Raw genomic sequence first — 140,710 nt, forward strand, 5'->3', positions numbered from 1 at the left:
TAGGTTCAACCCTTTGGTGGATCACTGAATTTTGAAGTTCAATTAAAAAAGAAGAGAAAAGAGCACAGAGAGAAGCTTTTATATCCAGAAACATGCTCCAGGATAGACATTGGGTTGAAGCTCAAAAGATCTGGTTTCACTTCTAGAGACTGAAAGTGCAGAGATTATTCTTGATGGTGGGTTTGGGGCTTCCAAAATAGGTCCTTTCAGTTTATATTTGATTTCTTGGAAACTTAAACACATGTTTTGTTGTATGAGGTAGTAAAGATTGTGTATCTGTGTCTCTGTTGAAAGAGTGTGGGTTTAAATGGACTGGTTCTTATATAGCGCTTTTCTACTCTTCTGAGCACTCAAAGCGCTTTACACAACTTGTGCATTCACCCATTCACACCCATTCGCACAAGCACATTGATCTAAGTGCTTTCTAAGTAACATTCACACACATTCATACTCCGATGGATGCATCGGAGAGCAATTTGGGGTTAATATCTTGCCCAAGGATATTTGGCATGCAGACTAGGGGAAGCCAGGAATCGAACCACCAACCTTCCGATCAGTAGATGACCTGCTCTACCACCTGAGCTACAGCCACCCCATAGTCTATCCATTTAACGTCCACAGCGTCCTAAAACAGACACACCAACACTTGAATTAAAAACAGGCAACAGCCTTTAATTTATTTAAAAAGCTAAAAAAATATATATATATGTGTGTGTGTGTGTATATATATATATATATATATATATATATATATATATATATATATATATATATATATATATATATATATATATATATATATATATATATATATAACGAGAGAAATACAGAAATTATTTAACTGTTGATGATATTTCAAGAAAGTCATGGAAATCCATCACCCAGGTGTTCACAGGTTCAGATTTTCACTTATATTTTAATTTTCAAAACATTCAACTTTTGATTTCATCAGCCGCCCTTCATTTCTTTATATTTTGCTTTCAATGAGTTCAACTTTCTGGTCAGTTTTCAAAGTGCTCTTGAGCAGTAGTTCTCCAGCTTTCTGAAGATCTTTTACTGTGTTTATTTGTGCGTTTGCTGCTTTTTCACTCGTTTTCAGATGGTCGTTTTTGTTATGCCACTTATCACTCAAGCATAAAAAGGCTCCTAAGTTATGGGATGAGCCAGTGTTGTTTCTACACATCTTTAGGCACTTTTTTAAGCAGCCTGTAACAAAAACACATCATTTGTTCCAATTTCTTTGAATCTATGAAAAATACAAAAAAGAACACAAGTCATGTCCTTATAGAAAGAGTGAAGAATCTGACACAGGACCTGATAGATTCATCTGGACCTGATCATCTATTGTTCCTCATCAGAAATGGTCTCAGTGGCTGTCAACAAGCCATTCTTAAGGAAGAGAAACGGAGAGAAAAGGCTGAGGTATGAAAATTATGAAAATCATAAAGGTAGAAACGCCCAAAGAAGAGCTTTGAATGTCCTTCAAGAAGCCTGGAGAACTATTCCTGAAGACTACTTAAAGAAATGACACAAAAGCTGCCTAAGAGAGTTTGCCTTATTTACTGTATTTACATGTATGTTTGAAAACGTGATTTATTTAAAGATGTACATAGCAAAGTATAAAGAATTCCCTGTATGATCCGAAGTGTTGAGTCCCCAGTTTACCGACAGAGGGCCGCGCAGACCCCGATGATGTAACAGCATGTTGGGTCTCATCAGAGATGACGCAGAGAGAGGAGCGCTCACTCTGACACTTTTCCCGCGGTCAGCAGAGACTCTTGTCAAACAGTAACATCCATGAAACGTTAGAAAAAAGCGGCAGTGCTTCTGCTCCGGGTATGTTTACTGATACACGCCCTCATTTTGTTTAATCTCGATTACCGCTCGCATTCCTATAACAGAGTGAGACATCTTTGTCTATATAGACGATCTCGGCCCCACACGCCCAGCCTCAGCACCAGCGCATCTCCTCTCCGCGGGGTGCCTCCTCCTTCTTTCGGCACCAGCATCACAGGAACCCTGACAGACACACAGACGGAGGGAGGGAGGGACGAGGCCTCGGTGATAGCGCTCCCCGCTCCAGAGCTCGGTTCCTCGCGGTCCGTTATGTCTTTGAGCCTGCTCCCCCTCTCGCCATGCCCGCCGCTGAACGCCACCCACCGCCGCTGCTCCTCTTCTTGCCGTCGCTGCTGCTGATCTCCTGCCTGGATGGGGCGGCGAGGGCAGCAGCGGCACTGGAGGAGGGCGGCGGCCTCACGGCCGGGGCCGGAGACCCGTCCGGCACCGACACCGCCGCCTCGGGCCGAGCCGCCACCCTCTCGGCTCTATCAGCAGGTAAACATAAACAAAGAGGAAGGGGGTGTTTGCTGGAGGATGGAGGAGGGGGATGTCATTGTTACTGAAAATGGAAATCAGCTGCAGAGGAAACAGTGGGGCATGACTGATGGTGCAGGTGCGTTAATAAAGGGGGCTTTCTGCAATAAATTAGGAAATCAGGAGCGCACTGATACACTGCTGGACTGGAATCAGACAGTCCAGTGTAATAGGATTAATAGGAGGAATATGGAGGTGTGCAGGATTAGGCTTTTATCTTTTTGGCCTGAGCAGGTAATGTCTTAATGGGAGACAGGAAGAGAGGGGAGTGTGGTAATCCTGTGCTGCTCTGCTGATACAGTAAGTAAAGCTTGTGTTTACATCCTGTCCCTAGTGAACACACAAAGGACAGCTGAGGCTGTGTGTGTGCGTGTGTGTTCGTCAATAACAGCAAACAGCGCATTGTTTATCTGGAAGCTTGTATTTAAAAGTCAGACTGCATCTCCTCTGTGCTGTCGTTCGGTTCCTGGATGTATTTTTCCACCCTCCCCGCAGAAGTGCTCGCCTCATCACTTTTTCATGGCGAGAGAAAGGTTACGGAGCACGCAGGAGGGACACGTGCATCCCAGATCTCCTCTTTTTTACTCTGGCATCTTCTTTGCAGAGCCTCAGTTTGCCCTGAAGGTCCTGGTGAGAGATCTGGTGACCCGCCAGCCCCTGTCGGGGGCTTCGGTGGACGTCTACGTCAATCACACCTTGAGGAGTTCTGCCCAGACCGGGGAGATGGGGGAGGTTCTGCTCTGGGTGACGTACAGCCCGGGCCTCGGTCTGACCCTGCTGGGCAGCATGGGAGGCTATGTGCCCAGCCTGCTCCCCTGGAGCACCAATAAGAGACCAAGTGAGTGACCAGCATAGGTGGGCAGATCGATACAATTACTGATATCAGTACTGGATCAATACTTTATTTCTATCCTCAAAGTTCAGTATGTAGCCCACTGAATTTTATTAAATCATTTTAATTTTCAATTACCAAGTAAATACAGGGCCGATATTACCAATACCAATATTAGTATTGGCAAGTACCAAAATGGTATATCGATACTGGTATTGGTGAGTATTGTTATTGGTCTAAAGTGCTTTAGAGACAGAATTCAGAAAGTGGGCTCACTGCCAACCTAAAAATGACCAAACCAGTAAATCATTTTTTAAAAGGTGACGTAAAAAAACCAAAAACAAGACTGTGGAGCTTACAGTATTGCTAGCACAGTTCCCACACACTCAGACACACACACACACTCGCCTGCATTATTCATTGTCATTATAGATTAATGAAGTGTCAGCGACAACACACAACTTGTCTCTGAGGTTTGTCCACGATGAGGCGATTTATGTTCCCAGTCCAGTGTAACTGAGCGTGGCGTCCTGTGCTCGCCTCATCGATCGCTCTTGGAGTCGAGGTGTCTGCCTCAGGCCGGCATGAGACCTATGCTTGTCTCAGCAAAGTGTCTTTGTCCTGCCAGAGCAGGGGGGTGGTGGGGATGTTTTTATTCTGCTGGCCTTAGTGTGGAGAAGGGGCAAGGGAGCAGGTGGTGATTCAAAGGGAAGTGGGGAGCAGGTGTTATGGAGGAGAAAATGCAGGAAGGGTGGGGGGAACAGTTGAGATCCACTCTGCATTAGCAGAGACGCCTCCCTTTTGTGGTGCTGAGCCAGACAGCTGAACTCTGCTGTGCTCCAATGTTTGGCCGCCCTCTGCTGTTGGATTTGTAGCTCTACAAGCTACCAAACCAACAAACAAACACACCAGCAGATGTTATAGGTCATGAAAACCTGACAGATCGTTGTTGTTCTTCTGTACTTGTGATTGGCTCCTGATCTTTCTCTTTGTCCTGTGGCAGTTTTCTCCTCTGTCACGTTGCTGCTGCTCCCTCACAGTCAGGGGAACATCTGGCTGTATGAAGACTCCGTGCTCATCACCGGGAAGGTACCTGGTGAGTTCCTACACACACACACACACACACACACACACACACACACTGTGTTTAGGCTTTTAGTATTCAATTTACACAGCTTTAAGTAGGCTTTTGAGTGTGTTTGACAGTGTAAAGTGGACACACTTGGCAGAGACACTGAGACGAAACCAGAGGTGTCTAAACATGTGGCTTCAGAGGCTGGAATCGGTCTGCCCAGTGGTACGATTCAGCCCTCTGGATAGTTTGCAAACACTGCGCTGCTGTTCCTGGTTTGGTGCATCAGCCTTACTGCACAGGAGTAAAAATATATCCAGAGTAAACCGTCCCTCTGATGTACTCATTTCTAATTTTGTCTCCCTTGGTCACTCCCAGTGTCCTGTCTTTTTGTCAGCACCACTGTGTCCAAACCATTAACCACCTTTAACTTTCCCTTCCATTCTTGCTGCCCTCTGTCACTCGTCTCCACCCGCTCCACCCTGCCTGTACTCTCTTGTTCACCATCTATTACTTTTGGATGGTTGACTCCAGGTATTTAAACTTGTCCACTGTGACACATGCCTCCCTCTCTAAAATGAATGTAGTGAAGCTGCTTAAGGCTAACTCCTGCAGGTATCACTGCTGTCAACTTTCAGCAAAGACAAATTCCAGATTTCAGACTGCAGAAAACTAAACAAACTGCTTTTCTGCACACAGGCTGCTCTTAGTTTAGTCAGTTTTTAATGTACTTGTGTTCTGTCACTGTGTACAGCAGCCCAGTGGGTGGATGGCAGGGCCCTTCTTCTTTACATTGAAAAGACTTTCATTAGTAAAGTGAACATACTCACTGTATCAACTACCCAGTGAGGGTTCATTTTAGCTAGTTTGCTTCACAGTTAAATCGATAGATTGAAACAGCAGACCAAACTGAGCTGCATGTGGCTACTTTACAAGTGACTTTAGTTCAACTGAAGTCACTTGTAAAGATTATTTGAGTAAAGAGAAGATTCAATTACACCTTTAAAAGGAGGAGCTGTTGTGGAAGTGGTTTGCAAAGCGGCTTGCAGATGTGTAACAAATGTGCAGAAGGCTGAATCGACTTAAAAAGCACACGTGCCCAAATTCCTACTGATAACCTGCCATTTTGTTTTCACAGACAGCTCATCCCAGCCGATGGTGAAGTTCCCAAAGAACATTCTCACGATCCCGGATAAGACCAACATCTCTTCGGTGATGGCGTACCTGACTGTACCACATCCCCACCTGGCGAAGGACTGCACCAACTGCACTCCTGGCTTCATCAGCAACAAATCAGGTAAAGAAAAACATTTCCTGATCAGATTTTTTAAACGTCACAATGACATTTGGTCCAGTTAAAGAGGTACAGAATGAAAGAGATCAATCATGCCTTTGAAAAATGATGTTCCACGTCCCAGAAACCAGTCTGTGGTGCTGAAGGGTCCACACACCCAGCTCACACTCCTTGTCAGTAGTGGGTTAGGGTGGTTCAGGTTTTGATCTACTGCTCCATCTACATCCCAACCTTTACCTCTGGTCATGAAATCTAGGTAAATAATTTAAAAAGTAAGGTCGTGAATACAAGGGGCTGAGGTAAGCTTCCTCTGTAGGGTGGTTCAGCTCAGCCTCAGGGATAGGGTGAGGAACTTTAGGTGGTTTGGGTATCTGGTTAGGATGCTTCTTGGGTGCCTGTCTTTGGAGGTTTTCCAGGAACACCCAACTAGAAGGAGATCCTGGGGTAGACCCAGAACCTGCTGGAGAGATTATATATCTCGTCTGACCTGGGATTGTTTCAGCATTCCCCAGTAGGAACTGGAAAGTGTGACTTTGGAGATGGATGGATGACTTTTTTATTGAGGTACCCAAACAATATGCTTTACCATTTACATTCCTGGCATGGACTGTTTTGCAGTTTTCAGAAGTATTGATCTGAAAGCCGTGGCAGCCATCAGCGTCCTGCTGTACTCTGGTGGCGAGGAGCTACAGGTTCGAGGACCCATCCAGATCAGTCTGCCGCTGGGCCACCACACACACCTCAGGGCCTCTGATACTGTGCCAGCCTGGGCCTTCAACCAGAAGACAGGTAGCAATGCAAATAGCAGCAGAGCAGCTGAATTATGAGACAAAGACCTAAAGAAATTTCCTCTCATGCTATTTTCTTTGCTGTTTGAAGGTGGCTGGGAGAATCATGGTCTGGGAATAGTTAAAACGGTTGGAAATGAGTTGGTTTGGACTTACACCGCTTCCCATCTGGGCTACTGGATCGCCGCCCCTCTGCCTTCATCAAGAGGTAGATACCTCATTGACCTTCATTAACACATGTGAATGCTATTTTTGTTTAGACCTGTTTCACATCTTCTTATACATTTATCCTTTTAGATTATCTGGGACATGCAAACTCTTTGGATTTCCTATCTTACCATACTTACCTGTTGGTAGGAATACTGGGTGGAACTCTGGCCATAGTGATTGGATTTCTGTCCCTGCTCTTGTGCCACTGTGGGTAAGAAACCCTTCTAGAAATGTTTTCAATTGACAGTATATGCAATGCTGATCAACAAGAGGCAGATTAAAAAGGTGTGATCTAAGAGTGCATCCATAGCTTCAAGATTGCCTTCTAATGCATCTCTAAAGAAATCATCTTAGCAGTTTTATTCTTCAGATTTGCCTGCGACTTTGCATACAGAAAATTCCTAACAATCTCAGAAAATGATAAAGCCATACAGAAATAATTACTTCAAGTTATTTCTGCTATGGGTTGTGCTTAGATTTTCACAGGACAATAACAGTATCAGTAAATTTCTCTTTGGCCTAACTGGTTACAATGTCGCTTTAAATTAGGGCTCAAACAATATGGCTCAATATGGCAGTTTTTAGTAATCAAGGAAACAGTTAACAGTTGTTTGGAACAGATATCATTTTGCTATATAAACTAAATACAATTTTTGGGCTCAAAATTTCTAATTAAAACAGAACTTTGTTAGCGTCTGATACCTTACATACAGGGAAGGCTAGGCTAAAGCTGCTAGCTGTAGCCTTAGCTTAGCCTTCTCTGTATATCGCTGCAAAAGATTGCTGGATTATTCAGGTATTTTTAGTAAAAATGGTAAACTATGCATGCTTTTTATCAGTAAAGTAGATCAGAAGACTGTGCAGCTGCAGCACTAGGAGAAATGATTGCCATGCTTGTTGCAACTCCACCATATCAGTTATCTTAACTCTGCACCATAGCACTGTATCAGCATGTTAAAGTACAATTATAAAAGACTGAACAAGGTCCAAACTGGGTCATGCAGCAGGACAATGATCTGAAGCACAGCAGCAAATCTGCAACAGAATGGCTGAAAAACAAAAGAATCAAGTTGCTGCAAGGGCACAGTCAAACTGGGAAACTATACATGATTAAAATTGAAGAGTGCAGGTGCACATTTAGCAGAAAGGATTGCAATGCTAGTCTTAAGAGTGACTAAACAAACTGGACCCCTCACCTTCTACCAAGCTCTTAAGACTAGTATGACCTGGATGACTGAAAACCTAAAAAGACAGATTACAATGCTTGTTGCAACTTTAGCAATATCTTCTGCCAGAGTTATGCTAACTCTCAAGAGCTGCTTAACAAGTAAATGTGCTACTCTGTGTTCGGCTTTGATAGGCTGTTAGTAATGAAATAGTGAAACAGTTCCTACTTTAAAGGTTCTTTGAGTGAGTCTGAAAAGCCTGTAGACCAAAGCTTGTCCCGCTTAACTTTTGCTTCTCCCATGTACAGAGGTTCTTATCGAGAGCCAAGGAGGAGGAGAGCACGTTTTTCCAAATTGACGGTTGTAAAGAAAGACCAAACCACCTCCACCCACATGGAAGAGGGCTTGTTGTTCCGATCTGGCGACAACAGCCTCGCCACCTGCAGCATCCAGTGCGAACCGTCATCTACTCCAAGGCACAAAGCCAACTATAACATCTACGTGGAGGATCCAGGGACTCGTGCCGCGGCACCGCTTTATGAGAACATCACTCCAGATCGGATGAAGGGTCCTCAGCCGCCACCTCACTACATCAACAGTGAAGAGGTGTCTCGATTAAGGGAGAAGTCGGAGCAGAACCGGGCCAACATCAACTGCGACAACTTCTTTCAGGATAAGCTGGTCCATATCTACAACCAGCCAGTGGCTATTATTCCCGCTCCCGAGCTCTTCAGTGCTCAGGATCAGCAGCTACCAGGCTGCAAGTCCGCCACCTTCCCCCGCAACGGAAGTGAGTATGATGCTCACTCAGAGCCTGCAAGTAAAGACAGCTACACCCAGACACTACCCAAAGTTCCTCACCACCACTCACAAGGTGGGAGCAGCCCACAGCAGAGTAGCCAAGATGATCCCCAGCCTCTGGAGACGCCCCCTCAGGGACAAGGCCCTAACAGTGTGTGGGGACGCTACAATAACCTCCTTGAATCCTCCGTCTCTGTGCCTGGGACTCTTAATGAGGCAGCTGGCATGGAGGGCTTCAACACCGGGCACGGCGTGCCCAGTGAGTTGCAGGGGATTTCAGAGCGCACCTTGCTGGAGCTGACGCGTGGCAAGTCCTCGTCGTCTCACCCCAGAGCCTGGTTTGTCTCCTTAGATGGGAAGCCAGCAGCGCAGGTCCGCCACTCCATCATTGAGCTCCAGAGCCACCACCGCCAGCCAAGCAGCAACGACACCAGCCTGGACTCAGGGGTGGACATGAACGAGCCTCAGCAAAGCATCCGCGAGACGGAGCGTGATCGACCTTCTATCAGGGCTTCTTCCCTGCCGCACCACAGCCGTGGCGGGCGGTACGGCGAAGAGCAGGACCTGAGCAGCAGTGAGAGCGGCACCACTGCTACCTGCACACCAGAGGACCCATCCCTGAGGAACATTTTAGATGGGAGCAGTGGGGCCATTCCGAATATTCCTGAAGAGCGTGATGGGATGGATACATCCAGCGCTCAGGAGGACAGTGAATCAAGAGGTACACCACCTCCCCGGCGCCTGAGGAAGGTGAGGGAGAAGGGGAAGACAGAAAAGAGGAGCGCCAAGCACATCCGGGAGGGCAGACCTCTGACCAAGAGAAGCTAAAGCTTCTCAGGCTCATTTCCCCACCCATCAGTGCTTCAGTTAAAATCCAAATTAAGTAATTCATATGAGTTTGTGTTCACACAGGCATTGTTGTTGTTGAGTTCTGTGATTGTACAACTTTGCCAAAGAATGCATAAGCTAGCTCAAGAAATGAATCAGCATCTGTGTCACGTTATGTAGCTGCTGTTAAGACGAGTTTGTGCACCGTGTTCTCTCATTCTCCCAAATCTGACGATCACCAGCGAGATTCCTCACAGCAGATGTCCGTGTGAACACGATGTCCCACAGTATCCGGTTCTGGCATTATAGAGGGTGCCTTCTTACTGCCTGTAATCGTTATATAGGGTTACGCAAAGGTGGTGTGTGTCGATATTTAGTATAAAAAAAATCTGGTGAGTTTGCAGGATGGACACAGATACAGGTCAATGTGTAGTGCACTTATCCTCACCATAAATGCCTGCTGTATATTAAATAAGACGAAGAAGCTTTCCCAGTCCGCAGCACTCACATCTCGCTTTGTATCCTACTGCCTCATTCCACCATAAATGACGCTCTGGGATTTGTTAACTAAACTGAGTGTAAGTAAAAGGAAAACGAGCTTCAGCTTTCCAACTTTTGACTAACTCCAGAACCTTTGGATTGAAATTTTGATGTACATTGTAAAGCAAAGCAAAGCTGCCATTTTGAAGTTCATGTCTGAAGTTTAAGGTTTTTAGCCTACATCTGTTTTTGAATGCATGAAAATGAATGTTTTCACCGTGCGTATGAATATATTTGCATTTTACCGTTAACGGCAATTCATCATAGATTACTTAGAGACTGAATTTTTTCCCCATTTATTTCCATTTACAGTTGTCCACATTTATTTGTATGACAAAACGTGTCAAGACTTGTTTAACGGGATTCGTAAGAGCCCAAAGAATTAGATTAACTATTGGAAACAATCAGTGGTACAGTTGCTACTTTTCTTTGAGGGATACTGTTATAACTATGCTGTTGTCACACAGTGGACAAAGTGGACTTATTGTGCTACCTATTAGGTTTTAATTGATGAGGTCAGTGTATGTCTAAGTAACCTCTGCAAGGAAAAGTGCCGGCTTCAGTCTACTTTAAATACTTGCTTTCAGACAGTTTTTTCTGCTGTTGGCTCTGGATGATGTCAGAGAGTGGGGCTGTCTTTGCCCCACCCACTTGTTGTTCAAACCCTCTGTTTGTTAGTGGAAGCCATTTAGAAGACAAATAGTCTAAGATAGGCTACTGCAGGGCTCAGTATAAGGAATATTTATTATTTTGATCCTTGAATAATGCAAAGCTACTCCAGTAGAGTCCAAGAATAACAACATGGAGATGGTAACGAGCATAGCAAGTCCTCTTTAACTGGAAGAATCTGTTGCTTGCCAATAAATTATGATTTGGTTTACTTTATTCTTAATACCTGAACATCTTTTCGGGTACAGCGTTACCCTTTGAAACTAATTTCTTGACAGCATTGTGCAATTGGTGCCTTGGAGATCTGCTTTTAGCTGTACCTGCATGCCCAAATCTATTTATATATATATATACTCACGCAGTAGGCATCAACATAGGTTTATATTTTCTAGAGGGAGGGAAAAAAATCTGGGTTTGAATGAACGCTTCAGTTTATAATAATGGTTCTCCTCTTTTGGTCCAGAGAGCGCTTCTTTGCTACACTGATATAGTGCAGCTCAACAGAAGGCAAAGCCATTGTAGCGGTCTGTGAGCTAGTTGGTCCGTTGGTAGACCATTTCAACAACTGTTGGTGGTTTACTGTTAGAATGTGTACAGAGGCTCATTGTTTCCTGATACTGTATCACAATTATTTCAATCACAAACGTATTTTCCTCTCCGGTTCACCATAAGGCTGACATTTGGTTGGATGGATAGCCATGTATATTAATGTTCCTCTCAGGATGATTTGTAAGAACTTTGCTGACCCTTAAATTTCCATGCTGCATCATCTTAAAGTCAAAGTCATAGACTGTATAAAAGATGGACGTAGCCACCAGAGCATCATCCATTGGCCTGTTAAGTGCTTCAGTGGATGAGTGTTTTCCCCAGCTGGTTTCAAACATCACAGTGTTTGAAACCAGCTGTGATGTGTAAGGTGTGGATTTGACTGAGAAACTGCTAGCTCAGTATTAAGATTTTTAAAACGAGGTTGGAACGACTATGTTCTGAAACTGGCAACTGTGTCTGTAACTTGTCAACTAGGAACTGTGGGCGGTTTTCTGTAAAGGTTTATATGAACCAAAGTCTTTTTGCAGTCAGAGGACTCGCCCCCTGCTGGATATCAGAATGCACCTTTAAGGCGGTCCTGCATTAGCTTGACTTTGTCCATCCTTTAAACAGTCCATGGTCAAATTTTCAACGGTTCAGTTCCTGCAAAACTAATAATAATGTCTGTTGTACTTTGTGTCTAACCAGCAAATATGAGAAATATTAGCTGAAATAAGATGACTAAGGCCTCATTTACACAAGACGTAGAGAGCTGATGGCGACTGCCTGGCACTGGAAGGCTGCTAGGAAAAAAAAAATTCTCCAACCAAACGAAAACTACATTAAGCTCTCCCATTATTCACTAAGGTTTTCCACAGTGGGCAGTGCCGCATATTTGATTGGGCAGGATACTCTTCCTGATGCAAACCACAAGGTATTTCCTCCTGGTCTTGAACTGGGGGATCTTTTGCTTGTTGTGGGCAGTCGCTGTGGAATCCATTGCTAAGACCAGTGACCCCCTTGTAACTGCCGTTCACTATGGAAAAATGTGTTTTCCCAGATTAGCAAAAGGTTGTTGGAGGTTACTGTTGCTAGGTGAAGCTGGCTGTAACAAGATAGAGGGCTGATTTGGCGCAGAGTTTGCACGGAAGTCTCCACCTGGTTTGCAAACACTTCAAGTCTTGTCAACTACTCACGGAGCGATAGTAAAACTGTGAAGAATAGAGCACAGACTGCCTTTACAGTAAAAGTGTTGCCTTTTGAAATATGTTGGTTCAGCAGCTTTTACTTTGAATGCAAATGTTCTAGGTGGTGCTACACTTGTTCATGTTTAATTACCACTCATTGGCTGACTGGTGAGTGTTTGCAGACAAATTCCATGCAAACTGTGGACGACCGCAGTAATCTGCTAGCGACCAAAGCAATTGTAACAAGGTTTTTGAGGCAGTACCCTGTTTTGCAAACTATTTTACACAACGACAGCCAGCAACCACTCACCAACCAGTCAGGGAATACACATTTTATAAGGGGTGTGCTGACTGGTCTGCGGCCCTACAAGGCATATACATATACTCGCTTAGCATGTTAAGCTTAACTATTGTGACCATATTAGCATGCTAGCATTGAGCTCAGAGGACAACTGGTAGCATAAATCTGAGTACTTGCGCTCTTAATATTTATACAAAGAAGTATTTTAGTGAAATATTGAACAAAAAGGCCAACCATACTATTTCATGCCTTTCCTACTTGGCAGGACAAGGCAGGTTTATCCATGTTTCCAAGAAATCTTCAGTGGGTAAATATGGGTACCCACTGAAGGTCGGGTAAAAACCCACTAAAAGTGGGTAAAAATATCCACAATAAAACATTTAAAACTGTTGAACCATGATACAGTGTGAAAAACAATGGTTCAAATAGCAATATTTTCAAGTAAATTCACTTTTTAAAGAGAACAGTGCAGCAAAGCTTTTACCATAATTAGTCTTCCATCATTTTATGACTCTTTGGATTTCATTCTGTACATTCACGTGTGCTCTTTTGTATGTATATAGTAAAGATTTTATGTACGATGTGACAGTGATTTAAATCATTTGTGCTGTTTTTTTCTACCATCCAGAAGTGGAGATATGCACCGGTTGAATGAAACAGATTTTGAGTGTTTTCCCCCCACAGGATTGTACAAAAAGCCTGAGCTTTGTAATTTTAAATGTAGCAACAAACTGAGCACTTGATCATTCAGTACGCTTACAGCTGAAAATATTTTTCTCCTGCTTGTCATCAGCTTTAAAAAACACGGTACACCCCAGCCTCAGCGGCCACTCGAGGAGTCGTATGTCAACACGTTGTGCTGGTACTTCTTGACGAGCGCAACAACTCCGATCACTGCCACTTCCTGTTTTTGAACGTGATTTGTATTGATTTCCATGTATAGTGTTCCCCTTGTGTTTCTCACTATCGAATCGTCTGATTCTTCCCCAATGGACACCTCTTGTGTTTTTACCTCTGTAATGATGGTAGTGCTGTTAGTCTTGCCTTTTTTGTGCACCAAATTAATAAACTTAGTTGATACCAGTTAGAATTTATGGCTTTTTAATTAATGCTGTGTTGTAAAATACAGAAGGAATACAACTTTGCAAGCAAAAATAAATCTCATACTTGCAGATTCAAGTCTTTTTTCTCTCTTTTTTACTTGATTTTGATTAAGGATTCATCTCCTGATGTTTAAAGAAACTGAAGTGCCTGATAGCACCTCGAAGTGAAGTCTGACTTCGTGGAGGTCTTCCTGTCGCTGGTTCTAAAAATCAGGGGGTTGTAAACAACATATCCATCCAAGGGGCAGGAGTTGGACTTCCAAAGGATCGGGTCCACACAGTCCATGTGGAGCTGAAATGTGTGTGCGCATGTGAAGTTGACTAAGGTGAAAATTTAGAATATGAAATAACGGTTTGGTTAATGTTCGATTTTAATATGTAAAACTTTACACAGAAAAGTTTCACCGAAAAAGCCGTGTGATGCTAATTTTTAATAATTTCTTTCAACTGTTCTTTTTCTAGCGTGGAATGATTGTACAGCTTAAATCTTTAATGTAACTCGTCATTGCTCTTTGCAGCATTAAAGGGATTGTTTGACAGCACTCATTGAATTGACCAATAATCAGAACAATGGGAAAGTCCAAGGAACTCCAAGTGACGATCCAAGAAAGAGAATTGTTGATTTACCCAAGTTGGGAATATTTTTTCGAGCCAACTGCAGATTCCAAGATCATCCATTTAACTCACTGTATGTAAGTACAGCTGTTATTAAGATCTATCACCACGTTTCAAAGGTCTGGAAAAAGACCCAAACTGTAAAGTATCATGACTGGTAAAGGTGAGGCTTTCAAACCTGAGAACACTGTACCAGCTGTCAAGCATGGTGGTGGAAGAATCGGAGGCCGTTTTGCTGCCAGTGGTAATGATACATTAAAATGGTTGGAATAATGAAGGAGGAGGACTCCAAATTCTTCACTTCAAATTATCAGCTAGATGGTTGAAACTTGGACACAGTTGGGTGTTCCAACATGACAATGATCCCAAACACATAAAAACTGGTTACAGAACGGATAAAGCAGGCTAACACTGAGCTTCTGGAATGGCCTTCCCAAAGCTCCGACCTCAACCCTGTTGAAAATTTTTGGACTGAGCTTAAAGGCCTACATTGTGCCAAGAAACCACCAGATTTAAATGAATTCTTCCTATTCTGCCAAGAAGAACCGTTAGATATGAGCCAGGATTATTCCAGAAGCTTGTTGGTGGCTACCAAAAGTGTCTGGTTGAGGTCTAACATGCTAAGAGACATTAAGCCACAAATTAATGGGAGTGTATATGTATAAAATCAAAGTTGTGCACACAGTTATTGTTTTTTAAAGCTTTTAAAGATAGAATTATATAACTTACATTAGTTCTTTTTCCACAACTAAAAAAGAACAGTTCAAAGAAATCATTAAAAGTCCCCAAATACCATGAGATTCATGCCCCAAACGTTTCAAAGGTTTTTACAATCTTTGACCAACCAAAAGTCTGAAAGTAACTCACATTCATGTTCTCTGGGCAGTCTGACTTTCCACAGTAAAACCCTGAAATGATAAAGATTAAAATGGATGCCATAACGTAACTGCTGACTCTTTAGAGGGATAAAGGAGTTTTTGGAGAGGATTGTTAAATAGTTCTCCTAAAAATGGGTAAAGAGAAAAATAAACACTATGTACTGTGGACAAATCAATGCATTCAACTGTTACAGTCAGTGTTTGCCTTCACACAGCTACATGTATTTAAAACATATATTAAAATGCTCATCAATGGCTATTCCTTCCGTTGTGTCAGTGATACCAGCAGATGTGCTTGTAAGGCTCCAGCTTCTTGGTGAACACAGGGCAGGAGTGGGTATGTGAGTCACCCAGGAACACCTAAGCATCGTGACAAAGAGCAGCACATTAGCAGGAAGGATGTGAGTCATTTCTGGAGCGCTCATTTCTGGCGTTTTTGCCCTCTCCCTCGTCTCTGAGCAGAAATACAGTCAAGACCGTAGGACCTCAGCAGTAACATGCTGGTGTTAGGGGCGCGGTCCTGGTGGAGAGTCACCACTTCACTGGGTGTGTTCCTCCACGCCATCTTCTTGAACATCCTGACCTGGCACAGCATGAGCATAAGAGCACTGTGATTTGATGGGACTCACTGCTCTGCTGATATTTAGCCCAGATCCTGCAGTTATAGATGTGCAGTTTAAAAACACATATATACTAAGTAATAAAACACAAAGTGACTCTGTTTCTCTACAAAATTCTCATATGAGTACAGAAGCTCTTTACAATTAATGATTTATTTCTATGTGACAAGTCAGGACTGATGGTTGTGCTGGCATTCAGGGTTAGGCTTGGCAGCATGAGTACAAAAGTATGACGTTTGGGACACTGTCATCTACACCTTCTAGAAATACTTTAGGATTAACACAGCTAAATGACAGGAATGTCTAAGATGTTAAGATGTGCTACAAAGACGCCATCTTTTAACCCCCATGTGGCAATTTCAAAAAAGTCTTATGTTTATAAATGCAGAACTACAGAGAGATAAATCTTTGGCCAACCACAAGCTGAATTTCATTTGAATAGATCAACTTATTTGGTATATGTTGTCGTTCATGGCACAGTTTAAGAAGAAATGGCAAATTTGTGGGGGAAACAACGAGAAAATTATGAGCTAAAAAATTTACACTCATAGGAAAAAAGAAGAAAAGAAAATTTTATGGGAAAAAATGACATTAAAAAACAAAACAAAACAAAACCCCTTAAATTGGTTAAAAAGAAAATGTTGGTTATCAAGTTAAAATTTGTTAATTTATGAGAATGATAAATTTACAAAAATGGAAAATGACAAACTGAATATGAATTATGAATAAAATGCAAATGTATGAGTAAAAATGATGCATTAAAAAAAGTAAATTACGAGGACAATATAATACATTTACAAAAAAAATTACAAATTTACAAGACAAGAAATTGTAATTTGGAAATCTGTGAGAAACGAAGTGTAAGTTGGAGGAAAAACTGATCTACTTACAAGGAGAAAATATGAATTTATGAGAAAGACAAACATGCTCATAGTTTTTAAAATAAATTTGATACTTTAATTTTAACTCGTTTGTTTGTTTCCTCAGGATTGGTCCTCCAGCAATTTATTTTATTCCTTTTCACCATCACCTTCCACGTACACCTTAACTCTTCGATTGTCACCACTTGTGTGTTTGAAATAAAGTAAAATTCACGTGTATCCAGCCTGTTTTTATTTCCTATTGAACTTAAGAATCCCAGGTTAAAGTACAGCTAAAGTGACTTCCGTCTCTACGTTCGTTACTCGGTTAGTGCTACTATCACAAACAGCCTCTCTGGAGCCAAACAGCTGGATTAAACAACCCGAGACCTTTTGTATACCCGTTTTTGTCGGTAAAACCCTAAGTAGCAGCCGCAGCCGCTTCACAAACAATGCTAGGTAATGACACGGTTGTCATGGAAACAAGACTCCTGCTGGGCTCCTCCGCTGGAAGGTCCCACCGCTGACCGCTTTCCAGGGGTCCAGAGAAACACTTTGAAAGCCCTTCAGAAAGCCTGGAAAACTGTTGCGTAAGAGCACTTCAAAAACATATTTTAAAAACTATTAACAGTCTGGCTGCTTGGAAGCAAAGTATGAAGAAGTCAGGACTGAGCTGTTCGCCTGGCTTTACAGCGCAGTGACTCCCCCGTGTGGCCAAATGGGTCATTGCAGATAAACGTTTCCGTTTTACAAACATGGCAGCCTGAGTGGAAAACACAAGCGGCCATAAAATCAGGGGCTGATCTAGAGAAACTTTCTTAGGGTGGCGTGGAAATCAAATGGGGTGGCCAAATCAAAGCCTTTAAAACACATAAACACACACACACACACACATATGCACGTGTTACATATGGTTAAAATGATTCAAATGCAGTAAGTATACGTGTTTAATATAAATGTAGCCTATAATTTAATTATTTTCTGTAGCAAACAGAAGTAAACATTTCAGTTATATAAAGTTTGTGAATTTTTGGTTTTTATATACTGTATAGCCAGTATAATAAATAAATATGTAGCCCAATAAGTATAAAATCCAGAAAGCTACACAACATGGGGCAGTTCATTTACAAACACAAGTCTAAGTTAAGTTTCAAACTATTTTTGTTAGAAAAAATCAAATTGATGCATGCTTAAATTTACACAAAATGTAAGAAATCTACACCGCCATGAACAAAAATTTTAACCTAATTTTTCATGACTTGTTGCATTAACCCTCTGAGGTCCAAAACGTAATTCGCCATTTTTGACTACTTTTGATTTGACATTTGTATTTCACCTTCAAATTGTTCTTTTGTTTATTTTTGGTTTTTTCCTTGCTTGTATCATTCTTTTCACCTCAACCTCACATCTGAATTTACAGTTATTTTTTCATTGACATATTGTATTAACACAACTGATCTAAAATCACACAAAAAACAAAAATCCTAGTAGTACTTATATATTTTTTTACTGTAAAAACCACAGACATGTTTAGTAAATTATTTTTATAGCTTGAAATGCAAATATAAGTTGTACATTTTGAAAATTTATGCACAACTTTTCTAAACAATAAAATTATATACAACTATTTATCTAAAAATGTAGCCACTCCATCTGGAACAAGAACCATTTGTTAATGGTGGAGGGGGGGGGGGGGGGGGGGGGGGGTATCACTATGTAATATATTCAGTTTTAGAATTTATATTCAGTGTTAACTGTTGCTAGGCCCAATGCTATCTTGTTTTAATAAACAACACTGTCATATGCAAAACTAGGGTGGCACAAGATCATTTTAGGGTGGCACATGCCACCCTTCTAGATCCGCCCGTGACAGATATTGCTGATTTATTATGTTAAAAGCAGAGCTGGATAAGAATTTAAGCATTACCTTGTGATGAGGGAAAAGGGAGGCAGGAGGAGGAGAGACCCGAGTCGGCCGCCGGTCCAAGCGTCAGGTGAACTGAACTTCAGGTGAGAAGTTATGACCTGCAGTCTATCTGGGTCAGATATTAACCAAGTTTAGGTGGAGTTTATTTTTGTTGTGCTGACTTTTTCGTACTGGGTACTAGCATGACGGAGTTTCTATACAGCTGGGTGGATGCTATGATGTTACTGATGTTGAACTTTATTTTGTTCATAAGGTTAGTAGAGTTGCCAACCATCCCCTAAATAACGGAATCATCTCGTATTCAGAGAAAATATTACGCATTTCGTATTGAGGTGAAAAGAAACACAGTTTGTCCCGGACTTCAGCTACAATGAAAAAGACACAAAGCTGGATTTATTCTGTGTCTTTGCTGCACAACTGCATCTTCTCCTCTCATTCGCTCCCCCTCCCTCTCCTGTTTCTACTTCAATCATTAAACTGATCAATGATCAGCTGATCGGCTTTTCTCTCGTTTGTTTATTGCCCACTTCGTGCCAGAAAGAAGAAACCAGCAGATGTAGCGCTAAACAACAGCAGCACGTTTAAGCTTGATCAGCTGTTGTTAGAATTTATTTAATATTAATTTCTAGTATCAGCTGATGTTTGCTGGAGCCTCAGCTGTAAAAGCTGCTGGTCATGATGTCGGTTTGGTTATCTGGTGAGAGGGAAGCATGAAGATGAAACCAGGAGATGTCCTTACTGAATCATCAGAGCTGAACAGGTGATGGAGAAACAGGTTTACCTTTTAGGTGACATGAATGAGTTGAAGGGAAGTTATGAACTGTTTCTGAGAGACAGATAACCCCAGGATCCTTTTTTTTTACGTAGCTGACAGCTGGTAACTGTGTAGGGGCGGGTCTAGCAAAGTGTTGCCAGAGGGCCAGGTAGGGCATTAACAGGGAGAGGTGGGCACAAAGAAATACTTTCTTATTCTCATTTAAAATATCTAGCTTTTAACAAATAATTATCTGGATCTTAAAACAAATGATTGATAGATTGACAAATATATACCATCAGAACAGTGTACATCACTGTCACAACAGCGTTTGTTTTCATTCAAAGACTTTATGATTTTTCCTATAATGGTGGTCAAAATGCCCGGGCTGATTTTTTGTCCCAGTCCAGCCCTGTATGCAGCTCATCTGCAGCCTGGTGTTATCTACATCTTCCTATTCAGAAGGCAGAATTTCTGAGTTCTGAGTACAATCGAAAGCACCACGACTGCAGTTTTCATGTTGGATGTAAAAAGCGCACATGACGCGTGACGTAGGCTAGAAACATGGCGGTGGTCAACGACGGTCCAGGCGTGGGATTTCTCTCGTGGAAATATGCACATTATCTTTTCCTTTCTATTGGTAGGTGGCACAGTGCACTTGTGGAAAGTAAGCAAGCTAGAAGACTGGCAATCTTGCTGGGTATCCAGTTACGGAAACAACACATTAACAAGAGAATTTTGAGTAAAACCGAAGTTACTTAGTCCCTAGTAACTAGTTACTTTGAAAGTAACGAGTAACTTGAAGTTACTGAGTTACTTTTAAGTAACCAGTAATGTAACTAAGTTACTAATTTAAAATAACTTACCCAACACTGTGTATAACCCAAGTGCTCTTGAGCTTCAGAGCATAAACTGATGGTCAGACATCCTCCTTCAGAGCAGAATTCATGGTTCCATCAATTACAGCAAGTCGTCCTGAAGCAGCAAAGCAGCCCCATCACACTACCACCACCATGTTTGACTGTTGCTGTGATGATCTTTTTATGAAATGCTGTTAGTTTTATGTCAGATGTAACGGGACTTAAACCTTCTAGAAAGTTCCGTTTTTGTCTCGTCAGTCCACAGAATATTTTTTTGGGGATCATCAAGATGTTTTTAGTAAATGTGAGACTGAGAGAAGCTTTTGTGATCTTTTTGGTCAGCAGTGGTTTTCTCCTTGAACTCTCGCATGGAGGCCATTTTTGCCCAGTCTCTGTCTCACTGTTGAAACATGAACTCTGACCTTAGCTGAGACTAGTGAGGCCTGCAGTTCTTTAGCTGTTGTTCTGAGTTCTTTTGTGACCTCCTGGATGAGTCGTCAATGCGTCCTTGGAGTAATTTTGGTGGGCTGGTCACTCCTGGGAAGCTTCAGCACTGTCCTAAGTTTTCTTTATGTGTGTATGTCTCTCACTATGGTTCACTGGAGTCAGAAATGGCTTTGTAACCTTTCCTAAACTGACAGATGTCACTGGCTTTGTTTCTCGGCCGTTTCTTTGCATCATGGCCTGATGTGTTGGTGTTTGAGATCTTTTAGCCTGTTTCACTTTGTCAGACAGGTTTTGTTTAACTGATTTATTGATTCAGCAGGTCTGGCAGTAATCTGAGTATGGCTCTTTCCAAAATGTGGTTAATCACATTATTAATCAAGGGGGTGTTACTTTGTCCCCCCCCCCCAAAACTTCGGTGCATTGGGAAATTAACAAGTGCAAATATAGGTTTATTAAAACTAAGTCTGTTTGTATTTGTATTTGTTTGCATTTGTATTCATTTGGACAGAAGTCAAACACAGTTGCAGATTTTCTGATATTCTTCATCTTTATTGTAGAACAGAAATTATGCATCCTTCATATCGATTACATCAGTACTGGAAGTGGAAGTGAGGCAGTGCTTTTCTATAATAAAAAATAAAAACATTTCTCCAGCGTGGTTTGCAGAATGAGACATAAGCAATGTGTACAGTACCTAAAAACAGTCATTCCACTAAGGTGGTTTTTTGTCTTTATTTTTCAGGACGGAGCTACTGTTTGTTAGTGTGACATTCAGTCACTCAGTCTACCTCCACGATAATCTAATCTAAAACCTCTACAGCAGGAACCAGGCCACATGATGGTGAAATTAAACAGTCTCTCATCACAGTATCTTCACTGTACTCAGTCCTCTGATCTCCTCTGGTCAGGTCTCCACTTTGCCAAAGGTGCCGTCGGGCGGTCGGTAGTGTCTGGGGAAAGCCTTGAGCTGCAGCGAGTTAAACGCGTACTTTCGGCATCCGACGTTCTTCACAGTGTTTTCCCGCCTACAGCCCTCGCTGAGGAGACAGGAGGAGGAGGAGACAGAGGGGAGAGAGGGCGTTCACAGGCAGAATGAGAGCAAAAGGAAAGAAAAAAAAAAAGCAGAAATGATGACTTGTGCACGATGAGAAGAAAAGATGAAAATGATCATTCAAGCATGAGTGCAAAGGACTAAGAGTTCTGTTAGAGGACACACGTCTCTTCATATGAAGTCAAAGGGAAACTCTTGTTGATGGATTGAAATTCTGGGATAAACTCAATTTTGTGAACTTGTAAAACTAACACTATTTTCAAAAGGAAATGGGATTTAAATATTAAACAAAGTTAAAATATTATAAAAATATATTCTATTATTTCTCCTAGTTGCTATTATTTCATCCTGGTTACCATGAAAATTAAAGGTAACTTTAGTTGTTGTGATGCTGTGACTCCTCAGCCTTTTTTTTTTTTTTTTTTAAACCAGAGCTGTCCAAATAAGGTTGAACGTGACTGAGAAGTGCTCACTGTGTGGTCGATTTCACTTCAAATGGAACCAATTTAAATCACATTATATTCAGTAAGACTCAAAACTAGAGACCAGTGAACACATTCCCGATAGTTTTCTGATTATGAAGCAGGAGATTGAATGAGAAGCAGGGTCAATTTTGTCACAGAATGACTGATTTTTATAGGCACAGGAGTAGAAAGAATGCAGGTTGGAGCCACTGGATGAAAACATGTTTTTCATGTTTTATATCTAATCTTTATATCAATCTAATCTACCATGCAGACAGGCAGTCAGATCACTAAATGTAATGTTAGTACAAATGACAGAAAATAAGACTGAAACTTTAATTTAAAAAACATTTAACAAAAAAACAAACAAAAAAAAAGCATCTGTCTCAACCCGAGAACACTAACGTCAGGTAATTTTCACCAACGTGATATTAGCTACGTGATTTTCATTGCGGTGCATTAGAGCCTGGAGGGTCCCGCCATGATGCCTTTATTTTGTTTTGAGACTTTGCATAGAGGTTACGTAGAGAAAGGAGAGTACTGTTGATGTTAAGTATGTTTTAACAGTATATCAAGTAAAATAGACCCAATGTTAGTGACAAAACAGCACATTAGGGTTCAAGGGTTAAAAAAAAAAAAAGTATTTTTTTATTATATAAAATTTTTAAAAAAAAAAGCCTATGGATTATTTCACAATAGTAATTCCTGCTTATGACCAGCAGAGGTCAGTAAGTTTACACTCTTTCAAATTGACTCTAGAAAGGCTCAGGTGAAGCAGTCATATTTTAAAGCAGGCATGGGGAAACTCCAGGCCTCAAGGGCCGGTGTCCTGCAGGTTTTAGATATCACCCTAGGTCAACCCATCTGAATCAAATGATTAGTTTGTTACCAGCCCTCCGGAGAACTTCAAGACATGTTGACACATCTAAAACCTGCAGGACACCGGCCCTTGAGGCCTGGAGTTCCCCCACGCCTTAAAGATCTCTGGTTTGAGACCAGGAGGAGATACACTCATCCTCAGGGGGGTCACAAGCCAGTCAACACTAAGGCAGCAGCCCAAAACATGTTTCTTAAACTGATAAACAGCATGACTGCTGCCGAATTTAAAAAAAAATTAAAAAAAAAAAATCCATTCATAGACACAACAAATACACATTATGACACATGGACTGACAAACACATGAATAAATAGATAAACAACCTCCAAATTGTCTGCTACCAGCTGGATAATCACATTTGTCTCTTTATTCAGAGCACAGCTGAAGCATGTTCAAGGATAGCCAGGTAGAACCTGACACCGTTAAAGCAGGTTAGAATAAGATGAGAGTGCACAACTTTAAAGACTATAAAATATCACACGGTTTACACTCTGCAGGTGGATGCAGGAAGCATTTATTTGAGCAGGAAAATGGGAGGTTTTCTGGGGTTCGCGATACTCGGCGAGATAAAAAGCCTTTGGACGTGAACAAGAACAGAAAATCTGGTACCATAATTTCCTGCTGTTTGCTAACTTAAACAACAAGAGAGCCACAAAACCAGTGCAAGTCCTTCAAAACGAGGTTTGAAAACACCTGCAAACAGAGAAGCAATCAAATCCACAGCTAACAGTCACACCACAACAAAATACATATAAATATGCATATCACAGGGAACTCAACAACAGTCATGTTCAGCTGTGACCAAGAGTAATGACAGCGTGACAGTTATGGCACAAGCATTATAATAATCAATATATACACACTCTACTTTGGAATAACCGCAGACTATATATATGTATACATATAGCAGACAACAATATGATAAATAAAGCATTTTGGCAATACAGTTTATCTACAGCAGTACAAATATATTTTCTGATATATCTGATTTCCTAAAAATAAATAAATAAATAAAGCAAAGGAAAAGGCAAACTGATGTTTTCTCTCCAGGTGGATAATATAACATTAGATTTATTTTTGTAGGAAGCACTTTAGGGTAATTACACCTGCAGGTATAGTGGGACTCAATGTTCAAAGTATCTGAAACCATTATCCCTCACTGGCATTTAGTCTTGATCAAACTTCCACAACTTTTTACTGTTTCCCAATAATACTTACATTCCTACTGCTCAGCGATGATAAGTTTTGATATTATTTTATTTTTGAATAAATGCTAAGCTCACAGAGGTAGTTCAACAGATGATAAGAAAGCAATAACCTTAAAACTAATGTTAAAAACTTCAAAAGTGGCGTATAATCACTTAAATTGAGACAATTTGTAGTTGCATTGTTGCTGGATTTGAGCTAAAAAAAAAAAAAAAAAAATTGACTTTTTTAACATTAGCATGCTAAGCTGCCGCCAGCAGCTAGTTAGCTCTAGTTAGCTATATTGTTTATAAAAAAACAAAACATATTTTATATTAATTAAATATTTTAAAAAAAGAGCTTTAAGGGTGCTGGTGGATTTTCAAAATACCTTTTGTAGCTTTTCACAAAGCATGGCTTTTTACTCAGCTTTATTTTTAGTCTTACTGGAAAACATCAAGCTAGCTTACAGCTAACAGATAAAATGGGTAAAAAGGAATAAAATGCTAGCCTGGTTCAAAGAAGTTCAAAAGAAACAAAATCCACCAACCAGCAGCTTTAAAGACTAAAGGCCCTTTCCTTTATGAGCAAAACAGTTAGGACACAACATAAAATGTAAATAAAAACATATGATGACTTACAAATCTCATAAACTCCTATTTTCTTTACATAGGAAATGTATTTCTCAGAAGTAAATGGACTCTCCCAAAAGTCTAACAGTTAGTCTCCTCAGTTCACAGATATTTATAGACTGCTAAAGCAGAGGGTATGCTGCACAGCAGTAAACACTGCCCTGTGTCATGTTGCTACCATCAAATTCAATTTAAGCTAATATTTTTCTCAAACATTTCTCAGTTTAAACTTTGTATGTTTTCTCTGTTGTACTGTGAATAAAATATCAATGTGAGATTTACAAATCATTGTATTCTGTCTATATTCACATTTTACACAGCATCCCAACTGTAATTACATTAACAATGTAAGATTGTTAAATATTTAAAGAATAAAAACAACTTTTAGTTTTATAAGATTAGCTAAATTAAGCTAACTAGCTGCTTTATTAAAAATGGTACCACTCGTTTCACTAACCTTCCAGGAAGGAAATCCTCAAACTTAATATTATTCTTTTAATATAAAGCACAAGACTGATATTTTTCTGAAATTTCTACACGTATACTGCATTTCCTGTGACACAAAACATTTCTCAAAGCAGTCTGAAAGATGTTCAATATTTTCAGGATCCAAAAGAGGAAGGATCATTTTACTGTAGTATGTGACTGTTTAGAGGTCATCAGCATGGGTAAGCTCCCCAAAGGAAGCTATTTTAGTCTGATCCATTTCCATACTGGGTCGATCTTAATGAGGCAGAGCCTCTGAACTCTAGGGAGGCGACCGATGCTGATGGTTAGCTTTACAAGCAAAGATATTGATTTTTACATTACAGATTTCCAATATGTAAATCAATCTAAGTGCTTCTGGTTTCTAACACACTTTCCACATACATTGTTAAAGAGGACCTACTATGCTTGTTTCCAGCTCTATGATTTTATTGGGGCACTGTATTAGAGTAGCTATGGATGGCTCACAGTTCAGATATACTTAATATTTCACAGAGGTGCCTCATGCAACCCTCAGTTTATCTTCTGTCCCTAACTTTCTCTTTAAGGCTACAGTCACACAGGCCTAGAGACTGGTCAGCAACCCCTGACAAGTTTCAAGGGAAAATCATCTATTTCTTGACATATTTGATGAGGTTGCTGGCTATCATTGCGTGAAGTCAGTTGCAGAAAGGGCGCTGCAACAAAATCCTCTCTGCGATTGCTTTGGTCTGTCCACGTTCCACACTCAGTCATCCAGGTAAGAAAAGTCCAGACAGCTGACTCTGTTCATCTGGATGTAGCTTCCCAGTCTTCAACTAGCCACTGCAAGTTCAATGCCCACAATTGTCATAATTTTGGCTGTGCTACAGTCTGTAACCTTATCCCTAGTGCAACTGTAGTTTTAAAACTGAAACCAACAACTTTTACTTTGAAGGCTTTTCTGAGTTTCTGGTTTGAATGAAACATGAAAAGTTACAATCTGCTCAGAACCAAAGCAATGACAAGGAGGTTTTCGGTAGGGCACTATATACTTTACAACCTAGCAACAACAAGCAACCCCCAGCAACCAATCACCAACTGGTTAGAGAATACACCCTTTCCCCTTCCAATTAGGGGGTAACTAGCCATCAGTATGACTGCATGAACAAGGTTAACAATCAATTTCCACTTGCGACTGCCAACAAGCACTCGCAGTTAGTTAGAGAACCCTAATTTTTCCCTAGTGAACTGTGGTTACCAGGCAGTGGCAACTGTTCTCTAAGCCTGCGTGATTGAGACCTAAGAGCACCCTCACCCGAAAGTCCACTTTCTTTGAATAGGCCAGTATCGGGAAGCCTGCTGAGGGGTAGCACTGAATGCTTTGCGAGCTGTACTGTTAGTGCCTACTAGACTACTTTCACAGAAGTTTTTCTCCTGTGTTAAAGTTTTTTAATAAGAATTCCATTTAATATGAATTTCCTGTCACAAAAGCCCTTTTTCCATTAGTACCTATTCGGTTCGTCTCGGCTCAAAACAGCACGACTCGCCTCAAATCGTTTTTTTCCCCATTACAATCGAGTACCACCTACTTTACTTTATTTATATAGCACTCTTCACAGGATAAGAACCACAAAGGTGGACGTCGAGGCAACGATATACCTTCTGCTTGGTCTGTGGCTTTTTTCCAGACTCTGGGACCACAGCGTTGCTTTTTGAACCCATTTTCCAGGTACTACCACCTAATGGAATACCCAGTAAATAGTAGTGAGACGACACGAGTAGGCACTAATGGAAAAGGGGCTATATATATTTAAAACTAAATAAGAAAAAAAGCAAAGTAGGTCCCGTTTACTTCATTCTCAATATAACCAAAATATCATGGAAGCCATGGAGTTAGTAACTGGGAAATAAGGCTCTTCATAATAATACAATGATATAATTAACAGTGGGCATATCAAACATCAACACCACATTCTTATAGGAAGCTCTATTAAAAGTGCATAAAATATTTGACACAAGAATGAAACAAGAGGGACACACACTGCATTGTGTATTGGTCCCTTGTTTCTAGGATGCATAAGCCAAAATGAATGCAGACATCCCATCTTTAATAGCCTAAACTCTTTACATCTTAACACAGTTGATGAGTAACTCACATTACTCATCAAACACTGTCTCTATAAAGCTCATGTAAACATATCGGCTAGTACAGATAAATGCTCTAAAGGGTTCACAAGCTGCAGCAATGCAAACACATTTCCCCTGAATATCCTACAATCATACATTCCAGTTACAAGCTGCATCCTGAAGTACGCAGAGATCAGCTCTGTCAGTCAGCGAGACAGAGCTGATCTCGACTGCATTGTCCTGAAAGCTGCAGAGCAGATGTGGGTCGAATCGCTGACTTACTGCATCTATTTTGGCACACTGGGACCAATTAAAGTGTTTGAAGAGTGCCATCGCTGGCCAGTCTCAGCCTCTGGGCAGGTGAAAGCCAGGATGTGACGGTGTCTTATAAATGAACTGAACCCATAAATAACACTCAGCCAGACTGGAAAAGCCTGAGTCCATGAAGAGATAAAAGAATGACAAAACAGCCACTCATGCCTAAACTTTAAACTTGACAGGGTCACTTTAATGATAATGAGCAAATCCAGGCTACAGGACTTTTTTTGGCAGTAAAGACAATAAAAGATCATTAAAAGTATGCTGGTTAATTATGGGTCATATTATTGCTGTGTAGTCTGACTTAAATTTTAACTGATCCAAGGGGTACAATTCAAAAGGTTGTTTTTAGTTAAATATGTGATTCTTTTAATAAATATTACTAGCATTAGGAGCTAATACTGTGATGGCGACGACGGCGACATCCTGCCAGACGTACGAGCCAGGATTAATGAGGCCTGGATGAAGTGGCGTCAAGTCACTGGTGTCCTGTACGACCGATGAATGCCAGACCGCCTCAAGTCAAAGATCTACAAGAGCGTAGTGCACCCTGTGGCCCTTTATGGATCAGAGTGTTGGCCAGCCATCGCAAAGCACGAACAGGCCCTTCACACAATGGAAATGCGGATGCTGCGATGGTGCCTGGGCCTGACACAATCAGACCACGTCACGAACATCGACATCCGGAAGCGGCTGGGCATTGCACCAATCACAGAGAAGATGCAAGGAGTGCAACTGCGATGGTATGGACACGTGATCAGAAGTGATTAAAACTCTGTGGCAAGAACAGCACTGCGACGGCAACCAAGGGGCAGACCAAAAAGGCGATGGATGGACCGAATTAAAGACAACGTGAAGAAGATCGGCGCCAACCTGAACGACGCCCTTGGCCGTGCCAAATGGAGGCAGCTTTGCAGAAAAGCGGACCCCACGGAGTGGGAATAACACTAGGAGGAAGAAAAAGAAGAGGAGCTAATACTGTGACTACCTGATAAATCAAAGTTTTTGCTCCATTTTTGGTCTCCACCAGCTCATGGGAGAAACAGCTGACACTAAAGAGCAGCAGAAGAAAAGTAAAACAGTAAAGCTGTGCATTGCAAATACAAAACACTGGACTCAAAGACAGTAAATTGTGCCACTAAAGTATAGGCCTGAACATACCTACATACCTACCTACCTACCTACGAAAGGCGGAAGAGGAAGTAGTTCCTTCCAATGTAGACAATCCGAATGATATAGTTTATTTCCACTGTGTTCCTGTTAATGATAAACTACAAATTTACCCTAAATTACTAAAATATTGATATTTTAATATGAGAATCGATTCTAGAACATAAATGACTGGTATCGGAGGAATCCATATTTCAGTATCGATCCGCACATCACTACTAAATGAGCATTTCGACATTGAATCTACTAAGCAGGGCAGCTTTAATTTTAATAAGGAATTATTTAAAGAGATACTCAAAGTTTTTTTAGTTTACATTAGTTGTAGTCATTTTTATTTTGCTAACTTTTACAGCAGACATTTATCATATTTAGACTTGACTTAAGACCAAATTAACTACAAAGACATTTCCAGTGTATTGTTATTTATTTTAAGGCAGCTATGTGGTTGCATCATTTCAAGTAGTTTTCTTTTATAAAAGTCTAGTTGTTCATTTTATTCCAGTTAACTAAATATTTTTTTCCACATCTATTTTTTAACATTGGTTTGAACGTAAAAAATAACAACTTTCACATCGACGTTACTTATTTTGGCACACTCTACACTCCATATAAGACTGTTAGATTGTTCCGTCTACTAGCGACAATATTTCAGCTTTTATGATTTTATTTTTATTTTTGAGGGTGTGCTAGGAGTTCGAAATAATTATTTGTCTGCTTGTACTTGTGCCAATACGCATTTAGTCGACACAGTTCAGAGCAGTATTCCTGCTGCTCAGTGAACTCCTCTTTTAAAATGGGTCACACATGTCACAGGGCTTTTTGTTTTAGGCTAAATGAATGTGAGCAAGCATAGTTTTCATATCAGCAGCACAAGTGTTTAATGTCCATCAAGTAAACGGTCAGTTAATGGGTTCAGTTCATTTTTACTGATTAAACAGGGCTATCACGTGATTCCTAACACTAACACTGCCTCACATAAACATTTCAATAGGCTGGATATAAACAAAGACAGAGACAGACCCGGATCTGCTGGAAAGTGCAAAAGCTCATGCAGAAGCAGGAAAATGCTTCCACCGTCTATAAAGAAGCAGGAAGACCAAAAGAAACAAAAACAAGCAAATGCTGCCTTAAAAATATATATCTAAGCAAGCGCGTACTTGCTTCATTTTGGCACGAGATAAAAGCTTTAGGTTCCTCCACATTAGCGTGTGGGGCAAGTGCAAAAGCACATGGAAGACAATGATAAACCAAATGTTCCAGAAAATGTTTTGATGATATAAGCTGTTTGTGCTGAGCTTAAATCATGAATAAAATAATCATCTGATTGCTACTGTGGGTCTTTCCTGAAAGCAAAGTTTAGATATCATCTGCTTATCCTTATACACATTATACACTCTTTACAATAAACTGTTACCTTCCACCAGTGAAGGGTAAGGCAGAGTACTCACTGACCATCACAAAGGAGCAAAATATGTCCATCAGAGGGCGCTATACACTAAGAAAGAAGTAATACACTCTCATTAGGCAGTATGGAAGTGGATTTGGATAATCCTGTGAGTTACTAAAGGTAATATCTTAATGTCTTTTAATGGCTTTGTGTTATATGTTCGCACGGAGCCAGCCGAATTTTTTTGAAAGTCCTCTTTTTGGCAAATACCGTCCACGCGGACAAAACTGAGCTTTTTCAGAAACACTGAATCTGAAAATCGCAGCGTTAGTTTCTGTAAAGTCTTAGAAAAATGCATGTTTGGTTAAACCTCAGTAAAGAAAACAGAATTGGAGATTTAGGACTTCGTAATGGTTAAAATTTAGTATTTCACATAAAAGCCCCAAAAAAAGGATTAATCACGTGGCAGCGTTTTGGACTGTAGTGACAAGTAAATCGTGAGTTTAAAACAGCAGTGTCTGCTATCTTAATCCTGGACAAAAAAAAAGAGAAGAGAAGGAAATAATCTGGGTATTTTCGGCGTGTACACGTGGACGAATATGATCCTAAAAAAACACACATGAATGGAATCATGTAGAATTCACATTCAGCAGGCTTAGTGTGAACATGGCATGTGGCCTCACGCTCAAATGTAGGCAACACAATTAATATATCAGGAGTGTCAAACAAGTGGGATAGAACTAGGCCACTAAGACCTCAGGCACACAGAACTATAAACCAGTTGGTGAATCCCTGGCAACCACAGGTTGCTAGGGAAAAATGTGCATTACTGAATAGGTTGCAAAGACGTACACGGTGCTGCGCTACAAACGTCACTGTTGTAGCTGCTACTGGATAGCCAGGAGTCACTCATATTTTGCATGTGAGACAACTTGTCTGCAACTGCTTACTAAGCAGCAGTAAAACTGAAAGGTGTAAAACTTGAAATAGAGACAAAAAAAAAATGTCATCAGAACATTTCAAAAGGCCCCGCAAAGTGGGTGCTGCACATTTTTCCATAACTATTGGTGGTTGACAGGCAGGGGTTGCTAGGCCTGCAAGACTGAGGACGTCTTCTCGTTGTACTCTGTTCTTAACCTCCGGAAACCCGAGCTCTCCTTAGGGATGCATTTTTAATTTCTCTTAGCGATTTACGATTAGCTGGACCTAATCTTAACTCCACTATTTCTTCGACAGCCCAACAGAATAAAGTAATCATTGTTTTTTTTGAAAAGATAAACACTTTATTAAGAAGAATGAAGAGTAAATATGTTACCATATATCCCTGTATGATGATGCAGGGTCTCAGGAGTTCAAGATATCACAGAGAGTTAATCAGATTTATAAATCAGATCAATTCATTACATTAAGAACAATTTGGAGGTTTAGGGGGGTGGGAAGAGGTTAGCCTTCTGGTCCTGTTAGGATCATACAGGATTGGGTTAGTGGCCCACGAATAAGATGAGTTTGACACCCCTGAGCTATGACAGGTTTTTAATAGAAAAAAGAAAAAGATGTTTAAAGAATAGAAAAGAAAGAAAAAGCCCAAAGCGTGGCTGCTGATAAGTGGGACGTAAATTGCGTACAGCCCTTAGTGAGGGTGGGACAGTGTGTGTGAGCTGATTACACCCCTCTCACAGGTCAGTGGCACAGTTTCAGAAACACCCTGGGGAGTCAGCGTGGAGAGTCCCCGCCCACCCTCGCAGTACGTTTGACATTTGGTCACTTCCAGCGTAGAGCTGCTCGCTCAACTGCAGCGCAGTTTGGCCAGGAAGTAGGCCATGCTGAGGAAGATCCACACCACCAGGAGGTTGGGGCTGAGGGCCAGCAGGGGCAGGGAGTACATGAGGCTGGGGTCCAGCCGGAAGTCACGCACCGGCAGCAAGCCGCTCAGGTTCTTCTGGATCACCCCCTCCCTCGTGCCAATGCTGCCGAGCCACGGGGACGGGAAGAGGAAGAAGAGAAGGAGGAGGAGGTGGTTGTGTGAAGCAGCAAACAAGGCAGGGGGAAGGAGGGAGGAAAAGAGGGGGAAATAAAGATAAGAAGAGGGACGGAGGAGGAAATTGCAAGAAGGAAGGAGGATAGGTGAAGGAGGAGGCCAAAATAAACAGATGGAGTGTGAGTGCACACAAGTGCGACGGCAAATTAACACGTGACCAAAATAAAAAATAAAAAAATCAGAGTGACATTGAAGAAGCCACATCCACAATGACCGGAGGCATTTTAGACCAAAATAAAAACAATAATATCAAGGCGACGACAAATGGGCAGGCGGAGTAGAAATCAACAACACAACAACCCCGCAAAAATGAGCCAATCACAGGAGCAAAACAGCAATCATGTAACGGGAAACAAGAGGAGGAAGAAACAGGAGGAGGAGGAGAGAGAAAAGAGAGAAATTAAGAAAGGGAAAGAAGGTAAGAAAACACAGCAATGGCTCTCCATGTTTATATACTCTAAGACATGGTTGGAGGAAGGAGGGACAGATGGAGGGAAAAGACTGGAAAAAACACCCTTTTATTGAAGGAGTAAAGCTTAAAGGAAGAACTTCAGACTATAAATGATAAAGATGGCGTCCTATTAGAGGTAACATGCAATAAGGGTGTCTTATCCATTTACTTCATCCACTTTAAACCACTTAGTGCAGATAGCTGGGGATAAAAGAGGGAGTGAAGGGGGCCGATATCTCCAAGCATTGTTTAGCATGCTTCTGAGCTCCAACATAATAAAACAAACTCTAAAAATGATCGGATTTCATGCGCGTCGGCTGGTGAGGAGGAGGAGAGGAAAAAGGGGAGAGGAAGAAAGGTGAAGAGACATTGTATCATGCGAGTATCTGCAGGACTTTATTGTAGACAGGCGTGTTTCCATCTTTAACAGAAATATTCACAACAGGAAGTCACACAACTGTCGACAGAGAAAGTAACATACACTTTCAGAGGCTTTTAAAGGAGAAACACTGACTGTCCTCCAGCAGGAAATTACATAAATATCAATAATGCTCCGTTCAGGAATACAAATTCCCAGCATCCCTCGTGTTTCCTGGTTTTTTTTGTAAATGAAAACATTTCTTTTAAAGGGGGCTGAGTGAGAGTGGTTAGAATTTTGAGAAAAAAACCTTTAAGGTTAAAGATAAATGCGCCAAATAAATGTCAAAGAAATGTGGCTATTTCACAAGAAAATCACATGAACTGGTAAATTTGCCAGAAAAAAGTGGCAAATTTAAGCGTTAAATGTACATTTACAAGAAAAAGGGTCGTAAACAACATGCTATTTCACAAGAAATTAAAATTACATTAACGGATACATTTAAGTGATAAATGTTGTAAATTTACCAAGATAAGTGGGAAATTTGAGAGAAAAGTGACAGATTTCCAAGAAAAGTTACAAACATATACAAGATAAATGTGGAAAATGAATAAAATGGAAAATTTCAGAGGAAAAAGTAGCAAATTTACCACATAATGTGAATAATGTATGAGAAAAACTCTGCGCCTCTGTTTTTCAACTCTAAAAGTTTGAGTTTTTACTCATCTCACTCAGACCCTTTTTTGATTTATCTACTTCCTTTAATTTATTTAGTTGTTTTTTTAACCTTCAGTGACCCTAATTTGCTGTCATGAACAGAGAATGATTGTTTCCATAGTAACAATGTGGGGTGAATTCATCCAAAAAAAAAAAAAAAAAATCTTAAGCAAATGAAGGAAAAGAAAAGCCTAGGTTTTTGTCTTTATAAAGTATAGAATCAGCGTTAGTTTACAGTAGCATTTGCACAAAGTCAAGCCCAATGTTTCTACAGGCTAATCTTCTTTTTAAGGCTCTTGTAGCCTACTTTTGCTTCTGCAAGGCGCTTTGCAACCCACCTCCACCCCAGCTCTACCTTTATCTGGTGTTCCTGACTTCAACCCTGATCATTTTTATTTATTTATTTATTTTTTAAAACACACAGAGGCAAACAAAGTCCAGTTCTTTTACACAGGCAGAGATTGTTTTTGGAAGCGATAAAATGAGGATGGGTGAAGGAACTCTATGGCAGGTGTTTTGGTTACACAAATAAAGGAAAGGAAAGACAGTTGAGACAAGTAGACGGATGTTCAAAACTGATGTTTAGACAGACAAGACAAGAACACAGACCAACCAACACTCGACATAACCATTAAGAGGACTGAGTAGCAGTTGGGTAGCTCTCTTCTCCATGTAAGCGTCCTTCTTAGGTTTAAAAAGCATCAAAAATTACTGATAAACTTTGAGCCTTTATGAGAGGAATCTGCCGGTGAAGTGAGGTAACCAACTGAGTCTTAACTCATTCGAGCATCACCTTCGAGACAGCCTCCAGCTCGCCTTGTTATGCAGAGGAAGCAGGTGATGAGTTTTCAAACCACACGTGGGCAAAACTGATTTTAGAGATTCAATAAAGTAAAACACTGAATCTGAGAAGCTGTGGATGTATTTCTCTGGAGCTGCGTAACATCAGCCATGTCTCCACATTCTGAAGTGGACATTTCTCCTTCTGAATTTTGAGAAAGTCAGAAATGTGCTTGTCTATGGTTCCTGTTTGTAATATACATGTAGAGGGGAGTACTAACAAGCATCACTGAGGCACCTTGGCACAAAAGAAAACTTTGACATGCACTGATGTGTGGAAGCAGAAGGAAATGATATGTGAAATATAGACGTGTGCCAACAAGGACTGAAAAATTAACCTGACCAAGTACCTCAAACGTCTGCCTGAGGCTGACTTCAACATAGACTGCCATGCTAAAATGTCAATCATTACAGCAAAAATAAACATGTTTACAGCCTGGTTTCAGTCTCTTTAACCAACAACTGCATGCGGCTCAAACTGGCTGCTTTGACGTGCAGACTTCACCTCCACTTGTCTGAAATGGAGCCGCTGACAGTGTTTGTGCTGATGTTCTGACAGGATCGACCAAATATTATGGAAGCTTGTTATCGCCCCTGAAAAAGCAATTTTCGTGAAATTTAAAAATATTTTTTTCTCACAAGCCTGAGCTCCACGCAGCCATTTCTTACTGCATGACAGACTCAAGACAGAGGTCATGGAGGCAGCAGTCTGAGCAGAGACGTCTGGACTTTCCTCACCAGGACGCTCTAGGCCGCAGGTCGATGATTGATTTTGTAATTGTATCACCAGACCTGCGACCATATGTTCTGGACACTCGGGTAAAGAGAGGGGCTGAGCTGTCAACTGATCACCACCTGGTGGTGAGTTGGATCAGGTGGCGGGGGGAGGACGCTGGACAGACCCGGTGCACCTAAACGCGTAGTGAGGGTGTGCTGGGAACGCCTAGCAGAGGCCCCAGTCCGCGAGATCTTCAACGCACACCTCCGGCAGAGCTTCAACAGCATTCCGAGGGAGACGGGGGACATTGAGTCTGAATGGACCATGTTCAGCGTCTCCATTGCCAAAGCTGCTGCATTGAGCTGTGGCCGCAAGGTGGCTGGAGCCTGTCGTGGTGGTAATCCCCGAACCAAATGGTGGACACCAGAGGTGAAGGGAGCCACCAGGCTAAAGAAGGAGTCCTATCGGGCTTGGTTAGCCTGTGGGACTTCGGAGGCAGCTGACAGGTACCGACAGGCCAAGCGGAATGCGGCTCGGGCAGTGGCTGAAGCAAAAACTCGGGTGTGGGAGGAGTTCGGAGAGGCCATGGAAAAAGACTTTCGGACTGCCTTGAAGATATTCTGGCAAACTGTCAGGCGTCTTAGGGAAAGCGGTGCTCTACCTGTACTGTGTGTAGTGCTGGCGGAGTACTGCTGACTTCAACTGAGAAAATTGTCGGACAGTGGAAGGAATACTTCGAGGACCTCCCTTAATCCCACTGACACGTCTTCTGAGGAGGAAGCAGAGTCTGGGGATGACCTGCCAGTTTCCGGGGCCGAGGTCACTGAGGCAGTTAAACAACTCCTTGGTGGCAGAGCCCCTGTTGTGGATGAGGTCCGCCCCGAGTTCCTGAAGGCTCTGGACGTTGTAGGGCTGTCCTGGTTGACACACCTCTACATTGTTGCGTGGAGATCAGGGGCAGTACCCCTGGACTGGCAGACCGGGGTGGTGGTCCCCATCTTTAAGAAGGGGGACCGGAGGGTGTGTTCCAACTACAGGGGGATCACACTCCTCAGCCTCCCTGGGAAAGTCTATGCCAGGGTGCTGGAAAGGAGAGTTCGTCCGCTAGTCGAACCTCGGATACAGGAGGAACAATGCGGTTTTCGTCCTGGTCGCGGAACACTTGACCAGCTCTTCATCCTCTCGAGGATACTTGAGGGTACATGGGAGTTTGCCCAACCAGTCTACATGTGTTTTGTGGACTTGGAGAAGGCATTCGACCGTGTCCCTCGGGGTGTCCTGTGGGAGGTGTTGCGGGAGTATGGGGTGTCTGGCCCATTGCTACGGGCAATTCGATCCCTGTACAACCGTTGCAAGAGCTTGGTTCGCATTGCCGGCAATAAGTCGGACTCGTTCCCGGTGGGTGATGGGCTCCACCAGGGCTGCCCTTTGTCACCGGTTCTGTTCATAATTTTTATGGACAGGATTTCTAGGTGCAGCCAAGTGGCGGACGGGTTTCACTTCGGTGGCCTCAGAATCTCATCTCTGCTTTTTGCGGATGATGTGGTTCTGTTGGCTTCATCGGGTGATGGCCTCCAGCTCGCACTGGAACGGTTCGTAGCCGAGTGTGAAGCAGCGGGAATGAGGATCAGCACCTCCAAATCTGAGGCCATGGTTCTCAGCCGGAAAAGGGTGGAGTGCCCACTCTGGGTCGGGGATGAGTTCCTGCCCCAAGTGGAAGAGTTCAAGTATCTCGGAGTCTTGTTCGCGAGTGATGGGAGAAGGGAGCCGGAGATCGACAGACGGATTGGTGCTGCGGCCGCAGTGATGCGTACACTGCACCGGTCCGTCGTGGTGAAGAGAGAGCTGAGTGTAAAAGCGAAGCTCTCAATTTACCGGTCGATCTACGTCCGTCCCTACCCTCACCTATGGCCACGAGCTGTGGGTAGTGACCGAAAGAACGAGATCACGGATACAAGCGGCGGGAATGAGCTTCCTCCGAAGGGTGGCTGGCCTCTCCCTTAGAGATAGGGTGAGAAGCTCAGCCATCCGGGAGGGGCTCAGAGTAGAGCCGCTGCTGCTCCACATCAAAAGGAGCCAGCTGAGGTGGTTCCGGCATCTGACAAGGATGCCTCCTGGGCGCCTCCTGGGTGAGGTGTTCCGGGCATGTCCCACTGGGAGGAGGCCCCGGGGCAGACCCAGGACACGCTGGAGAGATTATATCTCTCGGCTGGCCTGGGAACGCCTTGGTGTTCCCTCGGATAAGCTGGAGGAGGTGGCTGGGGAGAGGGAGGTCTGGGCTTCTCTGCTTAGGCTGCTGCCCCCGCGACCCAGCCACGGATAAAGCAGAAGAAGATGGATGGATGGATAAACGTGTTTACAGCCTGGTTTTAGTCTCTTTAACCAACAACTGCATGCGGCTCAAACTGGCTGCTTTGACGTGCAGACTTCACCTCCACTAGTCTGAAATGGAGCCGCTGACAGTGCTGATGTTCTGACAGGACTCAACCAAATATTATGGAAGCTTGTTATCGCCCCTGAAAAAGCAATTTTTGTGAAATTTTTAAATATTTTTTTCTCACAAGCCTGAGCTCCACGCAGCCATTTCTTACTGCATGACAGACTCAAGACAGAGGTCATGGAGGCAGCAGTCTGAGCACAGACGTCTGGACTTTCCTCACCCTGACCACGTCATCCACCTCATCCAGGAGGGGAAATGGAGTCGCTCCCAAGCCATCTGAGAGACATAATCCCTCCAGCAAATCCTGTAAGTGCCTCGGGGCCTCCTCCTGATAGGACATGCCTGGAATACCTCTCAAATGACCAAGTTCTCGACAAGAAATTTTGACTTGTATTACAAAATACTATCAAAAATATATTTTAAAAAAAATTGTTTTTTTTCAGTGTGAAAATAAGCCTCCATAAAATATATTATCTTCTAGTTTAAAAAAGAAAAAGTAAGACACTGCTCCCTTATTTCCCACAGCACACGGATCCACATATTTGAAGTGGGACAGAAGTAACCACTAACACATCATTTAAACACCTACTGTATTCCCATTGGTTAAAACTACATGGAGAACAGTTAAAGTCAGATTACCAAGTAGCACACTGATGAACTCCTGATCTTTTCATCCCTGCACAGAAGTTATTTATTTAGTAAAAGTTGTCTTTTTTTTGCCCAGGTGCGATTTGAAGCTGTGCATTTTTACATTCGGCCACTGTGAGGGCATCCTACCTGCGCATGCAGTCGAGGGCCTGCGTGAAGACCTGCGGCGCCATGCCGTGCTCATGCTGCAGGATCAGGCACTGCTCCAGTGTGATGGACATGGCGGTGCGGTCTTTGGCGCTCTTGCAGCTGGTGAAGCGAACGCCGTTCAGCCGCCGGCAGATCTGAGATGGTGAGACAAGCAGGGAGGGGAGGTGAGTCACTGCTGATGATTTTGTTTTTGACATCTTCAGAGAAGAGCAGCTGTAAAATTTATAATGCAGTAAAATCCTACTGGAGAATTAAAGGTTGCTAACAAAGCAGTCGGACATTCTGAGTAAAAGAGCGCAAATGTCACCTCCGCAGCCTGCCACAGGATGTCTACGTTCTTGTTTTTCCTGGCGTTGACATTCTGCCGGAGAAACCTGAGCAGTTCAGGAAGGCACGTCTGAGAGCGAGACCTTGGGAGGCCTGAAAGTAGATAAGAACAGAAAAAAGAAGGGTTAAAGCAGGAGTCGCGACACTAATGGTTTGTGGTGCAAGTCAGAAAGAAGGAAAAACGTGAAAACTGTGTACTCACAGTCCTCCGGCAGGACTTCTTTGAACTGCTCGTAGTATGAGTTGAGTCTGGAGAGACTCTCAGAGTTTATGTTCTCCTGCAGGGACGTGTCTCCAAACCTGAAAAACACACAAAACAATATTTTTTCCAATCTCAAACACCTGTGGTGGTAAATCCCGGACGTGCTCACTCACTTCTCAGCCAACGTCTGCTGCTCGTTGATTCCCACGTTGAAGTGCACCGGCTGCACCCGCAGCAGCATGCCGCTCTGGATCTCTCGGGGCAGGGCTTCGAACATGGGCCCCGGCAGCGGGATGCGGACATTGAAGCCATCCCGGTTCCCTGTGATGATCGGCAGCATCTCGGGGGTGGAGGTGCCGGTTGCTTGGGTGACCTTAAAGGAGCAAAGGTACATGTATACGCAGCTTTAATACCTAGATGGAAATTGTGAACCAAGTGCCCGTGAAAAGCAAAATAAATGCTCAATTAAAATTAACAGAGCCCGTCCATCAAGGCTGCGAGTTTTTGAGCATGTCCTCAACTCTGCAGAGACCAAACCTCAGCTTCAGCATTAAACTGACTCAACTTTGATCGCAAGCTTAATCAGAGAGGGATTTGTACTTCTGTATTAAAGATATGTCGTAACACCGAATTCTTCAGACTCCACAACCATACATTCACCTCCTCGTTTCCTCTTCCTTCTTGACTGACCAGTGACCATGAGTAGCATTCACAGAGAGCTGAGTTAGACTGTGAGCTCCCTGGAAAGATTGTATCGATTGTCTAGCTCTTAAGCGCTTCAGCTTGGGTTAACCGAGGATGACCTGGAAAAGCTCACTGGGGGAAAAGGATGTCTCAAATATAGAATGCTTAGCCTGATGCCACCACAACTGATGACGGACGGAGCTGCGGCATGCATGCATCCAGACTTCCATCCATCTTTGCCTGCATACAAACTTAAATCGTTGAAGAAAACGTATTGATCACTTTTCCTACATTGTATTATCTCTCAGCAGGGATGCCACAGAGAGAGAATACAAAAAATGACAATGAGAACAAATACTGGATCAAAACTAATGAGGGCTGTAAAATCCACAGGAAGGGACAAAAAAATCCAAAGCTTTCAAAATAAAAAACTGTTTTTGTGCAGTTTTAATGGACAGAGTCAATGTTTGTGGTTTATAGCTGCACTCTGCTTGTTTACATTTAACACAAAACTTTTCATGTCTTTTTTAATGCAAAGCCAGGAAAACTACAATAAAAATGTCAGTAAACACATCCTCATTCAGTTGAGTTCTGCAGTACATTTACTCCAAGTCGTGTCTTCAGAGTGGGTCTAATCTATGTGACCGTTTCCACGTTTCATGCCAGCTCCACCCAAACCTCTGGCCTCCTAATATTATCCTCGTAGAGTGGCTCTACAGCCTGGAAAGACAGTTAGCATGCTGCTTTTCCTTTCTACCTTAAAGGTGACGTTGCGTAGATCCATTATGCCGATGCTCATGTCCTCCAGCATGGCGAGCTCCTCTCCTGCAGACACACACACTGGAAATCAGAGGCTCAGCCAGCTGTGTGTGATTAGAAAAAGCTTTGAGTGTGTTTGTACCGTAGGTGCTGAGCAGGGACTCAAACTGAGCAAGCAGGCCGATGGTGTACAGCTGTCGCAGGAATCCGTTGTCACGGAGACAGTTCCTCAGCTTGATAATGAAGCCGCAGATGAGAGCGGTGAGCTGTAACACACACACACACCCACACACACAAACATGAACGTGAACAGCAGGTCAGACAAGAAAGAGTCAGTTTGTTGTTTTCCAAGCTCAGCCCATAAACTTTTAAAGCAGCGGTCTGACACCATCATCAGCCACAGCTACTGCTGCAACTGCAAGCTGCTTTGCAACCCCGGTCCACCCCAGCCTCCCACCAGGCAACCTGTGGCTTACAATCAAAAGTGGGAAGTTTTCCTCCTTTCCTCCTTGCAACTGTTGCTCTAGTGTGACTGAGCTGTAATAGTGTTCCTTTCATGTTTAATATGAAACTGAGCTGCATTTGATGTCTCATCTGAAATCTGATGTCTGTGAGGTCGACAAATATGAGTACAGTGTTTTTCAACCATAAACCTGACCAAAAAAGCAATTAGGAAGCAAAACGACTCTATAGCTGTCTGTTTAACACAGTGATCATCACTACACACAAAGACATCCTGCAGTCTGAGCTCGGCATTAATCGCCTCTGTCTGTTGTCACTGATCCCTGCTGCTGCTGTGAATCTGTGCAGTTTAAATAAAGTAAAATTGAAAGTACTTTCACTGCAGAATCTTACATTTAATTTACAATTCAGATCACACTTTAATTTTTAACACAGCCGGCACTGACTGCAGTGTCGGTTTTTAAACCTGCACCATATTCTCGTATGCAAATCAACATATGGTTTCACATCAAGACACCACCGATTGGCTGCTTATCACATTATGTAAGTGGACTCATGCGGTTGGTTTCTGTGCATCCTTGTGCAGCTCAGCGTGTTGCGGCACACGCTTTTGAGGACTGCACTGACAAGTTTTATGTAACTGATTTTCAGTTCACACTGCCAGAAGCTCACTTCAAACTGATCTGACTGAAGACGATCAGAAATGTTATACACCCAACAAACCCTGAATGGCTGAGGATCACTATTGTTTGCAGTTGTGTGCTCTTAAATATGCTCTTTAATGCATGGTTGAAACAGAGTCTGAAATTCTGCCTGCAGAGTCCCAAACTCAGGAAGATATTTTCATTTGATGAGTAAATATAGCCCCCAGTATATTAGACTGACCAGTGATTCTACGTTGGCCTTAGGTGCCTGTGATGGCACCAATGATAGCTGGGATACGCTCCAGCCCCTCTGAGAACTGGACGAGCCATTAATGGCCCAGCACACTATAGTAAAAACAAAACAACAGCCATCTCTACAACTAGGAAAGGAAAATAATAAATCCGACTGCCTACTGGGAGGCAACCTGTCTCCAAATAGTTGTAGTCCAACTCAGACCGACTGCAATCACTCTGAGGCAGACTGATAAGGATCTGCAAATAACTGTTGTCTAATTTATAAACACAGACAGATTGTCAACATATTGCAATCAGTCTGCACAGATGAGCGCAGCAATTCTGGGACACGTGTTTTTACAATAGAGGACTTAAGTGGTTGCAAACTGGTTGTATCGTGGTTATGTGAAAATTGCAGAGTGCCAATGGAGGAATTTCTGAATTTCTCTGTCAAATCTACAAATGTAAGTAGTTGATGTGAATGTCTGTGTATGTAGACGGCAAGAGATTTCAAATTTTCTCAGCTTTATCACAGTTAATCGCCGTATTATCAGACCTGGTCCCCGTCTTTGAAGCAACAATTTCAGAGGAAACAAGATCACAAGTTCAATGTGCATGGTGGGGGTTGCGATCATGCAGTGGCCTCCAACCACTGTTTTCCCAGAGTGTGACTGTAGCATAGGAAAAACGATGGATGTGCCAGTGATGGAAGGCCACTCTCAACACATGTGGGTCATTTCTGAGAACTATAATCAAAGCATTAACAATGTCAGAAAACAGGATCTCACTGTCTTTAAACATTGCTTTGGAGCAATGAAACTCAAACCACTTGAATGGCGCAAAAAGAAATTTTAGAATATTTAGCTTTATGCTTTGAAAATGCTTGACTGATTACTTGTAAGTATTTCAGCTCTGATTATGGCTGACTATTATGAAATGCTATTCTTACTTCTTTACTTAATGCTTGGATTAGAGTTTAGTTTGAAGTGTCTGAGTCCTGTAGCTGCTCATTTAAGAGCTGCAGGGATCCACCGCTGGGTAAATATAACTGATGTGAGTCAGACAAGAGGGTTTGCCAAAAACTACAATCGCAAAGAGCCTCTAAAAATACCGAAGGAAGGATCCACTTTGAGGACTACATCTGGTATCATATCCTCTTTATAACTGCAGTCTCAGGTGAGTGGGAGTGAGAAATCCTTACTTACTGTGATCCCTTTGCCTTTACTCTTTACTCAGACATTTAATAGTCATATGAATACCGTAAAGCCACAAAGTCATAGAGCTCTGAACTCCTTGCTTTTACGATATTTACACTTTTCTTGGCCTTTTCCTTCACTCTGAGTCACTCCAGGATAAACGCATCATCTCAGACATACATTAACGGAAATATGTGTAGGTGAGTGTGTCTGAGTCACTTGGATGATGTTTGTGTGCTGACCGTTTGGCAGAAGACAATGTCGCGGCGGTACTGCAGTGACACGTCCATGGCTATCGTTGGGGCGATGTCCTGCATGAGCAGGAAGACCATAGACTTCTTGGCTTTGTCGCTCATCATGGCAACGCAGTCCGTGAGCGTGGTGAGGAGAGGGTACAGCGCCTCGCTCCACTCGCCTGCAACAAGTGCAAATAAACCATGAGAGACCAAACACAAATATGCCTTCAAACCAATAATTTCCACACCAAGTAGCAAAGATTGTGTTTTTCAGAGTCCACTTCTTGTTAAATTTGACAGAAACAGAAAAAAAAGACAAGAGGGACAACGGGGAAAGGAGAAGCACACACACACTGAAATCTTTTAGGGTGAAGCTCCAGGACTAGCCACAAATCCTGCTGGAAAGAACCTAAAAACACTTGCAGAGATCTGACAGAGCTTTTTGAGTCAAAAGCCTGCTGTCAGGCTTGTTCTTAAAAAATAGGAAACGAGCTGAGATAGTGTTACAGACCCCAGTCTTTATGTAAAGAAAAAGCTGCAATTTTAGAGCAGTCCCAGCAGATTCTAAAACAGTGACACTGATTTGTGGGTTTTTTTGGACTGAGGGCAGATTTAGGTATTAAAAATGAGTCAATCACTGTAGCTTTTTAAATAAATAAATAATGAGTTTTTGTAACTATTTCAGGGTTTGTTGGAGTTTACTCAGTCCAGACATTGGAATATCTCTGCCTGGGCATCTTATCAAAATCATTCTGAGTCCTGGAAAAGTGAGTAGAGTGAGAGGAGCACATGTGGGGAGGCAGCTCTTACCTGGATACGCCTCCTCAGCACTGGGGCTTCCATCTGGAAGAGGGGTTGGAGGTGCGACATGCATGATTAGCAGCACTGTACGCCATAGAGGGCAGAGACAACACAGAAGAAACACTGCAGACCAGAGTCCAAACATCCTTATTCTCTAATGGCTCACGAGGAGAAACTCTTTTCTGTCTTATTTTATGAAAATCTAGTGTGTTTTGGGGGGAATTTGGACAGATGTTGGACCCTGGTCTGCTACAACATATAGAAAATCTCAGATACAACAGCTACATTGCTGCAGTACTGCTGCAACACTGTGCACATAGACACGCAGACCATACATAAAACACTGAACACTTTTTAAAGACGAGTCATTTAAGAGCATTTTCTCAAAGAATAAAGTTGGCTGATGAGGTGAAGGAAAAATCTGCTCATGAATCCTCCAACTTCTTAAAAGTAAGCAGTGACCTGAGCTGAAAATAGATGTGGAGGGATGACTCAAGAAGAAGAAGAAGAAGAAGAGAAAAAACAGGAAAAAAAAACCTACAGGTTTCCTGTTCGGGGCTGGGAGGCCGTGCAGAGAGGGCAAGCTGAGAGGAAGAGGATGGTGGTGGAGATGATGATGATGGTGGAGGCGGTTCTAATAGTGATGATGATGATGATGATGGTGGTAAGGATGGAGATTCCTCTGACGTACTTTCTGGGTTGATCCAGAAAGCTAAACACTTCCCACCATCGCCTTTTCACACCCACATAAAAAAAATCAAGGGGTCAGCAAACAAGTTTAGAACTTTAGTATAAAACAACGAGAATATTTCAATTGTCTTATTTAAATAAATAAAGAGAACGAGTGGGTGAAACTGACTTTTAATCCCAAGTGGTGATAACTTCACACCATATCTGTCTATGTTGGAAACAAACCACAGCAAAACTATTTCTCAGTATTTACTGTCTCTTTGTGGTATTTTTCTCTGAACTCTGCAGAGCTGCTGACATCTTATCGGTGACTTGCGAGAGGTTTAACCTGCACTGGGTTTAAAGCCAGACTCCAGGAATACTGTCTTACTCTGTGGGACAGGGAGAGGCGAGGGATATAAAAAACACTGTAGTCCCACAACTGGGACATCTGCTCACTCATAACTGCAGATCTCATGGCTCCTATAAACGAGGTAAACACTGGGCTGATGAGCTTCTGGCCTCTTCTTTAGAGTCTTTTTTAAAATATAATGATGTTTTTGCTGTAAATTGTGGTCCTGTGCAGTTTCTGATCCCTCACCTGTGCCATCTGGTTTTACAACATAAAGGACCTCATAACTAAGAGATCCAAGCTGGTTTCAAAGTAATCCCATATTATTCTAGACTTTTTATACCAACTCCCACTCTTATGGCTCCCTAACTCACTAAAATGCAATCTTTTGACTTTGCTGTGCTTTTTTTAGTCCTCCAGTTTGCAGATATCTATTAATGGTACCAAAAGCATGTCAGTAAAGACATTTACCAGCTCTTGAATCATATTGACACTGTTTTCCTCCAACAGTTTACCACCTCTGGGCCAGATTAACATGTTAACAACACATGCATCTCTCCCCCCAAGAAACAGTATAACACTGCAAGCATAAATTAAAGAGTGCTGATGAGAGGGCACAGAAGTAAACTACAGCTAAAAGACTGTAAGAGTCTCTTACCTTTCTTACTGCTGCCACCCTGCTGGTCACTCTGGGTACTGTCCTGACTGCCGACGCTGGGTCTCCTCTCTTTCTGAAGCAGCTTGTCGACGCGCTGGATGATGCACTCCAGAGACTTATCCACATTTGACCACACCTTCTCCTGAGAGGACATGTTTACAACATTCAGCTGTTTCAGCTTCAATTTTAGAGAGTAACAAACCAATCAAAAGAGCGTCTTTAAGTAATGTGCTAAAAAAGAAACGGTGACACTTTGAAAATATTTATGTGCAAAAAAGGAGTAAAAGACGTGCACGTCTCACACCAATCCTAATTTCTTTGTATATATGCTATAAATGTTTGCTTGTATATAGTTTCAATTAGAAACAGCGTTACAACTCTGAGCCTGAAAGTCAATATTTGGTGTGACCACCTTTATTCTTCAGCACAGTCTGAACTCTCTTAGGCAGCTTTCTTGTCATGTCTTTAAGTCGTCTTCAGGAATAGTTCTCCAGGCTTCTTGAAGGACATTCAAAGCTCTTCTTTGGATGTTTCTGCCTTTTGTTCTGTTCTCTGTCAACATGATCCCACACTGCTTCAATAATGTTGGGGTCTGGGCTCTGGGGAGGCCAATCCATGACTGATATTACTCCACTGGTATTTTTTTACTGCATTCCTTGTGTATTTGGGATCATTGTCATGCTGAAAAATGAAGCTGTTGTCAATCAGATGATTTCCAGGTGATATTTCTACGGTGGCCCTGAGAGGCCAAACGGACTGCAACTTAAGAAAACACCAGCAATAAGAAAAACGCTGCAAAGGCACACAAAACACAACGGAAATAGGAAAAAACAGATTTCCAAAGCACATTTCTGTGGAAATGTTCAGGTACAAGGACTGGACTGAAAAAGAGTAAAAAAAAAAAAAAGAAAAAAAAAAGCAGCCAGCGTCCAAAGAAACACTTTGAAAGACCTTAAGAAAGCCTGGAAAAGTATTGCTCAAGAGTACTTTACAAACAAAAGAAAGTCTGTCCTCTTGGAAACAAAATATAACTAAATGAGGGGAAGTTCAGGACACAGTACTGTATTTATTGAAGAAATAAATTACAGCAGGGAATTATACTCAAGGCAGAGGAAGGAGAGGAGGAATTCAATCAGCGAAGATTCACGGATTTCATTACATGACCCTCGTCTCAGTACACAGAGGCAAAATGCACTCATGACAGTAATGTCACTTCAAGTTCATTACATTTGAATAAACATATTTTGCGCATCATTTACAACTAAGCAGTGTCAGAGAAGCCACCATTTCTATGAAGACTGTGTGATGACTGCATAATTTCTTTCCTTTGTTATTTATATTTTGCACTCATCACATTTTTTGAGTATAATAGCAGAAAAAAGTTTTTGTTTTTATATATCACTACTGTAGATAAATATCATATAACAAGAACAAGAACTTCAAATGACAAAGTGACAAGAACTTAAATAATAGGATGGAAACTGGCACTGTTAAAGGATAATCATTTAAATATTCTGATGCGTAGTTATGCATATATTTTCAATAACAAGAGCTCAAAAGTTCACTTATAAGCATCCTGAAGCTTTAACCACCACTCGTGTGTATTTTCAGATACTGCGTTTTACTTATATAAGCTAACAGATGGCTGAAAATAAAAAAAGATTGAAAAATGAACCCAGAGCTTCTCCTTTTTGAGTTGCACCTGTTTTTTATACTTTCAGTTGGAAATCTGTTAAATTACAAACTGCATGTCCTCTTCTGAAGATTGGTTGTCATCCAGCTTGGTACAGAGTGTAGTTAAGATCTTAAGCTGTATGCACAACGCGTGCCAAGAAACTAAGCTCATTTGTTCTCATGCGAAAATAAATAAATAAATAAATAAATCTGGAATCAAAAAACAGCCAAAAACTGCTGATGAACTCACCCACTCCTCTTCGTGCCAGTCCACATGCAGTGAAGACCGGCTGTTGCGACCGCTGTACTTTGCTGTCAGTGTGTCCTGGTCGTTGCGGAGCACTACTTGTTCGGACTCAGCGGAAGGAGACGCTTTGGAGGCAATGTACTCGGGCCGCGCTGCGTTCAGGGCCTGAATAGCTGAAGCTAGCAGCTTGCAGTCGCACACTGTCACCAGCTGACGGGTCTGAAAGGAAGAAGGTATGAATGAAATAAGAAGCGTCCCCACGTAACGTCACATCACTTCCAAAACCTTTTTGTACCTTATCAGCCAGACTGGCAAGCGTCCACTCCAGTCCGCTGGCCGATCGGTCTTTGGCAGCTCGAGACAGCCTCTCTGCGTAGTAGCTGACCTGAGTCTTCAGCGTGTTGATGTGGGCGATGATCTCTTTGGCTCGGACAATGTCCTGGGGTATGTAGATGATGGACTGAGAACTGGAGAGGGCGCTACTGCAGGGAACAAAGACACACAGACACGTCTGTATCCGAGCTGGGACTGAGGATGCTCTACACTCACCAGCCACTTTATTAGGTGCTTTATTACTTTATTAGGTACATCTGTTCAACTGCTCATGGCAGCAATTTAGTGCATTTAGACATGGTCAAAACAACCTGCTGTAGTTCAAACTGAGCATCAGAATGGAGAAGAAAGGTGACTTAATTGACTTTAAATGGTTGTTTGGTCTGAGTATTTCACAAACTGCTGATCTACTAGGACTTTCCCAGACAACCACAAACACAGAAGACCATAAAGATACAACTTTTGTCAGCTAAGAACAGGAAACTAAGGCTATAACTTGTGAGTGGCAGTTCACTGGGTAAAAATGCCTTCAGAGGAGAATAGCCAGCCTGCTTCAAGCTGATAAGAAGGCAATGATAAGCCACCACTCATTACAACCAAGGTATGCAGAAGAGCAGCTCTGAATACAGCAGAAGAGCACACCAGGTCCCACTCCTGTTAGCTAAGAACAAGAAAACTAAGGCTACAATTCACACGGGCTCACCAAATCTGGACAACAGAGGACTGGAAAAATGTCACCCAATCTGTGGAGCTTCAATTTGTGCTGTGACATTTGGTTGGTAGGGTGAGAATTTGTCATAAACAATATGACAGCATGGATCCATCCTGCTTCAGGTTGGATGACATCATCTCAAACTGGTTTCTTGAACATGAGGATGAGTTCACTGTACTGAAATGGGCTCCACAGTCACCAGATCTCAGTGCAACAGAGCACCATTGGGATTTGGTAGAACAGGAGATTCACATCATGGATGTGCAGCTGACAAATCTGCAGCAACTGTGTGATGCTATCATGCCAATATGGACCGAAAACTTTGAAGAATGTTTCCAGCACCTTGCTGAACTGTGCGATAAAGAATTAAGGCAGTTCTGAATGTCCAACCCGGTACTAACAAGGTGCACCTAATAAAGTGGCCTGTAGGTGTATATTTTTGTAATGTTTCTGTCTTATGTCTGAAATATGCTTCAGCAGGAAATATACGCTGTAACTGGAAACAGAATACTATAACAGGAAACGGTTTAGGTTTAAGAGGGGTTTCGGTTACGTCTTAAGTTAGAACGTAAACTTCCTGCAGAAGTCTAAAACAAGCTTCAGAGGGTCTGTTTCAAAAACGTAGTGAGAGACATTACCCACTACTCTTAACTTTAGTGTTTCACAGATGTACAAACATACAGTGTCTGCATGCACATGCCTGCTCTTAATGGACCGGAGAGACAACATGGAGCAGACTTCAATAAACGCCAGGGACGGGGAACGATACCACTCGCTTCACAAATTCAGACCATCTCATGTAGAAGAATTTTAAAAATGTCTCTTTAATATTGTCAGGGTCTGACTTTTTAAGCACAGAAACATGGTTTAATGGACTTTAAAATGACAACTGAATTTATAAAGTGAGCAGTATTCAAACAACTTTGTGACAAACCTTGTGCTCGCTTTAAGACAACACACATTTTAGTTCTATATTAGTTAACACAACACTGTTAAGACTGATGCGCCACGTGCCGTTATTTCTTTGCATTAACATAATAAGCTATGCAAAACCCCCATTCTTCCAGCTTAAAACTGAAAATACATTGTTGTACAAATCTTAAGGATCTATGAAAGTGTGATTTTTTATTTTGTATTTTTTTAGAAGTGTCAAATGAAAACAAGCAAAGCAGTGCAACGACTCACCATTCCTCCTCATATACGCTGATCGGAAAAGTAACAAAAACAAAATTAAGAGGAAGCCATAAAAAGGGAACTGCAGGATTAATGCAGAAATTGAAGAAACAAAGATGACAAAAAAACAACTGTTTAAATACAAATCACAAGATGAATAAAGCAAAATATAAAAACCCAAAACAGGAGCAGAGGTCATCGCAACTTGCTTCCCCCCACCTCTTTCATTTTCCTATGTGACGCCTCAACTTACTGTTTTTTTGCTTCCTCAAACTTCTGGATGAGCTTCCTCAGACCGCCGTTCTTAAAACCCTGGCAGTGAGCGGCCGGGGCGCCGACTGTTACCACATCATATGTCTGTTCTGGAAAGACAAACAAGGATGTTTTAAAGGCACAACAAGAAGTGCGTGCAATCACAGCAAGATTTGTTTTTTAATCATTTGTATTCGTGTCTAACCAAAACCCAGCTCATCCTGCACCCTCATCCTCTGAACGTGAAGGTTAGTGGGCATGAACTCCAGCTTCTTGTCTGCTTTCAGGTTACTGGCTTTGAATGATGGGCCTGACAAAGAGACGAAGAAGCTTAGTCGTTATGTTTTTAACTTTTTCTTTTAGGTGTACTCGGGCCTGCACGTACACTGACCTCTGTATTCACTGAGGTCAGACAGTGTCTCTTGGTAAGCGAGTATTATGTTCTGGTACTGAGAGACGATCTGCCGCCGCAGGTTCTCCCAGCAGGGGGACAACTCTCCCAACTCCTCCAACTCACAAACCCTGCAGACGGAATAGTTAGAAAGAGGGAAAAATGAATCATCAAGTACTGCGCTCGCTTCAATATGCATTTCAAATGACTTGCAATAATCCATAATCAGAAATAATTTCCATAATTTAAAGAATTTCTCTGATTTCAGCTTCTCGGACGGGATAATTTGCTGCTTGTTTTGGTTTAATGTAACATCCTTTCATTTATCCTCCCTCTCCTATACATCCAGGTTCAAGGTCATGGGTTTGGTCAGTCTAAGCAGAGAAACTCAGACCTCTCTTTTCCTGGCCGCCTCTTCCAGCTCATCTGGGGGAAAACTGAATTATTTCCAAGCCAACCGAGAGATGTAATCTCTCCACCGAGCCCTGCTCTGCCCTGGGGCCTCCTCCCCGCAGGACATGCCGGAAACACCACACCCAGGAGGTATCCATAAGGCATCCAAATCACATGCCAGAATCACCTCAGCTGCCTCCTTTTGATGTGAAGGAGCAGTGGCTCTAATCCAAATGTCTCCCCAATGACTGAACTCTTCATCCTATTACAAAGGCAGAGGCTGTCCACCCTTCAGAGAAAGGTTATTTTGTCACTTCTATCTGCAATCTCATTCTTTCTGTCACTATCCAAAGCTTGCGATCATAGTTGACGGTGGGGAGGTAGATTGACCGATAAACCAAACGCTTTGCTTTTATGCTTAGCTCTCTCTTCACCAAAGCAGAGCCCCAATCCGTCAGTCAACCTCCCGCTCAACTCTCCCTTTATTCATGAAGAAGTGCTTAAGGTAACTAAACTCCTCCACTTGAGGCAACAAGTCATCCTTGACCTGGAGTGAGCACTCTGCCCTTTCTTTGCTGAAGACCATGGCCTCTGACTTGAAGGTGCTCATTATCATTTCTGCAACTTAGATGCAAACCATCCCAGGACCTCTACCCAATGAAGCCAACAGAACAGAATCATCTAGAAAAAGCAGAGATGATATTCTGAGGCCACCAAAATTGAGATCCTCCAACTATCTGGCTATGACTAGAAATTTTGTCCATAGAAACTAAGGACACAAAGTTTAATGAAGCAATAAAGTAAATTTCTTTGGGTTTTAAGCTGCTGTAGAGAAAACAAAACATCTGAAAAGGTCAAACTGGGTATTATGAAGTTTAAGCTATAAAAAATTGAAAATTACGATTCTTGTTCTTTATGTATTAAATATTTAACCCCTCAGAGGTTTGAAACAATTATTGAGCTCACAAGCTTGTCTACGGTTATGAAGATGAATCATGAGACCGCCGAGTTGGGACCATCTATGAAGTGGAACACTGGATAAACCATAATGGTGCAAAAGCATGCATTTTAGGTCTCTGCTAATTTTTGTTTTGTTATATTCATTTGGCCTCCATCACAAAGGCCTAGAAACCAGTTACAAACCTATGAAAAACTGTATTCCCCAACCAGTTGGCAAGTGGTTGCTGGCTGTGTGCGACAAAAACCTCTTTATGACTGCACTGATGACAAGCAGATTTCTGTACTCAGCAGCAGTGTTTGCAGACAAGACACCCACTTGTCTGCAAACACTGTCCAACTACTGACCAGTAGGCCATATCGAAGTCAGTTTACACATCATTGGTCTCCTGTTGGCTATTACAGGAACTTAGTTTTGCCTTTTTTTTAATTATTAGTCATGTCAATTCAGTTTCTTTATAAGCACATTTTAAAAACAAGAGCTGACCAAAGTGGCGTACAGCTAAGAGGAAGAAAACAGAGCAGGAAAATACAGAAAAACTGAAGACGAACAAGTAAGAAAACAAAAGAAAAGAGTCAAAGCTCAGGCTTTAAAGATGTCGAGTGTTGATGAGGTGGGTAGTGTCCAAAGTTGAGAATATATTTAACAACTTCATTGTTATATTTTGTGATCAAAATGACTTCACAGTGCAATGGTGGGAAAATCGGATTTCTGGTGATGGTTGAAGGAAATAGCAGTTGTGATGATGTCCACGTCTCACAGAATTTAAGCAGGCTGCTGCTAAAATTCTCCACCTGCATAAATATTGCAGTTGAAACATCTGATGTTGTATTTTACACAGTGTTAACCTGTTTTGAATCCATTTTGAGAAACTATGCATTCTTTAAAAGCACAAAGCAAGGAGCGAAAAACGTTTTACAGATCAGCAGCAAACAAGAGGTTCAGCTTATTCAGTATAAGAAATGAAGAATAAGAAAGAACAAGTAACATGTTCTTTATTGGTAAACTTTAGAAATGCTGTACATGGCTGTACCTGGCTGCATCCTCCTCCAGCAGCAGTTTGACAAACTGTCTGGGAATGTTTAGAGACAAGACGCTCTCGGCCATCTGCTCCAGCACTCGTAGGTGGTTCCCATCAGTGGTGGGGAAGCGGTACATCCTCGACATCGTGCCGCCAAACACTGAAGCAACACAAAATTCAGTTAGCTTGGATTAGATGAAGACAGATCTGACAAAAGTTTTTCCTCAGTAAACAACGTTATTGCTTTCCGTTATTTTTGGACTGCCACTCAATCCCCGAGGTAAACAGACACCTCCCACTCACCGGGGACAATCAATACAACTCAACTGCATGTTGATGGAAAATGTGAGTTAGAGAAATGAAGGACGAGGAGAGAAAAAATAAAAAAACAACAGGTGCAGGGTTGAAATTCAGAAGACATACTCCTCTCAGAATATATGACTATGACGTTCTCTGCTAGCCATCGAGGCGGGGGGGCTGGGAAGAGATGCTGGCTGTCCGATTGGCCTCCCTGCTGCTGCGGAGCCTGGGGCGGTCTGCTTGCCTCCACCCCGGAGGGAAGGGTAACATCTCTTGGGTCTGGGTGCCGTTTCCATCTCTGGGGGTGGATACCTGGACCCGGGGTATAGAGTATGTTTGGGGAGTGTGATTGTGTGTACATGTCCATTTATGTTTATTCCTACGTTGGGTGAGTGCTGAGTGTTTGTATATGTGTGCATGAGGGTGGGAATGCATGTCTGTGTCTGTGTGTGCCTGTTTGTCTGTGTCTATATGTCAGGTCGGGTCTTAGACTCCACCTCTCTGGGAACTCCAAGGCCCTCCAAAGTGTGGAGGCCTATCTCCCCTCACCACACTCCCTGCCGGTGACTGATGCCCTCGGGGGTTGGTGCATTGTTGGTTCTTGGTGTCCGGGGCTGGGCGCTCGGGTATGTACCAGCTCACTCCCGGTGGCTACTTGGCGGGGCCTGGCGCCTGCTGCTCGGTCAGGCCTCTTCCGGGGCGCGGGGGGCCCTCGGGCCTCCGGCCTCTGTGCCTGCGGCTCGGTTCACTCTGGCACAGCTGGCTGCCGGCGGAGCCGGCGGGCACGCCGGTGCAGCCCCCTCTAGCTTCTGCCCGGTGGCTACTGGGTGACCCCTCGTCTGGGGATCCTCAGCCCTTCCCATGAAGGTGGCACGGATGCCCCTCCGGTGGTCCTCCTTGGGCTCTTGCACTCTGGGGCCTCTGGATGTCTGGGGCCTGGATCTCCTCCATGCCTGCTTCATGCCCTGGGGGGACGGGGCTATGGCTCTCTACATCCTCTAGCAGACCATTACATGGGGAAACCATTTGAATACAAGCGTGCCGATCCACACAGGTGTGCACATGGGTGTTCACTGTTTGTAGACTTAAATCACACCTTTCTTGGCTGCTACTTCAAAGCACATTGTGCGCTGTCTGTCCTGCGTGCTGCACAACAACATTCAATATTTAGTATTTACTGCTGTTTACACTTAGCTAGATTAATGCGATGGTGTTGTGTATAGTATGTTGCTTTGTTTTGTTTTTTTGCTTGTTTTCTATTCTTTTTCTCTCAACAGGTGATCCCGGAGATATTTTTTCTTCCCCCTTTTCTCACTGTCCCTCTCCCCTTTTGTTTTTCTTTTCCTTCCTCTTTCTTTCTCCCTTTCCTATCCCTCACTCATGTCTGTCCCGTCTGTAACAACTGAAAATAAAATAAATAATAAAAACAAAGGTCGATCAAATGGACCAATACGGCAATGCCATGATGATCCATTTGGCAAAATAAATCCATTGGGTATCCTTGTTGGTCTTCAGACAACAATTCTGACGGCTAAAGAACCAAATGGGACAGGCGGAAAAAAAAAAAAAAAGAATATATGACTATAAGGGTCAATGAAGCTCTGTAAAAGTGTCCAAATGAGTCAAATGAATTACTGCTCGGAGATTAGCTTGGTATAAAGATGTAGGTAAAAATGTTCATGTTCATATGTTGTAACTTGTTTTGAGCAGACATGTATGCCACATGGTGATATGGGTCTTCAAAGTTTTGCCTTTTTGAAGTTTTTTCCTGTGAATTATCAGAAAGCAGATCAAACATTCAGGTACCAATGCTCGTTTCTGTTCCTCTACATCCTACACACTGAAATGGGGCTATTGAAACTAGGTTTAATCCCATGATTTATACGCTTACAAGATCGCTCAATGAAACTTGAAGTATCACAGTCTTAGTGTACATTTGATTTGGTATCAGGAAAATGTAAGGCGAGTTAAAAAGCGCCACTACTATGTCCTCAAGGGACTTTAACTCAGAAAATATTCAGTGTGTGCAGAATACATTTTGCCTGGCATCTTTAAAATTAAATTAAACTAAAACTATAAAATATTAATTTCAACGAGTTAGTCAGTTTGTTTCACACTTTCTCCTTTGGTTTTCCATGCACATAAACCAAATACCCTAAGGTCTCAGTGACACAGGGCTACAGACCAGTATCCAACCATTTTACAACCTCTGGTCAATAGGGGAAAATTTGTATTCCCCACCCAGGTGCCAGGTGGTTTCTAGAGGCTGCTGGGCACTTTTAGGACCAAAACTCTCTTTGGTTACCAATAGTTTGCTTGGAAGACGCTGACTTGTCTTCTAAAACTTGTTAACTACTCTCAAAGGGAAAGGGAAATTGTGAAAAGTACAACCCAAACTAAAAAATCTGATTCAAGATTATAATTATAACTAGAAATGAAAAAACATTTCCGTAAACTAAAATAAAAATAAAAACCTTTGACATTTGAAAAATATAAAATTGAAGGAATTTTAAGAAACTTAATTATAGAGCGCATATCCTGAGTTTTTATTTTTGTCAGTAGTTTAATTGTTTTTTAATTGTAATAACTATGCTGATATTCCTAGGTCTTGCCTCTAACATGTGCCCTGCATACAATATTAATAGAATAGAATAGCTCTTTATTGTCACTGTTACAAGAACAATGAAAGGCAGTTTGGCATCTCTCCATGAGTGTGAAATGTACAATAGCGTAAGTATTTACACAATGACACAGACAAATTTACATTTAGACATGTACAATTTATACATATACCTGCATACATATACATACATATATGTATGTATGTATATATATATATACATACATATATGTATGTGTACACACACACACACACACACACACATTTCCACATGCACGCCTACATATATACATACACATACATGCAATCTGAGGAGCAGGTGCATTGTGAGGTACACACTCAGTGTGTGTGTGGGGGGCCTGTTGCTACTATAATAAATACGGTTATAAGAAATACAGTTTAAAAAGGTAGGAATGTTGGTTGCATTATAGTATAAATAAAAATACGATTTATAAATAAAGCGTAATGAGTGTTGGCAGTGCAGTTATCCTTCAAACAAGGTGGAGGTAGGGTATGTTTGACAGCCGGTGGGTAAAAACTTCTATTGAGTCTTTTTGTCTTTGACCTGATCAACCTGTTCAACCTTAATTAAATAGACTAAAACGACCAGAGAAACTAATAGAAACGACATTAAATCTAAACATTTTCAAACGACAGAAACTAAACTGAAATAAGAAAACCCACTCTGGAAACTTAACTGAAACTAAACTGAACTGAAAATCAAAAGTCAAAATGAAATAAAAATAAAAAACAATTAGAAAATACCTACAAGTTGTGGTGTGTTGGCACAACACTGAAGGCAAATTTTTGCCATTTCTGGTTTGTGCGACAGTTTAGCCGAGTTTCACTTTCACTCAAACAGTAAACAACAAGTGTTTCTAAACAAGCTTACATCTTGTTAATGGAGGTTTTATTGTGAACCACCATGTGACTGACAGCAGCTTCTAGCAACCACTCAACAACCAGCCAGGAATTAAACATTTTTCCTTCCCACCAAAGGTTGCCAGGGATCCACAGACTGATCTCTAAGCTTATGTGAAAGGGTTCTAATGAAGGCATTTAAAGCAGGAAGATCTGTTTAACATTCATGTCTTTAAATGCTTACTCAGTTACCAGATTAAACAATTTCGATCCAAATGTTTCATTAAACTGATTAGAAACATATCAGCAAAGTACAGGACAATGTAGCCAAGTTATTTTAACTGATTTAAGAAGAAAGAAAAACAAAACTTCACCAAAACCTTACTAACACCACGCTACTTTGCACACACTGAGTCACAGAGCAAAGCTGTCCCACCTGAGCGCAGCAGGGTATCTTTGCACAACGAGGCGTACTTGATTCGGACTCCCATCGACTCCGTCAGGCTCTCGTCGACAGGCAGCACCGTCTGCAGGACAAGCACAAGCACCAACATTATACTAAGTCAGCTCTGGCAGGCAGCATCCACCTTCCTTTATCTCTCCACTATCACCTACACCACACTCCCAGAGCTTCTACACAAACCCGAGATAAATGACTTTACTGCCACATGGCGATGTCTTTATTGTACCATGATCATTTAATATATATGCTTTATATGCAGTCACAGAAAAACAGCAAGGCTCAGGAGCAAACATGCAGCATTTGACCAACATTTGAGAGACAATGAAGCGTAAACACTCAGAAATCTGTCTGAGATATTTAAGTATACAAGTCTAATCAAATTCTTTACAAGCAAACATAAGAACTTTTGATGCAAATGCAAAATTATATTAATTGATGTAACCTCAGAACATTTGTTGAGCTTGCAGATATAATAACTGACGCCAGTGTTGGCCAATGATGGAAAATATCTACTCTGATCACAAGGAAGATAAATAAATCTGCCCGTGGCTGCCAGCCTCTTACCCGGCCGTTGATGCTTTCTGGCAGACGTCCCATCGACATCCTCTGATCTGTTCTCTCCTCCATCTGCCACGCCGCCACAGTGATGTTCCCTACCCGCTGGTTCTCTGCTGATCTGCCCATTTGAACATAAAACAGCATTAAAGCTGCTAATCATTCTTTTAGTATCATTTAATTCCTAAATAGCTTTTTTAAGTGCCAAAAAACCTTCTGCAAACTAGGTTAAAATTAAGAGATCCGCTTTTAATCTTCTATGTTCTTACCAATGGCTGTATAAAGATCTTCTACAGTCAGTGGCTCTTTCTTCTCTGAAAGAACATCTTTAGCAGCCTTAGCTAATACTTGCTTCCTGTTTCCTATTCATTTTAAATGCGGTGTTCCTCAAGTCTCCCACCTCAGCCCACGTTTGTTCTGCGTTTTTTTTTTAAATATCCTTCTTCTCAGCCAGATGATTCATTTCCAGAGTGCCACCCACCACTGCCATTTCGATTATATTGAGTTACATGTCCTTATGCTATCCAACATCCTCAGCAGATCTTCTTCAGTGGCACACTAAAAACTAGAACCACAAATCTGTCACTATATCTTTTTTCCATTTCAAGTTTTGTCTTGCAAATTAAGCAGGAAACACACTTAAAGTAAAGGAAGGATGACGCACATTTCATTTTACTAACCACATTAGGCTTTGTGTCAAGATGGAAAAGAAGAAATGACAAACAGGCTTTTATATGTTGTAAATACATAAATGACAGCACTTCTTACTTTTCAAAGTAAGAAGAAACATTTCATAAAAATGAAATGTAATTTCTGTACAGTTAAAATTCAAGCATCTTTTATTTCTTGCTTACCGTTGTGGTCAGCAGTTCACACACAATCATCATGGGCATGAATGTCATGGTAAGCTTTCTTTGGCTAGACTGCCTTGATGACATTAAATCATGGTTTGCATTAAATCTTTTGAATATAAACGACCAAAAAAAATTGAGATTGTTCTATTTGGACCTTCTGACCCTCGCTTTTCTCTTAAGGTTGACCTTGGTCCTCTGGAAAAGTCCAGAAATCCCCTTGCAAAAACTAAGAACATTTTGTTATTTGCTGACTTTGAGAAAGTGAGACATGCATTTATTTCATCCAGGCTTGACTACTGTAATAGTCTTTATTTTGGTATCAGCCAGGCTCTGCTCTCTCATCTTCAGCTAGTTCAGAATGCTGCAGCCTGACTCTTGACAGGCACTTGTAAACATGACCATTTTTCCCCAGCCTTGGTTCATTTACACTGGCTTCCCGTATGTGGTAGAATTGATTTTAAGATTTTATTGCTTGTTTTTAAATCTCTAAATGGATTAGCTCCGGCATACCTCTCTGATCTGTTAACTAAAAATACTCCAAATAGAACTCTTAGGTCAGCTGCTAGTTGCTTCTAGTTTGTCCCTAGAAGCAGTCTAAAAAACAGAGAAGACTGGGCCTTTGCGATTGCTGCACCCAAACCTTGGAACAGTTTGCCTCTTGAAATTAGGATCTCTCCAACACTAGACATTTTTAAAACCTGTTTGAAAATGGCATATGGCGCTGGCAAGGCTGGCAGCCTTAACCCAATTTCCATCGGGATGAATAAAATATTATCAATCAATCAAAACACTTTTTTTACACTCTAGCTTTTAATTGTGGCTGAGTTTTGTTTTGTTCTTTGTGTGTGTTTGATCTACTTTTTACTTTTTTATTATGTACAGCACTTTGGTCAGCCTGTGCTGTTTTTAAATCTGCTTATAAATAAATTGCTTGATTGATTGATAATCTTGTCTTTTTAATGATTTCTTTTAACTGTTCTTTTCCAGGGTGGAATGACTCTGCAGCATACATCTTTAACAACTTTAACACACTGGGTGCACATGTTTGTTAACTTCTTGTTAGTGATCATGATTGTGTCCAACTGGTAGCTTTTCTTTGCAGCCTAAAAAGGATTGTTTGATTGAACTCGTTGGACTGACCAATACTCAAAACTAAGGGAAAGTCTAAGGAACTCAGTGAAGATCCAAGAAGGAGAACTGTATATTTAAACAAGTTGGGAAGGTTTTGGAGTCTTTTCTAAACAACTGCAGATTCCAAGGTCATCGGTTCAAACAACTGTACTTAAGTACAAGTTATTCAGATTTGCTGAGGTCTGGAAGAAGATCCAAACTGTTACCCTCAAATGAGAGGAAATTGGTAGGGATGCCCAGGAACAAATCAGGAACCATCAAGACTCGAGCCTGTCATGAACTGGAAACTGCTGGAAGACCAAAATCTCTGTCCACAGTGACACCTGTTTTACATCATCATGGACTGAGAGGGTGCTGACCAAGAGAAAAGCCCCTTCTTGAAGATCTACACCTTCAAACTTGACTAAAATTTGCAGCTGCCCACATCAACAAGCTAGATGCCTTCTAGAAAAAAGGTTTTATGGTCAAACCAAACAAAGATTGAGCTATTTGTCCACAATGACAAGAGGTATGTTTTCAAACCTGTACCAGCTGTCAAGCAGGGTGGTGCTAGCATCATGCTCTGGGGCTGTTTTGCTGTCAGTGGTACTGGTGATGCAAAAAGTGGATGGAATAATGTAGGGGGAGGACTACCTCCAAAATCTTTAACTTGACCTCAAATCAACAGCTAGACCATTGAAACTTTGACATAATTGGGTGTTCCAATAGGATAATGATCCCAAACACACATTAAAACGAGTTTTGAATGGATAAAGCAGGTTCACGTTGAACTTCTGGAATGGCCTTCCCAAAACCCCGACCTAAACCCTGTTGAAAAGATTTGTGGACTGAGCTTAAAAGCTAAGATTGTGCCAAGAAACCAAACACTTTAACTCTTCCAATTCTGCCAAGAATAGCAGTCAAATATAAGCCAGGATTATACCAGAAGCTCACTGATGGCTGTGAAAAGTGTCTGGTTGAGGTGCAACATGCTAAGAGACCATGAACCAAATATTAGTGGGGGTGTAATTATGATATTGGAATATGCAGTTGTTTAGAAATGGCTTCAAGAAATCTTTCACTCGCAGTCAGTTTATGTCTTCAAAGTGAAAGTGGTGCATTAAGACGGCAATAAAACAGCAATAAGATGGAGTGAGTTTTGCTTAAAGAACTGGGGTGAATTTAAAGAATCTTGAATACAGCAGTAAAAAAGCAGAAGTGTTTGTGTGTTTAAGTGTGTGTTACCGCAGTTCGAGCTGTAATTTGTGGCTCTTCTCTTGCAGTATCTCCTTCACAGGGAAAAGTGCAGAGCCCAACATGTACATCTGGACAGACAGACAGTTCACACGCTGAGCTGCTTCTTTGCTCAAATTATTAAAATAAAATTATCAGTGCTGCTGGTCGTACCGTGCCCTGCGAGCGATCCTTCACATCATACGCAGCCAGTTTGACCTGCGTCAGCTGGTTGATGTTGGAGTCCTGGAAGAAGGCAATGCTGCTGAGGAAGCTGGGGTTACTGGTGCCCTGTGGAGAGACACAGGTTACACAAAATAGTTCAGCAGTTCATGTTTTGTTTTATTGTTATTATCATATCACATTTTCAAGGAAAAGTAACACAATAGCAGCTTCAATTTGCGTTGACATTTAAGTTAAAAGTTCAAACCATGTGCAAAACAGGCATTTTGGAAGAAGAAAGTCATTGTAACACATACAGATAAGCCTAAAAACACACTGGTTTCACACTGTATCATTTTAACTTTGCCAAATATGCATAAAAATACATATTTATGAGTGTTTACCCAACAAAATCCTGATTTTTGATGACTCACTCTGCACTTGAGGGGGCGTGTAAATAAATGCATTCAATACAAAGTGATGTGACCTCTGAAATTGCTCGTTCAGAGGTCACATTTGTGTTTGGCAACAAAACTTTTCTAAAAGTGTGTTTATGCAGTTTTATTAGTCATTTCTCCCTCGTCCTCCACATCCAGACTGAATGACGTAGATAAGGAAGGTGTGGGTGGTGGCAAACAGGTCACTATGCCATAGTTAAGTCACACCTACAAGCTGAAATCAACGTTATGGAAGCTAGAGCTGCTTAAACATTAGTCCAACTGTAACTTTAAGTCGGTTTCTGTATCTGTGTGACGAGTCTGACCTCTATGACTTCAGTCTGGGCGTGTTTGGTCCAGAAGGCTTGCGGCGGTGTCGTGCAGCTCACTGCTACAAAGGTGTTGGGTTTTCGGTCCAGAGAAGGAGTCACCAGGTCTGTGCATGCTGGGTGAGAAAACACAAGCAAATCAAGCCAAGAGGCAAGCAGGAAGACTCTCTGAAGGCGCTTGTGGTTGCACAGGCAGTCTTGCAGCTGCGAGGTTGGAGAGTTTGTTTCAAAATGTTTGGATTGATTACACATACTCATTAACTCACAACCAGCTGACCATATACTCATATATTCTCACTGTCTGATATATTTCTGCTGCTGAGCTGCAGTGAGTAGATCATGAACTGAGGCACTAACGACCACTAAATTTAAATACGGGTTATAAATGTCACGGACAGCCATCATAAATGCTCATATTACTCACCCACACTGAATTCCAGCACAGGTTCATCTGGGTCCTGACTATTTCCTGCAAAGTAACACAAACATCATCAGAACATTAAGTCAGAGAAGCTTTTGTACATGATAAATTATGTTGCAGTACTAAAAAACAAAGTCGACCAGCAGTTCATTTATTAGAATCATCTCCAGCTGCAACATTGAAGCTACTTTACATCAATTTTGATTATGTTTAGATGCAAATGAAACTAGCACCCTTGTAATGTCTTTTTAAATTAAAGGTAAACACAGCTCAGACTTTCAAAAGGCTTTTATTTTGAAATACACAGAATGACTTGACGTGGAATGACAGCCTGAGGTATTATACTTCCCTTTAGATTAATAGCATGTCTCTAAAAAGGATGTTTTCCTGTAATCCCTTTCATGGCTATATGAGCCATGTTTACCTTTATAGGAAAGGTTTTTATTTTGATCAGATCAGATCAAATCAGACTGCCTTGATATTAAATGAGTGACAGTCTGACGTGTTATACTATCAAGGTAAAGGGAAATAAGTCTGTGAAAACAGGACGTTTCCCTGTAATCGGTTTGTAAATTAAAGGTAAAAAACTCATACAGGAGGCTTTTATTTTGAAATACAAAATCTGACCATTTTGATAATGCGTGAATACCTCAGGGATGCTTTATAAGTGTGAGTTGGACTTATTTGACCTTTTTCTAAACCTCCTTAAATGTGACCAAACTATATTTGACACTCTATTTTGCTAAAATGCACAAAACACTAAAAAGTTTCTGACTCTAGCTCAGTTTCCACGATATTCTGACCTGCGAGCGCCAAGCTGATCATCTCGTTGGACAGCTCCAGCGTGTTGGCTCGGTACACCGACCACGGCCTCTGCGTCCTCGAGCCGCTGCGCTCCCTGCCCCCCGCCATGCCTGTCTGGGAGGAGCGAGTGACGGCAGGAGGCCTAAACACACACCGTCACGCGTGCAGTCGCACACTCCCATGTGATGTGACCCTCCACCTGCACAGATCCACGGCGGCGCCAAGGAAACGCTTCACCTCTCTACAAAAGACAAGAGCGGAGAGAAGAGAGGTGAGGGATGTTTACCAACCAGAATTTACAGCAATTTTATATTTTTTAAAAATGACTTTCGTCCTTAAGGCATCAATGATCAGTTGGAGTTCCAAAACCCAGAACAACATACACCTATGTCCCCATCATCTGAGGGCTGTGCCATGAAGTCAGATTAGCAGATTTGTAGGTATGTTGAGCTTGACGTCTTCAGCTTTGATCACCATAGTAACTTATGCTGAACACATAACTTGGTCCAGAGCAATCAATCAAGTTAATTTCACTTTGATCTCCTGACTAAAGTTATCTCCACATCTTGTTTACCAGGCTGTGAGAAAGTCAGCTTCAATGTTTCAAAGGATCCAGTTTAAAGTTTCACAGATCTGACGTGCAGCCAGTAATTAATTAAAGTTAAAATGTTTATGTTACCGATCTGTGCACCAAATCTAATGATTAATGATTTTCTGGGGTATTAATGTTGTCCTATTTACAATCAAATTTGCATTTCACTTTTTTATTTTTTGTATTTATATTTTTTATGTTCTTTATACATTTTTTCACCTTTTATCATTACATGCTAACGTGTTCGATCAGGGTAGAGGGCGCACACATGGATTCTTTGTGTAGAAGAAGAGTGAAATACCCCTTTTTATGTAAACATACACCAGGCCTAGAGAGCTCGGCTTAACAGAGGATGCTGACAACCACCGTTGTGATACTGGTCATCTTGTACTAGGGTAGAGCAAAGAAAGCTTGCTGTTGTTGACCTTTTTGAATCGTGGTATACCCCTCAGATCACAGTCGATCACAATGATCACCCCTCAGATCACAGTCGATCACAATGATCACACAGCATGTTAATCCTTTAACGTAAAGTTAATTCTAAGAAGCAAATTAGAGAAAACATCAACTAACTGCTATATTTATCTATATTCTTTTCAAGCATTTAACAGCAACATCTGTTGTGGCATTTATTTATTTATTTTAATTTTGGCAGTTTTGGTCCTCTATAAATACATAAATAAACTGCACTGCTGTTTTAGACTGTTTATGCTTTATTCTCTGTTTAATACACTTGACTTGTTTAGTCTGGTTAGACTTATATAGTCCATTTAATCTATTGTGATAACAAGTTTGTTTGCACAAACAGAGGAGTCAGAGAATTCGTGGTTTATGGACACTAGCTGGACATCATCAGGACGACGTCTTTCAAGAGAAACAAAATCTAAAAACTGCATGCGGTGTAGTTTCGACATAAATTCCAACAAATTCAATAATGAAAGTGTTTGAAGAACAAAAATGAGGAACGAATCACAGAAAGTAAAACTTACAGGACAAACTGAAAATATCGGCTGTGACTTTTGGGGTCGAGAACTCGAGCCTTTATTCACAATGGCCGCCGACGCAGCCTGCAGCACAAGTTCTTCTAAGGCTCAGCTCGTCTTCCTCCAGCTTATTTAAAATTCTGCTTGTGTGCTCATGTTCTGCTTCAACCGTCTACCCTTTTTGTTGCTAGAAGAATCTGATCTCACTAACAGGGATCGATCAATACAGCATCATCTCAGCATCTGAGAAACATGCAGCAACTTTCCGTGGCTCTCACTTTCACATCAGAGTCACAACACAACACAGCAATACATTCAATAATTTAATCATATGCAAATCTCTCCATGCAAATACAAAACAGACAGCCAGAGCGGAGATGGCCCCTTGCAGCGTGTTCAGGGTAAAGAAGGTCAAAAGCATCACATTCATTTTCATGAGGACACAAACAGAAAATCTTGTTTTTACAAATATGAATCAGCTGCAGGTTCAGTGTCTGTGCGAGCAGCAGAATTTAAATGAGCGAGCATCCTCTTTTCCTACCGTGGGCCTTCATTACTGCTTCATTCACTGAGACACACACACACAAGATGTATCTGCTATTCATTTAACCCAGCCACCACAGAAGTGCACATGTGCTACATGCACAAGGTTGAGCTGTGCCCCCTTTTAAAGGTGATGTATATTCACTAAATCAGGGGTGTCAAACATAAGGCCCAGGGCCTGACGTGAAGACTGAAGTGAAGACTGAAGTGGGCCGTAAGGACTCCAATCCAGTCCACTGGACAGCTTTGAAAAAAATGTGAAGAAGAGCATAGATTTTGGATTTTTAACTGTGTTTCCATTAATTTTGCAGCTTTTCCTAATTGTAGACCTCCTGCACATAGATTTTATTACCAAAGTAATTAACCCATAAACAATGAAATGACAGAGAAGTTTGTTTTTTCACAGTCTATTTAGAGCTGGGCAATAGAACGATATGTATTGCGAAATAACTTTTTCTCAATAGAAAAATTAAACTATTGCGATAGGCCTCACCGCTCTTGTCTTCTTAAAAAAAAAAAACAAAAAAAACAGCCAATCCAAATTAAGTAGCGCAGAGCCAAACCAATCACAGCCGCAGCATCACGTCACATGACTTGTTATGTACAGCACAAGTGCCAAGCCGCACATGTGTATTTGTTTGGGAAGCAGCCAGCCACCATGCTGCCCGGGTAATGGAGGAAATGAGTGTGCCGACTAGAGAAAAATCAACCGAGAGCGTGACCGAAGGTTACCGAAGAGAAAACAGATGATGGTTCCAATGCCGGAGAGATTGTCGAACGGAAGAGCCAGAGAAGTTCCGTAGTGTGACGGTATTTTGGCTATTTCAAGTCTGACAAAAAAACAGAGTAGCGCGCACTGTAAATTGTGCCGAAAGCAAGTCTGGAAATACAATAAAGCGGTGCATGCTCAATCTCTGACTGGAATTCGTCATTCGGCTTTTGTCAGACTAAAGTAACTGTTAAAACTGTTTGAAAAGCTAAACTATACAACAAGGAGAGATTGAGAATTTCCTTTTAGTTCTCAGTTTATTTGATATTGACAAAAGTTAGTCAATTTTGTCTGTTCTTCTGTAAAACAAACTAAGATTTATTTTTAGAATTAATATTTTGTTTCTAAGTGGAATTGACAATTTAGTAGTCTGTTTTGTTTGTTCTATTTTGAAACTTAAACGCTTTAGCGGCTGCCTTTTGTGTAGTTTGCAATATTTGCCTTTATTTATCTGAAAAAGTCTCATGTTCCTTAAGTACATCTACCCTGTTGAACTTATTATGGGAAATAAATATTTAAATCAAAACAAGCTGCTGATTATTTCACATTTTACTTGTGAGCAACGGCACATTTAAATCTTACAAATATAGTTATTTGGCTTATATCGTGATATATATCGTTATCGCCTGAAATGAAAAAAACATATCGTGATATGAAAAAATCTTATATCGCCCAGCTATAAGTCTATTATAGAAATCAGCTTTTTCTGTTTTGTTTTGTTGGGCTCAGCTTCTTTTCTCATATTAAGATATATCAGGGACCACATGAGTTGTTAAACTTATTTACACGGCCCACAAATATTTAAAGTGGTCTGTATGTGGCCCACAAAAATAAAATAAAAGCTTATTACACACTCAGAAACACTTGATCATCAGTGTGACACAAAGTCAGTTAAACTGTAGGGCTCTAAGTCTGTCCAGCTAGCAAGCAGAAACCACTGTGAGTCCATTTAAGCTGCTTTGGTCCAAATCAAAATGACAACAGGTGCACTGGAGTGGCAACAACAAGACAGCCCAATAAGGTAATGGTTCAGGAGGTGGTGCTTCTCTTTATCGCTGATTTTCCTCCAGTTTAGCCTTGTGTTAGTTTGTGTCCTTGTACCTGCTGGTAGCTTAAGGAAAATCAGGACACGTATAACAATATAACAAGAACATTTAAAAGCACTTGGCTCTCATCTTGTAGACATCTCATCAGACAGTTTGTGATAACAAATTTAACCAAAATATATAAATACCAAAACTACAGTAACCTTGGTGTAGACTTGAAGGTACTTGTATCTAAGCCATGAACATCACTCCTGTCCAGTGCCACTGAATCAGGGGTGTTTACTGCTGACACAACACAGGAGCAGCCTAGGTGAATACAGCACATCCGCTGGTTAAATAACATATCAACTTTTTATTAGCACTATTTATGTCTTTCATAAAAACTGTCTTTATGAAGGGTTTATGAAAGACAGCCCGCTGTGTCCCAGAGACCAAAACATCTGACTGCTTCCAGGAAGACTGGCCGTCAGCTCAGGACCAGGACTGTCTGGAAGCAAATCATTCAAATCGCACAGCAACATTAAGGACTAACCTCAAGCGGTGCATGGTGGACTAGGCCAACATCAATAACCATAGTTTTTAAGGTTTCCACTTTTGTTTATGTCTAAAGTTGTTGCAGTGCTGCTTTTGTTTGTTTTTAAAATACCTCAGTCAGCTCATCTGTAGATTTCAACGTGCTACTTACAAATTTTTCAGAGGTGAAAGAATGTGGACCATTTTTAACGGTGTTAATGGTGTTTGTCTGCTTTAGGGGACTGAAGAACAAACTGAAAAAGCCACTCAGAAGGTTTTGAAGGTAAAGAAGTTGAAAATTCTGCAAATACCTCAACCTAGCATGAACTTCACGTGCTGAAGACACAAACTAACAACTGGAAACCCAGTTCTTTAGTAACATCCATTAACATTTAATTTCTGACTGTGTTAAACTGGAAAAGAATAATTATTTTTTGCTCTGCCCCTCAAATGAAAAGCTTAAATCTACACTTCTTGCACCTCCAACACTCCACATGGTGTCCCAGTCCAAACACGTCCCAGGCTATGTTGTCTCATATATGGATATGTTGATAGTGTGAAAGAGTGAAGAGCGTATCTGTGTGTGTGTGTGTGTGTGTGTGTGTGTGTGTGTGTGTGTGTGTGTGTGTGTGTGTGTGTGTGTGTGTGTGTGTGAACATGCTCTGTCAGCCTCCTGAGCCCCAGCACGTCTGCATAAACAGTGGAAAATACATAAGAGCACAGTTTGTGTCTGTGTGTGAGCTCTCGCTGCTTCACCAGAGCATTTTATGTGATGTCTTAATGCCTAATGAACGTGCCCATCTATTTTTTTCCTCTGTTCTCCTGCTTATTTTTGTTATCCTTCTATATGTCATCACCAACATCTTGTCTGTCCATCGTTCTTCACCCCTGTACTTTTTTGTTTGCTCCACTCCTCTTTTGGGATTGTCCCCCTAAAGGTTTTGGTCTGTGTACGAGCAAATGTCCCACTCTTTCTCCTGCTTTTCTTCTCTTTGTACCATTTTTGTAAAGAGCAATTAGCCTATTTACAGCAAAGCTGTCCACACGAGGGACTGTACCCATCTCAGATGGAGGAGCACCGCGGTCTAGATTAACAATGCACACAAGGAGATCTCTGCAGTATTTGGGTTGAGTTGTGCTCCATTTCCTACAGAAAAAAAAATCAAAATAATGTGTGGATAATCACACCTGTTTCTACAAAACAGCCTAACTGTTTTCCTGACACTATGTGCTACACAAAAGCCCACTCAAATTTAAACACACACTGTATATAAAAGATGGACTTAGCCACTGGGACATCACCCATTGGTTTTGGTATAAGTGGTTAGAGAATTAGCAGTTTTACAGGTTAATTGTTTGAAGCCAGAAATTAGCATATTTGGACGAGAGCATGGAGCACTAAGCTAACGACAGGAAGCTTAGACCTCAGTCATACAAGCTAGAGACCAGTTAGAGACCCCTTGGCAAACTTAGGTGGAGAGATAAAAACGGTTGTTCTGTGACCAGTTGATGAGTGGTTGCTGAAGGGAACTACACCAAAAACCCATTTTCATTAGTTTAGTTGTTAGCAGATTGCCCCCAGTCATCCGGCATGTATATAAGCACTTGCTAACTACTAGCCAAGAGTTTGTAAAACTAGAAGAAAAAAAAAACTTTTAGTTATGAACCTAGCTGACTTAAAACATGTAAATCTGACAGTGCAGCAGGCAGATTTTGCTGGAAGTGTCTCTTAAAATAAGTAATGCAGTCTGACTGTCACTGAAAGCCATAAAAGACTCGAGCATTACAGCTGAGCCCAGTTATTACAGAGTAATCAAAAGATGGTATGTTCTTGCATTGAGCTAAAAATAACTTAAAGTGGCTCATTAAGAAAAGTGTTAATGTATTTATCTTTGGAAAATATTAAAAAAATGACAAACAGGAGTGCAGAAAATGTGTTCCTTCAATTTCAGATGTTGAAAACTGGAACCATAAAACCGGCATTTTAACCAAAGAGGTCCAGAATGTGAGCTTAATTGTGGGTCTGGGTTAATAGTCGCCGGCCTACTTCCTGATGCATATGGTCCACCACTAACAGTGTTCCATTTCGGGCCTCTCAGATAGAGGTGCCCTACATCTGTCACTGCAAACAAGTGGAGCACTACCTGAAGGAAAATCTACCCTATTTGCATTTGCATTCAAATGTAGTTTTGCACTGGACTGTGAGCAGGATGCTGCGGGTCCAAATTTTCCTAACTACACCATGAGGTGGCTGACTACTCAATGAAATATTAACCAATAGGACACTGTAGCTGCAACACTAAACATTAAAACCACTGACAGGCTAAATGAACAACACTGATCATCTTCTCATCCTGGAAAACTTCGGTCCTGGCATTCAGGTGGATGCTATTTTGACACATACAGAATAAGCAAACCTCCCCCAGCTGGACAATTTGTCCTGCAAACCCACAAAACTCCTCCTCATGTTATTACACAGCATTTAACACTTACTTTTGCAGAACTACACAAAGGAGAACAGCAAGTCACATTAATAAAACCCAACACCTAAGTAAAGGTGAAACCAGTAATTTCGAGCAAATTTGACTTAAATAAACCAGACCACACATAGTATTGTCTTATTTTACTTTTAATAGCGTTCTCCTTTTGTGACATTTGTCGCTGATGCATATAAACAAGACATGTTTTATTACTTTGGCTTTAGATTGTGATTCAGAGCTGTATTTTTACTATTAGCACGGCTGCTTTTTAATCATTTGGCCTTAAATATCCCCTCCCTATCATGTAACTTCTGCCTGGTAATGAATGCATGTATAATTGGAGAGCAGTCAGTAAATGAATGCACAGCATGCATGTCAGGTTCAGACAGATTTAATACAGCTCTGTTTTAATAAGGTACAAAATTTAAGACCTGTGAAGACAAACTCATTTACGGTGGAGGTATTGTGCTTTTAGCTATTTTCTGTCACCTTATTTCCTTTCAGTGTTGTGCTTTTGATCTGTGAGGTCAAGATAACGTATAAGTAATCACTCTGAGCCAAAAGAGGCTTCCAAAAACTCTAAATGCTCAGTTTCAGGCATTTTTTTCTACTCTTGGCTCTGTATGATGTCAGAAAGAGTGCCCATGCGAGGGGCAACCTATCAGAATAAAGCTGCCTTAAAGGAGGGAGCTAGAACAGTCTGAGCTAGAACAGTCTGAAGTAAGGGGGGTTCACAGAGGTCTGGTAGAGTTAAGGAGGGATTATTTTAAACTATAAACCATGCAAAGCTCCTCTAGTAGAGTCCAAGAGTAAAACTAAGGAGCTAGAAATTAGTGGAACAACTCTGTTTTAATATCAATCCAACAAATTTGGAGGGCATTTTCTAGAAACTGTGACAATTTGTTTTTCTAAGTTTGATAAAATGGGAATAATGCTGATACTTTCTGCATAAAAAGTAGCAGCAAGGCACAATTTAACAATTTTTACTAATAAAATCGTCTAATGCATCTGTAAAAAGCTGCAGTCACAGTATGTGCAGATACTATACAAAACAAAGTGCATCACAGTGAACAGTAAACATGCAATAACTGTGCACTCCATAACCTTAAAATGCTGCTTGTGAACTCAGACTCCAGCAGTCAGGATGGCTACAGCTCCATCTCCCTAAAGATTTATATATCCTCACACACACACACACACACACACACACACACACACACACACACACACACAAAGCTAAGAGTCAACAGCTATACAGTCGTCGTGGCTCCAGTGACTGCAGCAAGTCTCCGCTCCAGGTGCGGGCCTACAATCTGACCGGCTCACTATCAGCCAACTGTATCTGTACAACAGCTTTAGTACATTTAATGAACTCATGCAAACTTTTACCTTTGAAAATACTTGATATTTGTTGTTTTTAAATGAATTGTTTCCAGCTTTTTAAGCCCTCTAAGCTTCATAAGTAAAAGCTGTAGTTACATGAAAATGTCCATCTTATATTAGAAACCTAGTTGAGCCTGGTGTCAAACTGTAGGTAAAATTGTTTGCCGTTGGCAAACTACAGAAAGCACATACAGCTAGCAAGCAAATGAGCTAATTCTCAGGGGGTCATGTAGGGAATTTATTTCCTATTTGACTGATTTTTGATTTTTTGATTTTTTAAAATTGGAATGAGATTTCAGGAAGAACCCTTGACCTCATGAGTAGTACTTAAAGGCAACGACAATACCTCTGATTTAGCTTTCAGATCTACTGTCCCAGCAGTGGATAAAATAACAGCAGTGAGATGAGTTCAGATAATCAGTCTTATTAAACTATCAGCATTCAGAGCAATAGACGAGTCTCTTTCTGAATTACATGAGGTCATTCAGCACTAATTAGATAGAAGAGATCTCTCTAATGAAAGAAGGAAAGGCCACTGATCTGTAAACAGCCACACAGTCCTGAAAATACATGTTATAATCAAGAGCAGCTTCGTTCAGACCCTTCTGATTAGTCTTTAGATAAACTCAAAGCAGCAGGTGTGCCAGAAAATTCTGTACAACTTTATTTAATCATTTCAGAAGGTTTCAAATTAAGTTAAGGTAACAATCCAATCTGCTGCTGCAGTTTTAGTGATTTTTCCTCACTAATGCATTCAGCTTTCTCCTGTAATTAGTTTCCACCTTTGGCAAGTTTCCTTTAATCCGTGTAGATCGCCATGAGTATCAAATGTTTTTCCTAAGAGTCAGAAGAGAATTGGGGATGAGCACTTTTAAATAGGAGACCACTTTTCTAGGAGTGATCTACAGAAGGAGCTGAAATTGTCATGAGTGCTTACAGAAAAGTTTAAGATGATTTTAATGGTACTTTCACTACCATGACTACCTTCACAGCTGTATTTATTATTAATCTCCACTGCCTGAGACTTTTATCCCAAATAAATAAAAAATATACACTCACTGGCCACTTTATTGGGTACTAGGGCTGCCACGATTAGTCGACTATCAAAATCGTCGACGACTGATTTAATAGTCGACGCGTTGTTTGAAGCTTTGTAAGATCCCAAAAGACGCAGGAATAAGTAGTAGGATTTAAGAGTGTAATAACGGACTGAAACAGAAGATGGCAGCACTGCATGTACAAGGATGCCAGCTGCCGTTAAACCTTGAAGAAGAAGAAGCTGTGTCCCAGAATTCATAGCGCGGCCCAGTTCCGTTTCCAGCAATGGCGGCAGCTAGTTAGTTTTAATATTGCTCGTATTATTCTTTCTGGGTCACAAAATAAACGTTTAACATGTTTTCAGGCGAGAATGTAGCTATGCACACCTCAAATATCTGCTCAGTTTATCAAGACACCACATATTTTCAAAAGTGCTCAGACGTTTTCGGAGACGTCTGTTACCCACCAGCTCGATAGCTAGTTCAAGGCTCACTAGAGCCGTGAGAACACCGGACTCCCAGCAAATCGTTTTCAAACCCACCGCCGTCTTTTGCTACTCAGGTTAAACATGATATATAAGTCACTTATATAACTTAAAAATGTTATTGTTTGGCCTTCTTTAGTATTTTATTTGTTCCTGAGTAAATCGGTTTGGCTGAGATTAAAGTTATAGTTTTTACACAACTGAATAAACGTAAAGCAGACAACTGATTATCAGAAGTGTGAGATGCTTGAGAATATACTCCGGTGTCCTGTTATATTTTAGATAGCAAGGAGTTTATTAAACTTCACCGAAACAATCTGCAAACTTCATTAAAATTTAATAAACTATCATCTTGTCTTTATTTTTAGTTAGCACATACCTTAAACACTTACAGCTGTAAGCTAATGATAGTTATATAAGAGCAGATGCTGCTGGTTCAATAAGCCGTACGTTTTACGTCCAATGGATGCATGATCTGATTAGTCGACTAATCACAAAAATAATCGGTGACTAGTCGACTATCAAAATAATCGTTTGTGGCAGCCCTATTGGGTACAACATGTCAACTGCTTGTTAATGCAGATATTTAAGATGACCTGCTGAAGTTCAAACTGAACATCAGAATGTAGATTAAATGATAGATTTAGGTGACTTTGAACGCAGCATAGTTATTGTTCTAAGTATTACATAAACTGCTTTCCCCTCCACACAACATCTATCTCTGGTCCAAAAAACAGAAAATATCCCCTCTGGGAGAAAATGTCTTGTTGATGTCAGAGGTCAGAGGAGAATGGCCAGCCTGCTTCAAGCCGATACATTCACTCAAAAAACCACTCATTACAATGAAGGTATGCAGAAGAGCATCTCAACAGCAGCAGAAGACCACACTAAGTGCTACTCTCAGCTAACAGCAGGAAACTGAAGCTACAATTCACACAAGATACCAAAACTAGACAACAGAAGTTCAGAAAACTGTTGGCTGGTGCGTCGAGTTTCAATTTCTGCAGCGAAATTTGCTTTAAACAGCATGAAAGCATGGATCCATTGTGCCTTGTATCAACAGTTAAGGCTGCTGGTGGTGTAATGGTGTGGGGGATATTTTTTGGCACACTTTAAGCCCTGAAATACAAATTGAGCATCATTTAAACTCCACAGCCAACCTGAGTGTTGTTGCTGACCATGTCCATCTCTTTATGACGACAGTGTACCTTCTTATGATGGCTGCTTCCAGCAGGATAACACGCCATGTCACAAAGCTCAGATCATCTCAAACTGGTTTCTCGAACATGACAATGAGTTCACTGTACTCAAATGAACCTCCACAGTCTCCAGATCTCAATCCTACAGAGCACCTTTGGGATGTTATCATGTCAATACGGATCACCATCTCTAAGGAATGCTTCCACCACCTTGTTGAATCTGTGCCACGTACAATTAAGACAGTTTTGAAGGCAAAGAGGATCAAACCTAGTGCAAGAATCAAAACATTTAAGGTGTCATCAACCCCCCTAAAGAAAAGGTTTAATAGAAAGAATCTTTCAGACTCTGTGCATCTCTGGTCTTTGTTTCTAGAAGAAGAAAAAAATTCCAGCCTCTCAGCCAACTGAAGTCACTTTTTCCACTCCCAGGGCCAAAAAACACCAGGGTTTGAGAGGGCTCAAGATGTCCAATTTTCCTTATCAAAACTGGGCTCATACACACACTCCAGGCATTTAATGGGCAGCAGTTAGCGATCTCAATCCTTTCACTACCCAGAAATGGTCAAGTATATTTTCACCATTTCACAGATCTGCAAACAAATACTGCTTCCTGGCATTTTCCTTCTTCAGTTTGAGTTCACACTACATCCTGCCAAAAACAAACCCTCTCTGTATGACCTGCAGCAGATGACAGTGACAGATTTAACTTCTTGAATCAATGCAGCAGGTCTGGAAATTCACTACAAACAAAAACACCAAATGGCAAACTTTTACATTTGCCATATAAGGCAGCTCCAAATTTGGCATGCTTCTATGTGTCAATGTAGGTTTCTGAGTCACATGAACCAGAGACACACATACACTGTAAACCCCAACAGTATACCTGACTTATAAAGTTTGTGGATACAACAATTGAAATTCGTCACAAAGTTGAAACAACTTAAAACTTTTCTGTTCTGTTAACGATTCAAACAGTTATAATTGTACATGGCTTAGAAGTTAAGAGTAAATACTGCTTTTTTAATTATGATTTTTGAGTAAATGTTTTTTTTTTCGAGCTCCGCATGTGTACGTCATGACGTCATGACGTTTTCTCTCTAACCTGAACGACGTTGACAGAAAATTCTGTTCAATATGGCTGCCCTTCTCGAGCGACTGGAGAGCACATTTGGAGAAACTTGTAAGTAAAACGGAACCTTCGTTATGTTTATTTTTTCTGTAAAAAAGCAAGTATATTAATATGTTGAAGCCAATAACTTGTTTTCGAATGCACTTTTGTGTTAAACAGCACAGACCCAGGTAGTGAATAGTTGTTCGCGGTTGTTCGCGCTCTTTTTCAAACCGATGATGTCGTCATTTTTACAGTTTTAACCGATTAAAACACAGTTTTAATAAGAATTGCACATAAAGAAAGTGTCTTAGTGATATTTTAACGACCCATTGCCAACGCAAGAAAGTTGGCGTTTTTACAACAGCAGCCTCATTGTTCGGCAGGTTTTTTTTTTCTTCTCATTAGCATCATTCAAAAGTGACTTAGCTAGCAGTGGCAACTTCTATCTTAAACAATTAAAAGTAATACCCAGATTGAAATATAGCAAGGTGTTGTATATTTAGTGTGCTGATAAGGTTTTCAGTATTTTTATTTTTTATTCCAAGGCTGAAGACCGAAGAAAAAAACTTAAGACTGCAAGTAATTTCAGGTGGAGACAGTAAACACAGGTGAGTTGAAAGATCTATTGAAGAGTCCTTTCTTCATGGCCATTAAAACATTTGTAGGTTAAAAGACCTGTTTTTTTTTTTTCTTTTTAATCATGCCCCTGCTTTGTCACACTGAATCATGTTGAAAAGATATATTTTCATGGCTCCCCCCATTACCATTACCTTGTACTTCTTTCAACCGGTCTATTTTATTTTGTGACATTAACATCTTAAATGTACCCCGCCAGTATAATTTTTAATAGCTGTGTTATTATTTATAATGCATCTTTTTATCATGTGCAGATCTACCAAGGGTCGGTGGCACAGTTCAACCTTTGTGGTAAGTTATAACACTTCATATTTAGTCACATAAGTAAGTTGTTTCATCAGTTGTTGCGTTCTTATAAAATAATTTTGTATAATTGTACAAAATTACTGAGGATACAGCCAATGTGTAAATCCCAATCAACAATTTTACTGTGATATTTGCTCATGTTTAGAGAATCTCCATTATATTGGTTACTGAGTTTCCATTTTTTTGTAGGGCCAAATTTGTATTAAAAATTTATATTTTCATGTGATGTGAAAATACTCAATCATTTTTAATTTTTAAAAGAAACCATTCATTAAGTCCCTTAAAGTGCAGATTTCAGTAGTTGCTGAAATGCATATAAAATGTCCCCCAAAAACCGTCTTCATACGTTGATTGGGGTATTTCAAAATTAAAAATGTTTAGAAACCCAAATTTTGACTGAAAGTTTCATAATCTGGACGTGTGATGTAACTGAAGGGAGTTGTATGTTATGCGCTGTTGGCAGTAGGTGGTGTTCGTGAGCGTTAGTGTGTTTACTATGATTATATTGCATTTATTTTTCTTAAAAATACAAAATTATTGTGTTTGTGGAAGCTGTACAAACACCAGCCTGTGTGTCAGGACTAGGGCTGGGTATCGTCACTGATTTCGTGAATCGATTCAATTCCGATTCACAAGGTCCCGAATTGATTCGATTTAATTCGATTCGATTCAATTCGATTTGAATCTGGGAAATTTTGACAGTCAGAAATATTATAATTCAGAACAGTATATTTACATATTTTTGTATCTATAAAAAGGAAGCTGACACACGCAAGACTTTATCAAAGGTGTGAGCATCACAGCAGATGCTTTTGTGTTAAAGTAGCTGAGGATAAAACACAGAAAAACATGAAGGCGATTTTCCTGGCCTGGGATTTTATAAAAATATTCTGCAGTACATCAAAAACGAAAGAAAACCATTAATCAACATATGAACATTACCTCTGATGTTAAAGCGGTTTTATTAGAGACACGGCTAAGCGTTTTGCATAATTTTAAAAAGTTTAAATTTGTTCAGTATTGAACGGCAGAAATTAGGTTTTCTTTTCGGAAGTATATAAAACAAAGAAAAAAAACGTTGGCCGACAGCGCTGTAAACAATGGTAGACTTGTGCGTAACAAGCAAGCGAATAATGCAGAAAACAGATTTTTAGACGGGAAACTGTTCTTGAAGTACAGGGAGAGAGAGAGAGCTGTGCATCGTGGTCGAAGCAAAACAGTAAAAGTAAGAGTGAATACATGACGGTGTTAATGTGAAGCGTAGTTTGGATCTTCTTTTGCTGCTGGTTCGGTCAATATTGTTTGGAGAGACATCAAACTAACAGCTTTAGAATCAACTCATAAAGGGCGTGAACACAAAGCGCGGACCCACCGACAGATCAGAATCAGTGAGCTGTCGGCTTTCAGCCCCGACTGTGAGAAAGGCGACATCTAACTGATTCTGATCCGCGGGTTGCGCTGTGTGTTTACGTCTTTGTGCAGAATCGGTGTTCCTGCTCTCTTTTACTGTCTTAGCTGTTTGGTGGTTGTTGAAATTTTGTGAGATTTCACCAGAGATTCTGGCATTTCCGGCAAAATAAATTTATATTAAAAAATCGATTCAGGATTTTAATGAATCGATTTTACGTTATCCAAGCCAGAATTGATTTTAATCGATGAATCGATTATAAAAACCCACCCCTAATAATAAGGTTAATGGTATGATGTACAGTGCTTATGAGACGATTCATTTTTTTTAAAAATCATCTCCATTCCTTGTTTTATTCATAGGATGATGGCAGTATCCCAAAAGTTCCTGCTGAGAGTTCACCTCACCACAGATGTTGTTGTGAAGGTTTCTCTAACTAAGCGGCCTGAGTCGGTGGAAGAACTAATCACCATACTCCGTGAGAAGCTCAACCCTAGGCTGGACTTTGAGTTTACCTTACAATACAAAGACCCCGACTTTGATGGGCAACTTACCTGCCTACTGGATATTCAAGAGTTGCCGGAGAAGGGCACACTAAAAGTAGTGAGATCTGAAAGTGATGTCAGTTCTTGTGCAAGTTCTGATACAGACATCCTTCCTCATGTGCCTTTAGCTCAGCGTCTGAAGTGTTGGCCTGACACTTTCCCAGTACCTACCTTTTCTTACGAAGTTGAACATGTACTTGAGGAGGGAAATAGAGCCTTTGAGATGTCTGGAAAACATCTGAAGTTGACTCGAGCCCAAAAGCACAACATCTTGGAGACCATGGCTTCAGCGATGCACACCTTCAAAGCCTATCCGAGTGATGGAGATGTCGGTTTGGCAGCAGAAGCTCTTGTTACCACTCATCCATGTCTTAAAGAGCCTGGAAGTAGGAATGGAAGTTATGGTTGGAAGACCAGTTTAAAATTCAAGATGGGAAAGTATCGCACCAAGCTAGCCAGATCTGGATGTGTGGAGGTGTCTGTCAACGCTGGCAGGAGGAGTGTTAACAACCCTGAAGGAGAGCACCCCCACTCAAACATAAAAAGAGCCAGTAGAGCTGAGGTGAACTACCTCCCAAACTTTCCAAGAGGAGAAGATCAGGTCAGTTTGGAGGATATGAGAGTCCAGATAAAAAATGAGGTTGAGAAGACTGAGCCCAACAAAATAATGATTGAAAAACTGATGCAGACTACCTTTCCACTTCGTCGCCATGAAATTGTTCAAGACAACCCAATGGTAAAGAACTTCTTAGAGAAATGGCCTGCTCTGCTATTTGACTCTCAGGTATCTGTGCTTTGATTTTTTTTTTCTTCTTCAGTTTAACATGAAACAATGCAAGTTCAGCAGATCTCTTCAGATTCAGATAATAAATAAATAACAAATAAATAAATAATAGATAACAAACAAAAATATATTTCAGCTTTGTGATACACTTGTGCTTGTGGTTCGGGTCCAATTTAAAAAAAAAAAAAAAAAACTTAATAGGACATCTATAAAACAAGGTTAGACAGAAGTTGGGCAATTCCTCTTTAATGATAAGATGTAAATTTGGTCAGTAATTTGGCTTCATGTTGATGTTTTTGTTCCTGTTTTATTTTAGATTTGTGCGGAGTTCCACCGAGTCACAAACATCAACCTGCGGAACCAGTTCTACGCTGAACTTGACAGACACACACCACGACTCATGGCTCTATACAGACAGAAGGCTGCACGGACTGGCAAGATATCGGAGGCTCTGCGAACCATCCTGAATCATTATGATCTTCAGGTGAATATTGATAATGATAAAATTAACACAAATTAAACGTTTCACTGATAAAAACTCAATTTTTTCCTTGCTTTGAACATCTGTGTTCTATACAGATTACAGCTCTGATCTGTTATTATTTTAAAATACTGTGTAGGATTTTTGTCAAATGAGTAAGATACAGACTCTTTGTCATAAGAGACAGAAAGGTTGTCTTAAAAGAAATGTCTCCAAAATTATGTAGAGTCACATGCCATGCAGTTTCATAAACATGTATTCTCCCCAAAGAATGACACCTGAAAACTTTGTGTTCAATGAACTTTTCTTTTCCCTTTTTAGGAGGCGCCTGATGTCAACGTGAAACGCACTGCAGTGCTTCGTGCCCTTCCTGTATACCTGCGGGAGGAGGACCCAGAATTCTTTAAGACATGTAATGTAAGTGTATTTTTGCATCACTTAAATTCTGCCAGTGAGATAAAACACCATGTTTTTTTTTAAAATACAATTTAATACCCTAGCAGCTACCAAATTGTACAAGCAAAATACCCTCTCTTTAGAAAACCCTCACACACACACACAGAGTCAGGAGCAGGGCACAGGCGTATCACAGCACTTCGGCTACGCTGCAGGTGGCCCCAAAAACAAGGCTGAAGTCAAGATTTAGTTTCTTTTTGAGATAAAGTCATAAAATAAAAAATTACTTCTTTTTTTTTTTTTTTTTAGAAAAATAACAAACATACTAATTATGTAATGACAGAAGCTAACGCGTTAATGTACATTTTTCAAAAAAGTAGAGTACCCTAACCCGTTACAAAGTAACCCACTACACTGCTGAATTTTTTGCTAGATTACAGGTCTTGCTTGTCACATTCTCTCAAACCAACCTTACTTATTGATACTGTGTCTATTCCAGGCGGACACATTGGATGAGTCGACCCTCATTGACACTCCAGTTGCCCTTCTCACAGTGGTTACCGACGGCACTTCCCAGACCAGTTCTGTCCATTTTACTTCCTCAAGCATGGTCGTTGTGGTGGAAGGCGACTTGGTGATGCGTGATATTCCCAGATTTGCAGATGCATTTGCCTTATTGTTTGGCTTGATCTATGCTCTGCATTTAGACTACCCCAGGAAGCTGGTTCACACATTTACCTTTGTCCAAAAAATCTTCATGGGGCTTGATGACGGCAAACCCCTGAAACCCTGCCTACATGCTCTTAAAAATGATTTGTTGCTGAAAGAGTAGTTTTGGAAGGAATATAAGGCAATGTTTGTTAGGACATGCACTCTGTTACTGAGCACTTTGTTTGAAGCACTTTATTTAAAGCACTTTAAGTTTACTACAGGTTTTGGGTGGATTTAACTCCATCAGTTTACCTAATTTTCCTATACTTGCCTGCCTGTTCTTGTTATTTGTAAGATGATCATCTTTATTTGTATCCATTTTTAAAAAATGTTTTTTATTTCTTTTTCAAACAAAAGTGATTAGTATTTGAATTTTTATTTTGAATTTTTGTGTATTTTGAGAAAGATGCTATTAGGACTGATGTTGTCCTTTGTGATTTTACAAAAAGATGTTCTACACCGAATTTATAATGCTCACTTTATGGTGCCCATGTCCATGTTAATGGTTTTATAAAAACATTTGTGATGTTTTTACATTTCCATAAAAAAATGTTAAATAAACAAAATGTAAAGTAAATGAATTTCTCAAATTTTTTTTACTAGTCTAAACTCAAACATTTAAAAATAAATATCTTTTAATTAATAATCATATAATTTGCGTTTAGGTTGTAATATAATTGCATTGTGTTGGATCAAAATAGTAAACTACAAAAAACACAAAAATATTAAAATTAAAGTATATAGTTTTTAAGTAAAGCTCAATTAATAAAATAAAAATATAATTAAAAAATTTTTAAGTTAACAATAAATACAAATTTTGAGTACCCCCATACTTAGAAGAGATGAGTTTGTGTACTTAAAACTTTTGAGGTAATCAGTTTCCACAAATGTTTTAAGTTCAGTGAACTGATTCGGGTTTACAGTGTACACCGTATAAACACCACGGTTAATCCAGGCCAGAGCTCCTGACCTAAAACCCCTATCCAGGATTCACAAAGTGCATTCAGGTTAATTAGTGGTACAAACAGGCCTAAAGATCCATCAACAGCAGCAATTACAGGGAGGACTTGGGTACATCTCAAGTTTTACTGTGAAATACTGCAAGTAATAAAAGCCTCACTTAAGTTCTAGCTTATAATTTTTGTAGATAAACATTTGATCACCTCAGGTGGAAAACAATGACTTCTGTCATTGTCTTGTCCTTACTGGGACCTCCCAGTCAGACTCTCAAAGAATCATCCATAAAGAACATGACAAAAAACAAAAACAAAAAACAAACCAATACACTACAACTACAAAGATTTTAAATTTTATGTGCTCCCAATTGCTTCCATTGTGGACACAGCTTAACCAGAGAGGCTGATGAACAGCCCATCTATTATTAGATATTAACTTATTAAGAAAATTTAGGCCTGCTGATGAATCTAGAGATGGCATTTTCTACCCCTACCCTATACTACTGCCATAATCAGAATTTAATTCTAGGGGAAAAAACTGATTAGCAAAAAATAAATAAATAAATAAATAATGTTAATTTTACTATTTTCTTCTTATTTTACAATTATAATATCATTTCCTGCAAACACAACTCATTTTAAGTCAGACATAACCTCCTCAGGATTAATTTTTTTATGAAAAGACCTATCACACTGGAAAAGAAATAGCCTGAGGTCAAAATTAAGTTGGGTTGTTTATATATAAGATTGCAGTCAAGGTATCCTGTATAAAGCTAGTCATTTTACTCTTTAATGCCATCAAAACAAAGTCATAGAAAACTCTTAATTGTGCCGTAATTTACTGGTTAATTAAAGAAAATCTTACAATTCCTACTTGTATTTAAGAAATCATTCAGGTCATTTTGCCAAGCAAAATCTTGTATTATTTAAATATTTAAAAGTAGTGAATTTGCACTTTTGTTTGGAAAAGAAGAAGATGTGTGAATGTAGTAAACTGTAGATGTGTTTATTCCTTCAATCACAGGATTATAATGATTATTTACAGCCCTCTTTAGCACAAAGAATAAATCCTTAATCCATCATTAATCACAATATTTAACATACGGGATAATAGCTGCTTTATTTCCATTTATTCCTGGAGAATTTGGTGGGTATCCAGCATGAATATGATTAGAGATTTTAATTAGTAGATTGAGAAATCTTATTTGCTGTCATTTGGCAGAACAACGAGCCACTGAGAGCTCACAATGAACCTCTAGCATGACAGGAGTCCACAAAAAAAGGTCTCTCCACCCTTCAGCTCACTCAGTCGCGAGTCTGAAACACATTTAGGTTTCTAACCCTGCTCACATTAGCCTTGGACACTGTCTGAGTGCATATTTATGTGTGTTTGGAGCTTCTGTCTTTGGCTTCATCCTCAGGCAGAAAAAGACAGATTTGGAAAGCATGAGCCTGAGACTCAAGTTTGACCATACATGGTGAAACCTCCTTTTCACAGCGTCCTCTGTGCCAGGAGGCCTTTCACGCAGAGAGGACAAAGCCTTACGACACACGCTTTCATGGGAGAAGTGTGTGTGCCTGTCTGATCACATCTGTCAAACACTTTCTTCTAAATTTGGTTCTTCCTCGATGCAGAAGGGGGAAAAAAGCTTTATTCTGCCACACCTTTAGCTGTCCAACACAGAGCTTGAGCTCTGACAGGTTTAATACTCATCGTCGTTGTGTGCAGAGTGGATGGACTTCCTCGGAGATAAGAGGAAATCGTTTTCTCAAAATCGCCCAATGTACAGTTTTGTATTTCATCTACCTTTGATATTGGATTGGATCCGGCTCCGCCCCAAAGTTGTTCCCTATCTGTGGAAGGTTATCAATCTACTGTTTATCTCAGCTGTAGGGGCTGGGTAAGAAACATGAGAAGGCTGTAAAACTCTATGACAGGATTCAGATGCGTGTCTCACTTCTGACCAATGACAGTCATGCTGAGGGAAGTCTTTGAGCCGTCATCCTGAACTGACGTCATCTTGCCTGCTGAACTGCAGGCAAGGGTGCTGTTAGCCTTCATTAGCTACAGTTAACTGTCATCAGTTGCCGTTCACTGGCGTTAGCAAACATTTCTTTGAGGTGGCTTTAGCATTGTTGGAAACTCTTCATCAGAGGTAAAGTGCGATTTTTTTTTGAGTCCAACATTAACTAGAATGATATCAGCTTATTAGCTTAAATAATTACGACTATATCAGTAATAAATAAATGAGCATGTTTATGCAGTTCAGGAGATCGAGACGACATGAAGAGGATGACGACATTTTATTAAGTTGACCATCACGTCTCTTTCTTCATGCTTTAGTTTCTTGACACCCCAGATATAAATGATCATATAAACTATTACCCAGTGTGGCCGTTTAAATGGAGCTCCATATCTTTATTCTTGGACTCTACTAGAGCAGCTTTGCATAATTCAGTTTAAAATTTACCCCATATCAGTTCCTCTAAAAGAACATGTTGCCACGCTAATTTTGAGGCAGTGACAGGAATAACTGTGGCGATATCTATAACTTTTATTTTAATGGTGTTTGCGAAATCGAAAACTACACGTATAAAAATACGTCAAAGTCAAATCTAAGGTTTGGGGACTTTGACCCAAAATAAGCTTTTATAAGCTTTTTAATGCTATATTTGAATTCACGTGCTAAGTTACACAAGTGTATGGCTCAATCCAGAGCAATGCATTTCCGAAATCACACACAAGATTAAAGTTGCACCGACATAAAAATAAACTAGACGGATGCACTTAATGCACAGAAACTCTAGGGAACACTGTGTTTAGATAGATTAAAGCATTTTAGGAAAGGGTCAGATGGTCATGGTTGTAGATGACATGTTAAACTACTTTCAGTTGTTGTAAAAAATAAAAAAATCCCACCATGAATATGGCTAATATTGTTCCAGTTTCAGCACGTGGATTTGGATTTGTTGGGTGTTGCCCCTAAGTTCATCATCTTACAGTTTTCAGCTAATTCACTCCTAACATATGGCATCAATATTAAAGAGGACATACTTCCAGCTCCTTATTTTTATCCCTAAAGTTTACTAGAGCAGCTTTGCATGATTAACAGCTCAAAATAATTTTTTTTTTAACTCTTTAAGATAGCATTCTTCTTAAACAGCAGATGGGTGAGGCTTCTGTATCTCTATATATGTAGCTCCATATTAGGAATCTTACTCTTAATGACATGAAAAAGATCCAAGCGTAGGAAAAAAACGTGTGACTCTGAGTGTTTAAGGTAATGTGAAGTCTGATTATTTTAAATCTCTGGACAAGCTGACTATGAACATTTACCAGCACACATGTATGACAGCACACCATGTCCACTTCATGTGCTTATTTAGCCTCACTTTGGTTGTGTTGTGTCTGTACTGTTTGCTCGCTTTTTCTGTTCTCATGTGTATCCTGGAGCAAGCAAACTTGCATACAAATACATTAATACATCAACTTGAACAAACTACCTGGGCAGCCACATTATTAAATTATAACTATATAGTTACCATGTTGTTAACATTGCAATATCTATTATAAAAAGTAATCCTTCTGTATACAACATATGAGGATAAAATGGAACATCAGAGTGCCAACAAATATAATAAACTGTTTAAGAGTATCAAAAATAATCCACTTTAGTTGTCTTCTGTGGTCATTCAGGCCCTTTCAGAGAGCAGATTGATTTGACCACTCTTAAAGTTTATGCTGTCTCTCTGATAGGTTTATTTTGGTTTTTCAGCCTAATGATGGCGTCCCTGAGTTGTACTGATATCTCTTTGGACCTCATACTGAAAATCCACTCAACAGCTACCAAACAAAAGCTCATCACTTGGAATCAACTCCTGGGTTTTTGAAGTAACAAAGGAAACAGGCCTTGCCTCGCTATGAAACTGCTTTTCTGACAACTGTCCAATTACTTCTGAGCACCAGACCTTAGCACATATGCTCAGCAAACAGAGAAGAAAAGACGAGTAGCAGCAAGAGCAACAAAAACAGTCAGTAAACTCAGAATTAACCCATCAGCAGAGCAACAAAAGCCTATCTGCACCTGTGTGAGTGACTCAGTCTGACTGTACGGCTCACTGAGGGAAGTGAATCTCTTGGTGTGTGACAAAACCTGCTGTCACTTTATTTTACTCAGACTTTCAGCGTGCAGCTGCAGTAAAGCAGCTCCTGAAGGAGCAGAGAAGAGGAGGACAGACCTGAGATAAATGGAGATAACGTTTTTAAAACACCCATAAACTCCAACAGTCCTTGACACAAATATGTCAATGTGAAAAGCTGCACAGATATAAATCCGTAAAAGTGATTCATTGTTTAAAAAAAAAAAAAATCAAAAAAACCCCCAAAAAGAAAACAAAAAAAAAATCTGAAGGTTAGCATTAAAGGATTAATAGCTCACATCTCTGACCCTCAGAGCAATGATCCATCACTCTGAGTTTTTAAGCACAGAGAAGCTTATTCTGTCTGTGATATACATGCAAAATCTTTCTCAAATATGAATAAATCAGTTCCTCTGCTGAGCTCGGGCTGATGTGTAACGTGATACGATGCTGCCCATGCGTGCCCTTTCCGGCCTTCATACTTTTAGAGGAAGCACCGACAACATGACGCTGGCTGCCAAAACTCTCTGTCGACTGTCGCCCAGCTGGTTCACAACAATGTGAAACAGCAAGTGACAGTAATCAAGAGTTACAAGACCACACCACGCTATCTGTGCCACATCACACATGTAATAAACTCCACTCATACTCACAAATGTCCTTACTGTCTTTTGCAATCATTCAGTTAGAAGGTTACAAACACTTCTCTCAAAGAAGGCAAGACTTCATTTTGTGAAAAACCAGAGTGCGAGACAAAGAAATAAAGGACTGTTTTTGTCTTTATGCACCACTCAGATGTTATAATTAACAGGAAAAGACTCAGTGGGTTGATTAAGAGTCACATTCCCACCAGTTTGTGCGGGTGGCGTGCTGTCATACTTTCACAACTCTTTTAGGGCTAAATATGGACAAAATAAACAGACAGCCCAGCTGTCAATCACTATTTCTGAGCTTTATTTTTCTTTATTTTTCTTGACATCAAATACGAAATGTCTCCATATGTTACAAGAAACACCAAGCATGGGAGCTAGGTGAATCCCTCCTCCAACCCTGTTTTCCTGAGGGCAGATCAAATGTGCACATCTAACCTCACTGCACAAGTAGCTTACTTCTGAGCCCACAGTGTTTGTTGTGTATCTACTGGCCTCAAACAGCTCTAAGCTATGGAGGAAATGTAAGTAATGTATTTGTACATCACTGCCAGCTACAATCTTTTGGGGTTTCACAGCTACTCAGACAAAATAAGATACATGAGGACACAATATGTCTGATTGATTCATTGGATTTTAATTTCATTTCACTTTCAGTGATTATAGTTATTGTCTTGTGTTGTAAATCAAGCGCACCTTTTCTTTTACAGAGGTGCAATTTCCCCTTTTCTTAAAAGCAGTTTAGTTCAGCTCAAGCAAACATAACAAAAGGGAACACCACCCCTAATTTTTCCATTTGCATCCTATTTAAATTTAAAGAACTCTAAAAAAGCCTGTTTTTAAAAGCTCAATAAGCTTGTTCACGTTAAATATTCAAGAATAAAATACTGAAAGAAGCAGTCCTGATTCTGGCCATGTTGGTGCAGCCCTGAGACATGACTTTGTATATAAAACCATATGTGGGAAATTATTATGAATGTGAATAAATGAGGGAATTAAAATCCACACTACCCGAGGCCTGTGCTGTGGGTTTTGTGGATTATGATGGCAGATCACTTTAAGGTCATGTCCTATGCTCACCACCATAACACCAGTATACATTTTTAGGTATTTGTCATGGATACAATAATGCTGCTGGGCATCAGCGTATCGATACAGGGACACCAAATACCAATATTTTATTAAATAAATGAAAATGTTCTGGGCATGCTATGAAAAAAAGGAGGGCTCAACTCATGCTTACATTAAATCAGCTCAACTGAAAAACCCTGGACACGCTTAGCTTCGATGATTAATCATAGCTAATTGCTGTATTATCAGAAACAGACTGCTTCAGAGTCCAGAGAAACAGAGTCCATCTTATGGTAACATTTATGGCAGGTTTGAATGACAGTGTTAGTGTGGACACATGAAACAGTATTGACAACGTTTAACTTTGACAATATATGACAACATGATAATATTGTATTGAGTATTGTGATACTCTCCTAGCATGGTGTCTGGTTATTCCCATGTCTGCTATCTAGTAACTAAAAAGAAAGCTGTTTAAACAAAGCTTTTAAAGAAAGACTGAAAGGAAACTGTTGGTGACCATAACAAACTTGTTTCACAGCTTGAGGCAACAACAACAACAAAAAAAAATGCAGTTGAGGCGATGAAGGCATGCGTACAGGAAATATTAGCAGCTGTTGAAAAGTAAACACAAGACTCCACCCAGCACTTGATAGCAGCACAGAAAGAGGAAACTGTGGATTAAATGGTGGAAAAGCAGGGTTTAACCGGACCGGTTAAAAAGCTCAAGCCAAGATAAGGTGGAGCTAAACTTAGGTCTTAAAATCCCAGGAAAAAAGACCACCTAGGATACGTTTGAGCTTACATTTGGCTCGTGCTGAATGTCTGGATATAATGTTTTTGTATAATTTGCTATTAACAATAAAATGCTGTTCAGGTTTTCTTTCACTATTTACTTTTAATATAAACCTTCATAATTATCATTATTGCAAATGTCCTCATTGGAGTTGCCATGGTAACTTCTGCTCCAGCCCTAACCTGCTCTGAAGCAGCTGATGTTTGATGTTTTTTAATGAATGTAGTGCTCTATAACCCTTAATGTATGATTCAAAGGAGCTTGCAAAGAAAAGCGTCTGGACTTCTTTAAGTTACTTGAAGACGTTTCACCTCTCATCCGAGAAGCTTCTTCAGAGGTGAAACGTCTTTAAGTAACTTAAAGAAGTCCAGACACTTTTCTTTGCAAGCTCCTTTGACTACGATGACCTGGATGACTGAGAACCTTCACAGACACTTAATGTATGATCCTAAAACAGGGCACCCATCCTTGTAGATCTTATGATAAATTTGCATGCAGTTTTTATATCTATTCTTCACTGTCAGAGCTTTAAACCCCACCACTGATGCAGCTGAACGGAATGAAATACTGGAGTACGCAATAATCTGTCAGCTCTTCCTTTGACTTAATGATAGAGCGCTCTAACACTGAGAAGTCTGCTCTGACTTCAAATAGGCTGAACTTTATTAATATAGCAGCTCTTCTCTCCAGTCTTACCGCTCACACATTCATGCATCTCTTTTAAAATCCTACACTACTGAACAAGCACTCGCGCAGCACTGCAGCAGCTGTGTCGCCTTGTATTTAACTGTTTTTAACCTCTCCAAACCTTTCTGTGCCACCACCACCTCTCGTAGCTAAACTTACAAAACCCTGGTTGACCTGTGAAGCTGATAACCACGTTTGTGCAACACCTTAACCTGCACTGCTGTGCGACACTGCAAATTTTCTGTCTGCTACCAAGTAAATACAGGGTCAATACTGCTGTTACCAATACCAGTACCGATACTTTCCACAAACAAAGGCAGCTTATGTAGTGTGTCATGATTTATGAGATGAATCATTATCAATTTACACACGAAACTTAAGAGGACAAAGACAAAATATCGAACTTACCACACTAGTATCGATACCAATACCGACATAGTATCGATACTAAACGATTGTTGATCGATCCGCACACCCCTGCTGAATTCCAGTGTCACAGTAAAGTCTTTTACATGCGAATATTTAGTGCGCTAAAAATATTTTTCAGACAGTAAAATGAAACTATTTTACGCGAAACACAGAGCTAGAGCGTGAAATTAAATATGTAGGAAAGCGGGTCCAGGATCAAAACAAACTCTTCCCTGCTTGTGAGAATCGGATGAACCCAGCATCTCAGTTTCTTCCTCTTCTTGTCAATTTATGTGCATTTTTTACAGCAGATTTTTGTGTTTTGTATTTTGCTTACTGTATAAAGCCCTAAAGTGAAACCAGAAAGTAGGAACATATCCTGGGTATATATCCTGCTTTATAGTGCAGGCCACAGGTGCCATGCTCGTTGGTTCTAGTGGTTTAGGTCTGTGGTCTCTCTGATATTTGTTGCCTACTCACAGTCTGCAGATGGGAAAATGGGAAAGAGGAAGTAATCTGATCTGGGGTCAGTGAGGACGATGTTCCTGGCACATATTACAATCTGAAAAACGGCAGCAGAAGGTCAGGGTTTTAGAGCTGATCTGCGATGTGTTCCTCTCACATCCAGAACTCTTAAATGAACCCACAGTCAGGGTTGGGTTAGCAGTTGCTCTTGCTGTTCGTTTTCAACCACTGAAGCAAAGCTGGAAAATAAAAATGATGCAGCAGCAGCAGTAGCAGCAGCGGATCAGTCGTCAACATTTGCACCCATGAGACGATAACAGTTACCCCTCTGTGTGTGTGTGTGTGTGTGTGTGTGTGTGTGTGTGTGTGTGTGTGTGTGTGTGTGTGTGTGTGTGTGTGCGCGTGCGTGTATGTGTATGTGTGCGTGTCCGTCCGTCCGTCCTCTGGGATCGGCATTAGAATAAAGCATGAATAATTTCTTCAGAGCGACAGAGCAGCTGTAGCCCTTTCACATGAAAATGAGCATTGCCCACGACCTCAACAGAGTACACCCACTTTCTCCCCCTCCCTCTCAGCCTCATCACCCTCACCATCCATTTTTCACTTCAATCAAGCTCAACTCTGGCTCGAAAAAGCTGCAAATGCCACGACTTCTCCTCAGCCCTACGAGCCAAAGAAACCCAGACAACAACAACAAGCTGACGTGTACATCTGTTAATCACGTTTTTGATATTTGCTGAAAACATCCTGGAATATTTGAGCTGACAGAGAGGGATGTTGAGTATGAAAGGAGAGTCAAAGCCTCACTCTGTGTTTTGTAGTGTGAAACTGCTTCTGGCTTGAGTCAGCACCCACTTCCTTCTGCTGTTTCAGGAAGTGTCTTTAAACAATCTGGCCCACCGCAGCAGCAGCTCTAAGTCTGGCCCCCTGATCACACTTAAGAGCTGATATACTAGTCTTCCTACACTTCAGATTCCGACTAACAAATATCTCCTGAAGGTCTTTTAGACCTTTTTAGAACATAAAGGTTGGGTTTGTAGACATAGGATTAAATATAGTGAAGCCTGACTTGTTTAAACCAACCATCACACAGCTCTTTAATGAAATGAAACAACCACAGAAGTAAAACAGCACACAAACATCTCAGTTCACCAGTGACGAGAAAGTTGGCAGTCACATGTTGACAGGTGAAAACCTCTGTTTAGACACATTGGATACTGACTTGTCAGGGATACTTCCTTAACAGCCACGATTCAAACAATACTTGATGATGGCTTTTCCAGCATAAACGTAAGACGAGTACAGTTCCGGACATTAAATAAACACACAAAGGGTTACTGAAGACGGTAGGGCTTTCAAACGTGAACCAGTGAAGCTGCGGAGGCCTTTTCTGCTCAGGATTATGCTGCAACACAAAAAGATGCAGAAAAGAAGTGTCTTCAGCTTTGGAAGACTAGAAGAGAATGAAAGCAGAAGCGAGCTGGCAGTGTCAACTTGCGAGTCTCTCTTTGATGGAAACTGTAAGCACTGGTTCCTGCACCATAAAGGAAGTAATCACTGAAGACTTGCTGATGAAGAACAGAAGCCTTAAGCCAACAAACACAACACAGGGCTCTTAAAACATCTGCAAGCTCTGCCGCTTCAAAAGGAAATGACCTTCTAACTATTGTTGAATACAGCAATGCTGCAAAACACTACAAACACTGGGTGTGTATCTAACACCCGCCAATCTGCAGCCACTGTGGTAATGCCTGTTGAGAGGTGTGAGCAGGCAGCCATGACTTTTATAAATGGTCACAGACATCAAAACAAATTTGACTTTTTAAGCGTGTCCCCCACGTGACCCATACAGTCTCTTTTTAAGGTTCTCTGCAAAGAAACAAGTAGCTCCTTCCAACTATATATGGCCATTTAAATTTGTACTTGTATATTATCATCATCATCGTCGTCTCTATCCCCTCCTCTACCACTGCTCTCTCTCCTCCCACATCGCTACCTCTTTCAATCCACTTTACCTCAAGCCTCATCTCCTCAACTGAAGTCAGGGCTCTAACACACGAAAATGTGCTTAAACATGCTCATTTACTCCCAATATTGACGCAGTTAATTACTGTCAGCAGATTAGAAATGCGACCCTCACATCTCCAGACAGCTGAGAAGAAGCTGGCTAAACAACAGCAGCTGGTTATCGGCAAACATGATATCAACTAATGTAACTAAAGTTAGGCTCGAGTGTCCTAACATTTCCCTTTGATAAACAGTTTGATTACATTTTATCATAGTATGAGAGTTTATTCACGAAGTGTCCGAGTGCAACAATGTTAAATCCACTTCAAAGCAAAGTTTCACTAATGCAGGCTAACAGCAGGTAACAGAGGCTAACAGCAGCAAAAACATCCACGCTTACCAACAGTAAAGTTTAAGACATCCTCAAAAATCCATCTCCATATTGCTGTCATCAGACATTAGTGAGCTTCGCCAACTCATCAACTTGTATTAGACTCCTGCCACAAAGTTTTACAGCCTCCTCCAAATAACATAGACGTGAACTCACATGGACAGCTGAGGCAGCCAGAGTTGTTAGTCCTACACTGACCACCATAGATTATGAACTTAAACTCGGAGGGGAAAGAAAACAACTCAGTTGACTGCAATCTCCAATCAACTGAGATCTAGTGGTGAGATTTTACATACTGTGAACTATTTTATATTAAGTTGGCATTCGATACACCATTCCCAAATTCTGCTGTAGACTGGCTCTTTGGGGAAAGGGACAGGTCAACATATCTATTAAAGGCCATTCTGCTGTGCTTTGTTCAGAAAGTGAGATTCAAGATGAATTCTGTCTTTTAAAAACCCACCTAAAAAATACAAAACACAAAATCAAATGTGATATTTGGCACATTTGACAGCACTACAACACCAGGATGGTGGCATTTGTCATTACTAAAAAGCAGCAAATCCGTGTTTTTTTCTTTGTCCTTAAAAGCCGTCAAAAACTCAGTCTTTTTAAGTTGGCTTGTGCTCTAATTGTGGCTTAAAATAAGATTTTAACATGAATTCAGAGACTGAACTGCCATTAAATTCATCATGTGGGCACAAACATCAGGGAGTTTTGAAACCACCTTTTGTTTTTTACTAACTATTCTTCATCCTTTTCTCAATCACAGCCCTTTATCTACTTACTAAGTATGTTTGTAATGACACAGTAAAACTACCAGTCACACTTCAGCCATGAAAGCAACAGTTATATAACATAAAATCTCTATGTGGTGAAGCTGACTTACAATTACTAGAAAATAAAACTTTCCACGGCTCTAATTGTGAAAACTGATACTCAGACTGCTGGCTTTATTTCACCGTCTTGTCCCTTGATTCAAAGCAACTTGTGAGTTGTGTGAAAAGTAAAATACTTCAGTGCTTGCATGTGCAGGAAAAATTCATTTTGCTCATAATGGTGGAAAGAAAAACCGCTAATAAACAGTTCTACGTGACCTTATCTGGTGCGAAGGAGAAGTAAGTCACTAATAATGAATCATCACAATGACACAAAAAAATGTCACCATGATGAAGGCGGCAAGACGGAGCACTAAGGCTGCTGTAGGCAAAAATAATATCAATAGGCTGGGCGTTGGAGGAAGGGGGTAGTAAAGAAGCCAATAAAGTAAGATATGCCAACATCCTGACTGGTTACTCACCTCAATGCCTTTTAAATAAAGCTCGTTGTCACCCTTTAAGACTAAGATTTCACTTCCCTGCAGACACATATGGACAGCTGTATATACCAAAAACACAGCATTGCTTATATTATCCTACCTCCTTTCTTGCTAGCATAAGGCTTTTTACACCAAGTTATCCAATGTAGGAGATGAATTCTTCCTTTCCCTCTACATATCACTGCACATTTGATTTTCTTTCAAATCATTTACAAACAAGACACAAGCAGATAGCAACAGAACACATCACAAATTCATCATCCTCATCTAAGAAGTGTTGTTAGGCCCCGATCACAAAAGAGTACGGCCCAGTCAGCAACCACCAGGCAACTACTAGTTGCTAAGGAAAAATGTGTATTACCGTTTGGCAAGTGGCTCCCTGAGGTTCCTGGCAGTCAATGGTTGAAATTGGATGTGAGGTAAAGTATGTGCTGCACAGAAACATCATTGAAATTGATTGCTAGCAGACTGCTGCAGTTAGCCATAGTTTGCATGGTAGACGCCAACTTGTCTGCAAACAGTTGTCAACTGCAACAAGTGCAACACAAATCAGAAATGAAGAACATTCACCTTCCAACATCAGGGCCCTTTTAATGTGTTAAATGCAGCACTGAGGCCCCATCTCCAGTTTACACCAGTTTTAGATCTCCTCTGCAAGTAGTTGAGTGTTTGCAGACAAGTCTGCATCTTTCATACAAACTAAGGGTGACAGCAGCAATTAGGGCAGCCATGATTAGTCGACTAGTCACGATTATGTCGACTATTAAAATCGTCAACGACTAATTTAATAGTCGACGTGTCATTTGAAGCTTTGTAAGATCCTGAAAGGATTTAAGAGTGTAATAACGGACTGAAACAGAAGATGGCAGCACTGCATGTACAAGGATGCCAGCTGCCGTTAAACCCCGAAGAAGAAGAAGCTGTGTCCGGTTTTGTAGCTATGTCCAAATTCAGGAACCGCATCCTCCTGTGCCCGTATTTGTAGGCCGATTACATTACAGCGACACGACAAAGACTGTGCAAATTCAAAGACTCCACAAATTCAAAGACTACGAAAAATGGGGCTGACAAATGCGTCCTTCATTTTTCTAGATTTGAAGGATGCGTTGGGTGTATACTTCGTGGCCCAACCTATTCCAGAATTCATAGCACGGCCCAGCTCAGTTTTCAAAAATGAGGGCAGCTAGTTAGTTTTAATGTTACTCTTATTATTCTTTCTGGGTCACAAAATAAACGTTTAACATATTTTCAGGCGAGAATGTAACTGTGTAAACCTCAAATATCTGCTCAGTTTATCAAGACAGGAGTGTGAGATGCTCGAGAATATTCTCCGGTGTCCCGTTATATTTTAGATAGCAAGGAGCAGATGGCTGAGTTTATTAAACTCCACCAAAAAAATCTGCAAATTTCATTAAAATTTAATAAACTATCATCTTGTATTTATTTTTAGTTAGCACATACCGTAGACACTTAAAGCTGTAAGCTAATGATAGTTATATAAGAGCAGATGCATGCTGGTGCAATAAGCTGTACGTTTTACTCCCAATGGATGCATGATCTGATTAGTCGACTAATCGCAAAAATAATCGGTGACAAGTCGACTATCAAAATAACCATTTGTGGCAGCCCTAGCAGCAATCAATTTCAATTGAATTTAAAATTCTTTATTGTCCCACAAGGGGAAATTAGTTTAGCAGCAGGCAACAATACTTGTAAACAAAACAATAATATTAAAATTAGAATTACAATAAGAGCAATAAAAAGCCACAGGACAGTTATTTGCCATTAAGGAGATGGGTTGCAGTAGGGATAAAAGAAACCTGGAGTGTTTTGGTCTTCCTCACAGGTACGGCCAGAGGGCAACAAGTCAAACTCACTGTGAAGTGAATGGTTCAGACAATTAACAACAGAATGAGCCTTCCTAAGCACATTTCTGTTATAAATGGCAGTGTTATGTCCCTCTGCAGCCTCTAATCTGCTCAGTGTGTTCAGCTGGTGCTAATTGGCCACACCTAGTCAGGTGTGGATAAAGGCATACCTGAGGCAAGCTTCCCAGGGAGCTCACTTGTCTTTGCCTTGGTGGCACCAGCCATTTTAGCCGACCTGATGTTCCATTTTAAGACAAAACCTCTGTTCACCTACACTCTGGTATTTGTCTCCTTTTTTATGTTGCGGCTTTGAGCCGGGTCGTAACATAAGTGGGGGCTCGTCCGGGATCTTTGGACATTTTAGTGGAGATCGAATACCAGTTTTTTGTATTGCTTTTAAGTGGGTGAGTGAAGGTGTTCACTGTGATTGAGCAACGTCCCTTTAGTCAGTGTGTTTCAGCTGGGTGGCTGTGCTGCCCTTCCAGCGAAGCACTTGTTTGTTGTTTTGCTTTGTTGTTTTAATTTGTTGTGTTTGGTGGCTATCCTGGGTGGGGGTACGCTTCAGAGTTTGGTAGGAGACTATATCTCTGGTCTGCTGCCTGCTCTCGAGTTCGCGTTTAAAGTTGCCTCGAGCCTGGTACACCACTGAAGACTAGGATAGGTAAAGTTAGGGTTTTGTTGTTTTTAGTGTTTTAGGCTGGGAGTTGCACATAGTAAATCAGTGGCACCAAACGTGGTAGGAGGTTTGAGACCATTCACGATTACGGTCTGTAGCTGAGGCAGGTAGGCTGTTTTTAAGTTGGCATTGTGTGTACACCATATGTGTGTGCATATGTCAGTGTTGATGGATGCTAATGAGATCCTTGTGAGGTGAGTGTTTTGTGCTGTGACCTTTAGTGTTGTGGGGAATATGGCTGTTTTGTTGGATCACTTGTGAGTGTTGTTGGCCAGGTGATGGCAATAACACTGTGGGGTGCTGAGCCACCCTTGATGTGATCATTGTGTGGCCATAGCTCTCCATTTTGTGGTTGGTCACTAGCATGCTTGCTTTACTGAACTTTGTGGATTAAGTAACTTGTTGTGGTATAGGGCCACTCATATGTGACTGTTTGTGTGGTGGAGACAACAGATCACTTGTGATTATTTGTTGCTACTTTTGGTTTTGTGTTGTAGCAGATAGGTAATCATTTTGGGTTTGACTGTTGTGCTCCTTTGTGTTGGTCACATGTTACTTTTTGTGTTCAGTGTGGCAACTTCAGATCCTCATGTAGGGGCATCCATGCTTAAAGATGCCAACTATAATGTGAACACTGTGCTTCTGTTAGCTTTAACTTTTATTCCAGGTTTGTGGGTCAAGGACCTGAAGGCTTCAGAGGGGCTTTTAATAAATTTAGGGGTCCCAGAGGAACCCTTTTAAGGGAGGTGTTACATCCCTCTGCAGCCTCTAATCTGCTCAGTGTGTTCAGCTGGTGCTAATTGGCCACACCTAGTCAGGTGTGGATAAAGGCATACCTGAGGCAAGCTTCCCAGGGAGCTCACTTGTCTTTGCCTTGGTGGCACCAGCCATTTTAGCCGACCTGATATTCCATTTTAAGACAAAACCTCTGTTCACCTACACTCTGGTATTCGTCTCCCTTATGTTGCGGCTTTGAGCCGGGTCGTAACAGGCAGAAAGTACATTAAAGTGGTTTGTCATATTTGTCAGAGATCTTTTACTGTTTGCATGAATCATGTGACGTCAGAATCAACAGTTTTGCTGTGTGGGGTACCTCAGGAATCTGTCCTGGGTCCAGTTCTCTTTCTACTTTATATATTCCCCCTAGGTCAAATTATTAAGCCCTATAAAAATATCTCCTATCATCTCTATGCTGATGACATTCAACTATACTGTTTTATAAATTGTCTAATTTAAGTAATTGCCTGACAGAAATCAACCAATGGTTAAATGACAATTTTCTTCAACTAAACTCTGATAAAACAGAAACTCTAATTATTGCTCCAGACAACATGGTCTCAGAAATTAGGCAGCATATCAGCTTCTTAGACCCTTATGTAAAATTGAGCCTCAGAAACCTCGGTGTCATATTTGACAGCTCGATGTCGCTTGAGCAGCATTCTAAGCAGCTGGTCCGAAACTGTTTTTATCATTTAAGGAATATTTCAAAACTCAGACTAATGGTGTCGAAGCCTGAACTTGAGACAATTATTCATGCTTTTATTTCCTCCCATTTAGACTACTGTAATGGTCAACAAATCAGCCTTAAATCGTCTTCAGACTGTGCAGAATGCTGCAGCACGTCTCTTAACAGGCACCAAGAGAAGATCTCATATTACTCCAGTTTTAGCCTCCCTTCACTGGTTGCCTGTAAGTTTTAGGTTTCATTTTAAAATTTAAGTTCTAACCTTTAGGGCCCTACATGGTCAAGCTCCCCAATATTTATCTGACCTGCTGAAACCAAATTCATCTTCTCGAGCTTTAAAGTCATTAGATCAGAGACTGCTGGTGGTACCGCGCACTCATTTTAAAACTCGTGATCGGGCCTTTCAGGCAGTTGCACCACGGTTGTGGCATTCTCTTCCACTGCACGGACTCCATTGATTCTTTTAAAAAACAGCTGAAGACATTTTTATATAGAAAAGCATTTGATTAATTTCCTCTTATGTTGTTTTTATTGTTTTACTTACTGTTACATTGTTTTATATTTCCATTTCTTGTGTTGTAAAGCACTTTGTGATTTTTAGCTGTGCTATATAAATAAATTTTACCTACTTACTTATAACTCTCCCAATATCAGCAGTTTTAATAAAAGTGGGTGATGAGCAAGAAAAGGGAACTTTCTAAAATCAATACTCAGGTCTTTTGTTTTTTACACATTCAGTGAAAGGAAGGACTCATCACGCCAACTATTTGCTAGCAACTAAAGCGATCAGAAGGAGGCTTCTGGTGTAGCACCCTCATTGCGACTCTTGACTCTCCTCCAGCTGCTTTACACGCCCACTATGGATCGCAATGTCATCTGCAAACATAGTTCACAAAGACTAGACCGCACTGACTAGCAAATCAAAATTTAAAAGAAATTCAAAAGAAATTTCTTATTCGTCTTGCAGGGAGAAATCAGCATATCATTCTTCAAGGTTTGCATCCTCCTATTTTCCCTGCCTGTCTGCAAACATTTGTCTCCAGCTCGCTGCTTCCCAAATATCTGAGCCAGTTAATACCTTCTCTGCCAGAAAAAGCAACAACATCTCCTCAAGAGGTGTCCCATGATACCCAAACTGCACCTCTCCGAAATGGTGTCAAATATAAGCCTGTGTGGTTACAATGGTGGATTCTCATATTAAAAAAATAATGAGATCACCATGTGTACAGGTCAGTCATTCCCCATGCTTCAGACTGCTCTGCGCTCAGTGTCAAATGCTTTCTTTTCTTACATTAGGCTCTGTTTGATGTCACTGAGAGCTGACATCTTGGCTCCACCCACCTGCGATTCAAGCCTTCTGTTTATGAGGGGCAGCCAATGAGAAAACAGATGGCTTTTAAAGGGACAGAAGCTAGAAAGCATCTGGAAAGAAACTCCAAAATTACTTTACATACTTAATTTGGAGAAAATGTTTTTGGTGCGTAAGTTCAAAGGATTAATTTTCTTTGTTCTCTTGAGTCTCTTTCAAGGAACAATCAAATAAATCAATATTTTGTGTTCTGATAGAAGGATAATAGGGGTCAACACACCTGAATCAAATGATTACTTCATTACCAGGCCTCTGCAGAACTTCAAGACATGTTGAGGAAATAATTTAGCCATTTAAATCAGCTGTGATAGATCAAGGACACATCTAAAACCTGCAGGACACCGGCCCTTGAGGCCTGGGTTTGGACACCACTGGGGTAAGCAATGGTGAAGACTTAGATCACAGAGCACTAAGCAACAAATTCAGACATTCAAAACTGCATATTATAATAACTGTAGTGGCAGGATTACTTTTTTCCTACTCTATTTGACAGAGGCTTTATTGATAGCAAACTCATTATCGAGTTGGCTTACTGACGTGTTTCTTTATCGAGTCCCTTTATTGATTCTTGACCTGGTTTTACATGAGGAAACAAGTATACCCACGCAGATTTTCAGTGTTGATACAACTGCTTTATTATCTGAAATCCTTCTCCCACATTTAAAATGGAGGAGGTGAAAAAATATTTGTATGACCATCGTTTTCATTCATGTTTCAGCATCTTGCTGTTGGCTTCACCTCAACTGAAATAAGTTACAGAGAATACAATGAGCCAGAACCTGCAGGGATTAATGAAGCTGATAAAAGCACGTACAAGTCTCATTCTTTGGAAAGATTTGAAACCGGTTTCAAGTGATACCTGTTTTCAGTTTCCATCTGAAAAACCAGTGCAGACATGGTGAAATCAAAGCATCTAAACTATTTTGTAGCCACCTCATCATTACAATTTTACACTAGCTTGAAGCAGAACATTTCAAATTCCTCTTAACCAATCTGCACTGGTCTCCTTGTATTTTACTTACTATTTATTTTACTAAGTTTGCTCGGGTAGCTGTAGCTAGGCGGTAGAGCAGGTCATCTGCTAAACTGATGATTGGTGCAAGTCTGCATGCTAAAGTATCATTTGGCAAGACACTACCATGTAAGGACTTTATCTAAACTCTAAGTCTACTAAAATATGGTTCATTTCTTACCAGAACTTTTCTTTGTGGTTTAAAAAGAACTGTTCACAAAAGATATTTGTAGAAGAAACTAAATAACTCTTGCAAATCTGGAATTAAAATTATTTCCTTTTCTTTTCCTGAACAGAAGTAAGATATGGTTAAAATAAGATACTTATCAGGTTAAAGTTACACTCAGCAGACTTTCAGGTACATCTGTTCAACTGTATATCAGAGATTAAGGTCAGTACAATTGCCACAAAAGCATGGTATGCATGCATGGTATTTAAATGTGAATAACATTTGGTTTATATACTCTACTGTAGGAAAGCTTTACATGTCTTTCAGTTTCTGTTGATTGGTTGGAACTGCAACAGACATGAAGACATCTTTGCGGGAAACTGAAATGTAACCTTAAGTTACCTTTAGAATATTTGTTGGTGCCTCTGTGAGATAACGTCTCGTTACACAGTACTGTATAAAAGTCTCGAGTCACCTCTCATTTCTTTATTTTGTTTGGGCTCACTGTCATGCTGGAACATGAAGCCACTGGTCAGGTGCTTTCCAGATGATGGTACTTTCCTGTGTTCATAGTTCATTAATTTAGACACAGACCTCCAACACCACTGGCTGAAAGCAGGATTGCTGGATTTTTTTTTCTCACTGTTAAAAACGTGACTTTCAAATACAGTTCATCTCTTGTAGACAGTTCTCTTTTTAGGCTTGCCACTTCTTTGACCTCCGATTGTCCAATTTCCTCTGATTTTTATAAGGACAAAGTGCACACCATGCTGAGATATGCAAAAAATTTCAAGTAACATCTCTTTGGGAATCAACTTGTTTGTGAAAAGAAATACTATTTTGTTTTTTGGAATTTCCCATGGACTTATCTTTGGCAATTTTCATAGATTCAACTAAAGAAATGGAAACAAATGTTGTGTTTCTGTGGCAGGATGATAGTAAAAAAAAGTGCCTAAAGATACATTTTAAAATTGATTCTTTGCTGAGCTGTCTGTTGTGTACAGACACAACACTGGTTCATCCCTTGAGTAAGGAGCCTTTTGTGCTCAAATGATTCATATGTCAGTGTTACATGGGTTAACAAAAAAAAAAAGGAAAAAACTTTTGAAAACCTTTAGAAAGCCTGGAGAACTATTGTTCAAGAGCACTTAAAAAATGAAAGAAAGGTCTGGCTCCATGGAAGCAAAATATAAAGAAGTGAGAGGTGGCTCAAGACTTTGCTCAAAGTAGATATTATTAATTTAACTTTAAATTAGTTTTACACTTGTATCAGACCAGTGCTTGGTATCAGCAGATACCCACAGTCTAGTTATTGGTGTAGGATCGGTAACTTCTCATTAGTCACTGATCTCAATAAATGAAACCAGAACTAGCAGATGTGATGAAATGTTTCTCTTTGGTTTAATTCAGTTTTGCTTATGTCCTGAATCCCAGCAAAATGCTGATGGCAGCGGATCTGCTAGCTCATCTCCACTGTCTTTCCATCTTTGTGTTTAACATGACCTGATGACATCGAGGGTTTATGGAGCGATCCATTTTGATGAAAAGGATGACACAGCTCATTACCAACCGGCCTCCTCCTCCTCCTCATTATTATGTAAGCTACATACTTCTCCTCCTGCATGTATTAAAACAGACGGGTAATGAGACAACAGAGAACATCTGCCACGACCGCCGCCGCACACGTGCTCGCTGTATACATGACGAGAGCGCAGAGGGAGACGCGGATGAAGATGAATCAACGTGCTGCCGCCTGACCCCCAGCTCGGCACTGAGTGGGAGAGTTTGATGAGTCACCACGCACACACAAATATAACAGAGATAGAGGAGGGCAGTGACCAGATGGCTTCAAATCACATCAATCTGTCAATACAGACAGAATCAATACGCCATCTTTCTAAATTCAGAGACTAAATTTATTTAACTTGACATGCGAAGCCTCTTCCCTCGAAGGTAATTAACGATCAACAGCAAGCAAGTGTATCTGCTGCTCTTCTTTCTCATAAACTGGATTTATTTAGAGAAAGTTAACCCTCAAATGTGGCCAATCCTGAGTCATAATCAGAATCCCCTCTTTTTCTGTTAGTTACTGTCTCCATTACTCGGTTTAACTGCTGCACAGGCAAAGATGTAAACAACAAACTGTAAGAAATCGTTAAAAAAAAAAAATCACTGTTTCAAAGCCTCCCTGACTCAGCGAACACTTCACCAGATGGATACAGCTGTTCAACTGCTCGTTAACACACAAATTTCAACCAGCCAATCACATGGCAACTGCACATCAGGATGTGGAAGAAAGGTGATTTAAGTGACACTGAATGTGGCATGGCAGCTTGTCTGGGTAAATCAAAAACTGCTGATGTGCTGGGATTTTTCCACACAATCATCACGGTTTACAGAGAATGGCTAACAAGAGAATGGCTAACAAGGGAATGGCCAGGCTGCTTTGACCTGAAAGGAAGGCAACAGTAACTCAAATATGCACTTTTTACAATCAAAGTATGCAGAAGAGCATCTCAACAGTAGAAGACCACACTGTATGCCACTCCGGTCAGATAACAACAGGAAACTGAGGCCATGGTTCACACAGGCTCGCTAAAACTGGACAATAGAAGATTAGAAAGATGAGTCAGAATTTGATGTAAACAACATGAAAGCATGGATCTGTCCGGCTTCATATCAACAGTTCAGACTGCTGATGGTGTCATGGTATAGGGGATATGGCCTCTGGACCCAGTGGAGGTGGTGAGTGACAGGAGAATGGCGGATAAGCTGTCATCCCTGTTGGACAACATCTCCCACCCCATGCAAGAGACTCTGACAGCACTGAGCAGCTCCTTCAGTGGGAGACTGCGGCACTCACGGTGTGGGACGGAGAGACGCAGGTCTTTCCTCCCCACTGCTGTCAGACTCCACAACAAAGACTTTTGCATCTGATCAAACCCTCACACGTGCAATAAGACTGAATATGTGCAATTCTTGTACAATTCTTCTTCTGACGAAGTTGTACTTCTGTATTTTCTTACTCAGTTGTATATAGCATTTGAATTTCTATTTTATTATATTGTATATATTATTCTATTCTATTTTATTCTATTGTATATAGTATTTTATTTTATTTTATTGCATTTCAGTGTTTTCTAATTTCTGCTACATAACTTTGCACTTTTGCTGTAACAAAACCAATTTCCCACCTGTGGGACTAATAAAGGTCATCTTATCATCTTATATTTTCTTGACACACTTTAGGCCCCTTAGTACCAACTGAGCATCGTTTAAACACCACAGCCTACCTGAGTATATTTACTGACCATGTCCATTCCTTGACATGGCCCCTGGACAGTGCACCATCTTCTGATAGATGTGGAGCCGATAAATGTGCTACAACTCTGCAATGGTATCATGTAACGTTGACCAAAATCTCTAAGGAGTGTTCCCAGCACCTTATTGGCACTACAACACGAAGAATTAAATTTGTTCATATATATATATATTAGGGGTGCAACGATACAACAAAATTCACGGTTCGGTTCGGTTCGATACTTTGGTGTCACGGTTCGATATTTTTTCGATACAAAAAAAATGTTCATGCCTTTTTATTAATTTGTCATTTATTAAATTTTCACGGCACATTCTGCACCACATCTCTGTGCTTCATCATTTGTTTGAAGCCAGCTCACCTCCTGCAACCACTTTTCCGAGAATACGCTTCTTTTGTGGTTCGGACTCCTGACATTTCTTTGGAGGTGGAGGAACATCACAGTAATTGCTTAAAGGAGCTTCTTCGACATCTTTAAGAGTTCTAAACAAATGTCTGTCCTCTTCCTTAAAATCTTATGTATGCAAACACGCGTTGCAACTTCTTATCTTGTGCGGGTTTTTATTTTGACAGCGAATGCGCACCTGCGGACCACTTATGTGCAGCCCTGGTTATTTAGCTCGTCATATTGCAGCCACAGAAATTCTTTTGTCCATGAAACCATAAAGCTGCACTTTCTTTTTGCCTTATAGTCTGATTTGTCATAACCTTTCCGTTTTGTCACTTCTTCACCCTGACCTGTCTTATTTGGCTCAGCAGAACTAAAATATATATCCTGCTGCTTTTACACACGCACTAACATAACGCTCAGCGATTCTCTGCGCGATCAACCTCTCACATGTTTAAGCTGCAGGAGATTTCACTTGTCATGTTTGCATAGTAAGCTAAGGATTGATAAGATGATGTCAGAGGAATTGGTGCGCAAATTATCATCACTCACCAATCAGTACTGTCGCTTTCTATACACAGTTCACGCGATTGCAAAGTGAAAGCAAAAAACAAGCGCAAATTCAAACGCGATTTCAGTATGTCACATATTGACAGTGGCCGATGCCAATGACATGATTACCCAGCTACATTTCCGAAAGAATGCAAAAGCATTGACATATATTTTTCCTTCCTACGATAGGCCGACGGGCAGGGCAGAGATAGATTTTGGTAGCCCGACTGGAAAAAAGCCCCAGGACGTCGGGCTAGCGATTTTGCGAGCCCTGTATCTGATTGAGGAATCACTCATCTTTGGAAAAGAGAGTTTATTATGGAGAAATGTCTCTTTCCAAAATAAAAGCTATACTATACGCTTCTTCTGGGCTATATTCTCAGCAGCATATTAAACATATCAGGTCCCCATAAGGAGAATCATGTGCTAACGGCTGTCTAAATGACTCGGGTAAAGTTTGTAGCATGCGTGCTTGTTTTTGTCTGCTTCCACTTGTCTTTGCACTAGGATGATGTCGGAGTAAATGTGCAGTCATATTGGTTGTGTTCCCACTAGTGCTGTCAGCGTTAATCTGAAATGACGTTAAGGTCACAACACGGCAAATCTCCGTTAACGAGCTACCGTGGATCGCCTCATGAGTGGGGCTGGAAGACGTCAACACATTAACGAGCTAACTGCGCTAACACACTAGTTCCCACCAATTGAGCATTGCTGGCACATCCAACATACTGTTTTACTTTTGTCCATGACACGCTTACCTTCAGGGTCATACTCACATGAAAACCAAAATAGTTCCAAACGCCAGATCTGAATGAGGGTGGGGGAGGTTCAATTTGCCATGTTGCAACAAGCTTAACTTCTGTCTAGCTAGCTTGCCCTGCGCTCAGTGAATCTGTGTTCGACTACTCCGCCTAGGCTGCACTGTCGAGCGCAGATCCACTGAGCGCTCAACACAGACAGCATCGTCAGAAGGAAAGTTGATAAAATAAATTAAAAATGTTGTATTGTTCGATACATATGCGTACCGAACCGAAAGCACTGTATCGAACGGTTCGATATCGATACGAGTATCGTTGCACCCCTAATATATATATATATATATATATATATATATATATATATATATATATATATATATATATATATATATATATATATATATATATATATATATATATATATACACTGTTTAATAAACCAGACTAAACTTTTAGGGGTCCGTTTACATGCCTGGAATCAAAGACGCAAAAGCCAGCTGGAAGACTTATTTGCTCATCATCTGGCACCAGCATAGAAGCTAATTTAAATCCAGTCATACACACTCGCATTGAAGGCCTTATTTCGTGGCAGGTCACCCTCCACGACCACCACCACCTCCTCCTCCTCCTCTAGAGCATCATCAGCTCTTCAGAAATCGATGTCCAGCTGACCTTGAAACTCAAAACCAGCAGAAAAAAAACTGCAGTAAAGTGCGCGGACCACATGTGCCAGCATCCACACGCAGTAACGCGAGAACAAATGGCCATGTTGATGCGTGCATGAGCCGCAGCATCACTGCTGTAAGCACGCCCAGCGGTGTCATAGCAGGACACTGTGTATGTTTACACTCCTGTCACACACACAGAGGCACGGGGTTGTAGGAAAACGCATCGTTTTCCTTAATAAGTTACGTAATAGAGGCAGCAGCAGCGTTTCTGCGCTCTGACCCGCCTGCCACACTCAAGAAACCACCTACACATCTTAATATGTCCTGTCAGTACAACATTGAACACTTCAGCGCATTTATACCCCCCGTGCTGTCTTAGTTAATGTCCTCTGCGTCTGACGTTAGACGTTAGACGTCAGTTACAAGTTTTATCTGTGAACTCTGTCTCCTTCATTGAAACCAAGCCAACGCTTCCGTTTCCCAACTTACACTCAGCACTATAAACACTGACAAAATCCGCAGAAATTAGCTCTAAACAACCGACAAAAAACATCTTAATACGGCGTCACCTAAATTAAGGTTTACCGTAAATAAACTCTACTTACCGGCTCGGCTACGTGCGGGATTAAATATCCGATTAACGAGCAGAAACACAAACTGTTAGCAGGAGAGCGTCCTCAAAGTGCCGCACTGTTTCCTTCACTGCTTCTTTCTGGCTGCAGCAGCCAAAGCCGTCGGCCACGCCCCCTCCGCACAGCACGCCGGCAGCGTCATCACGCAGACCTTTACGCAACATACGTTACTATTTTTTTATGCAGACTGACAAAAAATAATAAATTATCTTCCTTAATAATAAGAAACTGTTAAACTTTGAAATAATAAAGCTATTTCTTTTAATGTTTGTATTTTTTAATCTCCTCGTATTTTATTTTGATTTGTATTCACTGAGAGAATGACTAACTTGAAATGCTTCCTCTTATCTTCATCAGTGCTCTTCAATTTGTAATATTATTTGTTAACAGGATTTCTGATTTGTTACTTTTCCACAGTTGACTTGTCTTGTTTTTACAATAATTTGCTTTGACTGCAGCCTTCAAAAAAATAAAAAATAAATAAATAAAGACTGTATCTCTATATAACTTATATACAGTCAATGGCTGAGACTCCAGCAGCAATATTCAATAAGTTTCCATCAGACTGGGTCCCTGTTACCAGCCAAACGGGTAATCATAAGTAAGTTTTTAATTCCATATGTACGTATTTGGGTGTTAAGGTGACATTTTTGCAAGAAAAAAATTATATAATTAGTTATAAAAAAAACTGAGCATGTATGTATTTAAAAAAACATAAAAAAAAAAATAACTGTGCTAGAGTTACTACAGCAACAGGTTGTAGCTCACTGTGCCATTTTTGAGCACAACTTTGGTGCTTTTGCCTCATTTTTAAATTAGTAATCCCAGTAGCACAGTCTAGGCAGAGACCTCAGTGCTTGGCAAACAATCAATAGAATCAATATAATTATTTAAAAAAAAAAATACAAAATAAAAGTCAACCTTATAAAAAAAATAAACTTCAGGAAAAAACTTAACTTGATTGTGTGTCTTTAGGCTATTGTTAACAGCAAGCATGAGGTTAGTGCATATGTATTTTCATTGAAGGGATTATTGCAAAAGAAAAAAGAAACTTCTCCTGGGGAACTACTGCTCAAGACCACTTAGAAAATATATCGGGATCTCGTTTGTAATGAGTTGGTGGAATGCTGCTCATAAATATGAGTAGGTGTTACTGACTTCTATATAATTATTTATTGAATACACAGAAGGAAACATTTTATATAACAGTAATAAACTACTCTGTCTCTCTGACAAAAACGTGGGAGTGTAGTTGAACCAGGAGGGGGCGATATTGCTCTTCTTACCATTAGTTGCATGCAGGGTATTTCTTACAGTATCAGTCACATTTATTTGTTTATTTATTAAAAACTGCTGAACCCACTCAATTCAATTCAATTTCATTTATACAGAGGCGAGCATTTAAATGAAAAATAAATTTAAGGGACAGTGTAATCACCTAAAATTTGCCTTGGTTTGAGCTCCATAAAGCAGGGATACCAAACTCAATCACAGGAAGCGATTTAACGCTTTAACTTTTAGGCCAAACAGGATGAACATTTATTAAATAGACCAGAGGTAACCGTGTTTTGAACAGAACTGTGAAGAGAAACAGCCATCATCCAGAAAAGCATTAGTCTATCCGGTCTTTAAGTGATGACGTGATGAACCCTGCTTCCAGGCCCCATATTAATGACTAACCTCATACTGTGGATGGATTATCTCAGTTGTTCTCATAACTGAAGTTTGGTCCATTTACAGCATCCTGCCATGCGACTGTATTTGTCCCTATAACCATCGGGAACTCTAACTTTTATCAAGTCGAAGAAGTTAGCCTTGTCCTCCACATTTACTGTTATATTATGTTAACATAGCTGTGTTGCTAGCGATCACGTAGCACATCATTATATACCAGCTAGCCCAACTTCAGTAACCCTACATACGTCACTGCTGTTTACTTTCCTGTCTTCATTTATGTCGGAAGTGATAGCAGAGCTGTATGTTTTAATTTGTTTCAGAAATCTGTCAGTCAGAACATGGTATATTATATTCAGATGGAAACTAGTGAACTAACTCACCTGCTAACTTCTAACTCCGTAAAATTTCATAATTCTGTTTTCATAGATGCCTGGATGTTAAACTTAATTGTTACACCTGGTAGAGCAGCCACACCCATAATTTTATTAGAGATGAAATAATTTTGACAGTTTTTTTTTTTTTTTTTAACTCTCAGTGATGCCGCAGTGATCGTTTGACTTAGGGACCTGCAGCGGAGTTTGACCCTACATCTAATCAGTGGGAACAGCTTATCAGGCCATCTGGATAGCTTAACCACAGAGCTGCTTGTAGGTTTTGTAGAGGACATGCTGGACCCGTGTAAACAGTCAGAAGGAGTACCACTGAGGTCTTCCCAGAATTCCCCCGTATATGAAGACTCATCTGTCTACACCACCACTAGCAAAACTGAATTGTCATGTGTGAAATTTTCCCCTAACAATTCTTTTGAGCAGGAGTTTGATAGAGGACAGAATATAGATGCTAACACCCAAGAAGCAACAGAAATCCTGTGTTGGACATGAAGCCACCATCCCACCGTTAACAAACATAAGTCAAATGGAGTCATGCGAAAAGAAAGAGAAAGACAGATCTTCTATAGCCTGTGAGCCACTGCAAAACACCTCAGAGTTTAAAACCCAATTAAGCACAATAATTCAGGCTCTAATGTCACAGCTTCCTAAAATTTCCCTAAAAGTCCCGCCCTTCTCATTCTCTCCAGAAACGTCTTTTGGACAGAATCTAGGCTGAAATCCAGGAAATTGATTCATCTGTCAGCCTAGAAAACCTGAAAAATATGGACAGCATTGAAAACCAAATTTTCACTGAACTTTGTAAAAAAAAAAAAAGAACTACATTAACCTCTGGGGACAAAGATGTAATAAGTTTATTGAAGTCAAAGTAAGCGGTGTTCAACGTTGTAGCTGCCATGGTATTCAAAAAACACCTGTTGACATTAATAGAAAAACATACATGTGAACAAAATGAAAAGAAACACAAATATGGATTTTCTGTGGCCAGTGATCCACCCGAAAACAACTCAGAGTTTAAAACATGGTTGAGCACACTAATTCAGGCTGTGCTTTCAAAGTTTGGTAAAATATCAAAGTCCCACCCTTCTCATTCTCTCCAGAAACGTCTGTTGGATGAAATCTTGGATTAAATCCAGAGGATGGATTTGCATTTAGGCCCAGAAATTCAGAAATGTTTTGACAGCATTGATAATGCTATTTTCGCTGATATTAGCTGTTATTAGTAATTTAGTATTATTTAGTTTCCTACAGACAGGGCGCCATCAAGCAGCGAACGCACCCTCATGTTGATTTTACCAGCTGCTCTCACTGAGAAGCTGGACTGGAAACAGTAAATAACAACTCTCAAGTCAAATATGCTTCAATCGTGGAGGTGCCAGGTCAGAATTTGATGGCGGACTTTATGGTTCCAGACCTTTTATTTTTATTTTTTTAAACCATGTGAAACCTCTGGACTAACAGATAACGCTGTGACTTGTGTCCAGAGATGCTACCGTTCATTTGTAGTGAGAGCAGGCTGTCAGTGTTGTTTTACCTCAGCTGTGCATATGGTAGTGAGAGGTGTTGCTGCTCCCTCACTCTCTGTCCTCCTCTCTCAGTCTTTGTGCCGTCAACACAAACACAAGTTTGACCACGAGCTTTAACACGAGAAAGTTCTCACACAGCAGCAAACAACAAATCCTGACACAATGAGAAATAGGATCACAGACCCAAATGTGGATGTCTATTTCATTAACAAATGACCTTCTACTTCACGTTATGCAACAGCAGAACAAGCTTCCTCCATCAGGCGAATTCGTGGAGGTGTTTTCACCACCGGCAGTTTAAAAGTTCAACAAAAAAAAAAGAATTATTATTTGTTTATTCATTTAAAAAAATCATGCTTACGGTCTTAAGCCCAGACCGTAAGAAATCATGCTCAGATTTCTTACGGTCTGGGCTTAAGAAATTTGGACTGGAGTGATTTGACATGTCATGAGGAGTCAAATCACTGAGGGCAGAGAGTTGCCAGAGAGCGAGCCCCTGACATTTCTGTCACATATACTCAATGTGAACCTGAGCACATGAACCTGTGAACCTGCTCTGTGGTGTACCTCCCAGGTATGTTGTTCTATAAAGACATCAGACACTTTTGCAGGATCACATTTCTGACAGTTTGTTCAGAATCTCCAAGACCGTATCATATACGATGCTGCTCAACCAGTAAAAATCCAACATGCTTTTAATTTAGTTAATTTAATTAATTAGTTAATTTATTTATTATTATTATTGTTAGTAGTAGTAGTATAATTTTTTTTGTTTTAGATGTTTTTCAGCAGCACAGGACCAAATGTGTGAACAGGTGAGCAGACAACATCGATCACAACAGAGATGGGAACATATGCTGATGCCATTTTCGGAAACAATGCAATAGATATAACCAGACCAATATAAAGATTTATTTAAATAGAAAAACAAAACAAACAAAACCCTGATAACTATATTTGAACAACTCACTCAGCTGAAATCTCATCTATCGACCATTCCTGTTACCCAATTCAGTGCATATAGTTTTGATAATGTTCAATTCCAGTTTGTTCATTTTGACACATTTGGTAATATTCTTCCTTAGTTCTTCTAAATTATTTAAAATTATACTCAAAACAATTTGGTTGTCTATATGCAGTGTGAAGACAACCAATCCTCTCAACTGTGATGCTGCTAATGCATTTATATATTATATATTATATAATATATTTTCTTTACGGAGGACATCATCAATAATAACACGAAAAAGTTCTCTTTTCTCCTTAGAGTTTGGTCTTTTCTCTTGGCATTTTGTGCAATGGTACAGCATGTGGCTCAGAGGGTGAGGAATAATCCATGGGACGGGGAGTCAGAGATGATGTTTGGGGCTGATGGCCAATCTGTGGCAAAGCTCTTGAAATGGAGACCAGTCCAAATTGCTGCTCTACAATGTTAGATCAGTTTTTAAAGTTACTTGCACACTTGATTTCAGTCTCAACAATCCGGGGAAGCTATCTGCAAATTTATTCATAACTTTGCTTTGGTAGCAGCATCGCTCTCTCTGCAAAACAGATAACTGACACACAGGGGTGTGTCTAAATGAGAACATGCCCAGCAAACACTTAACTCTCTCTCAGTCAAATAGCATGAATATTATTAAGTCTAATTACTGTGTAGCTCTGCTTGTTTTCTTTTAGGTGTGACTGAAGGTACTGCTGTCAGTAAAATTAATGTCCTTGTCTGTTCTAAGGTTGTTGTTGTGGCAGAGATTGGAGGGAGCACTGTTGATGAAGCCACCAGAAGAATGATGCCCTTCATTACGGACAAAAAGCTGTGGTTCACTGCATTTCTTTTTCTTTTAAACTGTATCACATTGATTTGTGATTTTTTTGTGTATACTTTGGACATTTTAGTCAACATGTTATCTAAACAAAAAAAGTATTATATTAAAAAAGCATACTGTTAAAATTTCATGTTAGTCTGTATAAATAAAAAAGATAAACTGGCTTTTTTGTACAGATGATTTAAATTATAGCTTACTGTATTATCCAAAATCCCATCTGGGAAAACACACTTGGGGCCACCATGGAAACTGAGGACAAAAATAGCTGGGTCCCAGGTGGGTAACCGAAGTGGGTCCGAAATATCAAACGTGCTTCTACCCACCTGGGCCACACACATGTTCTTTTGGCTGGGCCTGATGTGATTAATCCAATTGGACAAACACATTTTGGGCCACCATGGAAACTGAGGACAAAATTAGCTGGACCCCAGTTGGGTTTCCCAAGTGGGCCCCAAATATTAGCCCTGCTACTCCACATTTGGGCCCCACTTGTGTGTGTTGACTGGGCAGGGTGTTCCACTGAATTTATTTTCTAGGTTTTAAACATATTAAGGACAAAAAAGACTAATGAAAAGACTTCAAACGCTTGTTAATGACCCAGACAAAGTGTGTACACAAGCATTTACCTAAAAATGCAATCTGCCTTTGGTGGTTAGCAACTGTGACATTCAGTAGTGCCCTCATTGTTTTGACACACAAAACAAAAACAAACGACTCTCCTGCACACCAACTACACAAAACCATACAAAAAACGACACCCTCAAAACATGCCAAATTACACAAACCTCAAAACTCAATATAGCGCGCTCTTTCGCGCTGATGCACAGTGCGCAGGGGTGTTCCAGTCATCTTAAATACACGATGATTCCCCAGAGGTAACATCCGACTTTAACTTTTTGCCTTTAACTTTCTTAGCATAAAGAGTGAACACACAGGATGATTTTATTTTTGTCACTGGGTGGTGTTGAGGTCTGAATCTGAGGGCAGCTCCTGTAATCACAAAGTGAAATGAATCATCACAGTCTCTCAAATGTGAAGTTCATCTCTCACAGCTGGAATAAAGCTGAACCCTCGCTGTCCTCTCACACTTAAGGATCTGAAGTTCCCTTTTTTCAATTCTGTTGACAGCTGTGAACTGTTTGTTAAAAAGGCCAAAACTCTATGTACATTTATCTATGTATTTATCCACAGTGTGTGGTACTGCTATGTCAACATCGACCAAAATCTCTGAGGAATGTTTCCAGCATCTTGTTGAATTAAAGCAGCTCTGAAAGCAAAAGGCGGGGCCAATCCAGCACCTGATAAAGTGGTCAGTGAATGTAAATTGTAAAATCTCACAGAACAGCTCGTGCTCTTACAGATTACCAGTCTAATACATAAGATGAGATGAGTGCCGGCTCTATCTATTTATTATTTTTGCCCAGCAGAGGTCGCCTTTGTTAAGGAATTGAAAACCTTCATGCTCGTTGGTTCGGTTTCTGCAGTTAAATAAATAAATAAAAAAGGTCCAAATGCACAGTGATTTATCATATATTGCGTCATTTTATTGTTTTTCGTCCTGCTTCCACTCATCATAAGGTCGCCGATGAGTGTTATACATTTGCAGTCATTTCTTAAGACTATAAAACTCTCTATGCAGTAAAGCTAAAGGTAGTAATAAATCCGTTGTTCAGTCACAGCACTTACATCCTCACATCCTTCATCTATATGATTAATATCCAGCTGTGTTGTAATGCTCATCGTTGCTCTCCTGGGATGTCTCGTCACAGCAGACAAGCGTGTGATGTCATCAGCAGCCCCAGTCAGTCCGTTTTTATCAAGACAGCCCAGCTCAGTGTCGCCTGTGTCTCCGGTGTGAAACAAGCAGTGGAGAACTGTCCCCGGAAACAAAAAAGGGGGATCAGGGTTGTTTCATTGTTTTCATTTATCAGCAAAGGCAAACTCTCAGACTGAAGGATTACTCCTGACTCTGGCAACTCTGAGTTTTGTTTCTTCTTTTGTGTGAAGGTAAGCTCTTGGAACTTGTACTTGCACTCTGGTCAAGATGCTGAAAACGGGTCAAAATGTTCATTGCTTAATGTTACGTTGTTGTCATATCAGGCACGAGCACAGAAAGAAATTAAAATGTGTGAATGATGTGAAAGAATTAAAAGACAAGCTGAAAAAAAAAACAAACAAAGTCCAATTTGAACTGTTTAAAATGTTGGTGGGAGCTTATGAGGTGACATGAGTCCACAACATATTTACCGACTTGATCATGATGTGATGCAGTAAAATCACTTATTAGCCACTTTATTAGGTACATGTGCTAGTACCAGGCGGGACTCTTTCTCTTCAGACCTGTCTTCTTACTAGCACAGATTCAACAAGATGCTGGAAACATTCCTCAGAGATTTGGGGCCATATTGACTTCATAGCATGTCAAGCATGGGTACACTGTGGTCATAACATCAGCAACAAAACTCAGGCAGGCTGTGGTGTTTAAATGATGCTCAACTGGTGCTGAGGGGGCCAAAGTGTGCCAAAAAACGATCCCCCACACCATAAGACCAGCAGCCTGACTGTTGATACGAGGCAGCATGGATCCATGTGGTTATCAGAGAAAAAAACATTTTTCAATCTTTTATTTTCCACTTGGGGTAAATTTGAATTGTAGCTGCGTTTCCTGTTCTTAGCTGACAGGAGTTACACCCAACATGGTCTTCTGCTGCTAGTGAGATGCTTTTCTGCATACCTTGGTTGCAACAAGCAGTGTTGGGTAAGTTACTTTAAATTAGTAACTTAGTTACATTACTAGTTACTTCTATTGAATGTAATTCAGTTACTTCAAGTTAGTCGTTACTTTCAAAGTAACTAGTTACTAGGGAAAGAGAGGAGAAGAGACAGCTGTGCAGCAAAGACACAGAATAACTCCAGCTTTGTGTCTTTTTCATTGTAGCTGAAGTCCGGGACAAACTGCGTTCCTCTTCACCTCAATACGTAAACGTGTAATATTTTCTCTGAATACGAGACGATTCTGTTTTTTACGGGATGGTTGGCAACTCTAATAATTAACCTTATGAAGAAAATTAAAGTTCAACATCAGTAACATCATAGCACCCACCCAGCTGTATAGAAACTCCGTCATGCTAGTACCCAGTACGAAAAAGTCAGCATAACGAAAATAAACTCCAACTAAACTTGGATTATATCTGACCCAGATAGACTGCAGGTCATAACTTCTTACCTGAAGTTCAGTTCACCTGACACTCGGACCGGCGGCCGCCTCTGGTCTCTGCTCCTCCTGCCTCCCCTTTCCCTCACCCACCTGCTGGCCTCCACCACTTGCTAATGTTACTGAATCTGTGGAAGCTCCGCGATAGCCACCACACAAAGTAACGAATAACGACCCTATCTAAATCCCAGTAACGATTAAAGCGTTCCTGATTTTGGCATAATAACCGTGCTCGTTACCACAATAATAACGTAGTTACTGTAACATGTTACTTAATAACACGTTAGTCCCTACACTGGCAACAAGTTATGCAGGATTGTCATTCTCCTCTGAAGGCATTTTCACTCAGACAACTGCCGCTCATTGCATATTTTCTCCTCTTCAGACCACTCTCTGTAAACCCTAGCGATGGTTGTGTAGGAAAATCCCAGCAGATAAGCAGTTTCTGAAATACACAGACCACCAACAACCACGAGGCATTCAAAATTGTTTTCTTCCAAGTTTTGTTGCTCAATTTGAACTTGAGCAGGTTGTCATGATCAGGTCTGGACACCTAAATATGTTGAGCTACTGCCGATGAAATGTACAGGTGTACCTAATAAAGTGGAGGGTGACTATGTGCTTTCTGTAACACCTAACAAAAAGCTGCAATAGGGGCCGTCATGAGTGGGAAAAACACAGATTTCCAGGACAGGACGGTGTTTTTAGTGAAGGGCATTTCTCATGTAGAAGTGGTTAAATCTCTGAGTTCTCACACAAATGGATTACACACCATGGGAGTGACTGCACGAATAGATATTGAATGTCTTTTTTGCATAGCAGCAGGAAATCATTCTGCATGTAGTGTTTTCCCTTTTTTTGGGTGTGTTCAAGAAGATATTAATCTGTTAAAGTGACAAAGATTTCCTGAATTAGCAGCCAGAGGAGGTGGAAATTAATTACATTTGTGCTGCAAGATTATAGATGGCTTGTATGACACTCACATACTGAGAGGAGAAACTCAGAAAGAGTTTGATGTCGAGAGAGACTTCCTGGTGCTGCATTAAACTGTAGATATGAAAGGTAGACTCATTATGACAGTTTATGAAGTGGTGCAAATGCTTTAATGTAATCAACAGTTTTAAAGTTATTGTGCAACGCCTTTGTCACCGAAGACACAGACTTTGGTTTTAGGCTACCCAGCTCAACGTTGGACTTTTTCCTGCCAAAGCAGGTTTAACCCTGTTATTTAGTTTAGTTACAAATGTGAATCTTCATCTATTAGCATCTGCAAGAGACATTTAAGAGGATTTAAAATCTTTTCTGTTAGGGTGCAGTTTTCTGGCCCTTTAAGGCCTGCATGAGGATCGAAATTGCCATAGTAAGTTACTTTTACTTAAGCTGTAGGCTATAGGCATTCATTTATGTGACATAAATTTAATATTTATTTTTTAATTTGCTTCTCTATTTATTAACCGTTCTCTCCCCTTGATGTATTTACTGTTGCATTTAATATTTCAGTTTTTATTGCATTATTATTTTTTTTTTAATACTAAATATATTCTTATACATATGTTCAACCACACTTTGCAGTGAGGTAAAAAGTGAATTTTAAAAAAAAAGTCTTGCAAACATAAGAAAAGTTGTTGTTGTAGCTAAATTAAAATATCTCTAAGTAGCAGCTGCTTTGATGTTAGCTTCTTCTATGCTATAGTCCTGTGCAGAAGTCATGAGCCAATCCCCGTTTCTTTATATTTTTCTAGGAAAATGGGAAATGGGTGGAGGGATTTATTGTAACAAACGTGTAATTACAGTGTGTAAGGCAAAAACAGAGTTTGTATAATTCAAAGCATTCAAAGCTCTTCTTTGGATGTTTCTGCCTTTTGTTCTGTTCTCTGTCAACATGATCCCACACTGCTCCGGTAATGTTGGGGTCCGGGTTTTGAGGAGGCCAATCCATGACTGATAGTGCTCCACTGTGTGTTTTTCTATACAAGTATGATTTTATTGCATTGGCAGTGTGTTTGGGATAATTGTCATGCTAAAAATGAAGCTGCTGCCAATCAGATGCTTTCAAGATGGTTTTGCACGATGGTGCTTTTCTGTGTTCATAATTCCTTAATTTTGACAAGATCTCCAACACCACTGGCTGAAATGCAGGGCTTTGGGTTTTTTCCTGTTACTGTATGTGAAATGACATGACTTTCAGATCCTGGTCATCTGCTGTAGATAGTTTTTTTCTTTAGACCTGCCACTTCTTTTGTCCTCCACTTGTCCAATCTCCTCTGACACACTGCACAATATGCTGAGATATGCTGAAATTTTGAAGTAACAGCTTTTTGAGAATCACCTTGTTCTTGCAAAAATACAATGTTATGTGAAACTGTGTTATCTTTGGCATTTTTTATAGATTCAACTAAAGCTATGTGAACAAATTATGTGTTTTTGTGACAGGCTGCTAACAACAAAGTGCCTAAAGATACAATTTAAAACGGATTCTTTGCTGAGTTATGTGTTATGTGCAGCCACAACACTGGTTCATCCCTTGAGTTAGGAGACTTTTTTGTGCTTGAATGATTGTGAAGTAACTTAACAAACAAAAAAAGCATTCTTCTGAAAATGGGTGAAAAAGCAGCCACTGTGCCCCCAAAAATGTATTTCTGGCTCCTTGGGAACAAAATAGAAAGAAATGAGGGTGGCTCCGGACGTTTGCACAGCACTACATGTGTCAGGAAAAACTGAGCTTCTTGTTGACTGAAGGATACATGTTTTTTTAATGTACGAACCACACTAGGGTCAAGAGCTTCTGCCACACCAACTGTACAGGTATTTGACGTGGTGATGTCTTCTGGCTAAACTTTGATTAAACCTGCTCACGGTGCTTAATAAGCATGCAGGAAGGAAGGAAGGGAGAACGGAGGAAGCAACAGGTCAAATCTGTAACCTCAACATCCAAAAAAGGAGAGGCCTGCTCATTACAAGTTAAAAACATGAAGCTACAAGCATTTCCCTCTCAGTTTCAAAGGATGGGGGACCTGATATTGGCTTTGAAAGATAATTAGAAGGCAAAATTACAAATTTAATAGTAAAAATAATAATACGAAGATACCAAATTTGAATGCTAAATGTGTTATTTTATGGTCCTGGCAGTACAGAGCACGTGAACGTTGAGTTTGTTTCCAGCTCCTGTCAGCACATTGTGTGCTGGATCAGCCCAGCAGCTGCTGCAGCTCAGGAAGTGTTGTTGTTATTATCGGGCCTTTGGGAGAAAACTATTCGGGATAGTGGTGACATTTTTACCTGTTCCTCCAACACTAATAAAAATAACATCTAACGAAGTATAAAAATATCCAGTCCATGTCCAGTCTAATGGCGCGTGTCCAAAGGCTATGCTTTTAATCTGTATGCGACCAGCACCTGCAATATGTTGTGTGCATATTTTGGAGAAATTTCTTTCCTCAGCTGCAACTCTTGTGACTTTTCTTTAGGAAACGTATGAAGATCAGAGCGCACATGGATCTGAGCTACATCGTGCTACTCCTGGTCCTGTGTTCCCTCAACAAGGTACTTAAATGTTTTCCTTTACTACTGATATCAGGGACAACAGTCTGGTAGATATTTATGAGTTGAGCATTAACTGTCACACCATGAGTTTATGTTTTAAGTTTTTTTTTAGTAAAGAAAATGATAAGTTGGCCCTGCTGGAATAAATGATATATCTTTAGAGCATTTTCCTTTCTTTTAATGTCAGATAAATGTTCCCAGATGTATCACAGAGTGCTGAATTTGCATTTGAAAAATAATCTCAGCTATTTAAAATAAACTTGCAAACTCTTTGTTTCTAACAAACAACTCTCTGTCACAATACAGTAAGCTCTTTTTTATTGGCTAAGTTTGGCTCTTTTGGTTGACTGTTGCTTCCCTAAACAACAACAACAACAATCTTTATTTATAGAGCACATTTAAAAACCAGCGGTATACCAAAGTGCTTAACATAAGAGACAGAGAAGTAACACGAGTATTATAAGGCCTTAGCAAAGTATCAAATATACTCACAGGTCAATGCCACTAATACACAGGGGTAATATAAAATGCATATCAAAATAAAAACATAATAAAAGCACAAGCCATAAAAAAATATGTATAAGGAAAAATAGAGTAAGTCTAAGAGTCAGGTGCGAGCATTAACAAGCAGGAAAGGCGAGATTAAACAAATAGGTTTTTAACCGTGATTTAAAAGATTGGATGGAATTGGACGCCCGGATCACAATCGGAAGGTTATTCCACAACTCTGGTGCAGCCAGGGCAAACGCCCAGTCACCTCTAGACTTCAGCCGAGATCTAGGCTGCACCAAGAGTAACTGAGTAGATGATCTTAATGCTCAATGAACATACGATTTAAGGAGTTCCTTAAAGTTACAGAACTTGTAGTAGATCAAGTCAGAGCACAGCCACAGTAAAAAGAAAGCAGAGTCTCTTTTGGTTCTAGGGTTTCCTCTCAGGGCATAATAAAAATATTCTGGTGCTCAGCAGGTAAATACAACCACAAAACATGACAAATTTACATCGTGTCAGTATTTATTTACCACAAACTGAGCCACAGTTAGCACGTTAAATGTTAAAGTTCAAGACACTAAAATTAGAAAAAGAATGACCAAGTGTGGTTTGTTTGGAAGGGTTACCAGAAGAAAGTGTCTTCTCTCTAAAACTAACACAACAGCTCAGCTTAGGCTTGTAAAGCTGCACCGGAACAAACCACCAAACTTCTGGAACAGTGCCCTTTGAACAGATGAGACCAGTGGTGATGATTGGCCATAATGCACAAAGCCAAAAACCTCATACCAGCTGTCAGCACAGTGGTGGAGGGGTCATGATATGAGCTTGTTTTACAGCCAAATAGAGTCCAATGTGAGAAACTCTGTCTGGCAACTAAAGCTTTTTACTGTAAGAGTATAACTTCCAAGCTAAACACATGGGATAACAGATGAGTAGATGGCTAAATTATGTATATAAAGTCAATTATTTTGCTTTGAGTATAGCATGAAAGGTGCTTTATGGAATGGGTTCTCCGTATGAGAGGTAAACAGGATGAGACGAGTTGAGGAACACCGGCTCGAATGGTTGAATTACACATTTTTGACATTTGCAAATTTTGTGTTTCCAGATGCTGGTGGAGGCAACAGCCAAAGACGTTCACAAGGAACCAGCGAATCATTCAGTGAACCACGGAGATCTGTTGAGACTGTCCAAAATCACCATGGCCCAGTACAGATGTTTCCAGAGGATAACAGAGTCGCAGCACAAAACAAAAACGACTGGTGAGCAGTGGTAGACATGCACAGTATCACACCATAAAAATACTCAATGGCATGTAAAAGTTCTGCATAAATGCAGTAAATGCTGCAAGTATAATCTGTATATGTACCTAAAGAATTGTGTGTTTTGTATTACAGTACTAAAATCTGTTAATATGACTATAAAATAATTAAAATGAAAGGAAAAGCAGAACTGAACTTTCATGCCTTTCTTCTTTAACGTGATTTTGCCGGTCTGTCTTCTGTTAGCGGAGCCGATGTGCAACATGACGTGGGACGGCTGGCTGTGCTGGGATGAAACTAAAGCTGGCGTCAAAGAGCAGAACTGCCCAGACTACTTTGATGATTTTGATACACACGGTAAATCTCTGTGCCCTCTGTGATTTCACATAACATCATTAACCTTGAGCGTTCACATTATTTTTCCTTTATGTCATTAGAGTTGTTAAACTGAGAGCTGTAAAATCACTATAAACATAGCCTAGAACGGTATCGATCAGTCAATCAATTCGAACTTTTATGCAGTTTAGTGCAGTTTGAATTAAAGCTTCGGCTGCTGCCTGGGCTACATCCTGCTTGGCCTGTCGGTACCTGTCAGCTGCTTCTGAAGTCCCACAGGGTTACCAAGCCTGGACTCCTCCTTTAGCTTGATGGCACTCTCCCCCTCTGCTGTCCACCTTCTGTTTAAACTCAACAGTCCCAAAGTATCAACATAATAAAATGACAATTTATTTTGAAATCTGCTCACAGTGATGGCTCAAAAAGTTTGCACAGAGACTGGAGAGTGGGCACGGCATCCGGAGAGCAACAGGACGTGGACCAACTACACAAACTGCAAAGCCAACTTCACACATCACGGAAAGGTAAGAGTGAACAAAGTACAATAAAATCAGTAAAGCACAATGGAAGTCGATAGTGAATAATTAATGCAAACCTGTATTTATTGTGTTTTGTAGCAGGCAACAATGACTCACTTCTACTTGGTTATGATCGGTCATGGACTTTCGCTGCTGTCTTTGCTGATTTCACTAGGAATTTTTTTCCATTTTAAGTAAGTCTGGCACTGTTCTTGTTTATATTTTATAGTATATTATTTTATATTTTATCTTTTGTATTGCTCTTACTGTGATTAGTTAAGATTTTGTACACCCACTTTACTAGGTACAGAACTCAAATGCAAAGCAAATATCTTGGCAACAAATCACGTGGCAGCAACTCAATCCATTTAGGCGTGTAGACGTGCCTGCTGAAGTGAAAACTGAGGATCGCTCATTTAAGTAACTTGAATGTGATATGGTTGTTGGTGCCAGACAGGCGGGACTGAGTATTTCAGAAAATGCTCAGCTTTTTGCCACACAGCAATCTCTAGAGTTTACATAGAGTGATCGGGGGGGGGGGGGGACTTAAATTAAAGAAATGGTTAATTACTAAAAAGTTTTTTCAATCCCAGTGTTTCATGTCCCATATAATTTGCTAAATTCTGCTTTTTATTCCCTTAAATCTCCACAATTTAAATTGCCATAGATTGTTTTTCTTCTTTGTAGCTTTAATACATTTAATTTTCCTATCTCATCAGGGCCATTTAGAAACCCAAGTAGTAGATAACATTATTAGTTTGTTATTACTAACTTTCAATGCAGGAGAAACTAGATTTAGATCTTGCACATTCTCAGCAGTTAACAGCTGTTTAAAGGCTATCAAGCTGACATTTGAAAGTGCCCGAAATTGTTAGAAAGAAATCCCTAAGTAATAATAATAATAATTAATTACAAAATGCATTCCTTATTGCAACAATATACATCTATGCATGAACATCTGTCCATTTCTGATGCAGTTTTTGGCATGATGCCTGGACCTGTTTTGACTGGGGAGATGGGGTCGGTGTCTCAGTGGTGCTTGTTGTGACTTTATGGACAAATCTGTGATTCAAAAGTAAAAATCTAATGTGTCTTCTTTTCTAATAACCATCAGGAGTCTGAGCTGCCAAAGGATAACTCTCCACAAAAACCTCTTTCTCTCCTTCATGCTTAACTCGATTGCGACCGTTATTGTGCTCACAATGTTAGCGAAGCAAGGACACAAATATGCTGACTCTGTGAGTGACCTGCTTTTCCACCTTTTATATTGGATAGTAACCCAGGCTCCATTTATTTAAGTTATGTAAAAACACGTTTTGTTTTCCTTCAGATAAGCTGCACACTGATGGAGTTCATCCATATGTACCTGATGAGCTGTAACTACTTCTGGATGCTTTGTGAGGGCATCTACCTGCATACTCTGATAGTTGTGGCTGTGTTTGCAGAAGAACAGCATCTCCTTTGGTATTATCTGCTGGGTTGGGGTAAGTTAAAGACATGTGAATACTTATGCGTGCATACTTCCTGGCTATCAAACACAAATGTCACACAACATTATTGATTTCACAGGCTTTCCAATCATGCCGGCAGTGATATACTCAATAGCGCGTAACTTTTACTACAGTGACAAGTGAGTCTTTGGATTCACACATCATTTCAACAGATATCACGTGTTCCCATCCCATCTGGATATAATGATCTGATCTGTTCCCTCACAGGTGCAACATAAACACTTCCTTGCTTTACATTATCCATGGACCCATCTGTGCTGCATTGGTGGTGAGTACTAAACTCTGAATCCAGATTTACTTTTGCATATCAACACACAACAAGAAAGATAACAAGAAGTTCTGTTAGGTGGACAGAGTTCATTTCCCTGACTTTTAAAAACTCACTTCTTTTAAGCATGAAGGCACGATCAAGACAACCTGCTGAAGTTCAAACTCAGCAGCAAAATTGGGAAGAAAGGTGATTTAAGTGACTTTTCACGTTTCACGTGTTTGTTGGTGCCAGTCGGGCTTGTCTGAGTATTTTAGCAGCTGCTGATCTGCTGGGATTTTCCCAAAGAACCATGATGGTCTGAAAAAGAGAAAATGTCCCGTTAGCAGCAGTTCTCTGGGTGAAAATACTTTGTTGATGTCAAAGGTCAGAGAAGAATGGTCAGACTGCTTTGAACTGACAGGAAGGGGAAAATAACTCTAATAAGCACTTGTTACAACCAAGGTATGCAGGAGAGCATCTTAATAGCAGCAGAAGACCACACCAGTCTGTCCTGTCAGTTAAGAACAGGAAACCAAGTCTACAATCCATCCTTATAGGATCACCTTACATAAATGTGTCAGGCTGCTGATGGTGGTGTAATGATATTCAAGATATTTTCTTGGCACATTTGGGCCCCTAAGCACCAAATAAGTATTGCTGCTGACCATGTCCATCCCTTTATGACCACAGTGCACACATTTTTTGATGACTGCAGAATAAAAAATCTCAGATCATCTCAGTATATTTTCTTGAACATGACAATAAGTTCACTGTACTCTAGTGGCCTGCACAGTCACTGGACCTTTGGGATGTGCAGCTGATAAATCTGAAGCAACTGTGTCATACTGTCATGTCAACATGGACCAAAATCTCTGAGGAGTGTTTCCAGCACTTTGTTGAATCTGTCTCATGCAGAAATAACCTGGGTGGCTGTAGCTTAGAGGGTACAGTAGATCAGCGGTCCCCAACCCCCGGGCCTCGGACCGGTACCGGTCCGTGAGTCGTTTGGTACCGGGCCGCGAGAGTTGAGGCTCAGGTGTGAAATGTATAGTTTTCAGGGTTTTTATCGGTTTTCAGCGTTATTTTGTTATCGTTTTTATCGTTTACTCGGTTGTCCTTGGTCTTTTCACGTGTGTTATGAATAAATTTTCTTTTTTTTGGTACCGGTACTAGTTTTATTTTGTTGTATTTATCCGCGACACATTAAAGGCCGGTCCGTGAAAATATTGTCGGGCATAAACCGGTCTGTGGCGCAAAAAAGGTTGGGGACCGCTGCAGTAGATCACTTACTAAATGACAGGTTATATTCTTGGACAAGATGCTAGCTCCAAGTTGCTTGCGAGTGTTAATGTTATATAGAACGCAGCATATGAAAAGAGGTAAATGGGTGAATGACGCATTTCCAATATTTGAGTACTTATGTGCAGTAGAAAAGCACTTCACAAGAACTAGTTCATTGATTCCCAGTACTTCCATACCAATTGCATTGAAAGCAAACAATACCACTTTATATGCTAAAGTAAATTATGACCAACAAACCTCGAAAAATTTCAGTTTACTTGATGTAAACATTGCACTGATGATATACAATGCACAAAATAATTCAAGCTGTATTAAGAAGAAAGTATGGACTTGGAGGCAAAAACAACACACATCTATCTGTTAAAGAGGTAAAATTGTGGAAACTGTCATAAGGAATTAAGATGATGTACTTCACTATATACACTAATTTATAAAACTCTAGAACCACCTATTGTCCTTATATCTTGTATGCTATGTATTTTGCTTTATGAGCAGGCTTTCTGAAGGTCTGCCACAGGTTTTCTTTTGGTGTTGACTTGATAAGAACTATCCTGTCCTTTTAATCTGTGTCTGATATTTCAATAAAAAGTTGTGTGTGCCTACTTTGACTCCAGGTGAACCTTTTCTTCCTGCTGAACATCGTTCGGGTTCTCATCACCAAGCTGCGAGTGACACATCAGGCCGAATCCAGCCTCTACATGAGGGCTGTGAGAGCCACCCTCATTCTCATCCCTCTTCTCGGTATCCAGTTTGTCCTGCTCCCATATAAACCTGATGGCCACTCTGAGATCTATCACTACATCATGAACATCCTGATGCACTATCAGGTCAGTCCATGCATCGGAGAAAGAGGCATTATAATGTTAATATTAGCACATATTTTACGTAATAAACTTTCTTTTTTTTATTCAGGGTCTCTTGGTTTCGACAATATTCTGCTTCTTCAACGGGGAGGTGAGTAATTGAGCAAATTAATAAATGAACAGTTGCCAATTCTTCCATAAAAATAATTAATTGCTGTTTCTCTGTAACTTCAAACTTACTTCATGACAAGTTAAGCAGATGAAAGTTATGGGGCAGATTTCCATTTGCTAGTAGCTTTTCCCTGGAATTCCCACTAAGAGGTCCAAGAAAATTCTGCTCTGAAGGACACCATCATTAGAGAGACTGGTTTATTGATGATGTGACTGCTGATAGGAGTAGCAGGAGTCTTAAAGAAACTGGATATTATTCAGATGATAAGTTAGCTGACCTAAAGCCAAGCAAAACATATTGAGGGATGAAATGCGGCACTTAGTGAGGTCCATGAGTTATAGATTTGATTACATCCAAGTCTTTAAACAATTCCTTTACATATAAAATTACCTTAGTTTGTTCAACTTAAATGAAAATTGGCGACTGTGTATAAAAATTGTTGTAATTCCTCAACAGTTAATGTAGAAATGTTTGTAAAACTCCTTGAATTAAAGTTGAAAGTCTGCACTTTAATCGCCTCTTGATTGTTTGATTTAAGAACCACTGTTGTCATATACAGAGTCAAAATCACAAAAATAAAAAAAGGTTCTCATGTTATAATGAATCGAGTGATTGGAGTTAAAATGCGCCGCTATGCTCAAACACATCGACTCATGCTGGGCATGAAAGTTGTGGTTGAGGATTTCTTTAAAGACTTTGTGACTGTACAGTATACACATTTAATGACTTTGGAAAAAAAGGTTTGAGTGTACAGTTTTCTCTGACCACACAGTGTCAAAATGTACATTCTGACTCATTCCAGAAACTTGATGTTAGCCTGCTTTAATTATTCCAAAACCAGTTTTAATGTGTGTTTGCGATCATTGTCCTGTTGGACCCACCCAACTGTGTCTAAGTTTTAACTGCCTAGCTTTTGATTTGAGGTGAAGTTGATTAATTTGGAGGTAGTACTCCTCGTTCATTATTCCAACCATCTTGTGCAAAACGTTTTTGCAACACTGGCAACAAAACAGCCCCAGAGCATGATGCTACCACCACTATGCTTGACAGCTGGTACAGTGTTCTTAGCTTTGAAAGCCTCACAATTACTCCTCCAAACATACCTCTTGTTACTGTGGCCAAACAGCTCAATCTCTTAATCCAACCATGAAGCTTTTTTGCTCGTCAATGTGAGCAGCTGCAAATTTCAGTCTAGCTTAAAGGTGTCGATTTTGGAACAGCGACGTCTTTCTAGGACAGCTCAGCCCATGTAAAACAGGCGTTACTGTGGACAGTGATGCTGATGTTTCAGTAGTTTCCAGTTCTTGAAATTCCAAAAATAAATTCAAATTTGTCTATCCTGTTCTTGTTTTTTTTTAATGAAAAATTTAGTAATGAAATATGTATGCTGTGCAATCATTCTACCCTGGAAAAAGAACAGTTCAATGAAATCATTAAAAGCACATCATTGCCATGACAGTCATGCCCATGATGAGTGGAAGTGAACTTCTGACCCCGACTGCGTGAATTGTGCTCTATTTGCTTCCAAATAGAGCACAAAGGGAGTGTTCGCCCAGGGCACCAAACAGGCTAGGACCACCCTTGGAGATAAGTCCAAACACCAGCATTTTTTTCTCATCGTCTTTGTTCCTCCTGTTGCAGGTTCAGAGCATTCTCCGGAGATACTGGAATCAACAGCGGATGCAGTTTGCCGGTACTTTCGCCAACGCTGACATCTTCCGCTCGGCCTCCTACGTGGCGTCGTCGCTGACCGAAGTCCACCGATGCTACAGCATCGAGAGTCACACTGAGCACATGAACGGCAAGAGCTACTCAGACATATTCCGATCGGACAGCCCTTTTGTGTGAAGCTCTTCAGGTTCATGACTTAGTGTTTTGCTCTCCTCACAAGGTATTTTGAGAACTAACACAGGTATTTTTTCCATTTTCAAAGCAAAAAACTAAACCAAAAGACACCCTCCCATATTTCACTTCATTAGAAGGACTGTGAGAACAAAGACTTAAGATCCTATGAGGATAATGCCATCAAACAACAATAAAGTGTACTGCACTGTGCAGATAACCTAGAGAATATTTCTTTTTTGTATTGTGCGGATATCTTTTCTGGGCATTTTCAAGAGCTTGATGGAATTTAAAAATAGACGGTAAACTAAGTGAAATACTGCTTCCTCTATCATCACTCCTTCTGACACTTCAAGTTTCATGGAGGAGCTCAGTGTTGCAGCTGTTTGCTGTTAAGCTGAATAGCGAGCATGAAGAGCAAGAAGTTTTATTTATATTATTTGTAGTGATTATCAATGGCATCTGTAAAGTATATGTAAAATAACGTAACTAAAATAGAAACGGATAAAAAGACACATTCAAAAATAACCTGCTCGCTTTGCAAAATGTCAATTATGCTTTAGCTGTTTGTCAAATAAAGATATGCGGCATGGGACGAGGACTGAACTCAACTTTGAGGTAAATTTTCTATTTATGTAGTTCTTGTTTTCTGAGTGAGGTCCACAAAATAATTTTGCCTGGCTTGGCGACAGCTCCAGTCTCTATTAAGTTAATACTTAATAGATAAGTATACTGGTTTGGCTCACTGTTGTTTTATTCGAAAATGCTGGAGACGTGATTGATATGTTTGTACTTAAATTTGATTGTGTATGAATGACATGTTGTAAGGGACTTAACATAATGTTGTTTTCATTAGTTTCAGTTATTAACCATTCGTTGTATATAGCAATATTGTCACATAAACTCATAACTTCTGGATCACTTATTTCACACAATGCACTGATAATTATTGTCATTCTCACTGTTACTGTCATTTAAATCAAGTAAATGGGGGGAAACTGTATATGTCTGAGATTAAAAGACAAAACTGTCCTGTAGAGCTGCTGGTTCTGGCCTTTAAAAGCAGGAAGCACCTTTCCACTGCAGGTTTTCGGTGCAGGTGCAAGGTGGCGTGAAACTTTATGGGACAACATGGGGGAAACAACAATGAAAGCCAATAGGTTTGTCTAGGATCACAAGCGTGAGGCTGTCATGTAGAAGTCGACAGCATAGCTCGCAGGTCTGATATAAGGAAAATATCATTTTAAAATGCTTTAAACCGGAATTCTTTTGCAAAAGAGTTGCAATTGGTTGCAAAACGTATTTCCAGCCCTATTGAGGCTTTACTTAACTGCCAAACATGTGATGCATGGCAATGTAGAGTCAGATGGCCCCAGGCTAGAGACCAGTTTGCAACCATCTGGCAACCACAATGCAAACTACAGGCAATTTGCTCGTGACAAAAACAATCATAAGGAGGGTTTTGGTCTCTCTTTGTGATTGATTTCACCTAGCAGCAGGCAGCAACCTCCAGTAATCACTCTCTAACCAGTGGGGGAATCTATATTTTTCACTTGCAACAGGTGGTTGTGTCCATGTAGCAGATAATTCTAGAGCAATGTGAACACAGAGAAATCTTTGGGAAAACAGCTCTTGGCTGTTACAGTCTACATGGTGAGTTTTTGTTTGAGTTGCTTGAGAGGACAGACAGAACTTTGCTGTTCTTTAATTTTATGCTAGATTTTTTTTAATGGCATTTGTTCTGAATTTAACAAATAAGGACCCTCAGCAGTTTTCTAGAAGTATTTGCACTGGAGTGAGTACTTTTTGTGGGAAAGTTTAGGGCAATTTAATTTCCAAAGGGAACAAATTTTCCTACCAGTGTCTTCTACAACTTATTAATTAAATTTTGCTAAAGCAATTCTAAGTAATTTTTTAAATATTGTGTGACAATGAATCCTCTAGTACACAGTGCTTTGTGTCTCAGAAGAACAAACTGCACCTTGCTGTTAAAGAAATCTTTGACACTGGCTTATATTATAACATTTTATCCTTGGATTCTCAGCTTTGATTTCTTGAATTAGTAGTTTGGGATTTGCAAAGTACTTTTTTGGTGAGAATGAGAAGACTGACATACATGATTGTGTTTCCTTTGTAAATAGTAAATATCAAGCTGAAATATAGCTAGCTAAAGTTAGCTGGTAACCTAATGGCTAATTTTTGACAAAGCCGTGCTAGGTGTTCGATTCCCTGATGAAGCTAAAATTCCTCTGGCCCTGGTGGTTATGGCTACATAACCATGGCTACTTCTTATCTCTGCGTGAGTGAGAAAACATGTTGTTACAAAAACTACGCTACTAGACCAGGTGATTACCATGAACGTTTCCTTACAAACATAGCACGCTATACTGGTCATAATTTGACAGGATTGCTTTGTGGTCACAAAATATCCAGAACGCAGAGAGATTTTTTTTTGCAATGTCAGCAGTCTATATATGATGTATTTTACAGGCCTTTGATGTCACATTAGTCAAAGCAATGTTTTTATTTTAGGTCTCAATCACAGACCAAGAGACCAGTTCCTGACCCCCTTGTAAACTCCAGTTGCTAGGGAAAAATGTGTATTGGAGAATAGTTGCTAGAGGTTGCTTGTTGTTGCTAGGTGCTGCACCAAAAACACCTTATCACAATTTTGGCTGCTGGCATAATGCCACAGTCATGCATAGTTTGAATGCAAGACGTTGACCTGAACACTCATCAACTACTAGTCGAGGGCTAGTAAAAATCTGAAAAAGTGCAACACAAATAGGAAATAGAGAACATTCCCCTTCAAAGTAAAAGTTATGAATTACCAGCTTCAACTTAGAAGACACATGGTTCCATTCAGCACTGCACTTTTCACAGTTTTGGAGAGTAGTTGTTGAGTGTTTGCAGACTAGTTGGCATCTTACATGCACTACAAGTGATTGCAACTATCCGCCAGGGACTAAAGCATAGAGAGTTTTTCATGCAAACTGCCAGTTGTCTCTTCTGCCAGTTGTCACCAACCACTTACCACCCTGTAGGGGAATACACATTTTTTTTCTCATGGTTCCCAAATGGTTGCAGACTGGTCTCTTAGAACTGTGTGACTGTGGCCTTACACCCTCAGATCCACTGATTTTAGAATGTAAATGTAGTGTATTGACAACCTGACTGGAAAGCTGGTCTTATCGTTTCACGTAAGTGTTACATATTTTGAAAGTTTAAAGCAGATGTAAAACATGAATACAAGACCAAAATTTTGGTTTTGTGTCAGAGAGAAGAGCTTAAGTAATTTGGGCTGTTGTACAGTTTGTATTTTGTGGCTTTTTTTCATGCAGTTTTTTGTGATTTATTTGTTTTGTAACATTTTTCTGGATAAATCCTAACAGCACTCATTTAAACTGGAGAAATAATGCTGTAAATAAAAATAAGCTGATTTAAACTGAGATGCAAGACCATCTTTATCCATCTTTAACCATCTTTCCCACATATTTATTTAAGGGTGGGATTTCCTTGACTTCAGAAAGTGTTTCCCACTGCAATGAATATTGTTTCCACACAAAGCAGGGTGTGTTACTGTCTGCTTCTCATCCAGAATGTATGTGAGCAGGTACCATTAGGAAGTCCCAAAGGAAAAAGACTATATCTGTCCTTACAGTGCATACTTTATTAATTTCAAAGGAGAGAAGCTGTAAAAGCACTTAACCGGCTACTTTTCCTCCTAAACAGATTCATTTGCAAGGACAATGCACATTGATGAAAAGCATCTGTACACGACCAGTGTTTTTTGGGGTTTTTTTTTTATGATCTCACATGCCTTTCATAGTCATGACCTCAATCCACAAAGGACTCCTGTTATCTGCGGGTTTTTGAGCAGTGCTTGGAGCATCATTACGGTAATCATGAACCGTTCCCTCCCTTGTAATTTTCTGCAGAAACATTTCTGCAATACTTGAGCTAAGTAAGTTTAATAAGTTGGATCAAAATTAGAGGATGTGATATCCTGTGAGGTTTTCGGTAGCATGGGCTTCCTTTAAAACTGAGATAAAGTCAGAGGTGCAAATTAAGCTTGAAGAAATGCACATGTAAAAACATCAGCGCAAGATCAGTAAAGATCTGTTTTTCCTGTTTACCCATCACAGCACCACTGGATAAGCTGCACCCATCTCTATTTACTTCAATGGGAATCAGGCCACTGGATGCATTGCAGGCTTCCTGTTTCTAAGAATACATTGCCATTGAACTCCTGATCCGTCGGCTCTTGTGTGCTGGTAGCAAGCACTTCCTCAGCCTCATGACTAACACTTGTTTACTGCTTCAACTTCCTCATGCCTTCACTGAAACTTTAATGCATGTTTTTGTCCCCGGGTTTCCAGCAGTCAGTAGCAGTTCTGTGAATTTGTCAAGGCCATTTCCACAGGACGTGACTTAACAGAGACACATGTGCGCTCATGTTTGGCGGCAATCCTGCAGATGTGGCAGAAATTGTCACATAAATCTGTCTCATATTGGCATCGTCACAAGTAGATTTAATTCAGTGTAGCTGATGCAGTGATCTGCAGTAATTTCCTGTGGTTAAGGGATAGACTGGTATAAAAATGCAGAACATCTGTTACTGTTAGCTGATGTTCAAATGAGGAAGGTAGTCCTTAGGTGGTCTTGAGCAAAGTAAACGTCACAAATCCATGATCGCGTGAAACATGCTTTGAGACCGTCAAAGTAACGCCAAGGCATTTGACACAAAGTGCGGTCTCATTCTTGTTCACAGCATTTCAAACCATCAAGCACAGTTAAGCACTATTGCTTCACACACAGCTGACATCAATTAGGTGTGTGACAGTTCAGGCCTTAAGGTGGAGATTTAAATTAGGCCTTGGACTGTGTGGGATGTAGACAAGTTTACAACCACTCATCTTGGGCGTGAATGTGATGTTAATTTGGGGTTTTTAATGATTTCTTTGAACTGTTCCTTTTTCAGAGTAGAATGACTGTACAGCATTCACATTTAATGACTTTAAAAAACAAGACTGGATGCCTGAAGTTTACATACAAGCTCAATTATAGACATTCAATTAAATCTTTGGTGGTAATGAAGATTCTACGAGTATTTTTTACTTGACAAGGTTAAGGCCTGGTAACGTCTCATTAGTGACTACAACTGGTAGTTTCTCTATGAAGGATTTTTTAACAACATTTATTGTATTGATAAATACTCAGAACAATCAGAAAGTCCAAGGAAATCAGTGAAGATCTAAAAAGGAGAATTATAGATTTGACAAGTTGGGAAGGTCTCATGGAGCCATTTCTAAACAACTGCAGATTCAAAGATCATCAGTTTAGACAATTCTGGAAGAAGACCCAAGTTTCCATCCTTAGGTGAGAGGAAAAATCTAGGGACCTCCAAGGCTCAAGTCTGAACTGTCTTCAGTGAAAACATGAAGAAAATTTTACATCATCATGGACTGAGAGAGTGCCGACCAAGAAAGTAGCCCCTGCTCCAAAGTCGACACCTTCAAGCTCAACTGAAATTTGCAGATGCCCTCATGGACAAGCCAAAACGTTCTATGGTCAGCAGTTCAAATCATTAAAAGTCTAAAATTACCATGACGTTCATTCCCATGATGAGTGGATGTAAATGTTTAATCATAACTGTATCTCTACATCGCTGCATCATTGGGCAAAGCAATTACCAATTAAGTTGCTGTACGACTAGGACCTTCAGTTATCAGTAAACCATCCAATGCTGGCTTTGCTCTGTAATGTGAGAAGAAACATGTCTTTAAATCTTACTGAGAGTAAACATATGATAATTCGAATAATTATTAATAATGAATAATTCAGAGTCATTTTAATCACACTGCATCTTTATCCACTAGCTTTTCTTAGCACTTTGGTAAAAAAAAAAAAGCGACCACTAGATGATAAAACACTCTGTGAGTTTTTTGGAGCCAGATGTGTCTTTATTTAAATAACATTATACTAGCTAGCTGGCTTAGCAAACATAGATAATTTCTTTAAGTAGTCTTCAGAAATAGTTCTGCAGGCTTCTTGAAGAACATTCAAAGCTCTTCTTTGGATGTTTCTGCCTTTTGTTCTGTTCTCTGTCAACATGATCACACACTGCTTCAATAATGTTGAGGTCCGGGCTCTGGGGAGGCCAATCCAAGACTGATAGTGCTCCACTGTGTGTTTTTATTTGCAAGTATGATTTTACTGCATTGGCAGAGTGTTTGGGGTCATTGTCATGCTGAAAATGAAGCTGTTGCCAATCAGATGCTTTCCAGATGGTGGATCAAAATCTGGTGGTACTTTTCTGTGTTCATTATTCATCAGTTTTGACAAAATCTCCAACATCACTGACTGAAATGCAGCCTCAAACCATGCCACAGCGGCCATTGTGTTTTAAGGTATATTTAAAGCACACTATGTTTTACTGTTGTAACTCTCTCCTGACCTCCTCAGTAATTATTGTTGAATATTAGAATGAGAATTCAATCAAATGTGGATTCTTCAGTCCATCAGATCTGTTGTCACTGATTTTCAGTCCAGTTTGTATGATTTTTATACCTCAGCATTTTCTCATTGTTTTCCTTCCTTAAGAATGGCCACCCAACCTCTTCTGTGCTGGATTTATTTTCTTTTGATTAAAGACATGACTTTAAGAAACCATTTCTGAGCTTCTGAAATGGGATGTGCCATGTGCCAAAGGGTTCAGAACCACTGCATGAAATGGTTGATGGCTCAGTTCATAATACTGCATTACGCTCTGTATGATATAAGTGATCATATACTGCACTAAAAACAATTAACAGACACTGAAACAAGTGAATAGAAATGCCAATAAGCTTGTCATGCAGTTGAAGTAAGTTAATAGTTTATCATCTGAGTTTCTGGGTCAGTCAAATGGATTTTTTCTCTCCTGAAAGAGGAAACTCCCTGCTTCCCATTTGTCATGAGTGTGGTGTATGATTGGAAAATCCCTCTGATAACAAAGACACGGTGAGATCTACCTTACTAGCATCGTGGGTGGTATGTTAGGAATGCTGAAGAGGTCTGAATGAGCTCAGAAATGCGGGAAGAAGGTGTTCTGTCACTTCTGGCGTGGTTTGACTGGTGCAGAAAATGTGATGATACCAACCACTGGTGAGCATATAGCTCTAAACCCTGGATGGGCAACATACTGTGCATCATGCCATGCACATTCTACAGTAGGTTAAATTAGCGAGAATCAGTTAATTTCTTTCATGGAAGAATGACTCAAGCTTGAAACAATAAGCTGAAACAATTTCCAGTAACTGCACTTCATTAGAAACTTCTCTTAGGTTTTTTTTGTATTTGTTGAAAACAATGCTTTGCCCTGTTCATACACATACCATACGCACATCTGGCCCATGGCGTGCTGTTCTGGCCACTTGTGCATGGGGATGTTTCACTCCTGAGAACAATGGAATGAGTTCTTGGCTGTGCTTGAGGGCGTGGAGGGTGTACAGCACAAGGGTTGGGGTGAGCGATGTGGCCCCGGCTGTGTGGATGTGACCCGGGCCTGGGTGGGACCACAGGAAGTCTGCCGCTTGCTGCACGGCCCTCTCAGACCGCTGCAAGGTCATGAATTATCTAAGCGACTCATCACAGCGTGATGTCAACACTTCGTTTTCGACTTTAGAGGCTCCAAAAGGAATGTCACGATCAAATGTGTGAATATATCATGTGGAGAGTTTATTTCCCGAGTTCTAGCCAGCCAGGGGTGTAGCTAGGAAGACCCATGACAGAATACCGCATTTCTTAAGGCAGTATTAATTAATCCTACTGAGCTGTTTCATTTTTTGTTTTTCTTTTTGTTCTCTGCAGCTGTATGAAGTTCAAGCCATTATCTTGGAGGAAAAATATTCTTTAATACTCTGTTGCTGTAGGGCGAGGCATTTTTATCATGTTTGCAGTAGGGCACATATAAGCAGACAGGTGTCAAACTAGTCAGCTTAATAATTTTATTTCAAAGTAAAATTCAAAATTGAGTTCAGCTAAAATAAAGCACAGGTGCTGTGCAAAAGTCTCGAGCCAACACTCATTTCTTTATATTTTGGAGAAAGACAGACTTTCTTGTCACTTTTTAAAAAGTAATCTTAAGAAATGTTTCTCCAAGCTTTCTGAAGGCCTGTCAAGGTTTTCTTTGGACATAACTGCTTTTTTACTCATTTTTCAGTCCAGACCTTGTACCTGACAATTTTCAAAAGAATCTTTTTGTTTGTTAAGCCACGTAACACTGACTTATGAATCATTCAAGCATAAAAAGACATATAACAGACTAGGTTGTCTGTTATATGTCTTTTTATGCTATTTTAAATTGTGACTTAAGGAAATTTGTTACGAGCAGCCTGTCACAAAAACACATTTGTTTCCATTTCTTTAGTTGAATCTGTGAAAAATGCCAAAGATTACTCAGTTTGACATAAAATAGTATTTTTCCACCAACAAGGTGATTCCCAGAGAGATAATAGCTGAAAGCTTTGCATATTAGTGTGGTGTGCAATGTGTCCTTAAAAATTGAGGTAACTGAACAAGTGGAGGACAAAAAATCTGAAACATCATCAGAAATGGTCGTAGCTGAAGGGTGGCTGTAAAGAAGCCATTCTTATGGAAGGAGGATTCTTTGTTCAAATCAATGCATTTCAGTCAGTGGTGTTGGCGATCTTGTCAAAATTCAGATTTTGATCCACCATCTGGAAAGCATCTAATTGGCAGCAGCTTCATTTTCATCATGAGAATGATCCCAAACTCACTGCCAATGCAGTAAATTCATACTTTTATATAAAAACATACAGTGGAGAACTATCAGTCATGGATTGGCCTCCCCAGAGCTCAGACCTCAACATCATTGAAGCAGTGTGGGATCATGTTGACAGAGAACAGAACAAAAGGCAGAAACATCCATAGAAGAGCTTTGAATGTCCTTCAAGAAGCCTGCAGAACTATTCCTGAAGACGACTTAAAGACATGAAAAGAAGGCTGGCTAAGAGAGTTCAGACTGCGCTGAAGAATAAAGGTGGTCACACCAAATGTTGCCTTTCAAGTTTATTAGAATTTTACAGACTCTGTTTTTGCACATGTTTCATTAATCCTTTAGACAATACTTCAGATGGAAATCAGTCTTTAGATTACTGGAGGCAAATCATGCAACAGTTTTTATGTTGCAATCTGTCCAGACACTAGTATCAAAACGTTGAAAGCGTGACACAAGTCACCTAATTATTCCTTATCTGTTCAATTGAACTCCTTAACTTTAGATGTAACTTAAGATCCATGTAATTCTCTAACTGTAATAGTTGAGCTAATCTTTCCATCTACCTCCACCCACTGCAGCAGTACCCCTTGGGTTAGGTGGAGCCCTGCTTGATGCTAGTCTAAATGAACCATAGGTACTATAACATCTACCATTTGTTTACCTTGCAAACAGTTGTGTTCTGATATTCAGTTTGTTTTTTGTTGTTTTACATTTTGCAGCAGGACATCTAAGACATCCCTCCTTGCAAACATCAGTTATTTTGAATCAAACTCTTGAAAACATCTCAAACAATAACCTTATTCTAGTTTTAAAGAGCACAGTTCCTCCTGCTCAGGGCAGCGGGCCAGTGTCCACTTGTACGAGGCGTGCCATCACTCTCGTCTTCGGGATCATCTTGCCAACAGGAACTCCCTAGCTCCTCTCCTAGTTTCCTGCCATTGTTCTTCTCTTTGCCACCAGGCGCAGGCTCCTCCCAGGATCTGGGAAAAGGTGGGATTCTATAGCGGCCCATTTCCCCTTTGATCAGCTACCATCACAGCTGGTGGAGGAGGGGTGTGTTAGGGGCAGAATCCATAAAAGTGACTGGCCTTTTGTGTGTATGTGAGACGTTTGACTTTAAATACCACCTCAAAAAGAGATTAAAAACAAAACAATACCAAAAAAAAAAACACCAGCCTGGAGCTCTGGCACGTACAAATATGTGATCTTAAACAATTACCCAGATAAAATCATACTTTTAGAAAGTACTGTTTACAGATTTAACAGTACCATTTAGATTCAGATCTGATTGAGGTTTTGTGATGTCAGTGAGTTCCCACGGTTTAGGTTTACAATCTATTCTTAATGTTTCCTGTCACACCATATGAGTGAGTTTCTCCTGGAAAATATCTAATCAGTTAAATCAATTAAAAGGCGGATTTGTGGATTTACGGCACAGGGGTGTTGAAAAACACCACTGTTGACCTTCAGCTAGAAGTTAAAACCCGTCACAGCATTAACTACTTAAAAAGAAAAGACGTTTTTAGTCATGTGACTGAAAGTGTTGATACACAAAAAACCCAAAACAAAAAAAACGTTTGCTTGCCCTAAAGAGTTTTACAACACAGCTGGCTTTATTTAAGCTGTCATGAAACCCACAACAACAACTAAAAAAAAAGCGCACTTTAGCCAAAATGAGAACAAAGAGAAGTACAGCTGATAGTTGGAGTCGTTACTGTAACATACAGTACTGTGCAAAAATGTTGACTCAACCCTCATTTCTTCAGGAATAGTTCTCCGGGCTTTCCAGATCGTATTCCATTAATTTTGACACGATCTCCAACACCATTGGTTGAAAATTCAGCCTCAAAACTATGACACAGCCTCCATCATCTTTTAAATATAGCATACAGAAACATATTGGCGAGGATTTTAACCAGACCTTTCCAATTCATCACTCTATCAGACCTGTTGTCATTGATTTTCAGTCCTGTTCTTGTGTAATTTTTATACATGGGCCTTTTCTCCCTGTTTCCCTTCTTAAGAACAGCTTCTTTACAGCCGCCTTTCCAGTGAGACCATTTCTGTTTTTTAGGCCTTGCACTTGTGTTGTCCAGTTTCCTCAAATCTTTTTTAAGGACACACTGAGCCTCAGCTCTTATGTGCAGACACAAAACTGGTTCACCTCTTGAGTTAGGAACTTTGTTTTATGATTGAGTGAGTCATATATTGTGTTAAATGGGCTTAACAAACAAAAACATTTCTCCCTAAATGGTCAGAGTGGAAAAGCAGCAAATGTGCAAAGAAACACATTGAAAGACGTTCAAAAAGCCTGGAGAAATATTGCTCAACAGCACTTTTAAAAATGACAAGAAAGTCTGACTTCTTGAAGAAATAAGATGTGGCTCGAGACTTCTGCTCAGTAGGGGAAAGTGGGGTGATTTGTGCCACCCCTTTTTTCTAGGGGGCCATAGAAGAAACTGATCATGTGGCAGTACATTTTTGAAGAGTCAGCCATTATACTCATCCTGCAAAGAAGAGAGCCTCACTGCATGAGAAATAGGCCCATTTAAGTTTAAAAACTGTAAAATTTCTACAATCAAGGTTCTTTGGTTTTTTTGTCTGAACAGTTATAGACAAGTTTGAAAACATTTCCCAAATTTTCTAGTCCTTTGGTAAGCTACACTATGAGTCTATACGCCATGCTTTTTTTTTTTTTTTTTCTTTTTTCAAAATGTTGGGGTTGGCATGATTTGTGCTAAGGGGCCTGGGTTAAGTTTGGCCAGTGGCACAACACAACTCCCCCAAATTATAAATATTTTAAACATATTCTTTTATTGTAATTGTAGGTTGTATTTTTACAGTTTTTCACAGTGACATTCTTAATTTCAGACCAAAAATAGAAATAGACCATAATGCAAAGGACTTATAATAAGGAGGACAAGCAGGGCTTCCACTCCTTTAGAGTGAATGAAGTGGAGAAAGGGAAGTCCATTCGTCAGGTGGCGAGGAAGATGAACGTATTCAGGATGACGTTAAAACGATGCATGTAAAGGACAAGGTAGATGGAAAAGAAACAAGGCTATAAAAGGATATAAAAGATCTGGACCTGCCAATCAAGTCTTTGGTTGAGACGGTTGATGGTGCCGACACTGGTGCTCATTTTCACTTTGAAAGAAAATGATGACGGAGTCTTCCCTAGAGAAGATGTGCGTAAAAAACTACCCACAGCCAGAGGGGAGCAGTGGGTAGCATCACCATGTGGGATGTTATGAAATAGACCAGATCTGTGAAGAGAATTGCAGTTAATGTCATCTTCATTTGAGTTTCATTTTGTTCTGAACATGTGTTCATGTGACCCTAGGCCTTGTTTAATAAAACTGACTTTTGATGTGCTCATATGGCGCAATTGACTTGTATAAAATTGGCCTCTGATGTTGTGAAATAACTTTAAATAAACCTTAGATAAGTAATTTTGTGTTGAATTTGTCTAGCTTTTATAGAGCATTACAGTTTCTGAGATCAAAATATACTGTTTTACTTTAATAATCAGTGGCACAATTTACCCCAAGGCATTCTCTTCAAAGGCACAACTTACCCCGCACTGGGGGCAAGTTGTGCTGCAAGACCACCAGGGACGATCGTGGCTCAAGAGTTGGGAGTTCGCCTTGTAATCGGAAGGTTGCCGGTTCGAGCCCCGGCTTGGACAGTCTCGGTCGTTGGGCAAGACACTTCACCCGTTGCCTACTGGTGGTGGTCAGAGGGCCCGGTGGCGCCAGTGTCCGGCAGCCGCGCCTCAGGGTGGCTGTGGCTACAATGTAGCTTGCCATCACCAGTGTGTGAATGGGTGGATGACTGGTTGTGTAAAGCGCTTTGGGGTGCTTAGGGATTAGAAAAGCGTCATTGAAATATCATTTTTTCAGAAAGCTATATTTCTTAAATGTTATGTTTTTATTTGCTATATTTCTTAAATTTCACATCCAAAGTGATTATTCCCAGGGATGCACAACATCCTGAAAGGTGGAAGCATTACTATCATGGCCTCTCTTTAAAGTCACTTTAAATAAAAACTGGCACAAATCACCCCTGGCCTCATAAACCAGGGGGTATTGGTTTGAGTCCCATCTGGGACCTCCAATAGAGTTTTGCAGTATGTGTAGGGCTCATAACCCAGAAAAGAGTCAGCAGCCATGACGGTTGGTGCTTCAGTCTCTAGTTTTTCCAGTTCTTGATCATGCTGAAACTCACATACTCTCCAATGTGTCCATTGGGGTGCTTTGGCTTCTCCACCAAACTGCCACTAAAAAAATCACAAGTCAACACTCACTATTGTTTCACAGGGGACTTCCTGGAGCCCTGAAAGGAAACTTTGTCCACTACCACCAAACCGTAGGGTCTGGAAAATGAGGCTGCATTCAAAATACTTTGGTTTTAAATCAGTTCTTCTGTTTTTGTCTGTAATATGATTAACATCCAATCTCTGGCTATAAAACCATTGTTCAGAGGATTTTTTTTAACATCACTTTTTCAGATCTCACAATATTTCCCTTGTAGGCAACAATGTGTCAATTAAAGTGATATTAGCAGTGGGAGGTGTGTAAAAACAAGAGGGAAGTTGTAAAAGAAATCAAGATGAGATTAAGCTAAGGCTATAGAAGAAATACCAAGAAAACATATTCCCTGGATATCCAACAAATTGTTGTTGACAGAGAAAACTGAACGCCGTCCTTCAATGGTGAGAATTTTGTTGTCAGCCCAGAGTTTTCACGCCAGTGAGAATAACTCACGCCAGAGGCTTGATCCTTTCTCATGCTCCTTTCCCAGTGTGCTTTAAGTGTTTTTTAGAGGGGCGTCAGTGAGGTGGGGTTGGAGGGTGCACAGGAAGGAAAAGGTGTAGCTGGGAAATCTCATCGAGGC

The 140,710-nt window shown here is 40.4% G+C and overlaps 4 protein-coding genes across 13 annotated transcripts; 3 read left to right on the top strand and 1 right to left on the bottom strand.

Annotated features, from left to right (window-relative positions):
* Positions 1–1,949: 1,949 nt before the first annotated feature.
* Positions 1,950–13,754, top strand: fam171b (family with sequence similarity 171 member B). Its single transcript, XM_006792893.3, has 8 exons — positions 1,950–2,334; positions 2,978–3,211; positions 4,209–4,301; positions 5,416–5,574; positions 6,190–6,360; positions 6,451–6,567; positions 6,657–6,780; positions 8,044–13,754. Exons 1-8 carry the CDS (start codon positions 2,136–2,138, stop codon positions 9,362–9,364), a joined length of 2,418 nt encoding a protein of 805 aa, XP_006792956.2. The 5' UTR covers positions 1,950–2,135; the 3' UTR covers positions 9,365–13,754.
* Positions 13,755–21,181: 7,427 nt separating this feature from the next.
* Positions 21,182–106,477, bottom strand: inpp4ab (inositol polyphosphate-4-phosphatase type I Ab). 9 transcript variants are annotated; one of them, XM_087836755.1, is made up of 26 exons: positions 106,346–106,477; positions 63,199–63,440; positions 62,399–62,443; positions 61,972–62,090; positions 61,221–61,337; positions 61,059–61,138; positions 57,859–57,970; positions 57,268–57,358; positions 53,063–53,210; positions 50,679–50,809; positions 50,493–50,597; positions 50,289–50,397; positions 50,048–50,065; positions 48,113–48,299; positions 47,821–48,036; positions 45,897–46,038; positions 44,759–44,950; positions 44,227–44,259; positions 43,423–43,595; positions 40,787–40,910; positions 40,643–40,710; positions 39,375–39,574; positions 39,202–39,299; positions 38,980–39,092; positions 38,652–38,806; positions 21,182–21,690 (listed from the first exon to the last, which is right to left on the bottom strand). In XM_087836755.1, the coding sequence occupies exons 2-26, from the start codon at positions 63,305–63,307 to the stop codon at positions 21,558–21,560; spliced, it is 3,018 nt and encodes a 1,005-aa protein (XP_087692881.1). In that variant the 5' UTR covers positions 63,308–63,440; positions 106,346–106,477; the 3' UTR covers positions 21,182–21,557. The 9 variants fall into 9 exon arrangements, with proteins under 9 accessions (XP_087692881.1, XP_087692884.1, XP_087692885.1 ...); XM_087836751.1 differs by lacking the exon at positions 21,182–21,690 and adding an exon at positions 27,998–32,279; XM_087836750.1 differs by lacking the exon at positions 21,182–21,690 and adding an exon at positions 27,998–32,279 and having other exon boundaries at positions 44,227–44,301.
* On the top strand, positions 75,191–81,184 carry LOC148096120 (uncharacterized). Of its 2 annotated transcripts, XM_087836453.1 has the most exons (7): positions 75,191–75,409; positions 75,886–75,948; positions 76,231–76,267; positions 78,053–79,019; positions 79,336–79,503; positions 79,822–79,917; positions 80,396–81,184. In XM_087836453.1, exons 4-7 carry the CDS (start codon positions 78,054–78,056, stop codon positions 80,726–80,728), a joined length of 1,563 nt encoding a protein of 520 aa, XP_087692579.1. In that variant the 5' UTR covers positions 75,191–75,409; positions 75,886–75,948; positions 76,231–76,267; position 78,053; the 3' UTR covers positions 80,729–81,184. The 2 variants fall into 2 exon arrangements, with proteins under 2 accessions (XP_087692579.1, XP_087692580.1); XM_087836454.1 differs by lacking the exon at positions 78,053–79,019 and having other exon boundaries at positions 75,254–75,409.
* A 7,158-nt stretch (positions 106,478–113,635) lies between the features above and the next one.
* On the top strand, positions 113,636–130,477 carry calcrlb (calcitonin receptor-like b). Its single transcript, XM_006792892.2, has 13 exons — positions 113,636–113,794; positions 118,469–118,544; positions 120,145–120,298; positions 120,545–120,655; positions 121,046–121,158; positions 121,252–121,346; positions 122,267–122,390; positions 122,483–122,636; positions 122,722–122,782; positions 122,871–122,931; positions 124,830–125,042; positions 125,128–125,169; positions 126,832–130,477. Exons 2-13 carry the CDS (start codon positions 118,476–118,478, stop codon positions 127,036–127,038), a joined length of 1,404 nt encoding a protein of 467 aa, XP_006792955.1. The 5' UTR covers positions 113,636–113,794; positions 118,469–118,475; the 3' UTR covers positions 127,039–130,477.
* The last annotated feature ends 10,233 nt before the right edge of the window (positions 130,478–140,710 follow it).

This window comes from Neolamprologus brichardi, chromosome 23, assembly GCF_056152115.1.
Source record: "Neolamprologus brichardi isolate AB-2024 chromosome 23, ASM5615211v1, whole genome shotgun sequence".
NCBI lineage: Eukaryota > Metazoa > Chordata > Actinopteri > Cichliformes > Cichlidae > Neolamprologus > Neolamprologus brichardi.

Coding starts and splice junctions, on each gene's coding strand:
- fam171b (XM_006792893.3), top strand. CDS start 2,136: ATGCCCGCCGCTGAACGCCACCCACCGCCGCTGCTCCTCTTCTTGCCG. Junction 4,302..5,415: donor CATCACCGGGAAGGTACCTG/GTGAGTTCCTAC, acceptor TTGTTTTCACAG/ACAGCTCATCCCAGCCGATG. Junction 6,361..6,450: donor GGCCTTCAACCAGAAGACAG/GTAGCAATGCAA, acceptor TGCTGTTTGAAG/GTGGCTGGGAGAATCATGGT.
- LOC148096120 (XM_087836453.1), top strand. CDS start 78,054: ATGATGGCAGTATCCCAAAAGTTCCTGCTGAGAGTTCACCTCACCACA. Junction 79,504..79,821: donor TGAATCATTATGATCTTCAG/GTGAATATTGAT, acceptor TTCCCTTTTTAG/GAGGCGCCTGATGTCAACGT. Junction 79,918..80,395: donor AATTCTTTAAGACATGTAAT/GTAAGTGTATTT, acceptor TGTCTATTCCAG/GCGGACACATTGGATGAGTC.
- inpp4ab (XM_087836750.1), bottom strand. CDS start 63,307: ATGGCGGGGGGCAGGGAGCGCAGCGGCTCGAGGACGCAGAGGCCGTGG. Junction 61,338..61,971: donor CCCAGACTGAAGTCATAGAG/GTCAGACTCGTC, acceptor GTCTCTCCACAG/GGCACCAGTAACCCCAGCTT. Junction 39,300..39,374: donor CAGCAGACGTTGGCTGAGAA/GTGAGTGAGCAC, acceptor TGTGTTTTTCAG/GTTTGGAGACACGTCCCTGC.
- calcrlb (XM_006792892.2), top strand. CDS start 118,476: ATGAAGATCAGAGCGCACATGGATCTGAGCTACATCGTGCTACTCCTG. Junction 120,656..121,045: donor TGATGATTTTGATACACACG/GTAAATCTCTGT, acceptor ATCTGCTCACAG/TGATGGCTCAAAAAGTTTGC. Junction 122,932..124,829: donor CCATCTGTGCTGCATTGGTG/GTGAGTACTAAA, acceptor CTTTGACTCCAG/GTGAACCTTTTCTTCCTGCT.